Source organism: Zootoca vivipara, chromosome 6, assembly GCF_965207765.1.
Source record: "Zootoca vivipara chromosome 6, rZooViv2.hap1.1, whole genome shotgun sequence".
Taxonomy (NCBI): domain Eukaryota; kingdom Metazoa; phylum Chordata; class Lepidosauria; order Squamata; family Lacertidae; genus Zootoca; species Zootoca vivipara.
The window spans coordinates 980,163-1,104,372 of NC_142589.1; the positions used below are offsets into that span (position 1 = coordinate 980,163).

Consider the following 124,210-nt stretch of genomic DNA (forward strand, 5'->3'; position numbering starts at 1 on the left):
TAACAAGGCAGCCCTATTTATTCCTATTGAATTGCTTGTGACAGCAGACTGACAGTGTGTAGAATCTCTGGGTCATCTAGAAATATAGTTGGCCCACTGCCCTTTGGGGAAAGCTCATAGCCCTGCAGCAGAGCACATGTTCTGTATCCAAAAAGGTCCCACCTTCCATCCCAGCGCATCCAGGTAGAATGGGGAAAGACCGGCCTGAGATCCTGGAGAACTGCGATCACCAGTGTCACCAATATTGAATATGTTCCGGCATATAAGGCGACTGGGTGTATAAGACAACCCCCAACTTTTCCAGTTAAAAGAGAGAGTTTGGGATATACTCGCCATATAAGAAATACGACCCGGCGTATAAGACGACCCCGACTTTGGAGAATCATAGAATCCTAGAGTTGGAAGAGACCCCAAGGGCCATCCAGTCCAACCCCCTGCCAAGCAGGAAACACCATCAAAGCATTCTTGACATATGCCTGTCAAGCCTCTGCTTAAAGACCTACAAAGAAGGAGACTCCACCACACTCCTTGGCAGCAAATTCCACTGTCGAACAGTTCTTACTGTCAGGAAGTTCTTCCTAATGTTAAGTGGAATCTTCTTTCTTGTAGCTTGAATCCATTGCTCCGTGTCCGCTTCTCTGGAGCAGCAGAAAACATCCTTTCTGCCTCCTCTATATGACATCCTTTCATATATTTGAACATCGCTATCATATCACCCCTTAACCTTCTCTTCTCCAGGGTTATAAAGTAGTCTCTCCTGGGTTAAAAAGTAGTCTTATATGCAGGAATATACAGTAGATGGACTAATGGCTTGACACAGTAGAACATATCTCAAAAAATGTAGTTTTTACCATTTTTTTTAGGGAAATCTCCAAAAAAACAAACCTACACCCTATATGGGCTGCTATTACACATGGGTTTCCCTAGACATTTTAGCCACTTTTTGTTAATTGTGCGCAGATGCCATTTTTGACAGATGAATCCCGGCTATGCCAGGGAAATTCCAGACGTATGGCAACCCTACCTAAAGGCATTTCTTCTTAGTCCTGGATTCTTTGTTGTCCTACAGTGTCTGCACTGCAGCATTTCCATCATCTTCCCCATACTGTTACATTGCTATTTTAGAACCTCTTTCCAGGGCTGAAGGAGAATTTCTTTGCTCCACCTGCCCAACTTCCACGTTCAGGCAAGGGACATGGCTGCTGCCAGACTGCAGTGGGAAAGCCTCCCTATCTTATTATGCTGAGCAGGCAAGAAGGATGAATCAGGGAGACAAAGGTATTAACCGCAAGGGGCATAAAGAATCACTGGAATGGAAACTGCCACACATGTTCTTTAGGGAGGGGAGGGTCCTGTTTGTGCAACCTCTGCCCTGTGGTTAATCAGAAGTCCAGTTTATGCAGCAAATTCTCATCTGGTCCAACTCTAGTTAGTTGGGCCCACTGAGGTGAGAGATGCATGTTACTTTTGCAGAGGTTTGCAACACAATGTTGCAGTGTATCCTTACTTTGGTCAGCTTCAAGCTTCTTTTTGAGGCCCTACAGACATTACCTGGAATTAAGGCAGCTGGAGCAGAGGGAAGCAATATGACTGGGGATGTACACAACTGGGTGGGTGAACTACCATGATGTATTTTTGCTTTGTAGGCACAACACAAAGGCAGTGTTTCTCAAAGTTTTTGAACAGAGGTGTGAGGGCTTCTAAAATGTTAATATTTTACTGGAGAGAGACAATTGCAAACCATAAATGTAGGTTTGCACAATTAAAGTTGATTATATAAAAAGCCCAGATTTTCATGCAATTAGAAGTATGCAGTAAATGTGGGATAAACAACTGGTTGATAGGAAGGTGTATCACTTACTTGGGGCAAAAAAATTCATTTCTCCTATGTTAAGCACCATGTACCTGGGCTATATAAATAACCAATAGCATCTGTCTCTTATACTTTCCAGTCTATCTTTGAAGGAAAAAGTGGTGGTGAAAAATATCAGCATCAGTATGTGGGAGCTGAGCTCCGAGTCCTAGGTCTAGGAATAAAATAACTGCCAGGCTGTTAAACGCATACCAGCAAATTCAGGTTGCACAATTACAGTTTATTGGAAGGTAAGGAGGAGGGGGAGAAGATTGAAACAATTTGCATTTAAAGGTAAATTTACCTAATTTGCACTCTCTGAAACAATATGAGAACCAAGGCTGGATCTAGACACATTAAAAAGGTGTTTCAGGGAAACGCATTGTAAACCTCAAAGTGGGAAAACACGTTGGCAAATGACGGAACTCTACAGGGCCATCTGGTGTCCCAGTGTTAAATGTACGGTATATAAAATGCTTTTTCTTTACTAATGTAGCTGAGTCCCCAAGCACATCCATCCTTTTGCAATGCAGCTCTCCAGCCAAGTAATCTGTACATGGATATACTGGGGTAAATTGTGCCCCTCCCCAGCATATATTACAGGTAGTGGAAATAATATAGAAAAATGCATTAAAACATAAAAACAACACAACAACTGAAATGCGCTTCCAGACTGCTTCTACTTTCGGGCAGGATTCAGTCACTGTCAAATTCCAGAAGCAAAATTATTGTTTTGCAACAAACCAGGTTCCCCAAAAGATTGGACTTTCCTCAGTAAGGAACAGGGAAGGGAAATGCACTGGAAAGTGGGGGGAAATAAGTCTGGCTTTGGTGCAGCATCTAACCTCCTCACAAACAAATCAGGATGAATGCTCAGTAAACAGTTTGGCTGGAAGTGCCCTGCATTATTAACTCAGGAGAAGAAGTACCGTAACAAAACACTTGCGATCCGTATGTATTGTGCAAGGCCTCAATCAGAACAGCAATTATACCTCTTTGCCCAGATAATTTGTGGAGCAGTAAAAGTGCCTGGCATGCTCTGGTCCATGGGGTCACGAAGAGTCGGACATGACTAAACGACTAAACAACAAAAGTGATAGCAAGAAGGAGGGATGGGGAGGGGGCAAATATTCCTAGGAACTGTCTGGGATAGATTGGGCTGAATGCCAAGTCTTAATACCACCTTGTTCTGGCTTTTATAGTGCTGCAAAGAAAACACGTCAGCAAAATTAGGACTTTCTCCCCTCTCTCTAATGTGATTTATTTTACAGTTTTGAATAGGATTAACCGCAGCCCATCTGCAAGAGATTAGAATGATCTGCACTGTCAACAGAAGACTGCAACCCCCTCTTTCCCCACCTCGGCTGATGGCCTCCTTCCTTTTCAGCCCTGCTTCCATAGGCACACTCCGAGAGGCCTTTCAAATCCTCAGTTACCATGGCAACAAAGATGTTCCAAGCCTGAGGCTGCTGGCAATGAGGAAGGAATGGATATGCAGCAATAAACCTGAGAAGGAGAGAGCTGCTCCCCTGAGGGGACCTGTGATTTGGAAAATGTAAAAGGTGGGGCAATCCGCTAGATGCCCCCTTGGCCTCATTCTGCAGACTCTTATACCACTTACGGTAGTTGTGGCATAAGAAGAACCTGCAGGATCAGGCCAAGGGGGCATCTAGCCCAGCATCCTGTTCTCACAGGGGCCAACCAGATGCCTCAGCAGGAAATGCACCAGCAGGACCTGAGCTCAATAGCACTCACCTGTCCCACAGTTTCCATCAACTCATATTCAGAAGTGGAGGTAGAACGTGCAAGTTATCCAACCTCATAATAACCCACATGCTTAAGTCGAATTAATGCATGAAGGGGTTAAGACCATAGAGTACGCTGTCCTGCCAGGCTTAGTTCCCTTTGGGAGCAACAAGGGAATCAGGCCTATTGTTCTCTTCCAGTCTACCAGAGACACTCAACTTGTGAGAAGCTTTTGAGATGGTTGCTGCAAGCCAGTAATACCAATAATTTAGGAACCTTCACCACTGTCATGACCGTTAAAATAGTATGTGCTTTAAATATGTGCTGTGGAGATGACTTGGGAGCTAACATTTTGAGTAGAGGCCACAGCTCAGTGGCAGAGCATCTGCAGTGCATTCAGAAGATCCGAGGTTCAACCCCTGGCATTGCCAGGTAGGGATGGGAGAGATTCCCTGTCTGAAATCCTGGAGAGTTGCAGCCAGTTAGCACAGACAGTATTGAGCTAGATCAGGCATCCCCAAACTGCGGCCCTCCAGATGTTTTGGCCTACAACTCCCATGATCGTTAGCTAACAGGACCAGTGGTCGGGGAAGATGGGAATTGTAGTCCAAAACATCTGGAGGGCCGAAGTTTGGGGATGCCTGAGCTAGATGGACCCTATAAGAGTTTCCTCTGTTACCATAAAGGTAAAGGACCCCTGACAGTTACGGTAAGTCCAGTCGCGAACGACTCTGGAGTTGCAGCACTCATCTTGCTTTACAAGCCAAGGGAGCCGGCATTTGTCCGCAGACAGTTTTTCCGGTCATGTGGCCACCATGACTAAGCCGCTTCGTGCGAAACCAGAGCAGCGCATGGAAATGCCGTTTACCTTCCTGCAGGAGCGGTACCTGTTTATCTACTTGCACTTTTTGGCATGCTTTCGAACTGCTAGGTTGGCAGGAGCTGGGACCGAGCAATGGGAGCTCACCCCGTGGCGGGGATTCAAATATAGCTGCCAAGTCTCCCATTTTTTGCAGGAAACCCCCGGATTTTAATCCGTTTCCCGCTGTTATCTTGAATAGAAAAAAATCCCGGAAATCCCCCGGATTTCCTACCTGCCAGGGAGGCTCCATTTCGGGTGCCGCTCTGCCCATGTCTGGGCACCGGAAATCGGGCAGAGCGGCACCGGAAGTTGCTTCTACGCATGTCTGGACATGCATAGAAGCGACTTCCAGTGCCGCGCCGCTGCTGATCCCGCATTTTTCAGCTGGAGACTTGGCAGCTATGGATTCGAGCCGCCAACCTTTTGATCAGCAAGCTCAAGAGGCTCGGTGGTTTAGACCACAGCACCACTAAAAAAGGGAAATAATTGGTAGCCTCCATTAATGGCTAATCAGTATGAATTTGATGAGAAAAGAAATTAATTTTAAAAAGAAATTACAGGGTAGCTTTAGACACATCTTTTGCCTGTTACCATCTTACATTCACAAAACTTGTTGATGGATAGAAATGTACCATGACATTATTCAATGGGAAGATTTATGTGAAACAGAGACTGAAAACAGAAACATTTCTGTGATGTAACACTTTCTCATTTTCTGAATCGTTCAGTTCAGTTCTTGCACTTCCACAATAGTTTTCTTTCTTTTTTTCACAAAAGGAAGTCCTCAAGAAAATTCACCAGCATTTTAGTGGTTTTTAGTTTAATATATGCCTTTTTGGCAAAGCAATTTCCCGTAATGCAATTTATTTTTGTATGTTATTTTTACTAATACATGCACTTTTATGCATACTCTACTGCAGTATATGCATTTTTGTACACATAAGTTGGCTGGGGAGCTGCACTGCAAAATTCTGAGGATATAACAGAATAGCTTAATGTTTGCATATTGTTTCGGATATTGCAAATTATGTAGATTTGCCTTTAAATGTGAACTGAATCAAATTTCTTCTATCTGCTCAATAAATGTTGCAGTACAGCAGTGGTACTAAGGTTTGTCACTTGAGCCGAGCAACAGATTCACAATCTATTGGAGATCCTGGCCTGAGCTGGCTGTCTCCTTCCCTCCTTTCTCCGTCAGGGTCCTTTTCCAACCATACTGTGTTAGGAGAAAGTGCCTAGGCCAGGGGTCAGCAGGCGATTGGGCCACATCCAGCCCCTGGGCCTTAGTTTGGGGACCCCTGGCCTAGTGGCAAGCAAGTGTCACTGCCAGAATGACCTGGCATCCCCAGGTGGTGTTTTGAGAGCCTCCTGCATGAAACCCTGGAGTGCTGCTGCCAGCCAGGGTAGGCAATACTGAGCAATGGTCTGGCTCAGTATAAGGCAGGTCCCTGTGCCTCCTCCTCCTCCTCCTCCTCCTCCTCCTCCTCCTGCTCACCTGTCTGTTGCAAGAGCTGGCTGCTTGTTGGGAGAGGCTGCCCGTTCTCTCCGGCTTCACCTCCAGCCCATGGGATCCCACCCTGCAGGGAGGTGAGCGCTCTCAAGCTGCCATGGCAACCCAGGCACCACGCGGCCCCCTGCCTCTCTGTAGGAGGTGCCCGCAGGCCGAGGGGGCTCTGAGGACTAAGCGACGCAGCTGCGCATGCGACAAGGGGGGTGGAATGGAGAACCTGGAGCCAAAGGGTTTGCGGGACCATAGCCCAGCTGGTGCCTCCGCCTTAGCGGGGAGCGGGCAACTAAGGGAAGGCGGAGGGGTCAAGAGTAAAGTTCCTCGGAACACTCGAAATGCAGGAGGAGGTAGGGAGAGACGCAGAGACGCCCCTCTGCCTTATCAGGAAACTATGAATCCCAGCCTGCAATGTGGCCACAGAGAGTATGATTAGGCCGGCCGCGGAGTTGTTGCCAAATGCTTTCATTGCGTTCAGTCAGAATGCTTCACTGCTGCTTTGCTGCTTGCTGTAGGCCACCCTCCCACCCACCCCCTTTGTTCGCCCCTGCCGGGCGGACCGGGTTCAGGACCCTGGCGGGCTGGATCTGGCCCACGGACCATAGTTTGAGGACCCCTGAGCTAGGGCAACCCAGCCAGATGGGTCGGGTATAAATAATAAAATTGTTGTTGTTGTTGTTGTTGTTGTTGTTGTTGTTGTTGTTGTTGTTGTTGTTAACAAGAACAGCCGGGCTCCCCACCCACCAGAATCTGCTGCCTGGGGCAGCTGCTCATTTTGCCTCCTGGTAGGGCCAGCCCTGTCAGGCAGTAAGAATCATCATCATCTACCCCACAGCTGCTCACTAGAACTTCCTCTTTAACCAGCGGTCCAGTATAGTAATGCTTTGTGTTCTGATTTCAAGATCCACTGAAATGGGTTATTTATGCCAATCACCTTCTGAGGCAAAGCTTTGTCCATTTCTAGTACTTCCACTTCTGCTGTCTTTCCGTTCCATTGAGCTAAGAAAGCGAAAAGTGCCATGTCAGCAGAAACAATCTGAATGGCTGACAATCTGGGTGGATACGAAGGTTCTTCCTTCTACCTCAGTTGAATTTTGCTATAAAAATAGCTTTATAGATCAGCAGAACACTTAAAGGGATGGGAGCAAGTATCCATCTCAGCAAGCTGCCCTTTGTACTTCTTGGTGCTGCTGCATTTGATAAACATAAGGCTGGATAGAAAATGTTGGTTTACTGAGTGAATTTGTCTGCCAATAATTGCCAGGGCTGCTACTCAACAGGTTTTTTTTTATGTCCACTTAGAGTTCTGTGCAATGGCAATTTCCAGAGGGATTGCTGTGTAAGTTTTTTGCCGCAAAAACAATGAAGAGACAATAAAAAAAGAGATTAAAGACGTTGAGAAACACCTTAAAATCCAGCTTTTCTTTTCTTTTAAGACAGGGGGCCCATCTGAGAAAGTGCTGTGGTGACCAATCACAAAACAACTGTGGAGGTGGCTGGCTTGACATTAAAAGGTTTCTGTGGGTGACATGGGCATAGCCAAGGGGGGGAGAGGCACAACTGCCCTCCTAAATCAATACAAATCAGTGCAAATCTGAGGTTCTCCCCCCCCCCCCAACAAAAGCCTACATAACACATAAGACTTCTACATTTTAAGGAGCAGAAAAAGAGATAGTGCCACAAAATGCTGTGGGCATGCTCCTGCATCAGTCTCCCCTGTCTGAATCAACAGGGAAAAGGGCACCAAGGTCATTCCCTCTGCCCTTCTCCTCTGTTCAGAATGGAAAGGAGAGTGCAAGCAGCAACTGAGCAGGAAAAGCAAACTATACTGAGTGCATTGTGGATTTCTAAGGGGATATTTGCTGGTATCTGATTCAACTATCCCAATTGAAGAACAGAGTGTTAGAGGACTGGAGCATTCGCAGGGACACAAAAATAACTGTTTACAAAGCTATTGTACTACAGTACCAACTTTACTGTACGCTTGTGGAACATGGACCATTTATAAACACCTCAAAAATAAGTCATGCCAGACCAATTTGATTTCATTTTTTTTTTATGGAATGACAAACTTGGTGGATCAGGGGAATGCTGTGGACATAGTGTATCTTGATCTCGGTAAGGCTTTTGACAAAGTCCCCCATCATATTCTTGTGAGGAAGCTAGTAAATGTGGGTTAAACGAGGTAACTGTTAGGTGGATTTGTAGCTGGTTGACTGACTGAACCCAACGAGTACTCATTAATGGTTCCTCGGCATCCTGGAAAAAAGTGACAAGTGGGGTGCCGCAGGGTTCTGTCCTGGACCCGTTTTTGTTCAACATTATAAATTATAAATTATAAATTTGTGTGACACGTGTGAAGAGATCCAGGATTTAAAACTTCAAAGCCATATTGAGAGTATCTGGGTCAAAATTAAGGGAGAGAAAAATAACAGTGATCTCATTGTGGGAGTTTACTATAGACCCCCAAGCCAAACTGAGGACACAGATGAAGCCTTCCTGGAACAGATGACCAAGCATTCAAAAGGAAGTGAGATACTAGTAATGGGGGATTTCAACTATCCTGATATTTGTTTGATATCAAACTCAGCCAAGAGCATACGGTCGAACAGATTCCTCACCGGCCTTGCAGACAACTTCATTGTCCAGAAAGTGGGAGAAGCAACAAGAGGATCAGCCATTTTAGATCTGGTCCTAACCAATAGTGATGACCTGGTTAGTGGGGTAGAAGTGGCAGGATCATTAGGTGGGAGTGACCATGCTCTTCTGGAGTTTATTATACAGTGGAAAGGAGCAACCAAGCATACTAAGACTCAAATTCTAGACTTTAAGAAAGCCGACTTCAGGAAACTTAGGGAAACGCTGGGTGAAATCCCATGGACAGAAATACCATAGCTGCCAAGTTATCCCTTTTTTTAAGGGATTTTCCATTATGCTGAATAGGCTTCCTCGCGAGAAAAGGGAAAACTTGGCAGCTATGAAATACTAAAAGGGAAGGGAGTTCATGATGGTTGGGAGTTTGTTAAAAGGGAAATACCGTATTAAAAGCACAACTTCAGGCACTACCAATGAGACAGAAACATGGAAGGTGCCTAAAGAAGCCAGGGTGGCTATCTACAGAACTTTTAACCGAATTAAGATTTAAAAGGGATATGTACAAAAAAATGGAAAAGGGGGGAAACCACCAGAGAGGAATTCAAACAAATAGCCAGCACGTGTAGAGACAGAGACAGATAAGCTAAAGCACAGAAGGAACTCAGGCTTGCTAGAGAAATTAAAAGCAACAAAAATATGGGTATGTCCGTAGCAAAAGGAAGAACAAGGAAACAGATGATTCAGCAGGGGAAACACAGCCCAGAATAAGTAAGGAGGTAGTACAAGAATACTTGGCTAGTTTAGATGTATTCAAGTCTCCAGGGCCAGATGAACTACATCCAAGAGTATTAAAAGAACTGGCAGAGGTGATTTCCGAACCACTGGCAGTAATCTTTGAGAATTCCTGGAGAACAGGCGAAGTCCCAGCAGACTGGAGGAGGGCAAATGTTGTCCCTATTTTCAAAAAGGGGGAAAGAGAGGACCCAAACAATGACCGCCCAGTCAGCCTGACATCAATACCAGGAAAGATTCTAGAGCAGATCATTAAGCAAACAGTCTGTGAGCACCTAGAAAGGAACGCTGTGATCACTAAATGTAAGCATGGGTTTCTGAAAAATAGGGCATGTCAGACTAATCTGATCTCATTTTTTGACAGAATTACAAGCCTGGTAGATGAAGGGAATGCTGTGGATACAGCCTATCTTGATTTCAGCAAGGCCTTAGACAAGGTGCCCCATGATATTCTAGTAAAGAAGCTGGTAAAATGCGGGCTAGACAATGCTACCATTCAGTGGATTTGTATCTGGCTGACTGACCGAACCCAAAGGGTGCTCATCAATGCTCCTCTTCATCCTGAAGAGAAGTGACTAGTGGGGTGCCACAGGGTTCTGTCTTGGGCCCAGTCTTATTCAACATCTTTATCAATGACTTGGATGATGGGCTTGAGGGCATCCTGAGCAAGTTTGCAGACAACACCAAATTGGGAGCGGTGGCTAATACCACAGAGGACAGGATCACACTTCAAAATGACCTTAACAGATTAGACAGCTGGGCCAAAGCAAACAAGATGAATTTTAACAAGGAGAAATGTAAAGTACTACACTTGGGCAAAAAAAATGAAAGGCACAAATACAGGATGGGTGACACCTGGCTTGAGAGCAGTACATGTGAAAAGGACCTAGGAGTCTTGGTAGACCACAGACTTGACATGAGTTAGCAGTGTGATGCAGCAGCTAAAAAAGCCAATGCAATTCTGGGCTGCATCAATAGGAGTATAGCATCTAGATCAAGGGAAGTAATAGTACCACTGTATTCCGCTCTGGTCAGACCTCACCTGGAGTACTGTGTCCAGTTCTGGGCACCACAGATCAAGAAGGATACTGACAAGCTGGAACGTATCCAGAGGAGGGCAATCAAAATGGTCAAAGGCCTGGAAACGATGCCTTATGAGGAGCGGCTTAGGGAGCTGGGTATGTTTAGCCTGGAGAAGAGAAGGTTAAGGGGTGATATGATAGCCATGTTCAAATATATAAAAGGATGTCATATAGAAGAGGGTGAAAGGTTATTTTCTGCTGCTCCAGAGAAGCGGACATGGAGCAATGGATTCAAGCTACAAGAAAGAAGATTCCACCTAAACATTAGGAAGAACTTCCTGACAGTAAGAGCTGTTCGACAGTGGAACTTGCTGCCAAGGAGTGTGGTGGAGTCTCCTTCTTTGGAGGTCTTTAAGCGGAGGCTTGATAGCCATCTGTCAGGAATGCTTTGGTGGTGTTTCCTGCTTGGCAGGGGGTTGGCCCTTGTGGTCTCTTCCAACTCTATGATTCTATGATTCTATGACTTGGATCAGGGGTCAGCAAACTTTTTCAGCAGGGGGCCGGTCCACTGTCCCTTAGACCTTGTGGGGGGCCGGACTATATTTTGGGGGGGAAATGAACAAATTTCTATGCCCCACAAATAACCCAGAGATGCATTTTAAATAAAAGGACACATTCTACTCATGTAAAAACATGCTGATTTCTGGACCGTCCGCGGGCCGGATTTAGAAGATGATTGGGCCGCATCCGGCCCCCGGGCCTTAGTTTGGGAACCCCTGACTTGGATGAAAGAAGTGAGGGGATGCTCATCAAATTTGCAGATGACATCAAACTGGGGGTGGGGGGTAGCTAATGCCTCAGAAGACAGAATCAGAATGCAGAATGACCTTAACAGTTTGGAGAACTGGGCGCAAGCTAACAAAAGGAATTTCATTATGGACAAATGTAAGATTCTGCACTTAGGCAGTAAGAACCGGATGCACAAATATAGGATGGGGGGACACCTGGCTTACTAGCAGCACCTGTGAAAAGGATCCAGGGGTCTTGGTGGACCACAAGCTGAACATGAGTCAACCATGTGATGCAACAGCAAAAAAAGTGAATGCTATTCTAGGCTGCATCAACAGACGTGCTTTCTGGGTCTTTGTTTACTTTGCCGTTTTGCCCCTTCAACGATATGATGATTTATTGCATAGCACTACCGGTCATGTTGTGTGGATGCCTGATTATTGTCTTCCAAAGCAACTACGGTACTCTATTCCCAATTTAAGAATGGAAAGTGAAATACTGGTGGGCAACAAAAGAGGTTTAAAGACACTCTCAAGGCAAATCTAAAAAAAATGTATTATAAGCACTGATAACTGGGAAACACTGGCCTGCGACTGCTCCAATTGGAGAACAGCCGCTACCAAAGGTGTCATGTACTTTGAAGAAGCACAAACTCAGGGTGAAAAGGAGAAACAAGCTACCGTAAGAGGAAGGCACATTTGGCAAACTCTCACCATAATCAACTCCACTGTGGAAGGACCTCCACAGACACCTATGGACACACTGTTAAGACCATATTCATATAAGACAATCCTACTCGGCTACAAGCGATTGCCAAAGAAGATTCACCAAGACCCTTCATGAATGCCACAGGAGGTACTGGTTTGGACACTGCCCCCCCCCCCCGGTCACCACATTGGCAATTCCTGCTTTTGTGGATTAGAGTCCACATCATCAGCTGGTCATCAGCTACTCCGTGTTGGATGCTCCATTTAAGCAGCATGGATTAAGCAGGGACAGAGTTGGCTTGCATCAGCTTTCCTGAGTGGCTGCTCCAAAGAGTGACCTTTTCCTCTAAAGGGAAAAAAAGTACAAAGTCTTGTGGCATCTTAAAAACTAACCATTTTATTATGGCATCAGCTTTCATGTCTAAATGACTCAAGATTTTATCATACAACCGTGAGTTCTAAAGAAGGGGGGGGGGAGGAAGAGACATACTGTAATTTAGATGAGAACATGTTCAGAAGACAGCAATAAATGACAGAATAGCCTTTGCCAAAAGTGTTTGGTGCCATACAAAGTGAGAATAAATAAATAATCTAAATAAGCTTGCAGAGGGCACCCTAAGCCCCCAGAATTCTCTTCTTGCATAGAAAATGACCTTGGAGAACACTCTCCGAAACCACCTACCTACTAGAGAGGGTGAGGGAAATAATCCCCCTGGTTGATGGATACCTCGTTTAATAACTATAGTCATGGGCCCTCATGGGCCAAACAGACATTCTGTCAGAATCTGTGGGCTTTTTTTCATGCACACCCAGCAGGGAAGACCAATGTACTGTGGACAACTCTTATTAATCGCTCAATATTACCAATGAGTGAAGCGTGCACAGAAAGAAGTTCTCCTAAGGCAGCTTTCCCCAACCTGGTGCCCTCCAAATGTGCTGGATCACAACTCCCATCAGCCCCAGCTATCACAGCTGGAGATTCAGTCCAGCACATCTGGTGTCAAAGGATGACAAAGGTTGTATTAAGGAATAATCACATGTGGTCTGAAATCTCTCTGCTTAGTATATTTTGACCTTTCATGTCTGTTTTATGGGGTGCTTCCAAAGCTTGCTGGAGTATGGGGCAAATTCTGAAATGAATGTTGCTTCTTTAGAAACAAAGGCTGTTCAACAATTAAACTTCTGAGCCTATAAACTAAAGCACAAGCCATTTCTCTCCTGGGGCCTTCCTTGAGTCACTTCCTGTCTGTGTGCAGCTGCTTCTCCCCATCTTCAACGTCAGTAATTATAAAAAATGTGTGTGCTTGCATTTTGAAGCATGGAACCAAAGACAGTTGCGTATGTATCACACTATGAGTTTATCTGTACGTACAGGCAGAATTACTTCTCTGATGCAACGTGTGCCTGCCAAGAATTAATTTGAAGTATTTCTGTAGTTAAATATTACCTAATCCTTTTTAGTGGTGTATACACTGAACAATTGTTATAGAAGCTTTATTCAGGATGTAAAGAGCAACGCTTCAAAGTGTTGTTGGGTCAGACAAGTATGATTCTTTCCTCTGATGTCTATATATGTTATTTCTTTAGCAGCAGCCTCACAGGCCAAAATCAAGCAGGATAATATTTCCCCACTTTTTCATCCTCCACTCCCATGTTGCCAGTTTGTGACCCAGGTATTCCCTCAATTCACATGTGACAATGAACTGGGAAATGCCTGTTTCCCCCAGGATCCTTTCTGCACTCTCTTTTGCGCAAGACACCAGGTGTGCCACACAGCAAATTGGCAACCTTGGAAGTGGAGGGAAAAAACCCCCACATTAATCTAGTGCATTTCCCCATCACTTTCCTAACTGCAAAAAGCTTTTTAAAGGTGAATTTCTTGCACCAGGACAACAGATCACTTTAATCAACTGTGACTGTGCTGACCAAAAGTTACGATATGAGCTTGAACCCCTCCCACAAAATACTGACAGTCTGATGACCTCAGTCAGTCAAGGTTTTTATTTATGGCCAGTCAGCTAGGCCATTGGAAAACTCTGTACAACTGTTTTAAATGGAAAAACAACAGAGTAATCATAAATCTAACTGATGTATCGCAATATCAACCTCTGTCAGATGGCAAAAGAGGAAACCACATCACTACAACTAACGGCACCAATTGTTAGAAAGTATAATTTATAAAACAGGGCCCAGGAATCCGTGGCCCTCTAAATGTCATTGGACTGCAGCTCCCATCCTCTCTGAGCATGGCCATGTTGGTTGAGCAGGGCTGATGGAAGTTGGAATTCAGCATCTTCTGGAGCGCCACCAGTTCCCCTGGCCTACATTAAAGCTACCTGATCTACCACAGCAAACGTTGGAGCTTGGTAGACTACAAATATGTTATGGTTAGATAGCAAATGTGGACTATTCTATTCATGGCAAAAACTAACCTTCAGACAGCAGGGATGGAGGCATAGCTGCCAAGTTATCCTTTTTTTTAAGGGATTTTACCTCATGCTGAATAGGCTTCCTCGCGAGAAAAGGGAAAACTTGGCAGCTATGTTGGGGTGGGATCAGACAATATATGAAGGCAGTAATTGGTGTCTGAATAGTGCAGCAGCACCATTTTGACATAGTGTCAATGTATCTGGGCTCTGCTCAAAAAATGTTTTGGACTGGCATTGCCACCTCAGCAACTTGTGTTGCTATATTTTATTTACTTATTTTTAATTTTTAAATACAAATATAAATTAGTACCTTAGCAATTACTACTTAAAATGGTAAATAATAATACATCAATAATGCAAGATACAGTATATAAATACAATACTCTCCTAAAAGATAATAGATACCTATTTTCAAGATAAAAACTTTGTTTTCCTGAGTTTATAAAAAAGAAAAAGAGAATTGGACACATTGGATTGCACAGCACGGGTCTTTCGAGCCAACAATGCAATTACCTAATTTTTGTCTTCTTTCTTGATATATTTTAATAAGGTATCTCCAAAAGAAAAAGAAAATTGGGACCATAATTAACCAGACAAAGTATGGATTGTGAATAGAAACTAATGAAATATGAGGCCTTGTCCCAAAGCAGTTTATTTATCTGGAAATAGCATCAACACAGCGATCACTAATCTGGTGCTCTCCAGATGTTGTGGACTACAACTCCCATCACCCACAGCTAACATTGGAGGATTAGGAGGGCAAAACATCTATAGGTTGGTGAGTGTGATATTAACCTGTTCCTGGTTTTTAAATGCTAACTCGTTTGGCTGCATGTGGTAGGTAAGAATTGTCTCATCCCTGTCGTGACCTCAGAGTCCAGAAACAACCAAGACTTTGTGTGAAGGTTGCAGAGTCTGCAGCTAAGGAGCCAGACCAGGCGCAGGGCTCTGCTCCTGGTGTTGGAGATCAGAAGACCTCCCATAATTGTAGGGAGAGACCTCTCCCAACCCAGCAGTGCAGGAAGTGCGTTAGGTGAGAGGCTAGGGAAGAAGTAGTGCCTTTGGGGGTGTCGAGGAGAAAGGGTCTGTGGGCAGAGGCTTATAAAGGCTTGGAATTCTCTCAAACTTTGTTAGACCAAGTTGCTTGCTCAGAGCTATCCATGATTCCGTAACTTTAAATCCACCATGCCATGCCACACAATTCACCCCAAAACTTTCCTCTGAGAACAAAAGATTGCAGCCAGTGTCTGCTACTTTGGTGATTTAATGGATGCAAAAAGTCACAGTTCCATTTCTTGATAACTTGTTTTTGGTTTGACCATATGTATGTCACACTGGGTTGAGAGTGGATGACCATTTTGCCAGAGTATAAGATGTAGCTGCTCCCCACAACTTGTGGCAGAATTGTCACTCAGTGATAGAGCACAGCCTTGGGTTGCTGAAAGACCCAGGTTCATCCTCTGGTGTCTCCAGGCAGGCCTGGAAAAAGGCCCATGTCTGAAACCCTGGAGAGTTTATGTCACTAAGAGTTTATGCCAGTATGAGGGGCACCTCATATGATCCCTATGGCTTAAAAACTGGGCTTGGCAGCGGCTATCTGAAATTATACGTATGTCAATATTTTGTTTTCTCCTCCGTTCACTGATCTCTGTAAGACCTGAGACCCTGATATGCCACACCACCCACAAGCATATAATAAAAAGGGGTCCCTTCTGAAGCATATCTGGTACCACTCCATATGATGAGAGTCCTGTTGCTCAAGAACACAAGATGATAAGAATTAGTTTGAGGAATCAGAGCAAGCAAGACCCAGCTAATCTGGTGCTCTGCTTCCAACTGCCGTCCACTGGGTGCCTCTAGGCCCCCTCAAGCAAAGCAGCGAAAGGAAGGCACTCCCCCTCTTGATCCTCAGCATCTGCTATTCCATATCAACTTCCTCTGTGCTTGTTTGCCTCACTCTTAAGCTGCTTACAGGGCTAATACGCATGCTTTCACCACACTAGACCTGCATGACTGTGTCCCACCTAACAGGATCAAACTTTGGTCTTTCAAATTCATTGGAGCTCTGTGGGAGGACAAATCCCCCCAACTCTCACCTTCCATTCTGTGCATGCACTAGGAGGTCATAGTTGTGACACCCTGTGGTGCCCCCCTTGGCTTGGCATCCAGTGCAAAGGAACCGGTCGTGCTGCCCTAAATCCGCCTCTACACCTAACCAAACTCCAGAGACAGATTTAGAGCAGTGCAACCAGTTCTGCCACATTGGGCGCTGAGCCTAGGGAGCGCTGCAGGGCACTGCAACTATGGTGTAGTGAATTGAGCAGAACAGAATGCGAGAGGTGGGCGGAGGTGCCAAGTTTTGTCCTCCCACAGGGCACTATTGAATGTTGAAAGTCTTCCCCTGTAAACACAGAGCACCAAACATACGTTGTGGCCTCTCAGATACTTGAGGCAAGGGCTGTAGCTCAAAGCATTTCCTTTGCATGGAGAAGTTTCAGGTTCCATCACCAGGTAGTGCTGGCAGAGACCTCTGTCTGAAACTCTTGAGAGCTGCTGCCAGTCAGTGGATAATACTGAGCTAGATGGACCAGTGCTTTGAGCTTCCTGGGCGCCTGCTTTTCCCCTTTACGGCAGCAAAAGCAGGAGGTTTATTGAGCCCCTGGCCAGCTGTGTTTGGCTTGGCAGGGCACAAACAGTCCAGGCCTGTGCCAAGAGAATATACACAATGATGTAAAATAAGATTTTGTGGAGATTCCATAATCTTTACGAGCACACAGTGGTGTAGTTGGATAATTTTAGTTACAGAGGAGCCCCTTTACATGGTAAGGCCATTAAAAGGTGCCTCCAGCCTGTCACTATTTTGCATGACAGATTTTTACAAAAATATTTTTTATTGATTTTCTTTTCTCATAACAAATATTCAATATCATCACTTAATATTCATTTTCCAGTTTCCCCCCTCCCTATTGACTTCCCCCAACTTCCATTTCTGTTTGTTACACCAAATGTTGTAATAACATTATGTATAAAAATTCTGCTTTTTATACATAATGTTCTGTTGTCACCTGTTATATTTCTTGTTCTCTGTAAATAAAGTTGTAAATGTTTATTTAAATCCTGCCAACGAGTCCATTTTTTTTTGTTTCTACAAGTAAGTTATATAACTTACTTGTTTCTACAAGTAAGTTATAAAAGGTTCCCATCCCTTTTCAAAGTCACTCCTGTATTGTCCTTTTCACATAGTTTGTCTGTTAACTTTGCTAACTCTGCATAGTTCATCAGTTTTTCTTGCCATGCTATTTTGCATGACAGACTTAAGCACATACTGGAAATGTTGGTTTGGGCAAGTAGTACTTGAGTACTTGAGTAAAGTAAAGTACTATACTCCATTGTTCTGCAGAGAAATCCACTTTTAAAAAACAGAAACAGATTTTTTTGTGGTTAGGAAAGTGATGAGAAAATACACAGAAAAGTATGGGACAAGCAAATGATTAACAGGAAAATGTGTAAGCATCCTGCAAGCAAATGGGGGTGAATGGTCATTGTCACATAACCTCCCTGAAAAATAAAAACAAATGTTCAATAAAGACTGGTCATAGTCTAACCACTGTGTAAGCTTTGTGTAAGCAAATCAGGATGAATAAGCAGGTCATGTGAAGCAGCCCTTTCTAGCTGCATATCCTATTGCTGGTTTGAAAACCTCTTGCCTCCCTGTGCTGGGCTCCTATTGCTCTTTACTCATTGCCTGCATATGGCAACAGTTATCCTGTCTTACATCAGCCCAGATGGACTACCTGCATTGCCTCAAGGTATCCTAACCTGCCTACCATGGCAAAGCAGGTCTGTCTGCTTCTTTGAGATCTTGCAGACGCTACCTGGAACTAAGGCAGCTGGATCATAAGGAAACAATTTTTCTGGGGATGTATGCAACTGGATTGCCCTGACCTATTTTTGCTTTGTGGATGCAACAGAAAGTGCTGGGAAGGCAGAGGCAGTTCAGTTCTTCTCAAGCTTTCCAAGTGGAGGTGTAAGGGTTTCTAAACTTCCTCTGCTTTCTGCCTCCCAACCCAAACAACACAGCACCAATCATATATGCTCCACAGGACAAAGTACAGAGAACCTTATACTGTACACTGGGGGAAAGTAACAAGTGGGGTGCTGCAGGATTCTTTCCTGGGCCTGTTGTTCTTCAACATCTTTAGAAGCATCTTGGACAAAGGAATTGAGGGGATGCTCATCAAATTTGCAGGTGACACCAAACTGGGAGGGGTAGCTAATGCCACAGAAGACAGAATTGGGATTCAAAATGACCTTAACAGATTGGAGAACTGGGTGCAAACTAACAAAAGGAATTTCATTAGGGACAAATGTAAGATTCTGCACTTAGGCAGGAAGAGCCAGACACACAAATATAAGATCGGGGACACCTGGCTTACTAGCAGTACATGTGTCAGGAACTAGGCAGAAGAGGAATGGTGGAGACCCCTCCCCAGCCTGACCCTTCCAGAGAAGAAGAAGACAGTTCAGAATTACATCAGGGGTTTGAGGGAAGTCACAGCTCAGAGGCAGATGGGGGGGGGGGGGAACCGGGAAACAATAGGAGAGGAGGAGGAGGAAGAGGAAGAACCAGGAGGGCAACAGCTGATGGACACAGTGTCTTTAGAAAGCATCCAGACTCCCCCCTCCTAGAACCTGACAGGCATTGAAAGTAGTAGAGCAAAGGGCCCTCAGTGCCACCTGTGGGGGAGATGACAAATGAGGAAGTGGGAGAAAAGGGGGTGGAGAGGACTTCAGAGGAACACCATTATTCCAAGAGGCTGCATTCCAAGCCTCTGTAAATATTGAATAAAAAGCAGATGGTAAGGACTTTTCCTTGTCTTATCCATTCCTGGCAACCTGACATGGGGGTTGGCCTGACAACACATGAAAAGGATCTGGGGGTCTTAGTGTAGGGTTACCAGATTTTTTTCAATGAATCCAGGGACACTTTTCAACTTCACTGGATTTTGTATGGGGACTGATTTGTAAATCCAGGGACTGTCCCCGGGAAACAGGGACATCTGGTAACCTTATCTTAGTGAACCACAAGCTTAACATGAGTGAACAGTATGATGCAGCAGTAAAGAAGCTATTCTATGCTGCATCAACAGAAGCATAGTGTCATAGCTGCCAAGTTATCCCTTTTTTACAGGGATTTTCCCTTATGCTGAATAGGCTTCCTCGCGAGAAAAGGGAAAACTTGGCAGCTATGCATAGTGTCCAGATCAAGGGAAGTAACACTCCCATTCTATTCTGCCTTGGTCAGACCACACCTGGAATACTGTGTCCAGTTCTGGACACTACAATTTCAGAAGGCCGTTGACAAGCTGGAATGTGTGCAGAGGAGGACAACCAAGTTGATCAAGGGTCTGGAAACAAAGCCTTTGAGAAAGTTCAACAGTGGAACAGACTCCCTCGGAAGGTTGTGGACTCTCCTTCCTTGGAGGTTTTCAAGCAGAGGTTGGATGGCCATCTGTCATGGATGCTTTAGCTGAGATCTCTGCAATGCAGGGGGTTAGACTAGATGACCCTTGGGGTCGATTCCAACTCTACAATTAGATGATTCTATGATTCTAGGGTGCTTCCAAACTGCCAGTATCTTACAGGAGCAATTCAAGTACTTACTGAAAAAATTAGGTTTGTGCAATAGAAATTGATTAAGATACTTGGTCACCCTACACAGCAAATCTACTTTTAAAAAATCAGACTTTATATTATTATTAATTATTAATTATTAATTATTATTATTCTACTATGTTCAAGAGGCTGTCAACTGGCTGTTGCATTTCTAGATTTCTGCCATTTTCAGGTGGGATTCAATCATATATCAGCAAATTCTATATATATCAAACCTTTATTAGGCATTTTACAAACAGAATCACACGAAAAAGAATCACATACAAAAGTATTTAAAATGCATACAAAGAGGCAACAGTAAACTGCATATACTAATTGTATGTATATATATATATATAAATCAAATCTGAGATTTGTTCCTATTAAACTACTCCTTGAGACACTGCTGCCAAAAACTCAGCTACTCCCGCAGTCACCTTATGATCAATGTCAGACAGGCAGAATCCAACATTTCCACCATGCTGCGGTGTCAGAGCACCCAGAAGGGGGGACAACACACGTTCGCGCAGCATGCTGTGGAGTGGACAATGAAAGAGAATATGCTCTACACTATCCGGCACATTCAGAGAACATCTACAGTATCTCTTGTCTCTGGGAGTGTTCTATCAGCAAATTCAGGTTTCATAATTACATTTGATCTGGCTTCATTGCACAATACACCTGATCCCACCCACCCATTACTGGAACTTTTTGCAATAAGAAAAGTAATGGAGAAATGCACTGGAAAGTATGGGATAACAATTGTATAACCTCCCTGAAAACAAATCAAAATGGATGCTCAATAAATAGTTCACACTGTCTAACCTCCCTATGGAAGCAACCAAAGGCTGCATGCACACAACACATTTAAAGCACTGTTCTCGCCAAGAATTGGAGAACTGCAGTTTATTGCTCACAGAGCTAGAATGCCCAGCACTCTTCATAAACTAACGTTTCCAGGATTCTTTGGAGGGATGTGTTTTTCTTATGCTCGCTTCTTCACACATCATGTCAGGATGGTGGGATCATAAGAATCCCATAATCACCGTAAATCCCACTTCAATGCACTGTCCAAGAGGCATTTGGTATTTCCACTTTGGGCTGATAGGGAAGGAGGACCCTCCTCCCTCAGGATCCTATCCCTCTTCAGGAACTAGACCCCTCCCTTCCAAATGCCCCTTGTCCAAGGCAGGCCTGCCTCACAGCTGGAGAGTAAGTGTGGCAAGGCAGAGGCTCTGTTGCATCATATGGGGCAGCCTGACATGCCCCTGAGGCCACACCACCACAGCTCACAAACAAACACATGGGCAGTCCTTTCTCTGATCTGTCACATGCCAGGCTGACTCTGTCATAAGTGGGTCTTCATTAATTTAAAAGAGGGAGCCAACCCATGCCTTGGGTTGTGCTTGCCAGAGGCAAGTTTAATGAAGGAGTGATGTTTCTGTCACTTGAAGAGTCTATCTAAGAAAAGAACATTGGATCTGTGCCTGGCACTATCACAGCAGACAAGCAAGCAGGACTGCTTAGCTAGGGTAACTGGCTGCAATGTAGGAGAGCAAGGATCAGCTGGCACAGCTTTCCTTGCATGACAAGCTGTACCTCCATGAATGTCTCTCTTTTAAAGCCATTCAAGTTGGTGGCCTCCTGTGGAAGGGAGTTTCATAGCTTAGCTATGCACTGTGAAGTTATTTCTTTTGTTTGACCTGAATCTTCCAACAGTCACCTTCATTCGATGTCCACAAGTTCTAGTGTTCTGAGAAAGGAAATATTCTCCCTATTCACTTTCTCCTTGCCATACATAATTCTATACCCCTCTTTTATGTATCCTTGTACTTGCCTCTTCTCTAAACACGAAAGCCCCCAATGCTACAATCTTTCATTATAAGTGAGTCATTCCACCACCTTGATACTTTTAGCCAGGGCTTTTTTTTTTAAGAACTATAACTCTTTTCCAGCAACTCTCAGGTGCTATTATAAGAGAACAAGGGAGGCGTTCATGGTGAGTTCTGACACATCTTTTTCTAGGAAAATAGCACTGCTTTTGGCTGCTCTTTCCCGATCCCTTTTCAACTCTACAATATCCTTTTTGAGGTGAGGTGACCTGAACTGTAGGCAGTATTCCAAATGTTGCACCAGAAATTTGCATAACTGAATGATGATATTGGCAATTTGATTTTGGGTTCTTTCCTATAAGGACCCCTAGCATGGGATTTGATTTTCCACAGTTGCCAGTCACCACCAGTTCAGATCCCACGAGCACATGTGTAAAATAAAGACTCCCGCCCTCTCAACATGCATTACTTTGCACTTGTTTCACACATTCAGCTGATTTTGCCATCTTATCTCCCATTCACTCAGGGCTCCTCCACACTTTCCTTTCTCCCACAATTTACAGTATTCCATTTGTCCCATGATTTCTAGGCATGGGTTGGATAGGTTTTTGTTTTGTCCCACTGCTTTCCCCAGGAAAACCTACTCCCTGCTGAATCAGAACGAACTTCAATCTGCAAAAATCCAAATGATGTTTGTTCTGATTCAGCAGTAAACAGTGGATTTTCCCAGAGAAAGCAGCAGGAAAAAAGAAACACCTCTCCAACCCACGCCTAGGAATTCTGGGAGCTATTTGCAATCACTTTTTCTTTTAACAATCCTGAACAATTTAGTACCTCCAGCAAACTTGGCCACCTTATCATGGGCGTAGCGGGGGTGGGGAGGGGCAGGGGCAGCTGCCCCCACTAAATCAAATAAATAAATAAAAATACTTAACTAAAAGTAGAAATTGTAGAAAATTGTTGACAATTTTTTTGAGCGCCTGAGGTCAGAAGAAAGTAGTTTAAAACAATTGCCATCGAGACATTTTATTCTGACTCTGCTAGACCAGCGGTCGGCAACCTAAGGCCCATGGGCCAGTAGCGGCCCACGAGGCTTGTCTAACCAGCCCATAGCGACCCCTGCCGCCCCCCCCCCTGGTGCTCTTACTGGTGTGGCGTGGGCATGACGCAGGGACTGACTTCCGGGTTGATGGCGCCTGTGCGCACATTATTTCTGACACACTTCCGGGTCGGAGGAGCACCAAAAATAGTGTGTGTGCACATGCACGGGTGCTCCTCCAACCTGGAAGAGTGCGCGTGCGCACACGCTCCGGCCCATCCACTGACTGATGGAGCATCGATCAGTCGGCCCATCCTCCGATTAAGGTTGCTGACCTCTGCATTAGATGCACCAGAATGACCAAGCAGATTATTGGGGGGGGGTTAGCACTGACTGAGTCCCCACCCCCACCCCGCAATGCTGCTTTCTATTCAACTGCCGTAGTTCACTAGCATACAGTTTATCCTTGTGTGTAAAACTAGTTCATTTGGCTGCACCTGTTCCTGTCATAAAATCTTGTCCCCAGCACTTCCTCTGATCTGATCTTATTTCGAGACATCTCTCTGCCCCAAAGGCTTGGACACTAATAGCACTTTTGAGAAAGATATATTGCACCATGGGAAAGGTTTTAGCTGCTGTAACTTATTGAAGAGCACTTAATAAATCCAGTGTCTATTGTATCAGCTCTGTCCTCTAATGGAAATGGGAAGTGCAAGACAAGTTCTTAGAGTAAATCAGAGATGGGCAACCTGTGTCTCGAGGCTCATTTGCCTTGGCCTAATATAATATTGTACTTCCATTGACCTCAGCAAGACCTGTTGCAAGAGTCCCTTTCCTAGCAGCCTTCTGGGTGGGGAGGAAGAGAGAGGAAGCGGGGGGGGGGGGTGGCGGCAGAAAGAGAGAGAAATAAAAGTTTTGCTCTGCCCTTCCTTCCACCTGGCATGCAACCCCTGACAAATTGTCTCTAAGGAATATATATGTATTTATTTAGCCAAATTTAATTACCACTTGATTTTATTGAAACCTCTAGTTGGTTTACAAAAAAACCAAAACAAAAAAAACCCTCATTAGACATTAAAATGATCAATAAAAGACAGGTATTTGAAACTATTCAAAAGATACTTCAAATCAAAGGTAAGCTAAAAAGAGATTAAAACACATGTCCACATTCTGCATGTCTGAGTAGGCTTGCCAAATAAAAATGTTTTAACCAGGAGCTGGAAAGAGTGAAGCAAAGTCATCTGCCTGATCCAGTAGGCAGGGACTTCTAAAGAGAACAGCTTTTTACAGCTGTGCAGATTTGGTGGGCACACATGGGGTAAGGTGATACTACAATGTAGTGATAAGAAAATGTAGTCATAAGGGAGAGAAAGTTGCTCACCCTTGGGATAAATTAACATATATATTTGACATTTTCAGCAGCTTTTGGGTATCTTAACTTCAGACTACCTCAGATAGTGGCACTGTGGGTTAAACCACAGAGCCTAGGGCTTGCCGATCAGAAGGTCGGCAGTTCAAATCCCTGCAACGGGGTGAGCTCCTGTTGCTCGGTCCCAGCTCCTGCCAACCTAGCAGTTCGAAAGCACGTCAAAGTGCAAGTACCGTAGATAAATAGGTCTAGATCTAGATGCTATACTCCTATTGATGCAGCCCAGAATTGCATTGGCTTTTTTAGCTGCTGCATCACACTGCTGACTCATGTCAAGTCTGTGGTCTACCAAGACTCCTAGATCCTTTTCACATGTACTGCTCTCAAGCCAGGTGTCACCCATCCTGTATTTGTGCCTTTCATTTTTTTTGCCCAAGTGTAGTACCTTACTAGGTAGAGTTCCACCCAACTCTACAATTCAATGATTCAGTGAATAGAATCTGAACTGGCAATCCTCCTGCATCTCACCTCAAAACCAGCCATGGGACAGCATTCTCCGCTGCACTTCAGAAAGCAGGTTGCTATCCTAGGGCAGGTTGTATGGCATGCACAGAGGTTCATCTGCAACACCTTGCTTGCTGCCACTCATTCACCTCTCTACCTGGAGAATGGCTCCCACTGCTGCCCCCTCTCCTCACTCTGCCTAATGGTAGGTTTCACCCTCCCTCACAGTGGGCAGAGAGCCAATTTCGTCAGTCAGCTCAAGCAGCTGGCAAGATCCATTACAGAATTCTGGAAGCTTTTATCACTAAAATTGCATTTCTAGCCTATCTGAAAAACATTTGCTTTTAAACAAAGCCATGAAAGAAGCTCAAAAGGTTATTGCTGGAACTTCTCCTGATATAAAACTCTTCTGTTTCCCTCAAAATTCCCCGGTTGCTTTGCTTGAGCAGCAACATCTAAATCCCCCAAATCCCACTGTTTGTGGTGAAAATTGGTGTGACTCCATTAATTTGAGGGCCCAATGCTAACCTCATTTTCTTATTACAGTGGTACCTCGGGTTACAAACGCTTTAGGTTAGGTTTGTGTATCTGAAGAAGTGTGCATGCACACGAAAGCTCATACCAAAATAAAAACTTAGTTGGTCTTTAAGGTGCTACTGAAGGAATTTTTTTATTTTGCTTCGACTCAGACCAACACGGCTACCTACCTGTAACTAGAGCTTTAGGTTACAAACACCGCTAACCCAAAAATAGTACCTCAAGAACCTTGCTTAAGGATGAGAACAGAAATTGTGCCCTGGTGGCGCAGCGGCAGCAGGAGGCCCCATTAGCTAAAGTGGTGCTTTAGGTTAAGAACAGTTTCAGGTTAAGAACGGACCTCCGGAATGAATTAAGTTCTTAACCAGAGGTACCACTGTACTGTTGCTGAGAGATGCATCTGCTTTGCAGAGGAGCAAACAAATACAGTAGTTTCAACTTTAAACAAATTCAATGTGGCTCCAATATTCCTTTGAAAAATGCATATAGGAATTAAAGGATCCCTTGTCCCCAAATCAGCTTCTCATGTTATATCGTATGGAAGCTGTTTTCTATGAACCACCCTGAGACCTGTGAGTAGAGGGCGATATAGAAATTCAATTAATAATCATAATAATAGTTTATAAGATATTTTTCTCTTTTGAGCTGCCTCTTCAAGTGGGTAGAGCTGAGGCTACGGTAGCTATTGTCTGGGAAAGAAAAGGAGCCTGGGGTGCGATTAATGACCTTATGGATTGCGTATGCAGCAATTTGACACACATGTAAAATCTAAAGGTAGGATTGATATAGTTTCCTGCATAACTAACATCTACTGCATTGCAAGGGGTGGGGTGGGGTGAAGGCTAGTAGCTGAATCAATCCCATCTAATGCTGCATGATGGGTAAATTTCGTTTTGTTAGTTTGGAAGCTGATATGCATGACTTCCATTTAGCCCGAAATGACTTTTCAATTTTGTTGGTTTGCTCAAAATTTGGTGTGCCAGGCCATTTTTTTCTGGAATATCATCTGTGGTTCAGAATTGGCATCAGAACATGATTTGGGTGGGTTTTTCTTCTTTTTTGGCGACTTGCTGCATTAACATGATCTTGTGAATTTTGCATTTGCTAGGTTTGGCTAGCTCAGGAGTACAATAAATGTTTTCTATGGGTTCTGGATGTGAAGGGGTCAATATAGCAGCATAGCTTAGGTTGCCAGTGCCCGGGGCAGGCAAGCCACTGATGCCGCCCCAGCTCCGCTGCCCCAGCCAAGTGGTGCCATGCTGTGCCACCTACCCGTGCAGGGGGAGCCCATCCGGTTGACGTGGCCCTTGGTGGAAGAATCCCCCTCCGTGAAGGGGGGTTGTGCCTCCTCACAGGGGTGCCCACTTGAATAAAAGCCTCACCACACATAATCAATCATTTGAATGTCAATGTCCATCAAGTTACAGGTAGGTAGCCGTGTTGGTCTGAGTCGAAGCAAAATAAAAAAATTCCTTCAGTAGCACCTTAAAGACCAACTAAGTTTTTATTTTGGTATGAGCTTTCGTGTGCATGCACACTTCTTTGTGCATGCACACGAAAGCTCATACCAAAATAAAAACTTAGTTGGTCTTTAAGGTGCTACTGAAGGAATTTTTTAATGTCCATCAACTTGGCGGAACCAGCCCCCTCAGATATCTTATTAGGCAGGTCAAAGACCCCTCAGCTCCAGTTGGCTCCTATGCCTCCTCATAATTTTGTGCAATGTCCATATTTTCATTGGAGAAATGTTGGGAGGGTATGGAGCTATGTGATCCCTGAGGCATCTGAAGGGAAGGGTTTTTTTTTTTTAATAAAAAAAAGTTTAGTGCTTTATTGTTTTTATTTATGTCGGAAGCTGCCAAGTGGCTGGGGCAATCCAGTTAAGAGTGTGGGGTATAAATAATAATATTATCCTTATGGAATGGGGTGTCCCTATTTTCATCAGATAAATGTCGGAGGGTATGCTGTATTGGAATGACTTCGGTTCTAAAATACTGTATTGCTTTCCAAGGACTGTAAGACATCTCACTGCTTCGGGCATCAGTTTTACTGAGAAAGGCGGCATTCCGTTCCCGCCCTTTTGCCTGAACCCATCGAGTTCATACGAGGGCATCCTTTCAGCCTACGTCTCAAAACACTAAAGCGCTCTATACGTATGGATCGAATGTCAAATTTATTTGAAAATGTGTTTGTCATGGAGGCGCACTCTCCAGTATGCTTTGCTCTGAGGGAAGGAAGCGCCCTCCGTTTTGCGGACAAATAAGTGGCCAACTGAGGCGAGCGAAACTGGGAGCGACCAGCCCCGTTTAGGATCGCCCTCGGGACAATGCGCTCGGCGAACGTGGCGCGGAGCTCAGGCCCCTGCCAGGCCCTGCGCTGCCCTCGAAAGGGGCGAGGGAGGAAGGGACCCGCGCGGCTGAGCGGAGAGAGCCAACATGGCCGCCCTGCCCGCCCGAGGCGCGGCCTCGCGAATGATCCGCGGCCGGACGGCGCCTCCCGCTGCAGGCCTCTCCTCGTCCTCGCGCCGGCTCCCTCGCGGGGGGGAAATGCCAAGCAGGCCGGCGCCGCCCTGAGGAAATTCGGGGAAGGCGGGCGCCGCGCGGCAGGAAGAGGGACTTCGCACGCGCACGGCTCGGGTGCCCGGGAAGGGCGGCGCCAGCGGGAGCCGCTTCGTCTGGAGGGAGGGAGGGAGGAGGGAGCGAGAGGGCGGCGCCACCCCTCCCCCTCGGCAGAGGAGCAGGAGGCGGGGCTCCGCCGGGAGGAGGGCGGGGCCAGGCGGTATAAATGCCCGCGCCGGAGGACCGGCTCCTTCATTCCGGCGAGGGACCAGAGCTTCTTTACTTGCATCTCATCGGCATTCATTCGCTTGCTTGCTTTGTGGGCTCTTCCGCGCCGCGCTCCTACCACGCTTCCGCCTCGTTCTCCTCAGCGACTCTCCTCCGGCGCGATGATGAACGGTTTCCGCGACAGCAGGATCGATGAGGGCACCTTCCTCTTCACCTCAGAGTCGGTGGGGGAGGGGCACCCAGGTGAGCGCCCTCGCGGCAGAAGGAGGCGCGGGGGGGGGAGCGCGAAAGACCCGGCTGTGGGGCATTGGGAGGAGCAGGGGGCGACCGCTCTCTCGCTGATTGGTTGCTGTGCTGTGGCGCGCGCCCCCCGGCTGCCTGGCTGGCTCGTGTCCGGCTCTCGGAGGCCCGTTTCGGCGGATGAGGGAAGGGGAAGCACCACGAGGGCGCGCGCGCGGGGGGGGGGAGGTTGGAGTCTTGGGCGTCGCTTCCAGGCTCCGCTCGGCCGCCCGGGACAGGAGCGGGAGTTTCCCCGCTGCCCCCCTGGATTGCGAGAGGGGTAGCGGGGGGGCAGGGCAACAAAGGGAAAGTGCGCGATGGCGGCATGGGAGGGAGACGATTGAAGCGGCCCCTTCGCGGGCTCGGAGCGCGCGCTCCCGCCCGGTGACGGGGACGCGCCCCCGCATTGCAGGCGACCACGTGGTATCCGCATGGCGCGATCTTGGGAGAGACGATGGATGGTAGGAAGGGAGCAGCCCCTGAGAAAACGAATTTTTTGTGTGTGGAAATGGAAGAGAGAAGCCGGAAGCCCAAAACTGCAGCGCGCGCGTGTAAAAACGGGGGTGGGTGAGACAAGGATCAAGCGCCTGCCTTTTAAATACAGAAGCAGGTGGGCTTTCATGTAAGTACGCACAATCACGTATCTGTCTACGTTACACAGCCAAAAAGCAATTCACAACTACACAGAGGAAGAATATTCGTTGTCGGCTCAAAGCGGTCTGGATGCCCAACGGTGCTGGAGGAGGAGGAGACTTGCGCTTTCATTGTCCTCCTCCGCCATGATGTCTGGGCAGAGCCTGCAGCATGGATAGAGGGAGGGCTGGAGTTGGAGAAGGCTGCCTCCGATCCTAGTGGCTGGGCATGTGTGCTTTTTTGCACTGTTCTGTGGAGTGCTGTTCTAAAGATAGCCTTTGCTATTGGAACAAGGACGCTTTGATACAGGGCAATTCAGCTTTGGCCATTTCCTTTGCTGCAGGAAAGGGGGGGTGTTGCACCTCTGTTTCTGCCATGTGGTGGTTGAAGAATAGCACCTTGTGTTTTCAGTGGGGGGGTTGACGACGACTGCTGGATAGCTGGCTTCTTTTTGCCCGAGTAGTATGCAGAGTACAGGATAGAAAAGCATCACTGGTGCTCTTACTCTGTTCTCCAAGTGAATGACACCTGTTCTTCTGACTTTGAAATCCACAATTCTAAGTGCCTGTTCTTTATACTTGCTAGACCTTTGTTCTCTCTGTATCTCATTCCCTTAGGGAGCTATTTTAGTTTCTTGTTTAGAAGTTGCCCACTTTTTTATGTGCTTAAATGTCTTTAAAATATTCTGATTTGAGCTTTCTATGTTCAAGTTCTTTATACTGTACTGTGAAACTAGTCAAATCGGTATGCCATGCAACTGAAGTTTATGTAGATTAGGCATTTGTATTGACAGCCTAGTACCTCTTGATAGAATAACATTGACTGATTTTAACCACAACATCCACCTTTGGCAAGACTGCTAAATCTGTGCCGTTAGAGCTGCTTCTTTTCTGGCTTAGGTGAACTCCAAATTGGAGATCTATACAGTGGTACCTCAGGTTACAGACTCTGCTAACCCAAAAATAGTACCTCGGGTTAAGAACTGCAGGATGAGAACAGAAATCGTGCTTCAGCGGTGTGGTGGCAGCAGGAGGCCCCATTAGCTAAAGTGGTGCTTCAGGTTAACAGTTTCGGGTTAAGAACGGACCTCCAGAACGAATTAAGTTCTTAACCAGAGAACTGTACTGTAAAATGTTCATTTAGTACTAATGGTGTGTGTACTGATGTGGCAGCTGCATACAGTATCTTCTGTCTCGGACTTATCCATATATAGGAATCCTGCGCTGGTAGTAATTTATCCTCACTGCCATCTTGTTCTCTCTGGATTAGATATAGGATGACACTAGTCTGCATTTATAGCCTGCAGCCTTGTGTACAGACAGTGCTTCTGTCAGTAACTGGTTCTACACATTAAACAAATTGACGGCTTTTGAAGGTATGCCTTATAATTTCTGTTAAATAAAGACTTCATGTGTCTAGACCACTAGCTGAAGTGTTGATGGTGGGGAGCCTTATCTGTGGCATGTTGGGGCCTCAGAGGTAATGAGATTGCTAAATCCTTACCGTTAAATGAAATGGTAGATCAGATCTGAAGAATGGCTATTAAGGACTATGTGTTGATTACTGAAGTATACGTAAGGGGTTGTAAAGCATTTGGGCATTCCAGACTTCAGTGCTCTATAATAAATTTCATTGCAGTGTGGGTTGACTGTCCTGGTTGAAAGCAGTTCTAATTTCAAAATGGCAAGTACAGTCATTCTACAGAATTGAGTGGGTGTTTTATAACCAGGTTACAATTGCAGGAATTGAATCTTAGTGCCAAGATGCATGGTTGGGTGTGAGGCATCATTTGTAAAGGGCAAATATAAGGGCAGCAGAATAAAAGGCAACATGTATACCTTGAAGGTACAAGCTGGGCTTGGATGCACGGCATTAAAATTTCATCTTAAACAGTGCCGTTTCCATGTGGAGACCGGTGGGTAGGAAATACAGAGAGCTGCAAAGTTTAGTCAACCAAAACTAGCTTGAGAACTGAGGGACCTGTGCAATTCTGAGGGTAATTTTATTCGTGTGTCTAGAGCAGGCATCCCCAAACTTCGGCCCTCCAGATGTTTTGGACTACAATTCCCATCTTCCCTGACCACTGGTCCTGTTAGCTAGGGATCATGGGAGTTGTATCTGGAGGGCCGCAGTTTGGGGATGCCTGGTCTAGAGGGAATGAGGAAAGCTTGAGCTTGTGCTATCAAGCATTGGCCAGTTTTGCTTAAATATAATTTCCCCCACTTCATTCATCGCTGCCTAATTACTTCACAGGGTTTCTGCTGAACCATTAATTGTGAGTGCTGGGCCTTTTTGTTGTATTGTTGGTATAAGTCATTAATGTCAAAACTAGCAGTTGCAACAGGTCAGCAGGAACCAGTGGCTGTTCCTAAACCAAGATCTCCTATAAAGTCCTTTATCCATGTCTGTTACCAGAAAACAAGCAGCTCAAGCTTTCCTGGGAAGGGAGTTCCATATTGACATGAACAGCTGTTCTTTAATTGGTTGATGGTACCAGGAAAAAAGTGGTAAAAGGCTAGGCTTAACCTACATGTTGTATTGTTGTTTAGTCGTTTAGTCGTGTCCGACTCTTCGTGACCCCATGGACCATAGCACGCCAGGCACTCCTGTCTTGCACTGCCTCCCGCAGTTTGGTCAAACTCATGTTCGTAGCTTCGAGAACACTGTCCAACCATCTCGTCCTCTGTCGTCCCCTTCTCCTAGTGCCCTCAATCTTTCCCAACATCAGGGTCTTTTCCAAGGATTCTTCTCTTCTCATGAGGTGGCCAAAGTATTGGAGCCTCAGCTTCACGATCTGTCCTTCCAGTGAGCACTCAGGGCTGATTTCCTTAAGAATAGATAGGTTTGATCTTCTAGCAGTCCATGGGACTCTCAAGAGTCTCCTCCAGCACCATAATTCAAAAGCATCAATTCTTCGACGATCAGCCTTCTTTATGGTCCAGCTCTCACTTCCATACATCACTACTGGGAAAACCATAGCTTTAACTATACGGACACCAAACCTGCATGGGTGTTGGCGGAATACTTTTTAACGTGAAGTAATGGCAACCTTGAGGTCTGAAAAGTAATGGAAGCTGTTTCTGATTTTAGATAAGATCTGTGATCAAATTAGTGATGCTGTCCTTGATGCACATCTTAAACAAGATCCAGATGCCAAAGTAGCATGTGGTAAGTTGCCTTGACCATTATGGGAAGAAATTGAATCTATTGGGAGTGTAGTCAAAGAACTGCAATTCCACTGTACTTTGAGTTGACAGTGCTGGTTCTGTATTATTTTGCAGAAACTGCTGCAAAGACGGGAATGATCCTTCTGGCTGGGGAGATCACATCTAGAGCTGCGGTTGACTATCAGAAAATTGTTCGTGAAACAATAAAGCACATTGGCTATGATGATTCCTCAAAAGGTAAGCAGATTGGGTTGCTTCTGGCCGTTTTAATTTTGAATAGAAATGTTGACTATTAATAAGATTAGGACTTACAAGCATTATGTGTGTGTCCTAGGTTTTGACTATAAGACATGCAATGTATTGGTTGCCCTGGAGCAGCAGTCCCCTGACATTGCTCAGGGAGTTCATCTTGACAGAAAGGAAGAAGACATCGGTGCTGGGGATCAGGTTAGTGTTATAAGAGGCTGTGGATTACTCAGAATTTGTTTGTGATGTGCATTCTTAAAACTTCACCTTAGGAAGCTGAAATTCATATCTTGGTTTGGTTACAAAAATAGGGCTTGATGTTTGGCTATGCTACGGATGAGACGGAAGAATGCATGCCTCTGACTCTTCTCCTTGCACACCAGCTGAACGCCAAACTGGCAGAGCTTCGTCGTAACCATACCTTGCCCTGGCTACGAGCAGATTCTAAAACTCAGGTAAATGTTGTCTTTAACTTGCATTGTCTTAACGTTGAAAGGTCTTGAAAATGAAAACCATAGCCAGTCTTCTATCAAGGCCTTTTTAACTACAATCAAAGTGTAAGAAAACTTGGACATGAAATGATGCAAAAATTATGTTTTCCTTGATTCCCTTTTAGGTGACTGTGCAGTACAGACAAGACCGTGGTGCAGTCATCCCTATTAGAGTCCATACAATTGTTATTTCTGTTCAACATGATGATAAAATTGGACTGGATGAGATGAGAGATGCCCTGAAAGAGAAAGTGGTCAGAACTGTTGTACCTGCAAAATACCTGGATGATGATACTGTCTACCACCTGCAGCCTAGTGGCCGTTTTGTAATTGGGGGCCCCCAGGTATGATGAAGGTTGGATTCTTGTCCTTTGCCTAATTTCTACAATTGATGGTACCTTACTGGAAGATCTCAGCTATAGCATTACTGTTCAGAAGCATCATGCTTTTGGGACAAATCAAATGCCTTTGCTGCATATGCCATCTAGAGTTCTAGTGTCTAGAAACACAGCACAGTCTTATGCTTCTGGTAGCTTTGCCTTGCTATAGACTAGGGGTGGCCTTGCTATAGACTAGGGGTGGAGAGCCTCTGAGATGCCGCATGTTATTGGACTAAAACTTTCATCCTCCCCCGATCATGGGCCACATTGGCTAGGGGCTGATGCAAGTTCACAATCTGGAGAGCTCCGGGTTCCTCATTCCAGTCTTAGACAGGCGGTGCTGTGTCCAGTCAGATGTGATGGACTCTGCAGGAAGGTTGGCAAATAAATAATGAAAAAAATTGCCAATTTCAGGGAGATGCTGGCTTGACTGGCCGGAAGATCATTGTTGATACCTATGGTGGCTGGGGAGCTCATGGAGGTGGTGCTTTCTCTGGTAAAGACTACACAAAAGTTGACCGTTCAGCATCTTACGCTGCTCGCTGGGTTGCAAAATCCCTTGTGAAGTCTGGTCTCTGTCGGAGAGTGCTCGTACAGGTATGTTCGGTCTGTTGGTTCTGGGCAGCGAGATGCATTTCCCCAAGATTTGCAACATTAGTGTTTTCTTTAAATGAGTATTTGGGGTTTAAGATGTTAGTTGCACAATTTATTAGAAACTTGGAAGTGTGTACAGTTAGCACTTGCATGATTTTTAGGCAGCTGCAGTGCAGCAGAGATGTAAATCAGGTGTTGGTAACGCTCAGCTGTGTAACAGCTGCTTCTGAAAAATGTGGTCCTTGTATTAATACACCTGACACCTTCATGATTCTTGCACTTATAATCAATGCCACAGTAAATCTCAAATTCTGCCTTGCAGTGGCCAATGCAATCCATACGAGGTTTGTTAGACTACAACTCCCATCATCCTTGACCATTGGCCATGGTTGCTGGGGCTTATGGTCATCCCAGCATCATTTGGAGGATGCCACATTTCCAACTCCTGCTCTAGCAAGAGTTACTTGGTTGCCATGCAGTATTTGCCAACTTGATGTGTCGCTGTGCCATTAGGTTTCTTTTCAAAGCTTGGGCTCTAAAATAAACACAGTAGGAAAGTTAAATAAGCATTTGGAATTCAGTCTGGAGATACAACTTAAGGATTAGTAGTAAAAACAATTTGCCCAGGGAGTGTGGGTTGAAAGGAAAGTATTGGAATAATGGTGTGTGAAGCGGGAGAAGAGAAATGGGATACCCTACAAAGTAGCTGAAACCACAAACATTTTAATGCTTTTGGTTTATATTAACTTTGCTCTTAGGTCTCCTATGCCATTGGAGTGGCCCACCCACTGTCAGTATCCATTTTTCATTACGGCACCTCCCAAAAGACTGAGCACGAGCTGCTAGACATTGTGAAGAAGAACTTTGACCTCCGCCCAGGGGTTATTGTCAGGTAAAACATGGTGGTGCATGCACATAATATTAAGGCAGATAAAAAAGAGGTAATAAGGATGGGTCTAGGCATAAACATGGCATTACCTAAATGTACAAGGTGTTGCACAATCTCCGACCATAGACGCTTGCCAAAACGCCTAGTCTCCTGGGGAGTGGCAGAGACAGTTCCCCATTACCGCTGTAGAGGAGCTTTGGGGTGGTTCATTTTTCTAGAGATAAAACAAAGTAGTGCTTGCTCTTTAATATGTAGTGGTTAAAGCAGAACGGTGTGCTAGTCTGTGCCTCTCTGTCACTGTATAGTAAGGCAAATTACAGTTTATGATGTGACATACCAAGGGAAGGCACAGAAAATGAAAAGTATCTTAGAAGAGCACATTTTGGGGCAAAGGTGGCCGATAACAAAGGAGCTTTTTGCTGTCTGGCTATGATCCCCAGCCAGTTTGGGGAGTTTGGAGTTGCACCATTGGCATACATACCCAAGATTGAAAAGCTATTCTCTTTTAATGCAGCAAGTGGTATATAGATACAGTAATACTAAATCCACCCTTGCAAAATGGCACAGCCCTTGTGGCTCTTGCACTGATTTGGATACCCCAAAGTGTGGATAGTGCAGGGATATGAGGATTTCTGTGAGTTATTACAAGACTCATCTTGGGCACTTCAGTCATGTGCTTTTGAGTATATGGGTCTTCTGAGTGGTGCTGCTGCCTACATTGACTAACTGCTTCTAAAAGCTCCAAGCTGGAAGTAGACAGGTTTGGTTGTAATATGAGCTGATTATTCAGATAGGGAGTACCATTCCCAGTGGAGAAACTTGTGGTGATCTACAGTTGGATGTAGCCACTCATAATGGAGGGTAAGTATTATGTAATGTCAGTTGAGCCCAGGGGCTTAGTTTCCTTGGGATGTATTTGCATTGGCACCCAGAATTGGGAGCAAATGGGTCCCGTCTACTTCCTGTGTACAAAGTAGCCATTGGTCCATGTCTTGGTACTACAGCATTGAACATCAAGTGGCCCCTTCAGTGTAGCTGGTTTTTGCTTTGCTTGATAAATGCCTTGTATTGAGTTACGGACTTGTATATTCCAGGGATCTGGATCTGAAGAGGCCTATTTATCAGAAGACTGCTGCCTATGGCCACTTTGGTAGGGACAACTTCCCATGGGAAGTGCCCAAAAAGCTTAAATACTGAACATGTTGGGCTTCTTTCCCCAGACCTGTTGGTGTACATTACAGAGAAACCTCCAGGCTTTTCTGTGGGAAAGAGCCCCATTCCCTAAACTGGTCCTGTCCTCTGCTCTTAATTTGGCACATTCTGTCCATTGCCATGAATATTAGTCCTCTGGGGACCGCAATTGCACTGTGCTTTCTCCTCTTCCTGGTGTGCTTGACGTATGTGTAGAGCCAGTTGAGCATAGGCGCTATATGTAAAACAGAGAAGAACAGGCTGTAGTCAAAACAGTGCTTCAGTCTAATCCTTTGTATTGCCCAAAGGCTAACGAGAATTTCCTTTCAACAATGAGCAAGATGCCTCCCTCCTAATGTGCACTGCGTGGTTTCACATAGTCTCTGTCCAAATATCTAGAGCAGGATGGTGCAATGACTTGGGCTCTCCCCCCTCCCCAACTGATATCTTGTGAGTGAGATGGCCCTGCATGCTCCGCAAGTTCCATTTTGGAACTCGTGGTTTTTTAATTAAGGCAATTTTGGTCCCACAACTCATGGTATTATTCTCTTAAAATCAGTCAGCACCATACTTTAATCATTTTCTGCTCTTATCTTCTTGGGATGTACGTAATAAAGGTGGTTTTTTTATTTAAAAAAATCCTATGCACAGTTTTAGCACTAGCCAAACCTCACCATCTTTTATTAAGTGGGCCCTTGGCCAGCCTTGTGATGTACTGCAGAGAAGTCACAGGGTTGTACCTGAGGTCTGTAGGCTGCATACTTTTGGCACCTGGAATTTTTTTCTTTAGAAGAGCCAGGAATTTCATGTTGCACAAAACTCCCAGGGGTTTATTTTCCAAGTCAGGTCCAAACTGCATTCTGAAGTACTGGCGTAGCTACAGAGAAGCCAGTTCCCTTCAGAGTGTGAGTGCATTTGGAAAGGACGTGGGGGGAAACCCTACATACTTGAAATTTTTTTATACTTGCTTATTTATTGTGTTTGGGACAGGGTGTGAGTACAGAGAAGCCCTGGTCTCAAATGGCAGCTTTTTAACTTTATTTTGACACCATAAATTCCTTGACAGTACCCAGCATTCCCTGATAGGCCAAGGTGTCCTACAGAAAAGCCTTGGGTCACAACCTGCAGGGGGTCTGGCTTGTGTAAAACAGGGGAGGGCAGTGCTCAGGATAACTGGCCTTGGGAGAGGCTGACTTGGCTGGTGTTGTACAGAGAAACCAGCTTGTTTACCTGCCCATTCCATGGCAAGTGTCCTAAGCAGGAAGTGCCTTTTGCGTTCCAATTTTTTTCTGGGCGTTTATTACGTATGTCTGGTTCTTGAAATTCCAAGTTGATTTAAAAGTTCTTAATAAAGTGCTAGGTTCTATCTTACTGTGTTGTGTCTCTGGTTTGAATGTCAAGTTTGGAGGTATACTAAATCAGGAATAAGAGGCTCTTGCTATAACTTGCATGGTATACAGAAGAGGGGAAACAAAAGTTGAGCACGATGCAGGAGTTTCCTGCATTTTGGAAGTTTCTTGAATGCACACCATTCTTTATGAATTCATGCCTGAGTTGGAGCTTGATGCCAATGCATTTACTTCACTACCTGTGTTGGGATTATTTTAATACTTGACTGAATCCACACATGCAGAATGCACACTGTGCTCTTGTCAACTTGTGCAAAATTGGTTATGCGGGTGGATAACCGCTGTGCAAGGAGCAAACAAAAAAACTATGGACGTAGATCACCTGGAACTGTAAGGGGAAGGAGCTAAGCTCCATATACTATACTGCCGGTAGCACCACCACCATTGTGGCAGCAAACTACAGAGAAAGTAATGAAGATGAGAAGAAAAAAGGGTGTCTGAACAGACTACTTGATGTTACAGGTGCTAACCAACTTCCCAGATACCACCCACATTGCTGGCCTATTTTGAGTGTTGCATTCATATTTTTAGACTTACTGAATATGGCACCATTCTGCGTCTGGCGGGGTGTGCTGTCTAGCTGCTACTTTATTGAGCTCACTGATGCTACTCTCCAGATAGCCAGAAGCTTTCTCAGATTCAAGTTTTATTGCATTGTGCAGCTTGTTCCCTCCTGCAAAGGGTAAACATTCAGCTCACTGCCCAAGCCCATTGGTTCTGTAACTGACTGGAGAGCACATGTAGATCTTTGCCAGAGTTCTGCAATGCAGGAAGATTGTTGAGATCCCTGACTGTTGCTGTCCTGCTCTATTTGGCCCAAATTCATTTCTTTTGCCAGCAATTAATGGGCTCCTACCTCTGCAGGCAGGTTCAGATTTGAGCAGGAACAGTTGCCAGCTGTGTCTCCTTTGGCATTCAGCTCCACCTTCCTGTCATCTTAGATCTAAGGTTCCCCTCCAGGCTGGTGTCATTTTGTAAGTGTTCTGAACATGCAATAGTAATGAACTGTCCATTATTAGTGGACAGTTGCATTTTCTTCTGCAGTCTTTCCCCGAATTGCAGCATTATTGCTGCTTGGAGGTTTTTTGAAAACCATGTTCTAGAGACAAATGGGACATAGGTGGCGCTGTGGGTTAAGAGCCTAGGGCTTGCCGATCAGAAGGTTGGTGGTTCAAATCCCCGCAACAGGGTGAGCTCCCGTTGCTCGGTCCCAGCTGCCAACCTAGCAGTTCGAAAGCACAGAGTGCAAGTAGATAAATAGCGGGAAGGTAAACAGTTTCTATTTACAGGTAGGTAGCCGTGTTGGTCTGGGTCGAAGTAAAATAAAAAAATTCATTCAGTAGCACCTTAAAGACCAACTAAGTTTTTATTTTGGTATAAGCTTTCGTGTACATGCACACTTCTTCATTGTGCTGCTCTGGTTCGCTAGAAGTGGCTTTGTCATGTTGGCCACATGACCTGGAAGCTGTACGCCGGCTCCCTAAGCCTATAGAGCAAGATGAGCGCCACAGACCCAGAGTCCACAACTGGACCTACCGGTAATGGTCAGGGGTCCCTTTACCTTTAGACACAAGTCAGACATTTGTAGTATAAAACATATTCCATTAGGAAGTTTCAGGACAAGCAGCATATGTCTGTTGGGGATGGGAGCTGTAGTCTTGCAACATATGGGGGACCCATGCTTGAGAAACACTGGAACATTGGTTTACAACTGATGCATTTGACCCCACTATTGGGTCAAATAGTGCAAAAGCGGTGTTGTATAAGGCTAATTTTGGACAAGGCAGAGTCAGCAAGGCACTAGGGAGCATCTATGACGGTAATGTGGCCCAAGGCCCACTGTTCAAAACTATTTGCCATCAGAACAGTAGTATAGGTCCTGAAATAGTATTAGGTGTCGAAGGTCTTGAAGAAGTGCATTTGTTTTTAAAGGGCTTATTATTGTGGGATCCTGTTGTCGGCTGAGCCCAGTCCCTGACCTACTGCCTGTGTAAACTGCTTCCTCACCTAAAGCCTTTAAGCTGCTTTTCCCCACAGCTACCGTCTGTGGTCCTAAAGTGTGTCAAGCAGGTCCGCGAGATACTTTCTAGGCCTTGGTGACAGCTGCCAGTTTGAACAGCAGCTTTGCAGCTGTGGTGAGATTTTAGTGTAAGTGCAGGAACATGCAGAAATGCTGTTTAAGCAAAGTCCCTTGAAGTATTTCCACTTTGCCTGGCCTGTAAATTGATCTCTCTTGGTTCTAAACTGCTGGAGTGTGAACTACTGTAATGAGTGATCTAAGTACATTTCTGTATCATGGGCTCCACACAGACCTGAGCTGCGCGCGCTCCTTCCTTCTGGTAGATTGTGGCCTGAAGCTGCAGTTCTGAGAATAAGCTTCATTGTAAACTAATTTTGTAGTTAGCCTTTAAAATAGAATGTCCGTTATTCATTCATACACTTTAGTGCATTAAAGTATTCATTGCATTCAATTTATTCCATTGTTTTTCAGACCTCATTTGCAGCATTCTAGTGAATCAAAATCTAGTTGTAGTGCTAGGCTGTTGAATGCAGAAAGGCAAACTGCTCAGTTGTTTTAGGACTAGTGTCTTTTACTGACAGATTCCTCCTTGCAGGTCATTTCAATATTTTCCGTTTCAATGATTAGTTTTAATTTGCCCCTTAACAGGTTTCCTTCCATCAGCATCCCCTTTTATAGCAAAATAGCTCTTGTTTTGCAATTAAGAAAAAATAATAATGAAAGGGAATCTATAAGATTACACCTTGCCCCAAGCAACAAAATTAAGCAGCAATTTATTGCTGTTGTCACAGCTATTCTCATCAGGGAGCAATAAAATGGGTTCAATCTACAAGTAGGAAACTCAACGTTGTGGAGACTTGACTTCATTGTGAGCAAATGTAAGAGGATCTTGGCTGTGGAGACTTGCTTGATAATATAGAGCTATTTTAAGTGCTGTCTAGAGCCTCCCTTTTTAATCCAACTTGCTATGAAAAAGCACTGCCTTGGCCACGCTGGAAGAGAGCAGTCGTGATGGGACTGGGCTGCATGAGATACACTTGGTGAAAACAACAATACAGGCACCTGCATGTTAAAAACTGAGTGACTCTTTATCAGTAGCTGGGAAATCATTAAAAATCTGACTGTCTTGACCTGTAGCTGTGTCATAGTCCTCTCTGTTCTGAAATCACTTGGTAGTCCTAGGCAAGACCCTCAAGCCTTAGCCTCTCATCTGCTATATAGAGGTAATGTTACTGGCCTACCTTACAGAGTTGCTATAAGGATTATAAGCTAATTGATATGAAACACTTTGAACACACAAAAGCAGCAGATAAGTTCTACATGTCATATAGAGACCGCTGTTGCTTGGCAAATCTCTCCATATAGAGTTCCATATACAGTCATACCTCGGTGTAAGTACGCTTCGGTTTGAGTACTTTCAGTTTTAAGTACTCCGCAGACCCATCTGGAACAAATTTTCCACTTTCCATTACTTTCAGTGGAAAAGTTCGCTTCAGGTTAAGTATGTTTCAGGTTAAGTACAGACTTCCAGAACCAATTGTGTACTTAAACCGAGGCACCACTGTATCTGAAGAGGCAGTCTTGATCAGCTCAGTTGCTCTCATTCACAGAAGGTAGATCACTGGACAAGGCAAGGCCTCTTCCACTGAAGGGAAGGAAACAGAATTTTGCTTGCTTACCTGTGTATGATATGAAGAGCTGGGAACAGCATTTAAACCTGCTCCTTGTGGCTGCCCACCATTCTTCATGGTGGTGTGTAGTGTTTCAGATGTGGAAACGAATGGTCAGGAGTCCTAGGTCATTCAGGGCTAACGCCAGCATCTTGAATTGACCCTGGAAACTAGGAACTGGTGTAGATTAAAAAAAACGAGGCGTAGCACTTTCCAGGAGAAAAAAACGAACAAACAAAACTCCACTTTGATTTGCTACCTTAGTTCCGACATTTCTCTCCTTCCGGAGTTCAGCTCCCATGACCCCCCCCCCCCAGCGGCCAGCAGGAAGGATTGCCAGGAGCTGTAATCCAACAGGTTTCCCAGCGCTGCCCTTCAGCTTCCTTCAGGAAAGTTGCCAGCAGATTGTTTTTTGCAGCTCGATCTGAACCACAATTAGCAAGAACACCACATTTGCATTTAGTGGGGGTTATTTTTTTAGTCTGCGTAGGTTTGCAGTCTTTATTATTTACTTGTGGATTTATATCCTGCCATTTAACAAAAATTCAAGCAATGAAACGGTTTGCTAAAAGGAGCAGCAGAATCAAAAAGTGAACCTGCTAAGACTACACTCCTTTGGAAGAGGCATTGAATGGAACAGGCAATCATATCGTGTCACCCTAAGTCAGGGGTGTCAAACTCAAATTCATCGGGGGCCGCATCAGCAGTTTGGTCACCCTCAAAGGGCCGGTTGTGTCCGTAGGACTATGTGTCCACTCTTTATTATCATAAATTATTGTCACTGCATTCAATTATTACTGTTTTTTGTAATAATGTAAGCTCATTCCCGCCCCCACGCGGATCACATTCCTGCGTCGTGGTGTGTGTGTGGGAGGGGATGTAAACGAGGGAAATTTGAACAAAAGGTGGGGATCGATGGCTTCCGGAGGGGGGGCTCAACTAAACCTTCGGCAGGAAGGAGAAAGCCACTGCTGGGATTAAAAACCTGCAGGTGGAAAGAGGGCTTCCCTCTCCCGCCCTGCGCACACCCAAACCCCGCTAGGCAGGATGCCACACACTGCAACCCACCCCATGCTTTGGAGTGGGGCAGGAACATGCGGTGCAGCGCCAACTCCCTGCTTTGCTTTTGCATCCTCCCTTCTCAGCGCCAGAGTCCCTTCCCCTCGTGCTGAGGGAGGGCAGAGGATTTCCTGAGGAGGAAGGCGGCGGCAGCCCCAGCGGACGTGCATCTTCACCTCAGAGCTGCTCTTCCCCCCACCCGCGCTGTTGTCATGTTCGCCGCCGCCTCTCCCTACCGGGACTGCAGGCGGAGGAGGCTTGAAAACCTCCCCCCCCCAAAAAAAAATTCCCCTCCCACCTACTCAAACCGCGAGGCGACTCCATCTGGAGCCCTACATCACGAGGGGCTGAGAGGAGGCGGCGGCAGAGCGGGAAGAGCAGGAACCCGTGCCGCCGTCGCCTCCCTCCCGGCCGCCCCCCCCCGGGGAGCAACTCCGCCGGAACTGAGAAGCCAAAGGGCGGCTCGGGGGTGGGGGGCAGAGCAAAAGCCAGGCACCCTCCTGAGTGTCTATGAGGAGAAAACGGGGCAAGAGGGAAGAGAAACCCGGCTCCATCAAGAGAGCGACTGTTGCACTTCGCCTACTTCCCCCTCAGGCTCACTCCGCGTCCCTTTCGCCCGCTCGCTCGCCCACCTCCCGGATGCAGCCGAGGAGAGGAAGGGAAGCGGCGGGCAGCGGCTCCCTAGTGCCGCCTCACTCGCTCTCGGAGACAACAGCATAGCCCGCCGAAAAAAAATCCAGCGCTGCTCCGTCCCGGCACCAACTTTGCCGGCGGCACCTGTAGGGCTTTCCTACCTCCTCGGCGGGCTTCCTCCTCCTCCTCCTCCTGCATCTCACTTCCCCATCTGGCCGCTGTGCCACCGCCTCCCTCAGCCTCATTCGAAATTGAAATTCCCTGGCCAAGGCCGTCAGCGCGGCTCCAGCGCCCCGGCCTCCGCCTGCAGCCCCGCCCCCGGTTTTGAACCTCGGCCAATCGCAGGCTCCAGAACTACTCTCAGTGGTTATTGTCGGCGGCGGCGGCTACGCGGGCCACATGACGAGGTCTGGCGGGCCGGATTAGGCCCCCGGGCCTTGTGTTTGACACCCTTGCCCTAAGTATTCCCCTTTCCCCAAGGTATTACTGCCTGAGTGCTCTTGTAAAACACTAATCTTGTTCTGCCCACTGAAAGTAGTGCACAGGTGAGCACTGGGTCATGTCAGAGGCAATGCGTATTACAGTACAGGACACTGCACTGCCCCCTGGTGCTTAAAGGAATAAGTGTTCAAAGAGATTCCTTTTTTAGGGCACTGCAAACTCCCAACTAGCAAGCCCTTTTACTCTCAAAGCTCCAACTTTGAGCCCGACTAGGGACACAGTCAGCAGAAGCGGAGCACAGAGAATGGAGCTTACTGACAATGATTTCCTCAACCTGAGATCTGGTGAGCAGCCCCACAGTGCCACTTGGGGCCAGAGAAGTGGGTGAAAACTTCCAGCTGAAATGCCACAAAACCTTCATACCACAAATGGTCTGGGTCCCCCCCCCCCAATGTCTTTTGCACTACAGCTTATCCAGACAGCAATAATGTGGTAGTATCGGGGAAGTGTCACAGAACTAATAACAGCAGAATAAATTATCACCGATGCCTTATTAATATGCCAGGAACAACAACATTGGTAAAGGTAAAGGGACCCCTGATGGTTAGGTCCAGTCATAGAGGACACTGGGGTTGTGGTGCTCATCTCAGTTTACTGGCCAAGGGAGCTGGTTCTGTGGTTTAACCCACAGCGCCACCCGTGTTCCCACAATATATTTATACCCCTTCCCTAAACAGGACAGCCTTCAGATGTCTTCTAAAAGTCAGATAGTTGTTTATTTCCTTGACATCTGATGGGAGGGCATTCCACAAGGCAGGTGGCCCTCTGTCTGGTTCCCTGCAACTTCACTTCTTGCAGTGAGGGAACCACCAGAAGGCCCTTGGGAGCTGGACCTCAGTGTCCAGGCTGAATGATGGGGGTGAAGACCTACATACCAGATGGAGCTGATAAGACACCTGCCCTGGACACAAAATTGATCTGCACCTCTATGGACAGCTGTGAGTCCAAAATGACTCCCAGGTTGCGCACTTGATCCTTCAGGGGCACAGTTACCCCATCCATTCAGCAGCAGGGAGTCCACACCTGCCTGCCCCCTGTATCCCAGATACAGTATTTCTGTCTTTTCAGGATTCTACCTCAAATCTGTTAGCTGCCATCCAGCTTCCAACCATCTCCAGGCACTCACACAGGACATTCCCTGCCTTGACTGGTTCTGATTTAAAAGGAGAGGTAGAGCTGGGTATCATCAACATACTAATGAACACCCAGCCTAAACCACCTGATGATCTCTCCCAGCGGCTCCATATAGATGTTAAAAGGCATGGGGGAGAGGACGGAACCCTGAGGCACCCCACAAGTAGAGCCCAGGGGTCTGAACACTCATCTCCCCACCACCACTTTCTGGACACGGCCCAGGAGAAAGGAGCAGAACCACTGTATAACAGTGCCCCCAGCTCCCAGCCCCTCTAGTTGTCCCTAACCCCCTGGAGATCATCGACCAGCGCAACCAAAGCAGTTTCAGTCCCATGATGAGGCCTGAATCTGGATTGGAAGGGATCTAAATGGTCTGCATCCTCCAGGCGTGCTCAGTCACCTTGCCCAAGAATGGAAGATCTGAGACTGGGCAAAAGTTGCCATGTCCAAATATGTTTTTTTTAAAGAAGCGGTTTAATAACTGCCTCTAAGCAAGTATAGGAAGGCTTCCTCGCAGAGGGAAGCATTCACTACCCCACAGAGCCCATCGCCCAGGCTTATCTGGCTCACATTTATGAGCCAGGATGGGCAAGGATCAAGGAGATGGGTGGTCAGTTTCACTCCTCCAAGCAGCCTGTCCACATCCTTGGAGGTAACACATGAACTGATCCCATTCAACTTGACTAGACAGGAATCTAGCACTCTCCTGCTCCCACGGTGGAGTCTACCTCTCTGAATCTGAGCGACTTTATCTACAAAAAACTTTGCAAAATCATTGCAGAAGATATTGGGGTCCTTACTAGGCCCCAGTGATTAAGGTGGTTCCGTTAGTTTGCGAACCACCTGAAAGAGTCTCCTGCTGCTGTTTTCTGCAGATGCGATAGAGGCGGTGAAGAAAGTCTTCTTCGCCGTTACTATCGCCACTTGGTAGGCTCGACGTGTCTGGTCCAATTCAGAATGAGTTTCACCACCGGTGCTTTAGCCATCTCAGCGATTGTTTCATTGCCCTCAGCTTTGGGGAAAACCATGGGGCTGTCCAGGCGCCATGCAATTGGAGAGGGCGCTTTGGAGCCAGACAGTCGATAGCCCTGATTAACTCCACATTCCAGCGGGCCACCAGAGAATCAGCTGAAATGCCATCAGCATGGGATAAAACATCCCTTACTCTCTGGAAACCATCTGGCTCCATTAGGTGGTGGGGGCGGACCATCCAAATCAGTTCCACCTCCCTCCCAGAGGGGAAGGGTTGTGGAGAAGTCCATTTGCACTAGGAAGTGATCCAACCATGGCACTTCTTTTGTTTTGCTTTTACTTAGTGTCAGATCACCAACATCCATAGAGGTGAACACCAGCTCTAAGGCATGTCTGCGACTATGAGTTAGGCCAAACTTATTCAAGAACAGCCCCATGGAGGCCACGCTTTCCACGAAGTCGTGAGCAGCCCCATGTAAGGTTGTGTTGGCATGGATGTTAAAATCCCCTAGGACAACCAAACTAGGTGTCTCCAGGAGAACATCCACCATGACCTGAAGCACCTCGGGCAGGGAATCCTTGGTGCAGTGGGGAGGTCGGTACACCAAAAAGAATCCTGTATTGCCCAACTTCCAGAACATGCACTCAGAAAACTGGGTCTTCCCAATAGGATGCCTGGTGCAAGCTAATGACTTCCTAAAAATCACTGCAAACCCATCCCCTGCCCATTTGACTTGGGTTGCTCTGCGTAAGAGAAACCTGGTGGACAAGCAGTGGCAAGAACAGGCTCATCTGCTTCATCCAACCAGGTCTCTGTTACACATGCCAGGTCAGGTTCTCCATCCACGATCAAGTCACCCACACACTGAAGACACCAGTCTGGAGAGGCCCTGCCTATATACAAAGATTTCACAAGAGCAGAATATAATAGTGGGTATAGAGTTCAGAGTCCTGAGTGTCTCAGCTTTCTATTTTTAATAAACAAGTTTCTAGACCTCATAACTGTGAAAATTGCTTGAAAATATGGGTCATGCCTGTTGAAATCTCTGAAGCCACAAAGATGGTTTAAGATTTGTTTATGTTCTTGCATTTCCCATAACTAGCAAAATCAAAATAAATTATGCAAAATAGTAAACATTGCAGAAGAAATTTCAAAGAATACATTGTGTAGATTTGTGAGACAACACAATGGATAGCAGAGGATAGCAGACTTCAACTTTAGGAGTAGGCTGGTGCTTGCATCATTTTCCTTTACATGTGCACCTGTCAATCTGACAAATTACAGAGCTTTCAAAGCTGATAAAAGCAGGAAATAAAAAAAGGGTTATTGAAGCAGCCATTATCTAGAGCCATGTCATTTTAAATTAAACAAAAATAATACAACTGCTCTCTGTTGCCTAACCCTCCTATTTTCCATACAAAGCAATTCCAGTTTCCAGAGATCAACAAAAACAACTTCATCATATTTCTGCACAGTGGAGGCTGGTCTGTTTGAGCAAATGGGACACAGCCCCAAGAACATCAGTCTGGGGGAGCACTGTTGCACTCAGCTCCTGCTTGTGGGCTTCCCGTTGGGGCATCTGGTGGGCCCCTGTGGGAATGGCATTGCTGGAGGAGATGGGCCTGGTGCACTTTTCTGTTTTTATGCCATTAGCCAGCTCTTGCCTCTCCTGCCTCCTTATTAACAACCAACCATGGGGGTGGCCCTGGCTGCCATTTCTTCCTCCTCCTCCTCCTCTGTATCAGTGTGGCCCTGTAGAGCTCAGCAGCAAGGAGCAGGGGCACAAAACTAATAGTTGGCTCTGCCTCTCCTTTGCTGATTCCATCTACCATTTCCCTGCCCATAAAATCATAGACACAGGTATATTCCTACATGATGTTGACATGAGGGCCAGATGAACTAGGGCCAGATGAACTACATCCAAGAGTATTAAAAGAACTGGCAGAGGTGATTTCAGAACCACTGGCAATAATCTTTGAAAATTCCTGGAGAACAGGCGAAGTTCCAGCAGACTGGAGGAGGGCAAATGTTGTTCCTATTTTCAAAAAGGGGAAGAGAGAGGACCCAAACAATTACCGCCCAGTCAGCCTGACATCAATACCATTCTAGATTCTAGAGCAAATCATTAAGCAAACGGTCTGTGAGCACCTAGAAAGGAACGCTGTGATCACTAAAAGTCAGCATGGGTTTCTGAAAAATAAGTCATGTCAGACAAATCTGATCTCGTTTTTTGACAGAATTACAAGCCTGGTAGATGAAGGGAACACTGTGGATGTAGCCTATCTTGATTTCAACAAGGCCTTTGACAAGGTGCCCCATGATATTCTTGTAAAGAAGCTGGTAAAATGTGGGCTAGACAATGCTACCATTCAGTGGATTTGTAACTGGCTTACTGACCTAACCCAAAGGGTGCTCATCAATGGCTCCTCCTCATCCTGGAGAGTAGTGACTAGTGGGGTGCCACAGGGTTCTGTCTTGGGCCCAGTCTTATTCAACATCTTTATCAATGACTTGGATGATGGGCTTGAGGGCATCCTGAGCAAGTTTGCAGACAACACCAAATTGGGAGGGGTGGCTAATACCCCAGAGGACAGGATCACACTTCAAAATGACCTTAACAGACTAGACAATTGGGCCAAAGCAAACAAGATGAATTTTAACAAGGAGAAATGTAAAGTACTACACTTGGGCAAAAAAAATGAAAGGCACAAATACAGGATGGGTGACACCTGGCTTGAGAGCAGTACATGTGAAAAGGACCTGGGAGTCTTGGTGGACCACAGACTTGACATGAGTCAGCAGTGTGATGCAGCAGCTAAAAAAGCCAATGCAATTCTGGGCTGCATCAATAGGAGTATAGCATCTAGATCTAGGGAAGTAATAGTACCACTGTATTCTGCTCTGGTCAGACCTCACCTAGAGTACTGTGTCCAGTTCTGGGCACCACAGTTCAAGAGGGATACTGACAAGCTGGAACATGTCCAGAAGAGGGCAACCAAAATGGTCAAAGGCCTGGAAACAATGCCTTATGAGGAACGGCTTAGGGAGCTGGGTATGTTTAGCCTGGAGAAGAGAAGGTTAAGGGGTGATATGATAGCCATGTTCAAATATATAAAAGGATGTCATATAGAGGAGGGAGAAAGGTTGTTTTCTGCTGCTCCAGAGAAGCGGACACGGAGCAATGGATTCAAACTTCAAGAAAGAAGATTCCACCTAAACATTAGGAAGAACTTCCTGACAGTAAGAGCTGTTCGGCAGTGGAATTTGCTACCAAGGAGTGTGGTGGAGTCTCCTTCTTTGGAGCATAGCTGCCAAGTTTTCCCTTTTCTCGCGAGGAAGCCTATTCAGCATAAGGGAAAATCCCTTTAAAAAAGGGATAACTTGGCAGCTATGCTTTGGAGGTCTTTAAGCAGAGGCTTGACAGGCATATGTCAAGAATGCTTTGGTGGTGTTTCCTGCTTGGCAGGGGGTTGGACTGGATGGCCCTTGTGGTCTCTTCCAACTCTATGATTCTATGATTCTATGACAGACACACCTCTGCAGAATACCCTTTGGATGCCTGTTCTATAAATGAGGTGATGGGACTGAAGTGTTTGGTGGGCTGTACCACTTACTCAGGACACAAGGGAGAAACGTGCTAAGAGGAAGGCACACTTGGCAAACCCTCACCGTGAAACTCCTACCCGGAAACCAATGTACCCACTGTGGGAGGACGTGTGGATCCAGAATTGGCGTCCACAGTCACTTACGGACTGATTGTTAAAACCATGTTTATGGAAGACAATCTTACTTGGCTATGAGTGATCACCAAAGAAGAAGAATACCACTTCAGACTGCTAAGATGGTTTAGGGCAGCTGGTACGGTAAGATAGTTGGAGCCATTCTTGGACTGGGATAGTTTGGACACAACTGTCCGTGCATTGATAATCTCAAGGTTGGATTACTGTACAGTAACGTGTTCTATATGAGGCTACTCCTTGAGGTTGGGCAGGAGGCTTCAGTCAGGATATAAGGTAAAGGTAAATGACCCCTGGACGGTTAGGTCCAGTCCACAGACAGCTTTCTGAGTTGTGACCAGCATGACCGCTTCTGGCACAATGGGACACTGTGACAGAAACCAGAGCGCATGGAAATGCCGTTTACCTTCCTGTCACAGTAGTACCTATTTATCTATTTGCACTGGTGTGCTTTCGAACTGCTAGGTTGGCAGCAGCTGGGACCGAGCAGCAGGAGCTCACCCCATTGCATGGATTCAAACCAACCTTCCAATCGGCAAGCCCAAGAGGTTTGGACCACAGTGCCACCTGCTCCCTCCTGCCAGGATATTAAACCATGCTTTCAGGATTTGCACTGCCTGCCAATCTGCTGCTGGCCCATGTACAGGGTGTTGGTACTAACATACAAAGCACTAGCAGCTCAGGTAGTTTTGTCCAATGAAGAAAACAAAAATGCAAAGTTAGACAAATCAGAGTAATAGGCCTTCTTAATTAAGAACTGACAGATCACTAGGTCTGGATGGCAAGCACCCAAGAATTCTTAAATAACACAAATGTGCAACTGCTGATCTTCTAACAAAAATATTTAACCTGTTGCCTCCATATCTGAGGACTGGAAAGCAGTCAATGGAATACCATTTTTTAAAAAGCAATCCAGGGGCTTTTTGCTGGAAATTACAGGTTGGTTAATTTAATGTCTGTTCCAAGAAAACTGGTGTAAAGTATTGTTAAAGATAGAACTACCAAGCATATAGAAGAAAAACTAGTATAACTTCTGTAAGATGTCTTGTTAACCTATTAGAGCTTTTTAAGTGTCAACATGTGTATAAAGGTGATCCAGTTGACACTGTGTACACAGACTCTCAAATATTTTGGACAAAGTAACTCACCAAAAACTCCTAAGCAAACTTAGAAGTCATAGAACAGCAGTTCTCTTGTGACTCAGTAATTGGTTAAGAAACAAGACAATGCAGAGCAGGAATAAATGGACAAATGTTGTTATTGCTGGTATTATATTTACTGTTCTCTTTTTTAAATCTCTAATTCATTTGTAACTGAAAATCAAAAACAAAAAACGGGGGTAGCCCAGTCTGTGGAGCGTGAGACTTAATCTCATGGTTGTAGGTTCGAGCCCCACGTGGAGCAAAAGATTCCTGCATTGCAGGGGGTTGGACTCATAGCTGCCAAGTTTCCCCTTTTCTCGCGAGGAAGCCTATTCAGCATAAGGGAAAACCCCTTAAAAAAAGGGATAACTTGGCAGCTATGGTTGGACTAGAATGATCCACGGGGTCCCTTCCCCATCGACAATTATTTGAAGCGCTGGCCATGCGGACTGCTTTGCCTGCTGCAAGAACCACCGGCAGCAGCAGCAGCAGGCGGCGAGAGAGACCCTCCATTGCACCTTGGAATGAATCTATGCGCTTGCGCAGAGACTGAGGATGACGCAAGAGAAAGAGAGGCGGGGCAGAGGCTAGTGCCGCGCCTGCGCTTTGAGACGCAAGCGCTGGCAAGGGAGGCGGGGCCAGAGCCGTACCCCGAGCGTTACGCCTGCGCAGTGCGCGGACACGGAGGCGAGACCTTCAGCTTGACAAGGAGGGACGGACTGACGGAGGAGGCGGAGGCGTCGGGCTGAGCGGCGGCCCTTTGAGGTGCGCTGCGAGGGAAGGCGGCTCGCGGCTGGAGGAGCCCGGCGATGCCCTCGCAACGGTGCTGGCGGAGGCGGCGAGGGGGGCCGCCTGAGGCTTCGGTGTGGGTGGGGGGCGAGGAGAGGGCCCGGCTTGGCCTGGGGGCGCCGAGGGCCTGTGGGGAAGCGCTGCCCCGCTTCTCCCTCGCCGCCTCCGCCCTTCCTGGGCTGCCGAGCGGGGGGCTCCTCTGAGGGAGGGCCTCCAGGCCCCCGCTGGCCCGCCCGAGGGCTGTTGCCAAGGCCGCGCTCGCAAGGGGGGGCGGGGGAGTCGTCGGTGGGGAGACGCTGAGACACCCCCCCCCCCGCCCCAAAAAGCAGGTCATCTGGACCACCGCGGCGTCTTCTTCTTATGTATTTGGTGTTGTGAATCGCCCTGCGATCTTCGGGTGAGGGAGGGGCGGCATACAAAATGAACAGAATAAAAACCAATAAAGAAATTGAGGCAGTGGATCCGAAAGGGGGAGGCTGGCAAGCGGGGCGGGAAGGTTCAAGGGCAATCAAGGAAACATCTAAACATTTCAGTGTAGTATGGTATCAAAGTATTTTTTGAAAAATTACTTGCGGAATATGAATAGTTTCAGTATGAGAGCAAGAGTGTCAAGTGATACCGAGGGCACTTCTAGTCGTGCTTTCCAATGTATTTCTCATCAATAAAAACATTGGTGTGGTGCCGGGAAATTTTTATTCTTGCAAGTGTGTTCCAGAGAAAAAACTTTGAGAGTGTTGGCTTGGGGAAGTCGCAGGTTCAAATCAAATCTCTGCTCACTGGATGGCTTTGGAGATCCCCCCCCCCCAAATCTCTCTGCACAGCCTGCTTAACAGGGTTGTTGTCAGGTTAAAGTGTGCAGGCTTGTCTGCCATCTCAAGCTCTTTAGAGGTAGTGTCAGAAACTCAGATATATACCTTAAGCTAGGCACTGAATGGCTCATTAAACCAAGGCAAGACGGCTCTAAAGTCTTTATTTTTCAAATGATGGACTGATCATGATTGATTATCAGTTAAACATCTGGCTAACAGATGACAACCTTGAGCTAGGTCAGGCTTCCCCAACCTCAGCCCCCCAGATGTTTTGAGACTACAATTCCCATCATCCCTGACTTGCTAGCTAAGGATCATGGGAGTTGTAAGCCAAAAACATCTGGAGGGCCGAGGTTGAGGAAGCCTGAGCTAGGTGAAGAACTTTGAGAACTTAAAGAAGAAAAGTTACTTTATCCAGGGACAGTCCACATATATATTGACCTATTCTAGGGTTGCCATATGTCCAGAATTTCCTGGACTACTGTAGTTGGAAGCACTGTCCTGGCAGAAATTGGCAAAATGTCTGGGAAAATCCGCATGTATGGCAAGCCACGTCAGCAGTGTTGTTTTTGCTGATTTCCCAAAAAAATAGCTCAAAAGTGGCATTTTGTGTGCGCGTGGATTCCCACTTTTTGAAATACGGCAGCTGTAGCCTATTCCAACCTGTTTTTCATAATGGTAACAGACCATTTGTAACATAAGAATATTATTCACAACTGTGAACTGTGGGTTGGGGTAAGTGAAGACATTCACTATAACATTGTTCACTGCTCCTCCTCAGGCTGCACAGAAAAAGCATATTGGTTCCTTGAAATTCATTCTGATTGTGCAGATAAAATGTAACTGATAGAATTCTTCAAGATGTGGCATTAGTGTGTGAAAACAGTTAAGACCCAAAGATTCCCAGGTATGCATTTCCAGATGGTGGTAATGTCAGGTGCCATCCTGGCAGTGCCCAGGCAGCTTCATTTGGTCACAAGTGGCCAATAGTCTGAGTCTGGTGCCTGGCTAATTTTGAACACTGTTTAGAGAGCAGGTAGTGATGATGGGGTGAAAAAGATTAATAATTCTACATGCAGTTTATTGACAGGTGAACTATGGTGGAAATGTGTGAAATTGCTTTGTGTGGGATTGGGTTGTTTATCAGTCTAGTTCGGGGTTAGCCAATATAGTGGCATCCAGATGTTGCTGGACTGAAAGTCCCATCAGCCCCAGCCAGCAAGGGGTGATGGGAGCCTGATCTAGCTCATCATGGTCTCCTCTGACTGGTAGCTGACTGGTAGCAGGAGTATTATCTAAAATATTCCTAAAGTGCAATACTACAATATACATGGACGGCACACAGTAGGTCGGTATCTTTCATTGGGCTGGCTTGGTGGTAAAGCATTACCGGTATATTAGGCTGAAATGATGGATGCACAGTACAGAATTTCACCAGAAAAGGAAGGGTTGGGAAAAAGAAAACTGGTGGTTAGTAGCTTTGTCTTTCTTGGGAGTATAAATGTATTCAGGCATTTTCTTTTTCCTGCCTTGCATTCAGTTGACAAGGGTTTTTTATAGGCACCAATTAGTATAGATCATAATTTCTGAAATTGAGGACTGGGGACCACCATTAGGCACTAGCCCACTTCCAGATCAGTGTTGGCACTGCAGCCCACCCCCTCTCACAGGGGACAGATGCAAGCAGCAGCTCCAAAAGCCACGATAAACGGGGAATAGAGAAGGTAGCTGGTATAGGAGGAAGTGAATGTACAAGGAGCAGGGAGGAGGGATGGAAGGAATTGCCTGTACTTGGGGGTGGGAATAGGGCACAAATTATATGTGAAGGTAAAAGGGAGAAGAAATCGAAGGGGGATAAAAAAATACTTTGAGAGGCATATAGGAAGCAAGCAGACAAGCATATAAAATAAAAAGCCATCTTTACTTGGAGAGTCCAGATTAACACATTCTGCCTAAAATGGGGAGGCTGAGTTGAAATACCTCCAGAATCAATGCTAATTTGACTTGAGGAAAGCTTGGAACAATGATTTATTATTGAAAGAATTAGATACAGAGAATGGTAAGACTTAGGTTGGATTCCTTGCTTTTTAGTGAATCTGCTCTATAGAAAGAATTGACTCACCTGAGTGAATTGAAGAGCTGGATTAGGAATTGAATGGCTGAATTCAGAATGCACTACTGCCAGTAATTACAAGAGCTGGCTGCATACAGATACTCCCTTTCATCCCAAGCAGGAGGCTTGGAGCCTCTATAGCTGGCAGGCGTTTGATGATGATAATCATTCTTGAGTTTATACCTGGGATAGCTCAGCTGGTAGAGCATGAGACTTATGCCCATAGCCGTGGGTTTGAGCCCCATGTTAGGCGAAAGATTCCTGCATTGCAGGGGGTTGGACTAGATGACCCTTGTGATCCCTTCCAACCTTACAATTCTGTGATTATGTGAGGTCCTTATTACAAAAAAACCTTAAAAAAGAATTCTCAATATTCAAGAAAATTAACCTCCTTAAACAATGTAACTCTTTATTCCCTCTGCCTACGCCATGGTTTAAGGTTGTTCCTGAATTCTTATAGGTGTCATATTCCCTTTTCCAAGGGAAAGGTTGTTTTGATGTATACTAAGGTAAGGGTCCCTTCAAGTAGACCTGTCTTATATGAATGTTATGTATAACTTATGTGTACATTTGAGAAGCCAGTTGTAAACAGTTTCCCAGTGCACATGCCAACATATACTATCTCCCTGTCCCTATCCCCCACACATTGCACATTCATGCTTTTCACACCTCTAGACTTTTATGAAGCGGCTCCTTCCCTTCAGGGATTAAACCTAGTAGGGTAGTGATATGGATTAATGTGTATTTTTTAAAGTTTGCCTGTCATGCTGTCGTTGAAGGTTTGGTATATACAGTGCATTACAGTGAGTAAAAAAGTAGTGGTTGCAGGTATTATAAGTGATAGCTTTGATCTCTAATGATGCATGCATTTCCCCCCCATATTTGACAGGTGTATATCAAAGAGCTAGAGGAGAGTCCTGTAGGTTCACGTTGAGAAGTAAATGATTTAAGAGCTAAATTGTGAAATAAGAAGTCTGCAACCATGTTCGGCTGTGGTCCTGCTAGACCCCCAGGTATCTATATGTATATGAAAGTTCAGATATTAAAGATAATTTTTTAGAACCTTAATACTAAGATGATGCGTTTAAAAGCAAGAGTTATGTTATCCAGCAGCACAAAGCTGGCTTGCTGATATCCCCCGCTGCTATCTTCCTGAAGGTGACATTAGAGAGGAATGTGCCAAGAATAGATTTTTTCTTCAGCAAAGTTCAGAAGAACTCCTGCTATGCTTTAGGGGGAAAATGGAAATAGAAGCTTGAGAGTAGCAAGATAGTATAAGGTATGTAGTATAAGCTATGTTTCTCTGTACAGCCCAATAGGTGAGCACCTCATAGGGTAGAGTCAACAGCCAATTTAGTTTCTACTACTAAATTTATTTCCTTAAGACAAGGTTTTCCAGTATGTGGAGTTGGGAATAATGCAACAAAACTACTTCCCCAAGTAATAAAGCAGCAAGTATCTTTAGTAGAGTTTGGCTTTGCTGTAAAAAGACTTGTCACTTTCCACAGGCCTGGCAATTTTCTGTGGCTGGTGGTGGGTGGGTGGGAGCCAATATGAATTTTGGATCAAAGGCTTTTAAGGTTGATGAGGAAGTTGTTGATACAAAGGAGCCATTCTGTTACTTTTGGAACCATACACAAGAGAAAGAAGTTGTTGGCTTAACAGACTGTGCCATGGAATAAATATGTTGTTGAACTCAAACTATTAAATCTTTCTATCAAATTTTGGATTAGTTCTTTGCCCCTGAAAAATTTCCTGATAGTCGGAAAGGAAGATTTATGAATAGACTCATGGTTCTTCATCATATGAGACGTGTAAGGTGGTGGCAAGAAATTGCTGAGAATGGTGTTCATACATGAAATATGTACCCTTTCTTTCTTTTTGCTTCCTCCAGACCCCATGGCTATCCCACCATCCTACTGTGACCTGGGGAAATCTGCCAGGGATGTATTCAACAAAGGATATGGTAAGCAGGACAATGGCCACAAATGCTAGCATTATGCATATATTTTCTAAATATTTTGGAAATCTGTTGCTAAAGGTCTTCAGATGTGTTAAGAATGGCATGTTTTTGTTCATAGCTTTGAAGTGTTCATGCTCCTTCACCTAGTTTCTCTATCCTTCTTCACTCTATCAATCTGTCATCCATCCTTAAGAGTTTTTATTGGATTGATGGCCTTGCTTTCATCCCTTGATGTTTTAGTTAATGCTTTATTTAAATGCTATATTTTATTTAAAGTGTATATTCATTTTCTCCAGAAATGCAACACAACTAGCTAAAAACTAGCACTAGCAGGAATGAAAGCCCATCTCTTAAATTCTCAGATGAATCAATTGGTTTTGAGCTGGTGCCTGCAGTTCTATAGCCCCTGCAACACTTGCATTTCAGTCTTCTGCTTTCTGACTCTCCTCATCTGACTTTGTTCATAATCTCGCAAGATGGACGAGAGCCTGTTCCAGAGGTTTCCATTCTATGGTGATTGCAGATTTCACAAACTGGCATGGAACTTCCTATTGGCTCTCTTTAGGCTTATTAAAGCGGGCTCTGCGCCACATATTGGCTTGCATATTCAGCTCTGGGATTGTCTCTGCAGCAACGATGCACTTTAGTGGCATTTTGAGAATATGAAGTGTGGCATAACATAGATGAGCCCCATATCAGTTACCCTGAGTTTAAAGGGGTTTGTTGGTTGTCTTTGAGCTGTTCTTTGGAGGTACTGTGCTTAAAATCCACCCAAAATGTCCAAATCTTAGCAAAATTCCAAAAAGTGAACATGTACTCACATCCTGTTTGTGGCCTTTCCTTAGGCATCTGTTTGGCTGCTGTGGTAGTTGAGTGCTAGATCTGATCCAACAGGACCCTTCTAATGAGATGAGAAGTCATTTGTTCCCTGAATCAGAGTTGTTCAGTCAACCAGATGTTGCCAATGCCTGCTAAAATCTGTGGGTCTTTGTCCAGTGATTCCTAGAATTACCATTAGAGCTAAGCTGGCCTTTTTATTGGTGCTCATCACAAGCACCTTTTAAAGGCAGATGCACCCAGTTTGTTACTTCTTGGGCTTTGTTTCTCATTCATTTATTGTGGTGTGAGTAAGAAACTAATGTTTTGGCAATTTCAGGGTTTGGAATGGTCAAGTTAGAGTTGAAGACCAAGTCTTCCAGCGGAGTGGTAAGTAATGAGTACTTTGAATTATTGTTGCAATGGGAGAGTTTGTGGAGCACTAATATTACCTTTACAGCACTGGCAGAGTCAATGTACACACCTAACATTCTGCTTCTCCTGTATGTTTGGAGTGTCCTGAAGTTTATACTTAGGACAGTATTAGCTTTAGTGTTTTGAGGCTTGACTCCTGTGTGCTTGACATCTCATTGAACAGCTGTTAGTAAACTGTGAAGAAAGGATTTGGGCTGGTGACAAATGACCTGTCCACTTGTCTGCCATGTTCCGAATAGCTGTAGTGGTAGAGGTGATCATTTGAAGGAGTTTAGAGCTAGAACTAGGGCTTAAACCATCTGACTCTGCAAGTGGAAGTGGCAGTATGGATACTTTGATTGATTCACCTTTACTGACGTATTAAAGATGCTAACTTCTAACATGACTTCTTCCTTTTCCATGCAACACTGGTTTTTGGATGTTTATTCAGCTGGTAAGAGAACCATGTATTTGCTTTCTTGTTATATATATATCTCTTTCAGGTTTGTGTACTTGGACCATGACCTACTGCCATTCCTAATCCATTCTAATGGCTAAGTAAATGTGGTTAACCAGACACTAAATGTTGCATTGTGTACAGCTCCATAAGTCAGTAGCATTTGCACTTGAACTGTCAAAAGAATTGGAGACAGCAGTGTGATCACAGGCATGCTAAGTTTTAAAGGCCTCAAATTTAGAAGTTAGTATTTTTGAGTAGTATCACTTTGTGACTAAATCTCTGAAGCAGTTGGTGAGGAACTGGTGGCTCATAGAGAGCTCCCTATCCAGTCAGTAGCATCCCTGCTCACCTTGCAGCAGGACTTAAGCTTTAAAAAAAACCTCTTGGAATCCTAACGTGTGTGTGTGTGTGTGTGTGTGTGTGTGTTTGCTGGGTGTATGTGTGTGGTCTGTAGCTCCCAGAGAGGGTGACCCATGTGGAATGTGGTTCTTGGGCTGAAAGAGGTTCACCCCTTTTCTCTAAAGAGGGGTGCTCAAGGTTTGGCAGCCATTGGCCCCTCCAAATGTCACATGTGGAGATGAGAGAAGTGGCCTTCACATTCTTGAAACATCTATGACTTTTTCCAGGGCTGAGCTTGTGTGTGAAAAGAGGGTGGTCCTGGAAGTTGCAGCAGTTTGTATATTTATAATGACAGGACTTATTATGCATATCCATATTGCTTACTGTGGAACCTCAGGCATGAAATTCAGCTACTTGAGAATGTCTGGGGAGTAACTTTTTTAGCTGCTGACTTTCACACTTTCTGAGAAGCCTGAAGATATGTGAGCAGCATCTTCTGATGGCTCTTAAGTGCAGGGATCTCGTGAAGACTTTTTAGTGTGGTGTGTGGCACTTCATCGCCCTGCTTGGAGCTCTATTCCATCCCAAGGCTGTCATGTGTTGGTTGTCATGTGCCACCCCTTTGACCATTAGTATTTTAGTTCTGCTCAATTGTTTCAAAAAAATTATTTCTGCAAACTGCACAGTACAGGTAACTCGTATCTTATGCAGGGGTTACATTCCTGGCCATCATGTGTTTCAACGAAATCATGTAAAGCTAGAAGGCCTCTATGCTGCTGTGGCCTTCCTTTTTGATCTGTCTGACGTCATGAAGACTTACCAGTATAACTTCACCTGTATGCGCTGAGCTGAAATGTCACATCAAAAGCAGAATTTGGGGGTTGGCTCAGATTAAGTGGAGTTTGGCACTCCAGACATATGGGGTCTAAGCAACCATCACATATGACAGTTGTAAGATGAAAAGTAACATATGTTGTGTGCACTCTTGCTTTCCCCACTCAGATCTTGTTGCAGCTGCCAGGAAAATCCTGGTCTGATCATATGACTGCAAGATTCTTTCTTTTCTCCCCACTCAGCAAACAAAGAAAGTTAAATGAACTGTTTCTCCTCCACTGGCACCAGCTCAACCTTATTAAAGAGGATCTATGAATTATTTTTAACTGGCCGCTACAAACACACACATACAAAGTTACCCAAGATCCTTTTTAAGCCAGGGAAATCCGTGTTTGAAGCTGAATCAGGTTTCTGAACTAAAATTGCCTTCCTCTTTTCTTTTTTCCAATTGTTTCTCTTCCTCATTACCATGTAAGCTGTTGCCAGGCACTTGTATGTGTGTGAAATTGTACAGTATCTAAGGCAACATTAGCATCTAGCACCAAAAGCTAATCACTGTACAAAAATAACCTAAAACGATAGGCTGTGCCCACATGCTCATAACTTTAGATTAGACAGTTGGCTATTTATAACCCTGATCATCAGCTACTTGCCTGATTTCCTGTGGCACATAAAAATAGGCTCTAGGTGGCCACAAAAGCTTATAGGTGTCTGTGTGTGCCTCTTAGGCTCTAAATAGCCAACAAAGGCATACTGTAGGCAAGCAGGCCGGAATGGTTTTTTGTTGAATAGTAACATTTTTTTGCCTGACATGCAAGGCTCATTTAAAAAATAAGTGGTTTGTAAATGCTTTTAAATAAGTAAATAAACAGTAATGACCTAGACCAGAGGTTCTCAAATGGTGGTCTGCAAGCTCCATTAAGATGGCCGGTGGAGCAGTTGCAGTACTTGATCTTGCACTTTATTTTTTCTTTCTGAGACTACAGTGGAACCTCGGTTTTCAAGTGTCTTGGAAGCCGAACAATTCGGAACCCAAATGCTGAAAACCCAGAAGTGTATGCTTCCATTTTCAAACGTGCCTCGGAAGTCGAATGGCTTCCGAGGCGTGTTTCTCCATTTTCTCAATGGAATTTGGTGACTGCCTATTGTGCCTCGGTTGTCGAACATTTCAGAAGTCGAATGGTCTTCCGGAACAGATTACGTTTGACAACTGAGGTACCACTGTATTAACACACATCGACTATTGTATTTTAATATTTTGTTGGAAGTCGCCCAGAGTGGCTGGGGAAACCCAGCCAGATGGGCGGGGTATAAATAAATAAATTATTATTATTATTATTATTATTATTATTATTATTATTATACTACATGCTAACAAGCCTCTGTCTTAAGGGCTATGATCTTAATAACCTGGCACTAGTGCAGTCTACTAGTTAAGTGTTTGCTAGTTAAAGGACCCCCTTCCACAGCCCAGGCTATGGCTTGTCATTTTCAAAATTCAGCATTGGTTTCAGTGACCACAGTTGATGGCAGAAGGCTTATTTATTCAAACACAGGTCTGCTCTAATGGCACTTTGATATCAAAGGGGCATGTGGGGTGGGCGTAGGGGTGGGAAGGAGGTGCGGAGGTGCAGACCTTTTTGTTGCTCTCTTTTGTTGCCTTTTCTCCAACCTGCATTTTCCTGTGGTGCTGCAGACCAGCTGAAGGGTAGGAGAAGCATCTGGGGACATCAAGGGAGCATTTCAGGGGCAGGGGAGAGTCAAAACCTTCCACCTACATGCCCCCCCTTGGCACTGTAAACTGCTTTAAGTGTGATTGAGGCAGAGAAGTTTGCCACCATTGCGTGTAGTTTGGCCTTACTGTCACAAAATGAATCTGAAATGTTTCTGGTAGTACTTCTCCAGCTCTTGAGAGCCAGTGTGGTGTAGTTGTTAAGAGCGCTAGACTCGTAATCTGGGGAACTGGGTTCGCGTCTCCGCTCCTCCACATGCAGCTGCTGGGTGACCTTGGGCTAGTCACACTTTTGAAGTCTCTCAACCCCACTCACCTCACAGAGTGTTGTGGGGGAGGAAGGGAATGGAGATTGTGAGCCGCTTTGAGACTCCTTCGGGTAGTGGTAAAGCGGGATATCAAATACAAACTCCTCCTCCTCCTCCTCCTCCTCTTCTTCTCCTTCTCCTCCTTCTCCTCCTCCTCTTCTAGATAGGGGTTCATGAGTCTTTCAACACTATTGAAGAAAAGAAGTATTAGCCTCATGTAACATAACTTCTATGTTACACACTTGATTAAAAATCTGCCGTGTATTAAGATTTCCAATGTGTAATTCTTCTATGCACACAAACTGATTACTTAAAATAATATTTGGAAGTAGGGCAGGATATTGATCAGGAAAGATTGAAACTGTATTATCAGAGAGCCCTTCAGTGAACATTCTGGTGGCTGTGTCTAGCACGCAATATATTGTAACATTTTGTACCTTATGAAGCGTTGTTAAATTGTTGGTTCCAGACATCAGGAAGGAGAAGTTAGATGTGGTAGGACCATGAAATCCAGTAAAGATGTGAATAAATGTTGCAGGGTGATTATAAAGCATATTGTGTAGGCAGAACTGAAGCTTGCATGATTTGCTGGATTTGCATATTCATTGTAAAACATGATTGCATTGTAATTCAAATTACAATTATGTTTACAGGAATTTATCACCACTGGTTCCTCCAACACAGACACAGGCAAAGCCTCAGGCAGCCTAGAGACCAAATATAAGTTCAAGGACTATGGACTTACGTTCACTCAGAAATGGAACACTGACAACACCTTGGGGACAGAACTGTCCATGGAGAATAAGGTAAGAGGCAGTGGAATCATGACTTCAGCATAGCAGGTAAACTAGAAGAAATTAAGTGGAGGCTTATGGGGGAAGAATGAGTTATGTAAAATCCAGATTGAAATAGATTTTTCTATATTGTGGGGAGTTTTTAAGTGGGGGTGAGGGATTCTGAAGTTAGTGGTTGGTGGTAATGTAATGTACAGGTAGATTATATCTGGAGATATCTACAGACTATATCTACAGATAGGCACCATTGCTGAAAAGGTATTCTCACCATTTATCAGCCACCTTACCTCTGAAGGTAGGGGAAATTGATGTTCTGAATATACCTTGAACGTAAAATGGTGAGGCTGCTTTATAATCTTTCAAAGATTAATGCCTAGACGTGCTTTTGTGAGTTCTTGAGTTTCAATCCAAGAAATATAATTAGTATGTCAATGAATTCACATATGCAGAAACAACAAGTACTTGGGCTGCTAGTTAAGTATTTGAGGCAAAAAGTGTGTGAGATAATTTCAGTTATATGTAATTTGGGAAGCTTCCATTTTATCACAGGTGGCACTAAATAATTAGGTAATGTAGAATGGCCTGGTTTTCAAAGACTGTAACATTTGAAAACTTTGATTCTGTAGGATTTCCATCATACATTTTGTTTCATTTTTCTGTGCTGCAGTCTACCATAATTTACAAAAAACAAGAAATGCTAAGTAGAAGCAGTTAAAGTAGGAAGAAAATACCACTTATTGAGTTATTATTTTTTAAAGACAAGTACTGTTTTTTTCTTTTTTCACTTCAGCTGGCTGAGGGACTGAAGCTGACCCTTGAAACCATGTTTGTACCAAACACAGGGTAAGTATTCATCCCTCCAGAGGGCGGCTACTTTTAGCTGGGTGCTTTCCTCATAGGTGATGGCACCACTTGCAGACTGTTGTACTGGAGCTGCTAGCTCACAGAGGAGGTGCTTTCCTATTCTTTTGCTTAAGGCTGTCTTTAAATGAATGAATGAATTTTCTGCTAAATGTATGTGTTTGTAAGAAATGCCTACGGGTACTACAGGTTATAGATGGGATTAAACTTGATTCCCTGTTCTTACCCCTTCCCAGGAAGAAGAGTGGAAAGTTGAAGACATCCTATAAACGGGAGTATCTAAACCTAGGTTGTAATGTTGACATTGACCTCGCTGGACCAACCATCCATGGTTGGGCTGTTCTGGGCTATGAAGGTTGGCTTGCTGGGTATCAGATGGCTTTCGACACAGCCAAGTCCAAACTTTCACAGAATAACTTTGCATTGGGATATAAGGCAGCAGACTTCCAGCTGCACACAAATGTGTAAGTGGTCAAGGGGCCAGAATGTACAGAAACCAGAAAACATAATAAAATATAATCAATAAAATACGCAATATGAGATTTCTGCTAAGACAGATGATATGCATACCTGAAAGGGATTAAATTTGAGGTTGTATTGAAGGTGACCTTTGCCTTCAGTGTTGAAGGTCGCAAACCAAGTCTTGGCTGACCACCTATGGTTCTTTCCCTGAAAGAGCACAATTCTTAGTCTCTGTAGATTTCTAGGGCATTTGCCAGGATCCAGGAACTCGTTAAAGAGGAAATTTGACTGCACAGTTGAATTACTTTTGGTTCTGTCACATTATGCCAGCACTGGGGCAGTTAATTTGCATGGAGCAGGGTATATTCCATCATGAAGGCACATGCTGAAGCTAAGGAGATCTGAATGGGAAATGACTCCTTCCAATCTCCATTCACTTGTTCTTGCATTCATAGTGGTTTAGAAAGAAACATTTTAGCTTATATTTGGTCTTTCTGCTTTATATCAGAAAGTGCTTCCCTCTCAATCCAGCTGGGGAAAAAATATCATTTATATGCTTGTCATTATTTCAGATCTCTCCCTATTCCAGCTGATAATTGGTGCATCTTCATATATTAACCTAAGTCTAACTAGCTACAGAACCTCTAGTCTAGTAGGAAAAATGTCAGGACAAGAAGGGAATATATATGGATTTAACCAGCCGCTCTGAGCCCTAAAAGCAGGGTGGGGTGGGGACAGATAGACAGAAAATCAATATTAGCTAGAATAAGGCTGGGGTAGAGGTAAAGAGAATAAAGGCAAATATTTACAATTGTTGAAAAACTTCTATAAAGGCAAAATGGAATCTTCATTTGATTTCTTAAAAAATAGGAATGATGGCACTGAATTTGGTGGCTCAATCTATCAGAAGGTTAATAACAACATTGAAACATCTGTCAGTCTTGCTTGGACCGCTGGCAGTAATAACACTCGGTTTGGTATTGCCACCAAGTACCAGTTGGATGATAAAGCTTCTGTCTCGGTAAGAATTTTGCCATCTTCCCAGTATGTTATACATGTGTGCTGATAATTTCAAGTTAATTGTATAGCACAGTCTCATTTTCCTTGCCTCTTGGCTTTGTGCCTCAGATGTCTTTGGAGCAGTCTTAACAATAGCAAAAGTTTTTTGTTAACCTTATTCCTGTGATTTTAGTATGAACCCTATGTGGAACAATTTCAGTGATATGAGTTGTCAAGTGAGTTTCAGTATGGACTAGTATCTTATAAAAACAAATTCACTTGTTTGTTATATGCTAGCTGTGAACTGTTTGTGTAGAATCAACTTAGGGAGTAGGAAGACTTTCACTGTTTGTGAGATTTTTGGTGTATTTGGCAGTGGTATCAATCCTACGTATTGAGATCTCATTTGGTAGGTAAGTCTTCGTCCAACTTCAGGTGGAGTGAGTCCTCTTACTGAATTTCCTACATGTAGAATATGTCATCTGGGAGAAGGGTCTGAACGTAGCCTTTCTGCATGCAGGGTACTGTTTTATATGGAGCAGCATTCCACGTATAGGTTGAGGGCTTAGGTTTATCATCTCAGTAAGAATGAAGCCTTTTGTGTTTTTATGGATTTTTTGTACCTGAGCACCCTGAGTTTTGTTTAACATCCAGTCTTCCTTCCTTCTGGGTAATGTTGACTATATTACATGTGATCATTTCCTCTTCGTGACACACAGGAGAATGGATTTTGACTACATTGATGCTTAGGGGCAATAACGTTAATGTTTCTATTACTGTAGGCACCATTCCTTTACCCAGGACTGGTGAAGGAGGGACTATGTTCAGAAAGCAGTTGCCAACGTATAACTACCAGCGTCTTCCATCTCTTTGCTGATAGATCTAAACAAAATAAAAAAATTCCTTCCAGTAGCATCTTAGAGACTAAGTTTGTCATTGGTATGAGCTTTCGTGTGCATGCACACTTCTTCAGCTACCAACATGGCTACCTACCTGTAACTGATAGATCTAGTTCTAGAAGATTGCTGACTCTTCATAAACACTTTCTCAGGAAAGCAAGTAAAAACTGGTAATGCTGTTGAATGTTCCTTTTTTTTCTTTCTAGGCCAAAGTCAATAACGCCAGCCTCATTGGACTTGGCTACACTCAGACCTTACGACCTGGTATGTAAACTGTTGAATGTATTGAATGCATAGCTTAAATTTTGATTGCATCTTGGCTGTAGGACAAAATGAGTTAGAAAATTCCAGTGATACTTCCAGGGCATCATGGGGTAGGGGTTCCAAACCCTGTAAAGAACAGTATGCGCCACCCTATTTTTGGATTATGCCTTTAGTAAATCCTGCCACAAAGGGAAGCTAATGTAGTCTAGCCTGTGTGTGTCTAGAGAGAACAATTTGCCTGAGAAACCTCGGTGCATGGGAGTCTTACCATAGAATTACCTTGAGATCTGGTTCTCTCAGCTGCAAGTCTTCTCTTCTGACTTTCCCCCCTGTGTGCTCCCTTACTGGTTGATAGTCTGCTGTATTCTCTTAATAATGGCACTGTGTTTCTCCCAGGTGTGAAGTTGACTCTCTCTGCTCTGATTGATGGCAAGAATTTCAGTACTGGTGGCCATAAAATTGGGCTGGGATTTGAGCTGGAAGCTTAATGTAGGTTTTAATGAAGTATTAGATCTTTATTTGGAAGATGAAGGAGAAAACAAACCCCACATGTTCTGGCCTTAAACTCTTCCGTGAAACTTCAAAAAGTGTGAACTTGATATTCTTCCAAAGAATTGTTGTAACCCCCAACATTGAAGTCTGGAGAGTGCAAACCTACCATGAAGGGAAATACTTGAAGGCATGCATGGAAGTTGTAATGGTTGTGCTACATTTCAGTTCAGTTCCTCAGTTTCTTTAAAATGTGTTCCTCAGAAGACAGCATAGCATCTGGTGAAAGGAAATAATCTCCCATCCTTCTGTGTTCCTACATCACATCCTGCATGTCCTGCACCTCACGACCTTTTGTATAACTGGTCTCTGTGCTGTAGTGAAAGCTTTGGTTTTGCATCAAAGTGGAAATAAATCAAAATCACATTTGGAAGTTACTCCTTGTATGGTTACTGTCTCTTTTAGCACACTGGTAAAAAGCCAAAGATTAAGCTACAATAGGGAGACGAGAAAGGAGAGAGGGTTGTATTACATTTTGCTCTCATATCTAATTGGAGGCTGGCTGTATGTAAAAAACATTGATCTGCTAGACAAGTGCAACACCTGGCAATTAGAGAGGGACATTTGTGTTACTCTGAATGTTCATTCTCTTCAGTAGATGGAAGGGAACCAGGCAACTGTCACTCTCCTCACTTGCACTGTAGGCTGGCCTATGCTAAAGCATTGGACTAAGTCCCGCCTGGTAGAAATAGCCCCCCTCCCCCAGTTTCATCATGTAATTCAGCTGAGGTGCTTAGAGGTGGGGGATCCAAGCAAGGGATGTTGGATAGCAGCACTGACCATCCTAGGTGGTGGGCTAGTCTTTCTGCCATTTTCTTTTTTAACGAGACTAGGGGTGCCTTTGGGGAGGCGAGTACTCAACTGATTATGTTTACCAAAGTCAAGTATGCCATCAGTTCTCTTTGGTGCCTATGTGCTTTAGACAAAAGGATAGGGACATGGGGTCATATCCAGTGCTGCTGTTTCCCAAGTGCAGCAGACCTGCTTGCACAACAAAACTCGCCCCTTCCCGTACTCTCAAAATCCATTCCAGAAGATTGGAGCAGGTTTTGAGGGTGTGTGGAGAGAGGAAGGGGCAGTCCTGTTCCATTAGTGGAACTCTGCGTGTGTAGCATTGGACACAATCTAGATACTCCTGAGGAATATGAAGCAAAGTTTTGACCTTCAGGGTGCAGGAAAGATTAGTTTAGTCAGCACTGACATACAACAAGGGCTGAAATTTGTCTGGCCAATGTTATGACAACTAAGAACAAGTATTCCCAGGGCAGCAACTTGAGAGGAAATTTACTTGATTGGTTCAGTGTTTGCCTGGTCTGAAGTTCTTTTCAAGATCTTGATTGAGTTCTTGTGCAGCAATATGGAATGCAAAACTCCAACAGCGCTTCAGATGAGGCATTGAAATCCCTTCCCCCGAAAACCTAGCTAGGGCTTTCTAGCATCAATAAGTATTGGGGTAGAGTGCTTCACCCACTGCAGCATGGCTGAAGCAAAACCTGCATTGCCTGAGAGATGAATGTTTTGGGAGAACATTCATAGCTTTGGACAGAGACTTGGTCAGGTTGATCATAGTAGTTTTGCAACCCAAGTCCTTCAAGGCCAGTGAAGCAGCACCACCAGAATTAGTTCTGCTTTCTTGTAACTGGATTTGACACAGTATTCTAGATGGGAGTGTTGAGAGTGGAAGTGTGTATAAGATACTTTAAGCCCAGTTCAGTCAGAGTGCATCTCTAACACTTGTCACATCTCTACAATCTTGTGAGAATCTGCTGAGCTATTTAATTTAGGAATATTTTGGAATTATAGCTTGGGCAATGAATGCCAAGGTCTAAAGAGCCAGTGCTCCAGATCTTAACTTTAGTCCATCCTTGAGTTGCGAACCCCTTCAGATGCTTCAGTCAGAAGGATACTTTGGCTATGGAAAAATGAGGGCCTAACACATCTGCCTTGTTAAGTGCAGGAAAGAACATAATTTTGTCCTTGGAAAGGCCATCTTGTTATTATCTTTCTCATTATGATCAGCGTGACCCCATCCAAACACTGTGATCCTACCAGCTTTGTTCTTCAAGGCAATGCATTTCACAGGAGACGGTAGATACAGCCAACATGGTGCTCCCCAGATGCTGCTGAACAACATCCCTCAATCCAACCTCTGGCAAAGCTGTGGATTTTAAGTCCAGCAGCTGCTAGCAGGCACCACACTGGTTACTCCTAAGTTACATGGTCCTTAGGCTTTTAAGCCAGTATGTTTGTAGCTGCATGTCAAACCACATAACCTGCCTTAGCTGCTTGGACTTTATTGCCTAAGCTAGACCTGGCATTGCCTCTGCTTGCACTGGGTACTGTACAACTTGCAAGGTTTGGGGTCCTTTGAAGGTAGCATCACTGGAACAAAGGTGGTTACCCCTACCTGGTGACCATTAAGTTGAAAGCTAATTGCAGAGACCAACTTACGATACAAGTGGAAGAGGTAAGCCTCCCTGAATTGCTATCCTTATCTGTAATAGTAGATACTGACCCATATCCTGCATGAATGCTATTTCTAAAACTGGCACTTCTAAGTTTGCTTCCAAGTCAGAGGTTTAATAGTGGGAAGTGGTTAGAGTAGGCAATTTATGCTTTAGGGAGGTCTGGAGAGAATTTACACTCAAACATAGTACAGAAACAGTATATTTTATATATACATATGATTAAGGGTAAAAAAAATGAATACAATCAGTCAGTGGGCAATAGGCATAGATTTCTCAACAAAGATAGCAGCCTTGTTCATAGCAGGCTACCAAGTTTTAAAATGTTAGCTTTTAAGTGGTTTAATAGTGCCCTTTTCACATCTGGGTTTGTTCTAGGCCTTTTCCTCTTTCTTCCTCTTGAAGTTTCAACCAACTCCAGTCCAGAGCCTAAAACAAAACAAGTGCTTATTGAGACACCTCACTCATAAAAACTGTGGCTTCCTGTCCAATTCCCTCCAAAGTATTTTTCACCTCAGGTTAAATCCTCTCTTGTGTGACTATAAGCTAGTCTAAATAAGAGTGCTTTCTCACTGGCTAGAAACAAGTTATTGGTGCTATCATATGGGGAAGGCCACCTACCTGTCAACCATCTAACATCAGGTGTCGGAGAGAGGGGCAATGCCACCCACTGTCAAACTGACCTGCAGGGACTGTACTGGTAAAGCATCAGTCTCTCCCCTCCCCTCGCCCCAGTCACTTGACAACAGAAAACGTGAGATGTTACCATAAAGCTATGCTCTTGATCCTTCATTGTGTGGTGCATCACATTCTCTAGCTGACTGCAGAGACTTCGAGATTCCACCAGCAATTCCTCACTAAGAAACAAATCAGAGTATCACAATAAAAGGAACTGGCATAAAGGAGGTCCATTTTTTCATCAATGCATACTTTCGCCAGGATTAGCAGAGCTGCTTCATGCCTTCATTAGGCTAGTGGGAACCTATTTTTGTTGTTTTGTATTTAAAAAGTGAATCACAAACTGCTTTAACTGCCCTCAGTTTGCTGTGTCACTAAAGGGGTGCTCTTCAAATGAAGTGTAAAGCATGCTTCTTTTGGCTGAATCTGAGAACAGATAATAAAAAGGGTAACTAGTGATACAGTGCATGCTTTAAAAATAATTCATTCCTTGCTTGAAAAAAAAGCATGTACATTGCAATGCTGAACAGAGGAATGAATCTGTTTGTCTTTGAGAACGTGTATCGGAAGCCAGTAGAGTATTTCCTTGTGAAGTCAGCCAGCTCCAACCAAGCATACTACTAGTCACACACCTTTCTTCTGTCATGAGTATCCATCACTGGTGTCAAGGTGACCTGTGACGAGTATTGCCTACAGGTTACAGCACATATGTAACATACAAAAATGCAACACAGGAACTTTAGACACATTTGTAAGATGACATAGTCTATGCATGTGCTTCTGAATCTCCATGCATCTTTCACAGCAGGCCTCTTGAATCATAAGGGCAAGGCTCCTCTCTTGAAAACTGGCACTGGTTTTAAGAGTCAATATTAAGGTGTTCTAGGCAGATATTCACTGCATACTCTAGTACAGGCATCCCCAAACTTCGGCCCTCCAGATGTTTTGGACTACAATTCCCATCTTCCCCAAACACTGGTCCTGTTAGCTAGGGATCATGGGAGTTGTAGGCCAAAACATTTGGAGGGCCGCAGTTTGGGGGTGCCTGCTCTAGCATGTACTAATTCAAGTGAAGCAGTGAGAGATGTGTATGTCTGCTGGTTCTTTAAAAGCATGGACACAAATCGACTGAAGCTGCTATGATGGCATTTGGGAGTGCTGGATAGCCTGCTGTTCCTTTCAAGCACTGGGAATCTCTGCCAATGGCTCAGCTGGACAGCTTTTCTTCTTCACCAAGTTGGTTGATGTATTCCGAGACCTTTTCCACTTCTGGCTTTGCTCAACTCTGTTCCTTTATATTGGAACTACATATAAACTCTTCCTCACACCTTTTTGAAGAGAACTAAAGCATAGTAACTGAAGTAGGGATTGTATGCCAAACTGAATGAAGTGCTTTTTGGGGTGGTCGTAAGAAACTTGATATTGGATTCTGTGATGTCACAGTTCAATGGTAAAGCATGTTTTGCATGCAGAGAGTTCCAGATTCAATTACCGGGATCCCAGGTTTAAAAGAGTTGCAGGTGACAGGAGTTGCCTCTCCCTGAGATATTGTAACACTGCTGCTAGTCAGAGTAGACAATGCTGGACTAGACAGACCAGTTGTCTGACCCTATATGGCACCTTCATGTATTAAAAGGCAAAAGTACAAATAATGTAATATTAAATTATACACATTAGTACTGAATTGTGAAAGGAGAAACTGCTGTTGTGAAGTTCTTCCTCCAGTGTCTCATGACCCTGCATTCTGTGGTGTGAGACCATGTCCAGACTGTTTGGGTTCTGCCTACATCTAAACAAGCACTGTTAGAAAGCAAAATAAAAGCAGATGCCTAATGGCAAAGATTGGCAGAATTACACATTTCCTTTTCCTGCAGGGTAACCACCACCATACCAAGATATTAAAAGTGTTCAACATGTATCTACCTAGGTAAAGGTAAAGGGACCCCTGACCATTAGGTCCAGTCATGACCGACTCTGGGGTTGCACGCTCATCTCGCATTATTGGCCGAGGGAGCCGGCGTATAGCTTCCAGGTCATGTGGCCAGCATGACAAAGCCGCTTCTGGCAAACCAGAGCAGCACATGGAAACGCCGTTTACCTTCCCGCTGTAGCGGTTCCTATTTATCTACTTGCATTTTTGACGTGCTTTCGAACTGCTAGGTTGGCAGGAGCTGGGACCGAGCAACGGGAGCTCACCCCGTCACAGGGATTCGAACCGCTGACCTTCTGATCAGCAAGCCCTAGGCTCAGTGGTTTAACCACAGCGCCACCTGGGTTATCTACCTAACCCAGGAACAAATTAAGGAGGAGCTTCCATAAGCCCAATTTGTGGTTGTAGTACCCTGTTTCTCCGAAAATAAGACGTAGCCATAAAATAAGCCGCAGGAGTATTTTTAAGCATTCAAGGAATATAAGCCATACCCCGAAAATAAGACATAGTGAGAGGTGCAGCAGCAATGCCGGTCATGGCAGGAGGAGGAAAGAATAAGACATCCCCTGAAAATATGCCATAGTGTGTGTTTTTTGAGGAAAAATAAATATAAGACAGTGTCTTATTTTCGGAGAAACACGGGTATGTATCTTTTACTTTTCTGGTTTCTCAAACAGCAAGGGAAAGTATTACCCAGTTCAACTAACTGCAGACAAAAAAGGGTAATGCAGAACAAGTACCTTCAATCTTTTCAGACCGAGTACTGGTAAACACTTTTAATCCAAACATGCAGTTGGGAACCAATTCTTACTCTTCTACCATATATTTGCATGGTGCTGCTGCCCTTGTTATGACCCCGCCCCCCCGGATCAGGCCATGACACACTAGTGCTCCCAAACCACCTACTGAAGACCAGAGCAGAGGTAACCAATAACTATGAGAGCAAACCATTGCCTTAAATATTACCTTTTAATCCCAGGATCCTGTAGATTACTGTGCAGGGCTGGAACCTGCAATGAGAGTTGACCGGGATTACTAAGGCGTGATGCGCTTATGCTGTCTGGGCTCCCACTGACAGGCCCACGCACCTTGCTCTGCAGGAGAGGAAGAACACAGATTCAACAATTCAAAGTGTTGGTGCTGACCTTTAAAGCCCTAAATGGCCTCGGTCCAGTATACCTGAAGGAGCATCTCCACCCCCATTGTTCAGCCCGGACACTGAGATCCAGCGCCGAGGGCCTTCTGGCAGTTCCCTCGCTGCAAGAAGCCAAGTTACAGGGAACCAGGCAGAGGGCCTTCTCGGTAGTGGCACCTGTCCTGTGGAACGCCCTCTCACCAGATGTCAAAGAGAAAAACAACTACCAGACTTTTAGAAGACACCTGTCTTTTAATGTTTAACAGACTATTGTATTTCAATATTTTGTTGGAAGCCGCCCAGAGTGGCTGGGGAAACCCAGCCAGATGGGCGGGGTATAAATAATAAATTATTATTATTATTTATTATTTATTATTATTATTATTAAGCTTTCTACATACAAAATGAAGAAATACACTATTTTCATTTAAAGGCATTGCTGCCAGTGATTTTCAAACAGCTGTCAGGATCCCTGAAGAATATCAGTAATACAAAGTTCACAATGCAGGGTGTAGCAACAGGAAAGGACGGGGCATGCTCTAGGTTATACACTAAGTTAATGTGAGGCCCAACAAGTCTGGCAAGTGGCCTAGAGCCCTCCTCAGAATTTGTGCAGCCCACTGGTTTCTTAGCAGACAAGAAGATGGGGAAAGGGTTCTCCGAAGATTTTGAGAATTGGGAGGGAGCTGTGGGCACAGTTAATGCTACTTGATCTTCGCCAGATGGAGAAAAATCTGATGTTCCTAACCAGAAAAATATCTTCCACTTTACTCACACAGGCAATTTTCAACAGGTTCCACAGCTCTTTCTGCCGTTTATCCTGAAGCACAACAACCATTTTCTCATCCTCATTCATCAGGCTCATCACCTCATCCACTTTAGGAAATAACTCCAGTGCCTTTTGCTTGCAGACAACTGTTTTACTGTAAAGAATGAGATAGCCTTCTAGTCATGTGTCATCAGCTGTACTAGCACAAGGGTGGGGGGGAGAGAACTCAGAGAGGTGTGGGACAATGGCAGAGTTCCACTAAACAGTATTCAACTTTATCCCCAGTAACCAGGACAACCTCACTACAGTGGGTCTTTGGGAGTCCTACCTGAGCTGAGCATAAAGGAGGCCGACTTTCTTTTCAAAGGTCTGGATTGCTTGCAGAAGTAGCCTCACGACTTCTTGACTGTCTCCACCAGTCCTTTGGTCTAGACAAAAAGTATGCAGAATCAAGTGGTATGTTAGGCAGAGGATGGTGGGGGCAGGGGCAAGAGAGCTCCTAAAAGACACAAGGAAGGAAACAGCCCCCATTGCTGTGACTGTTGGGATGCTAGAGGTTGGGCAACAGGCAAAGGAATTAAAACCCTTCAACAGCTTCAGCAAGATTGGATCTATTCTAGTATAAATGAATACTCCTCTCTGGATTTGGCATCACTGCCACTAATGCAGATTAAAATCACTGCTACATATTTGGTGGCATTCTTCAACATTGCTCAGTAAAACTTGGAGCCAATTGATAGCAGCTAGTTCAGCAGAGTGAGATGTGAATGGAATACCAAATGCTATTGAAGTGGTTGCCAGAACGCAAGTCACTGCTCTTTAGAATTCATCCCTCATCATGTCCACAAAAAAGTGGGGCAAAAGCATGCTAAGAGGTAACAATCTTCGCATTACTAGTAACACACTATTCTGTGTAATGTTTTGTACTACAGAAGTCTCAAAGGAGACGGGTGGGGGATGTTGATGCTAAAAGAACTGATTTTAAGCATGCATCTATCTCCACAGCACTGTCAAGGAGCACAAGGTAGGGGAAATGGCGAGATGAGAAAGCAGTGCTAGCACATGGTCTTGCAGCAATTCCTCTCCTGTGCTCAGCTGTAGTCAGTTTCCTTTGGAACAGATCATGCTGCAGTATCCTATGCTACAAAGGCTTTTTTTACCTCTTGGCTTTTCTCTCAGTCTCTGGTACAAGTCCTTTGCTTGTCCCTCTCTATAAAAGAAACAGGAAAGACAATTTTTCTCCAGCACTTGTGAGTGTAAGAAGCAAGCCCACCCCACCCAACTCCAACTCCAGACCAACTGAGTGCTCAGCATGGTTCAAGACCTCCTGCATGGCTTTGGGCAAAAATCGCTCTCTTAGCCTGTTACCCTTCTGTAAGAAGTGAGAATCCTAGGGACTTACATACATTACAATTGGTAAAGCAATTTTAAGTAGCAATGAGCATATCCCCTGTACAGCTTGCCTTTCTCTCCCGTAAATCCCATTTGGCTACAGTTCAATGCTCCACTTGTTTAAATTATTTACAAAATAAAATTACTATAAAAAATCATTTAACAACAACTTAAAAGAACAAACAGAATACTAACAACATAACTACACCAGCCTTTCTTTTGACATGATTTTCCTCAGTGCCTCTCCTGCCCCCCCTTTTCTAGTACTCTGTATTGACAATGGCACTCTTCAGTATGGAGATGGAGAGGGGGGGGGGACAAGGAGCAACTCAAATTCTGTGCCATATGATCTCGCAGCCTCTCAGTGGAGTAAATACAGACCTGCTGTTCATTTGCCAGTTTAGCTTTAATCCCAAGGATTAACAAGACCCAGAAGATTCTTAATCTAAAATGCAAATTTCCTTAGCCAGCACAAGGTTCAGCTATACATTTCTTAGAATAAAGTGGAAAACCTATCCCTTAACACTGCCACTCCAAGTGACCAGAGGGTTCTCTATGACTGCTCCCCCTGCACACACACAACTAGAAAGACGAGGCAAGAAGAAAAGTTATGGCCAGTCTTCTTCATGATACGCTGTTGCTGGTTTTTTGGTGCATGGAGGTTTTACCCATCTGAAGCCTGAAATGGTAGAGTTCAGGTGAGACTCTGCTGAATGTCTACAATGGCCTAGAAATTAAATTAGCCTCCCCCAGCCTGTGGCCTTCCAGATTTGGATGCCTTGCACCAGACTTTTTAACCTGGCTATGTTGTGTGTTGGGGTGGATAACCTTTGGGCCACATGACAGCAGTTGGCGTGGACACCACCCGCATTTGCAGGGCACACAACCCTCCCCCCCCATCTGCTGATCCCTGTGGATCAGATGAGGAGGCAAAAGTGATTGCCCCTCCCAGCTCATCAAATGGCTGCTCTGATGGCAGGGAAAGGGGCAATTTGCCTCCCATATTCATCAGGCTACTGGGCAGAACAGAGAGGTTTAAGCTGTGCCACCCACTCCAGCACGGTGTCTACCTTAATTTTTTTCTTTTCTGCCATCACTGACAAAATTGGTGGAGTCTTGAGGGGCAGGATAAACATTTGCTTGTGGGGCTGAATCAAACCTGGCTGGGTTGGCTATAAGTGCAACCTAGAGAAAGGTAAGCACCAAAAAACCTAAAATTAGATTTTTTATTTATAGGTATATTTAAGTGTTGTGCCACTGGATTCATGCCTTAGGTGTGCCTAACATTCGAGGTCTCCGATACTGTCCTTTAAATATTGTTTGTTGTTTAGTCGTTTAGTCTTGTCCGACTCTTTGTGACCCCATGGACCATAGCACGCCAGGCACTCCTGTCTTGCACTGCCTCCCGCAGTTTGGTCAAACTCATGTCCGTAGCTTCGAGAACACTGTCCAACCATCTCATCCTCTGTCGTCCCCTTCTCCTTGTGCCCTCAATCTTTCCCAACATCAGGGTCTTTTCCAGGGAGTCTTTTCTTCTCATGAGGTGGCCAAAGTATTGGAGCCTCAGCTTCACGATCTGTCCTTCCAGGGAGCACTCAGGGCTGATTTCCTGAAGAATGGATAGGTTTGATCTTCTTGCAGTCCATGGGACTCTCAAGAGTCTCCTCCAGCACCATAATTCAAAAGTGTCAATTCTTCGACGATCAGCCTTCTTTATGGTCCAGCTCTCACTTCCATACATCAGTACTGGGAAAACCATAGCTTTAACTATACGGAACTTTGTAGGCAAGGTGATGTCTCTGCTTTTTAAGATGCTGTCTAGGTTTGTCATTGCTTTTCTCCCAAGAAGCAGGCGTCTTTTAATTTCGTGACTGCTGTCACCATCTGCAGTGATCAACGAGCCCAAGAAAGTAAAATCCCTCACTAACTCCATTTCTTCCCCTTCTATTTGCCAGGAGGTGATGGGACCAGTGGCCATGATCTTGGTTTTTTTGATGTTGAGCTTCAGACCATATTTTGCGCTCTCCTCTTTCACTCTCATTAAAAGGTTCTTTAATTCCTCCTCACTTTCTGCCATCAAGGTTGTGTCATCTGCATACCTGAGGTTGTTGATATTTCTTCCGGCAATCTTAATTCCAGCTTGGGATTCATCCAGTCCAGCCTTTCGCATGATGAATTCTGCATATAAGTTAAATAAGCAGGGAGACAATATACAACCTTGTCGTACTCCTTTTCCAATTTTGAACCAATCAGTTGTTCCATATCCAGTTCTAACTGTAGCTTCTTGTCCCACGTAGAGATTTCTAAGGAGACAGATGAGGTGATCAGGCACTCCCATTTCTTTAAGAACTTGCCATAGTTTGCTGTGGTCGACACAGTCAAAGGCTTTTGCATAGTCAATGAAGCAGAAGTAGACATTTTTCTGGAACTCTCTAGCTTTCTCCATAATCCAGCGCATGTTTGCTATTTGGTCTCTGGTTCCTCTGCCCCTTCGAAATCCAGCTTGCACTTCTGGGAGTTCTCGGTCTACATACTGCCTGAGCCTGCCTTGTAGAATTTTAAGCATAACCTTGCTAGCGTGTGAAATGAGCACAATTGTGCGGTAGTTGGAGCATTCTTTGGCACTGCCCTTCTTTGGAATTGGGATGTAGACTGATCTTCTCCAATCCTCTGGCCATTGCTGAGTTTTCCAAACTTGCTGGCATATTGGGTGTAGCACCTTGACAGCATCATCTTTTAAAATTTTAAATAGTTCAGCTGGAATATCATCACTTCCACTGGCCTTGTTATTAGCAGTGCTTTCTAAGGCCCATTTGACTTCACTCTCCAAGATGTCTGGCTCAAGGTCAGCAACCACACTACCTGGGGTGTACGAGACCTCCATATCTTTCTGGTATAATTCCTCTGTGTATTCTTGCCACCTCTTCTTGATGTCTTCTGCTTCTGTTAGGTCCTTACCACTTTTGTCCTTTATTATGGTAATCTTTGTACGAAATGTTCCTAAATGTTCCTTTCATATCTCCAATTTTCTTGAACAGATCTCTGGTTTTCCCCATTCTGTTGTTTTCCTCTATTTCTTTGCATTGCTTGTTTAAAAAGGCCCTCTTGTCTCTCCTTGCTGTTTTTTGGAAATCTGCATTCAGTTTCCTGTATCTTTCCCTATCTCCCTTGCATTTTGCTTGCCTCCTCTCCCCCGCTATTTGTAAGGCCTCGTTGGACAGCCATTTTGCTTTCTTGCATTTCCTTTTCCTTGGGATGGTTTTCGTTGCTGCCTCCTGTATAATGTTACGAGCCTCCATCCATAGTTCTTCAGGCACTCTGTCCACCAAATCTAAATCCTTAAACCTGTTCCTCACTTCCACTGTGTATTCATAAGGGATTTGATTTAGATTGTATCTTACTGGCCCAGTGGTTTTTCCTACTTTCTTCAGTTTAAGCTGAAATTTTGCTATAAGATATAAATATAGGGCAGCCCAAATAAAAACTATCATGTTTGATGTGTTACACATGCATACCTGACCTCTTCCCAGGGTACATGACTATCAAACAAAGGAGGTGATTTTATGCTGCCCCAGGATGATGGATACGGGAGAGAATGGTATTTAGGAACGGGCTAAAACAACCGAAGGCACTACAAGCAACTACTTACAGGGCATCCAAAGAGCTCCCTTGTTTCGGGCCCTGTGGGATTCTCTGCAGGTCCACAATGTCTGTCTGTAGGGCCATCGTCTTCTTCACCAGCTGCTCAACTTCCTCCTCCTTGGGAGGCAGAGGAGGGGACAAGGAAAGGACAGCAAACCAGGAATGGTTTGGTCATGTTGCAAGACATTATTTCCAGTAGCTTAGGCTGCAGGTAACCCAACTCTTTCCAGTCTTAAACAATCCCAGGCTGGCAATGAGACAGTGGTATCATGCCCAAGGAGGCTGGAGGAAATGCCCTTTTAATACCAGGCACCTGCGCTCTGCCTGCTGCCATCGACTCAAAATACACAGCCAGAGCTGGTGTTGTGAGGTGTTTGCAGTCTTGAGCCCACCTGTGGATTCCTCAAGAGCACCAACCTTCACCAACCTGGCACTCTCCAGATATTTTAGACTACAACTGCCGTCAGCCCCAGCCATGCTATTGGGGGTTGATGGGAATTGTAGTCCAAAACATCTGGAGGGTGCCAGATTAGTGAAGGCTGCCTAAGATCCATCCAGGGGAAACAAATTTCAAAGCCAACCAACCAAGTAAAACAAACAAATATACAGATATTTTGTTGCCACACTGTTAGTTTTTGGACAACACACTGGAAGGTATAATTTCCAGAGCCTTTTGACAATACTTGAAGTTCTACCTCTGAAGCCAGCAAGAAAGACAATGGTATTGGCATAATTCTAGCACCTAAGAGTCAAGAACTCCGAGTTTCAAACCTAGTACTTCTCACCTGTGTGCTCCTCTTGCAAAAGCACAGCAGGTGCTGACAAGAAGGAAATTTGAATTCTGGCCTCCCTCTTACGGCTTGCCCTCTGCAAAGAGGCTCATCTGGCCTCCACAGTAACATCTTTAAGATGCCAGGCTCATGCTTTTGAATGTTGTTTAAGGTCTTATTGCTGTTGGATATCTTTTTAGCCAGATCAGTTTTAATTGTGATTGTGATTATTATTATTATTATTATTTGGACTTCACTCTTTGTTTTAAAAGTCTCTCTAAATAACTTACAAAAAAAGAGCCAAAAAGAATACATTACAGTAAAGCCATCACAACCATCACAATGGCCCATAAAAAGACCTAGCCAAACTCCAGGAGCTTGGGGGATGTGACTGAACTAGTTCTAATCATTATTTTAAGAGGTTTGGCTGAAAGAGTTACATTTTTATATTGCTCATTTTTTAACAGATAATTATCACAGTTTATTCATTGCTTTCCTTGTTAAGTCACTTGGAGACTAATAAGCTCTGTAACACAGTCCTACTAAGTGGCCTTTGGTAAGCCCTCACTCTCAGCTTTAGCTCTCCGTCAAAAATATGGGTGTAATACTAGCCCATAGTATTAAAGGGCTGGTACAAGGATCACCAAGACAAGGTTTTTTTAAAAAAAAAAAATACTTGGAACATTTTAAAGCAGGTGTAGGGAAACATCAGGCTTGGGGATCCACTTCGCTTTTTAGTAGAACACCAAGATCCACCAACCAGAACCTGATGCAAAGGATGCACAATGAAGAGAACTCTTAGCTCAGGAATTTACTGTATGTTCCAGAACAGGATGGAGCTCAGTCTCCACTGTGGCTGGCAGTGACTCTTGAGGGTTTGGGACAGGGTTCTCTGCCAGCCCTATCCAGAGATGCTATTCGAGATTGAATCTGAACCTTTGGCATGCAAAAGAGATCCGCTACTATTGAGCTCCAGCCCCTCCCCAAGCTATTTTCATATCCAAGCTGCTTGCCTCAAAAGGTTTTCATTTCAGCAGTATAATTTAGGACCGGTAGGAGAGAGTCATTTTGCTGCTTCTGACAGAGTCAGAAATGCGTTCTGATTTACTGCAAATGACTCATAGAGAGCAAGCCTCTGCCCACCTCTGCTCTCAAGTACTTGTTATTGTTTATTGTTACGGGATCCTCTTATCCTCTCTCCCCCTGTGACCACACAACTCTAGCTGTTAATCTCCAGCTAATTTTCTACTTCTTGCCCACAAGCTCTGAAAGAAACAAGAAATATCTTGGGTTTATTCCTCGTCCATCAATCTGCTGCTTCCCAAAGTCCAACAATTCAGACAGGAAACTCTTCCCCTGCCAAGAAATTGATCCCAGCCACCTTACAGGTTATGGCCTGCTAACTCTAACCATCCTGTAAGAGAGCAAGGGGAAACACTCACCCAAGCAAAACAAAAGATAAAAAGTCCAAACATACCCGCCCACAGAGCTCCACAGTCTGCTCCATTTCCTTCCATGCAAGCAGCAGTTTCTCAGAAGCTGTAAAAAGAAGAGAGCTCTGGTTTTCAAGAGACCCTTCCTAAATCAGCAAAAGTATCCCTTTGAGCCTTCTCAAGGAGTCACCATAAACATTAGATGCTGCGGCTGGTGAAAACCAAGTCTGATGGGGGAATACGGGGAATTAGGGCAGGGCTGATGCAAGGCATGGCTTACTGAAAAGAGACACTACATTGCAGAACAACTCATTTTTACAGGAACCCTTTTCTAAACTGAGCTAGGACTGAAGGGGTCTGTTGCTGTTCACACTGAGGAGGAGGTGACTAGAGAGCTCTTAGAGTCTACAAGAGCTGACGTGCAATATAATAAAGGTGGGAAGTCCAAGATCAAAGGCTGTCCTAGAAGTCAATGGGAAGCCTTTCAGCCACCACAGACAAAAGAAAATCTTGTAAAAGCAGGGAGCCGTCCAACAGTATTCAGATTCTCATCATACATTGAAAATGGGGTGGGAACACATGGGGCGCAACTTCTGCCACTGCAGGGAACGCGGCGGGTGGAGAGCAGGCCAAGAACCGCTTTCCTCAACCAACGCCAAGCTATGCAATAACGCAGACAAGAAGATAAACATAATTTCTTAAGTGTATAAAGCAAATAAGCAGCATTCAAATTATGTTGTTTGTTTAAATTCTCTCTCCCTCCAAGAATTCCCTGTACAAAAATATCCTGGCAGGTCAGGAAGGAGAAGTTTAGCCTAACCTCCTGTCACCCAGCCCATGCTTTCTGGCCTGGGGAAGGATTCAGACTGGCAGTAATTTCTTAGCAGTCTCCGGTGGTCCAGTCGAGGAAGAACCGCAAAATGTGATGCTGTGGGGAGCGTGACCTGGCATCAAGGCAAACAAAACCCAGGGAAGGAGTCTGTCCTAGCAACTGCTTTCATATCATTGAAAAGAGCAAAACTCACTGATTCCAAATTCAGTTTGCTCATTGTACTTCTCCAAGTCAATCTGGATGCTGGCTTTGAAGAAGTCCAGCTTTGCCTTCAGCTGCTGTGATAGGGAGGCCATCGTGTTCTTCATCTTGGAAAGGGTACTGTTGTGGCGCAGAAGGTTCCTCCTACAAAGCCAGGGAGAAAGAGAGAGAACGAGTTGCCCCCTTGGAGGCCCAGCTGACTAGACCTTGTCTGCTCCCCTTTGCTTGGGTTCCACAGCCATCATCCCCGCCCCGGGTCAGCACAATGACATGGCACACCTTTTAACCAGTAGTCCTTTCTTAGTCTCCAAGACAGTATTGTAAATTTATATGACCGTCTATCTGTAAATATTCCTGGGATGGCTTACTAACACTGCAGTGTATAGTAATTTAAACCAAGAAAAAACCAGCCAAGAAAGAACAACAATAGAGACAGCATAAAATGTTTACAGTCCGGATTAAACTAGAAACGCAAAAAGCCTTGGTCAATAAAACCTTGGCACAGGACAAGCCAAAGAGGAGCCAAGCAGGCCTCTCCCAGGAGCCTATTTCATATAATCTGAATTTAGAACGGCATGCAATCCACACAGCTGGGGTACACAAATGTGGTTATTGAGGGCCAAAAATTAGTCCCTTGGTAATTTCCATGTTTTCCCTTTCCTTTTTAAAGCAAGGCTTCTAGCCCCGATAACTACAAGCATGAGCAGACCAACACTGGGGAGCCCTCTCGAAGTTTCAGAAGGCAGGACTTCCAGCCACAGCCCCAGACTCTCTGCACCCTCTCACCCTGGGCTAGCATAAGAAAAATCAACTGGGCAAATAAATATAATGCAAATTTGCAGAAATGTTTAATGCTTTGGAACCGAAGCTTCTCTGGGCACAGAACTGGAAACATTTCCTTTGTGGTGCAGACGTCACTTAGGCTGCTCATAGAACAGGACAGAACTGGCAGCCCTCCTCCCCAACACAGCAGGATCCCACCACGCACATGGCTGCCCGCTGCCCGTGCTGGAGCTGGTGGAAGTCCTCATTCAGTCTTCGGATGGAATGCCAGACTTGCCCCCACACTTTGCGCAGCTGGAGGAAGGAGAGGTTCTTCTTTGGGTCTTGAACTGCAGAAGGAAGAAGAGAAGGATCGACAGGGAAGATGGACACAAGTGGGGGAACCCAAACCCTCCATTAGGATTTTATATGCCTTACATGCCAAGTGCTGGTTTCTACAAAATTAGAGTATGTCTGGACTTTTTCAGGATATCCCAGGACTTGCCTGGGTACTAGCCTGGTCTCTTAATTAGCTGGATGCCACAAAAAGCTCTCTCAGGAGTCAAGTCAAATCCTCAGTTCTGCAACCAGCAAGCCAAAACTACTCCCTGACATGTCTATTTCGGCTCCTGCCTGCATGGTGAGCAGAATAATTAATCTAGTCAATCATAGTGGTGTGTTCTACCGCAGCCACCTGTCGGTTCATCTCCTGGGAGATGCAGAGACAGCCAATGAATGAGAAAGCATCCCTTGTCTGTGTCTTACACGGTCCACCTGCCTGTCATCACACAACTTACAAGTGTCCATTAGGTTTTGAGAGAACTAACTTTGTCTACACAGGGAAGGAGTTCCAAAAGCTCCTTATCTTGCCAGCATTTCCTGACTCTTTCAGTTCATTCCAACTTCTGCAGTAAAAACATCAGGGGCTGAATTAATTTGTTATCTCAGTCTTACTGATCAATACAAATGATGTTTCAAAAAACCAAGCTGAACTTGGGGCTCACATCCGTCATGGGTCTGTGCACTTTAGAGAAATTCACTCCTTGGCTTGGGGAGTGAAAGACTCAGCTTCAAATTCCCACTTAGCCAGGAAGATCATTGGTGGCTTTGGGCAAGCCAATCCTCCTTAAGCTAAACTAGCTCACCAGGTAGCCAAGAAAATATATGAGAATACATTTCCTATGATGGAAAGAGCAGCAGTGTAATACAGAAATTGTGGAATGACACATCTAGAGGCTGCCACCGTGCCGTCTTGTGTTCAGTGTGGTATGTATTCTGCAATTCATGTACCGTATTTTTCGCTCCACAAGTTGCCGTTTTTTCCTCCTAAAAAGTAAGAGGAAATGTCTGTGTGTCTTATGGAGCCGAATTGCCATGGGGCCAAAGGCAGATTGTGTGGTTTTTTTTAGAAAGAGCTAAGAGCCAGTGTGGTGTCGTGGTTAAGAGTGGTAGACTCCTAATCTGGGGAACCAGGTTCGCGTCTCCGCTCCTCCACATGCAGCTGCTGGGCGACCTTGGGCTAGTCACACTTCTCTGAAGTCTCATTTGCAAGGTAAGCTCAACAACTTTGAGCTGATCCTCAAAAATGGAGCTTTCCCCCTTTGCAAAAGCTTCCTCAAATATTTAATGGGGGTGGGCAAAGGCACCTAGGCCTCTAGGAGCTGGCTGTTATGCCTAGGACAATTCAAGAAAGCAAAATATTTTTTTGTTTTGTTTTCCTACTCTAAAAACTAGGTGCATCCTATGGTCAGGTGCATCCTATGGAGCGAAAAATACGGTATGTACAGAAACCTGAATTGTCATTTAAAAAAAAAATTAGAGCAAGTTCCTAGCCCATACGGTTGCAAAGATAAACTTGAAAGTGTGTAGGCAAAACCAAGAAGAATCTCACAAGCCAGTGCAGACCTCAGCTGTATGAAGACTTCTAGTGGCTGGAGGAGTGCTCATTGCCCCTCCTCAGTCATGCCAGGTAAGGAAATATAGAACTATATGCTGGAAGTTTTTATGCCATAAATTGTTATTTTATGATACTTCATTTTCAACTGTATTTTATCATTTTATGCTGTAACCAGAATAGAGAATGATATATTGGGCAGCTTTTTATAAATATAGCAAATAAAACAAGATGCTTAATTTGTTATACGTTTCTTGGAGCAGAATTTGGATTATTATTTTTGTAAGCACAGAGCACACATGAAAACAATTAATTGTCTTTTCCCTCCCAAGTAGCACTAAAACACAGAAAACGTTCTTACGAATACTGTTAATGCTTTCTGGATGAGGTCGGGGAGAGATCTGAGGCCTGTATGTAACTTTTCGGTTGTCGAACAGGAAGAAGAGGCCTGTGTCAGCAACTGTAGCATCATTTAGCTGCAAGGAAAAGGTAGCACAAATCCTTTATCATGGGGCCTTGCAGATCTATTACTTGGATACATCTACTACAATCATGCCCTATCCAAAGCACTAAGGGCAGCCAACAGAAATAGGATATTAATAGCTAGTTCTCCAAAGGAGTCACTCAAATTCATTCTCCCAAGTGTTCTATCTGAAAGAAATAATATTATGTAGGGAAAAGATGCAGTGTTTTTAATACAATGAGAAAATGAGTACCTCATTCATTGCTACACAAGTCCTGTTCCTCATCCCGCAAACCTCTTCTGTTTCCATGTTATCTTTCCTTGAGTGGTTTCCTTTGCTCACAAATTTACTCTCAACCAAACCATCTCCCACAAAAAGGGGAATCCATACCCATATCTCTGCACTCCCCATCCCTTTAAAACAACGACAATTCCTTCCAAGGCTTTGTAGTTAAGGGAAAGGACAAAACTGAAATTTCACTAGCTGGGAGTATTCAAAAGCAGCAGGAGCTAATTTGGTACCTGTCACGGTGGCCGGAGTGGACTACTTCAGAGTAACGACGCCACGCAGCTCTGCATTTTATTCTTTTATTGGTGCTGCGTATTTACAGTGCTCAAGTCATTGCTATTTACACGGAGTGATGTGGTCAGTCGGTTTCAGAACCTCCTAATGGCTTTTGGCGCGTCTTTCTCCAACACAAAAGCTTTGGCAGACCCATCCTCTTGCCCCTCCTCTTCCTGCGTAATTCTGGAGTTGGGGGGATGGGTCTTCCCCCCTTGCTTGCCCCTTCCTGTCCCACCTGGGACCCTGGCTCCTCTACCTTGCCTGAGCCTCGGACACGACTTCCTGCTTCCCCACTGGAATCGGAACTCTCCCTGCTTTCCCCTTTGCTCGGGGACGGGCTTGAACTCAGGAGGGGAGGGACTTCGCGATATCCCCTGTCCCTCACATCCACCCCCCTCCCAAGCTCTCCTTCACCCCTCCCCAGGCCCCCCCCATGTGTCGGTGACGACTGGAAGCCTAAGAACTCAGTGCTCTCCGAGCCCGTTGGTGTGAATACCTCCCCCCAGTCCTGCGAGCCCCCCCCCTTCCGCCTGGGCGGACGGGAATCCCAAAAAGTCCGTGGCGTCAGAGCTGGTGGGGGTAAAAACGTTCTGCCAATCTGCTCCTTCCTCTGACTGGGTGGATCTCGGTGACACCCATACCTCATCCTCTGGTTCCTCAAACTCCGCTTCCCAGCGCCATGGTGAGCTGCTCTCCCGTGCCTCCTCCTCCTCCCCCTCCCTTTCCATGTGCCAGGGCTTGGGTCTGTGGGGAAAGAGGGCGTGAAATTCTTCCACCAAGAATTCCTCCTGTATCTGAGTGGCTGGGACCCATTCATTCTGGGACGGTGGAGCATCCTCCCATGCCATGAGGTACTCCAGTCCCCCCACCCCCCACCTTGAATCCAGGATGGCCGTGGCCTCATTGAGTTGCTCCCTGCCTTCCCTCTCCCCCCCTCCCTCGGGGGTTTGTTCGCTGTCTCGGAGCCTGCTGCTTTCCCTGTACGGCGACAGCAGCGATCTATGAAACACTGGATGCACCCTCATGTCCTCTGGCAGTGCCAGCCTGTATGCCACCGGGTTTACCTGTTGCGTGACCGTGAAGGGGCCCAGCCTTTTGGGTGCCAGCTTTTTGCACCTCCCTCTGGTGGGAAGGCCCTCCGAGGACAACCACACCTTGTCCCCCACCCTGATGACCTCCCCTAGTCGCCTGTGGCGATCTGCCCCCTTTTTGTACGCTTCCTTGGCCCTCTCCAAGTGTTCTCTGAGCTGCTGGTGCACCGTCTCCAGTTCCTCTGCCCAATCCTCAGCCTGTGGGCCCTCCTCCTCCTCCTCCCCCTCCCTCTCTGGGAAAGATCTGAGGTCGCGCCCGTAATTGGCCTTAAAGGGCGACACCCCTGTGGAGACGTGCACTGCATTGTTGTAGGCAAATTCTGCTAGTGGCAGGCGATCCACCCAGTCCGTTTGCCGCTGGCTGACGTAACATCTCAGGTACTGCTGCAGAATGGCGTTGACCCTCTCCGCTTGTCCGTTGGTCTGCGGGTGTCTAGCCGTCGACAAGCTGACCTCCACCTGCAGGAGGTTCATGAGCCGCCGCCAGAACCTGGAAACAAATTGGCGGCCACGATCCGAAATAACCCTTAAAGGTAATCCATGCAGTCTGAAAACGTGATCAACAAACAGTTTGGCTGTCTCTTCTGCAGAGACTGCCCTGGCACACGGTATAAAGTGGCACATTTTGGACATGAGGTCCACCACCACCAACACTGCGGTCTTACCCCGGGAAGAAGGCAGATCTGTGATGAAGTCCATGGACAGCACTTCCCACGGCCTGTGTGGCGTGGCTAAGGGCTCCAGCAACCCTGGTGGCGCTGCTCTGACCACCTTTGCCCGCTGGCAGGTGTCACAGCCCCGTACATAGTCTCGAACATCTTCCCTCACCCCTGGCCACCAGAAGTGTCTCATGACTAGGTGAGTGGTCTTGTCCCTTCCAAAATGCCCCGCCGTTGGGTTGTCGTGCATCTGTTTGAGGACCGTACGTCTGAGCTGGGTGGTGGGCAGGTACAGTGCCCCCTTGTAGAAAAGCAGCCCTCTGCGTTCTGCAAAGTCTTTTGCCTGCTCCCTCCCCCCTCTCAGTTCTCTGAAGATGCGGTTGGCAAAGTCATCCGCTGCCGTCAGTGCTGTGAGTTCTGCCTCGCTCACCACTGCTGCTCCGCAGGACCATGCCGACGGGGGGAAAATGTGCCTTGGGGCTGGTGGCTCCTCCTCCTCCATGTACTCTGGCTTGCGGGAGAGGGCATCCGCCCTGACGTTCTGCTCTCCCGGGATGTAGTGTATGGAGAAGTTGAAGTTCGAGAAGAACTCTGCCCACCGTATCTGCCGCTGGTTGAGCACCCTGGCAGTTCTCCAGAACTCCAGGTTCTTGTGGTCTGTGCACACCTGGATGGGGTGCTTGGCGCCCACCAGGAAGTGTCTCCAATGTTTGAACGCAGCGTGGATCGCAAGAAGTTCTTTGTCAAACACGGTGTAGTTGCGCTCGGGCTGTGTCAACTTCCTGGAGAAGAAGGCACAGGGTCTCCACTCCCTGTTGGCGTCCAGTTGCAACAAAATGGCGCCCACAGCTTTCTCAGAAGCATCTGTCTCAATGCGTAGGGGCGCGTCCTGGACCACGTGGAACAGGTTCTGGTCCGAGGCGAACACCCTCTTGAGGCTTTCGAACGCTGCTTGCGCCTCTGGTGTCCACCTGAACTTCTGCTTGCCTCTCAGGCAGTCAGTGATGGGAGCCGTAACGCGAGAGAAGTTCTTGATGAACTTCCTGTAGAAGTTGGCGAAGCCTAGTAGGCGTTGGGCATCTTTGCGCGTCCTGGGGCTGTGCCAGTCCAGGATGGCCTGCACCTTGTCCTTGTCCATCGCCAGCCCCTTGTCTGACAGCTTGTAGCCCAGGAAGTCCACCTCCTTGGTGTGAAACTTGCACTTCTCCAGCTTCACATACAGGTGGTTCTCCTTCAGGCGCTGCAACACTTCCCTGACATCTTTCACATGCTGCACTGGGTCATTGGAATAGATAAGGATGTCATCCAGAAAGACCAGGCAGTTCTTGAAGAGGAGGGACCCCAGGACGTGGTGCATGAAGGCCTGGAAGCAGGCTGAGCCCCCTTGCAACCCGAAGGGCATCACCAGATATTCAAAAGAGCCCAGAGGCGTGAACATCGTGGTCTTCCATTCATCGCCTTCCCGGATCCTGATCAAGTTGTACGCCCCCCTCAGGTCTAGCTTGGTGAAAATCTTGCCCCTGCGTGCTGCTGTCAGGAGATCATCCACTCTGGGCATGGGGAAAGCCACTGGCTCTGTCACCGAATTCAGCCGTCTAAAATCCACCACCAGGCGGCGCTGTTGCGTGTCTTTCTTGTCCACCCAGAAGACCGGGCTGCCCCCTGCTGCCTTGCTTTCTCTGATGAACCCCCGCTTGAGATTCTTGTCGATGAAAGCGCGCAGATCCTCCAGTTCCTGGTCTGACATGGCGTACAGCTTGGCTGGGGGTATAGTTGCCCCTGGCACCAGGTTGATCTGGCAGTCAAAAGGCCTGTGTGGGGGTAGGTGGTCGGACTCCGCTTCGCTGAAGACCTCCTGCAGGTCCCAGTACGGCTTGGGTATCGCCTCACCCCCTTTGACGTGCATGGTGGCCACCGTGGCTATCGGAGGCCCCTCCCCTGGTTGGTGCTGCATGCAATGTTCCAGGCAAAAGTCCGATCCAAAAGTGATGCATCTCTGGTGCCAACTGATGGAGGGGTCGTGGCGCGCCAGCCAGCTCATGCCCAAGACGATGGGGGGGTCTGAGATGGTGGTGACGTTGAATGCCAGTGTCTCTGAGTGCCTTCCCACCGTCATTCTCATGGGGGGGGTTTGATGAGTGATGGCCCCCCCCAGCAGCTCTCTGCCGTCAATGGTTGCCACGTGAAGGGGAAAATCCAGCTGCAGAAGCTGGATCTGGTGCTCTTCTGCAAAGTTTCTCGAGAAGAAGTTCGCTGAGGCACCACTGTCAATTAAGGCAAGGACTGTCAGGGGATAGCCATTTGGGAGCGTTAGCGTGACTTCTAGAACCACTCCTGCTCTGGGAGGGGTGGGCTGGCTCTGCTCCTCTCTGTGCGGGTGGGTGGGCTGGGGCTGTTGTCTGCTGACTGTGCCTGGCTGCTGCCCCTTGTCTCCTGCAGCCAGGCTTTCCCGTTTCCCTGCTGTGGTGCTGCGTCAGTGGGGGAGGGCACCACCGTTCCCGCCCTTCCTTGCCACTCCCTGCGATGTGGGCAGTCTCTGACGAGATGCTGGGGGGAGTTGCAGAGAAAGCAATTCCCGCCCTTTCCCTCCTTGCGTCTTGGCGCCGCTGGGGTTTGAAAAGCCCGCGCGCGCGCGCTATCAATCTGCATGGGTTCCTGGTCCTGGCTGGCCCCAGGCGTGGCTTGAAAGGGTTGTTGGGGGAGTGGTTTCTCCTGCGACCGTGGGAACCAAGCCCGCTTTGCGCGCGTTGCTTGTTTGTCGCTCCACCGGGATTCCTGTCTCACCCCCACCGCCAGAGCCGCTTTGCTCAGCTGATCCATATCACTGGGCTTTGGACCTCTCGAGAGCTCATCCTTCACCTCCTCATGCAACCCCAAGTAGAACGCCGCTTGCATTGGGGGGGACCCCAGTTCCCACCCCAATCTGTGCACCAGCATGGTGAATTTCGCCCAATACGCGCGAACTGTCATATTTCCTTGGCGTAAATTATGAAGTTCCTCCTTAGTCTGGTCCATATGACTATCGGACGAATACATCGTTTTCAAACCTTCTAGAAATAGTTTGACATTCTTCATGCAAGGATTCCTTGTTGCAATTAACGGTCTTAGCCACTCCCTGGCTGCCCCGGTAAGGTGCTCCACAATAAACGCTACTCTGTGCTCATCATCAGGGAACTCATCGTGGTGCAGCTCAAGAGCATACACAATCTCAGTCTCAAAGCCTTGAAATTCCTTCGGGTCTCCATTGAACTTGCTAACTAGGGTCCCAGCTCTCCTTCCTGGCAGCACTTGGACTTGGGGTGCCCCTCCCGCCTTGTTTTTCTCTGCATCCAGCTTGTTTTGGAGGTCTACCGCCACCGCCCTTAATTGCTGCTCTTTTTCCTGAAGCTCTCTCACCTGTTCCGCAAGTTGTAGCCGGTCGTCCTGGACCTTCTTAGTCTCCTCTTTAGCTGCCTTCAATTCTCCCTGCGCCTGCAGCGACAGCTGCTGCAGTTCTAGCTGGGCTTGCTCCGCGATCTGCCGCCACTTCTCCGCCTCTGACACGCTCATCCCGGCAACTCCAAAGTAGCCCAAAAATGATTAGGAGGTTGCTGTCACGGTGGCCGGAGTGGACTACTTCAGAGTAACGACGCCACGCAGCTCTGCATTTTATTCTTTTATTGGTGCTGCGTATTTACAGTGCTCAAGTCATTGCTATTTACACGGAGTGATGTGGTCAGTCGGTTTCAGAACCTCCTAATGGCTTTTGGCGCGTCTTTCTCCAACACAAAAGCTTTGGCAGACCCATCCTCTTGCCCCTCCTCTTCCTGCGTAATTCTGGAGTTGGGGGGATGGGTCTTCCCCCCTTGCTTGCCCCTTCCTGTCCCACCTGGGACCCTGGCTCCTCTACCTTGCCTGAGCCTCGGACACGACTTCCTGCTTCCCCACTGGAATCGGAACTCTCCCTGCTTTCCCCTTTGCTCGGGGACGGGCTTGAACTCAGGAGGGGAGGGACTTCGCGATATCCCCTGTCCCTCACAGTACCAATGGGTGAAAATGTTATTGGACACACCTTGATGTCAGCCAGATGCTGAATGGCTGGTTTCTCAGAAAATAATGCCAACCCTCCTTCCTGAAGCAGCTCCTGGTCCTGCTCTGGGATGCCAGTATCTGCCTGGATCTTGGCTTTCACACTCTGTAAGGTCTCGTCCTCTGCCAGAGGATACACGTGCACGGATCCTGTTACCATGTCTAGGATATGCACCAGCTGCAAAAGAAAAAACCCCACAAAGCAGGGAAACTGGAACCAGTACAAGACACATCCCAACTTGCTCCACTTAAATAATTTGTCCAGAAATAAAGGCCACCGATAGCAAAACCACCCTCTCGGACAGAGTAAAGGATAAGAGGCAGGGGTACATTTTGCTTCAGAGCAACTCAGATTCTGGGACTGTGCATAGGGAATTTTTTTGGCACAAACAAGCCGTTTCCCACCTGCATTCTGAGGTGGTGCATCCAGACGGAGCCCAGCACCATATATTGATCTACATGACTAGATTCTCTCCCTTTCTCTGCATCAGCCAGAAAACTAAATGTATCTTTGGACACAAAGTGGCTTATAGGAAAATTTCAAACCTACTTCAGCAAAGCTGTGAAACTGCCACTAACTGTTTTCACACTTATCTATATTTAAATATTTGTCATGCCTCTTTCCAAAGAAAATCTCTGATAAACGTATTGCACAGTAAAAACAAAAACAAACCTAATATTTGATACATTACTCTGTAATATAATATACTGAATACAGTAATGCAACTCTTTCAACAAATAAATTTTAAAAAGTTAATAAAAGCTTGTCAGTTTAGCTAATTGGTGGCACTGAGTAAATAAATTTTTCACTATATGCATACACATATAATTTATATGAGCAATTATATAATACACTATATACTATATCAAGCTCTCACCAAGTGACATAGATAATAATAGACCTTCAGGCGGAATTTGAAACACTGAATGGATACAGACAGAAATAGGCTTGAGGGAAAGGCAAGTGTAAAACGAGAAGCTTTTAGGGCCTTCCTGCATGCCACCACTGAATGAGCCAAATGTATATTAAGTGGAATAGAGTTCTGCATCTGCAAGGCCATGACCTTGTCTTGGGTGCTCACCAACCAGCCAAATGGATTTCACCATCAGACACACAAGAAGGACCTCAAGCATAGATTGTGATTATGGGATTTTATAGGAGTGGGAATTCTTTCAGTAATTCAGCTCTAAACCATTTATGGCCTTAAATGTTAACATCAGCTCTTCAAATTGAGCCTGCAGGTGCAGCAACAGAACTCCCGGGGCCCATTTTGCAGTTCTGTACCACAACTGCTCCTACTTAAATTATTCCCTCTTTTTTGCAATGTCACATCTAAAGGAAATAAAGCGAAATCTACAGATTCCCCCCCCCCAATTAATAACACTTACTTTTAAATTCAATATATCATCCAAAGCCTTGAAACAACCATTGGGACCATAGGTGGGGTCAGTGCCTCTCTGCCGCGCATGCCATTGCAGCATCAGCTGCAGCCATTTCTCCAGCCGCTCAGCCAAAACACTGAAGGAAAGCAGGAAAAAGAAAGCCCTGGAATGAAGAAAATGCTGAGTGGGGGGGGCAGGGGGATGATTCAAACATCTTTTCTGCAGAGAAGAGTCCTAAACGTTGTGTTTAAGAGACATAACGTATTCTGCAGACTTGCTATTCTCTCTCCATGGCTTCTATTCACTGTGCCCTTAACAACAGGATTGATCCCATGTGATTCCCCTCCCCAGTTCCCTCAAAGTACCTAGTAAGCTTTTTGGGGCAGGGATCCTTTCCCCCTACAAATGTTATTCAAAAAATGAAAGTATGCATTGATGGTGGTATATTTTAATTATAATTCTTGTTGGTTGCTGCATAAATTGCTGGGTGTGGGGTTTGGAGCAAGGAAAACCCAAGTTAAAACCTCTGATTAGCTACAAGACTCAGTGGGTGGCCTTGGACAAAACATTTACTCACCTAACTTGCCCCATAGGGAACAGAACCTCACTCTGAGCCACTTAGAGGAAGGGCTAGACTGAATTACAATAAATAAGCCAACTCTTTTTCCTATCCTATCTCCTCTCAGTCCCCTCTTTTTCAGGCTGAACATACCCAGCTCCTTCAACCATTCCTCATAGGGCTTGGTTTCCAGACCCTGGGTCATCTTGGTCACCTTCCTCTGCACATGTTCCAGCTTGTCAACATCCTTCTTAAATTGTGGTGCCCAGAATTGGACACAGTATTCCAAGTATAGTCAAGTGGGACTATTACTTCCCTTGATCTGGACACTAGACTTCTGTATAGAATAGCATTTGTCTTTATTGGCTCTAAATACATTCCTCAAGTCCCAGTTGACCAGTCATAAAATAAGCAGTGGAAGATTCTTAACAACAACTCATTTGCATAAATTGCTGCCAGTTCATAATTGTGATTTGGGAGTTGCAGAACCATATACAAGGAAAGTCCCAGCCAGCCTGCAAAATAGGCAACCAAGTTTTCCTTGAGGTGTCAGGTGTTCCTTACCAGTTCAGATTGTTGGGGTGTGGCAGCTTGCTAGAAAATTTCACTTCTCCCGACAAGTCTTCATAGACAACAATATCCAGCTCACTTTTCTGCCGGACTTTTGCATGCCTAAGAAGAAGCACACATTGGGCTGGTTCAGACTTTAGCTTACCCTTATTTATAACTGCACCAAGGCCTTTTGCTACAGCAGAGGAGCAATTTAGGAGCTTTTGATCCCATTTTAGATTAATCACAGCTTGCAGGGTCATCCAAACCCACACAAATTGGTTCACTGAAACATGACAACATCAAACCAGAGTTTATGAGGATGGCTTGCCTCAACCAGCCATACTAAACATTAACTAATTTGCCTGGAAGAAAAGGCAAAGCTGTGGGGAATCTAAAAAGGAAGCAGAAGCTTTCAAATTGCCCCTTGTGGCCACTCCAGAGGAAATGGGAGGGAGTGCAAGATCCCACAGCTCCCCAAGGCCCTTTCTGGCAACGCTAAGCCATACCTTGACCCCAGAAGTCCAAACAGTGGTGCCTTCCAGATTGCATCACTACAGGGCACTCTTATGTGGTGATGTGGAAGCTGCAGAATGCTGCAGCACAACTGTTTACAGGAATGAGGCCTTGTCAAAATAGTACAGCTCTGCTCAGAAGTCTGCACTGAGTGCCCATTTGCAGTTACTAGGCCAAGTTCAATGTGTCACTCTTAGAATATAAAGCCCTTAACAGCTTGGCACCCGTTTACTCGTGGGATTGCTTGACGCTTCATGTGCCCACCTGACTGCTCCGATCTGCAGAACTAGCACTGCTGCAGCTACCAAATAATATCCATTCCGCATTTGTAAGAAATCAGCATTTTAGTGTGGCAGCACTTAAGAGTCTGCCGCTCCCTGCCTACTGGCACCAGGCATGGGTCTCCACTGCACGCTTTCCAGCACCTGCTTCAAACATTAATTTAGGCAAGCCATCCAGACATGTAAAAGGTACATGTGTTTTAATCTGTTTTTTAGCTTACTGTTGATTTTCAGTAGTTCTGAATGTTTTCTAAATATCTATTTTTAATGGTCTTTTATTGACAATTGCGATGTTTTATTTTTGGGAAACCACATCGAGGTTTTGTTACAATCAAACATTAATGAAATAAATACATCTAAACACACTCACTGCCACACAGAGCAATTGTCTCTGAGGATTGTGTCTAAGAACTCGAGGAAGAGTTCTCTTCGCCTGAAGCCGATGGTGCTGTGCAGACCACCTGGCTTGGCACCTGCAACATAATGAACACCCTTCTCTCCAGCCTCTGGAGTAGATTTCCAGCTTAAAAAACAAATGACTGTTGGGAGTTTGTTTTGTTTTTAATCAGACACCATATTAGTGTACAATTATACATTTAAACCATGGGTGGGGACCAGTGGTCCTCCAGGTGCTGTTGAACTATAACTCCCCTCAGCCCCTGCCTCCAATGGCATCTGGAGGGCCACAGTTTAAATCAGAAGTCGCAAATGTAATAGTGAATAAAACAAGTATGTCAAGAAGAAAGAAGACATCCACCAGAGACAGGCAGGATAGCCAAACAGGTGAGGAAATCAGTAGCTGCTGCCAAGGCATGTTATTTGAAGGTGGAACCAGGCTCACCTCTCAGGTGCAAAATGTACCTCTTTTTATACACAGCTATAGAAATTATTAAGCTATTTCTTACAGATCACCCTGGTAGCCTTAACTCCTCCTCTCACCTCCCTGCCAAGAAAAATACTAACCATTGTATTCTCAGTTTTCAAGTGAAAAGGACATTTCCTAAGACCCTCACAAGAGAGCCAGAGTTACTCACCATTGCACTGGTTGCCAGGAGGGCAGAAAAGGTCGGAAGCCTGTGATGCACTCAAAGGCCAAGGTGCCAAAGCTCCAGTAATCCACAGTCACTGTGTATTTCTGCTGCTCCAGAAGTTCCGGGGCCTGAAACATTGAGAACCAGGAAAAGGCTAACAGTGCAATCCTTTACCTGTCTACTCAGAAGCAAACACCTTTGAGTCCAAACAAAATAAAAAAATTCCTTCAGTAGCACCTTAAAGACCAACTAAGTTTTTATTTTGGTATAAGCTTTCGTGTGCATGCACACTTCTTCAGATACCTTGGAGTCCAATGAGACTCACTCCTATTTGGAATGCAATCCTACACCCCACATGCTCCCAGCTTCCTAAAAAGGCAGAACTTGAGATATGTTCCCTTCCTTCTACTTCCCTAAGGCAGACTTTATTTAAAATAGCATTTTAAATAAATTTTAAAATAGCAATGGCCCGGGTTGAGGACTAAGGACAGGAAGGGATCCATGACACAATGTAAATCTGTTGTGGAATTCACTAACACAAGATGTGGCGATAGATAACGGTACTAGCTTGGGCAGATTTTTTTTGTAAAAAAACACAAAAAACCATATTCCTCTTATTATTATTTACATTTATATATCACCCTTCATCCAAGGATCACAGTATAAAAATAGGTTCAAGGTCTGTCCCTGGCTACTGGCCATGGGAGCGAAATGGAACTGCCATGTATAGACCTCTAAGGATCAGATCATGGGGACAAATAGTAGTGAAAGGCCATCACCTCCCTCATCCCACTTAGAAGTGTCCAGGTGGACCCTTGGTCGGACCCAGGAAAGCAACATTTTTGCGACTCATTTGAAATGCTTCTTCAGGATGCTGGCTTTGGCTTCCTGGTTCCTAACAGCACAGCTTCCCATCCATTTGTTGCCGCCTTAGTGTGCTGCCTCCAGTATGGCAAGCGTACCCAGGGAAAAGATTTTGAGCCTTTTGTAACGTTCCTTATTTCTGCCATAGTGCCTTGTTAGAAAGTCATATTCTCTGTGTCTTTTACTTGTTGCTGAAGTTAGCAATGTATTTTAGCTGTGTTTACAGTATGCCATCTGTTAGACGGAATGTTCTGCGCATCAAGGTCACAAGACCAGATAGGATGTTTAGACAGCAGAAGGTCAGGATGTTCTATTTGATGGCTTGATACGTAGGGGTTTTTTTGTTTAGCATTAGAAACCAACCACAGCTCTAAGGAAGTGCTTTATATGGGCATGCTATAGAAATGTTCTCGAAGCTACGAACATGAGTTTGACCAAGCTGCGGGAGGCAGTGGAAGACAGGAGTGCCTGGCGTGCTCTGGTCCATGGGGTCACGAAGAGTCGGACATGACTAAACGACTAAACAACAACAATAGAAATGCTAAGTTTTTCTTAGAAGAGGAAGAAGTAGTCTTATAAGGACATACAGAAGTTTATTGTGTCCATGCTTTATTGGTTTACATTTGTAATGCCAAATGTTGTCTGGAAAAGGTATATAAACCCAGAGCACTGATGCTGTGGGGCTGTTTTTTAGGAAGTATCCTCTGAGTCACTACTTGCTGTCAGCAAACAATAAATGACTTTACTTTTCTCTATTGTTTCCTTCAGCCTGGGAGTCCCATTCTGGGCTGCTACACCACTCCTCCTGCCTAATTGTGCCCTCCTTGCAAATCCTTACCAGATACTGCAATGTCCCAACGAAGGAAGTGCAAAGGCTGCCTTGATCCAGCTCTTTGGCATACCCCAAATCAATGATCTTGTGTATTAGCTGAGAGAAAGCAGAGAGGGCAGTTGTGGTAAACAGAACTAGAATCTGAGAGCTTTGGCAAAAAACAACACCCAAATGGCTGAAAAATATATAGGACAAGATCAGAGTTGGATGAGCTTGAACGGCTGCCCCTGATTTATGGTAGTTTAGTTCAGCTCTGGACCCGGCACAATATCCCACTCATCCTATCTCTGTGCTTGGAAGAATCGAGGATTGCTAAAGTATTGTAAGTAGTGTGATCAAGTCTGGAGAGGGTTCAAAAAAACCAGCCAGCCCTTAGAGCTGAAAGGAACTAAGCTCTACGGCCGACAACTTTCCCAAACAACCTGCCACAGCCCACCATATACCAAACCCCATGATTCACACCAGAGTGCCACAACCAAAGTGCAAAGGGATGTCTGCACATCAACGAATTCAAAGTGATTCGAGCAAGACCACCAGAACATGCTGCAGGAAAGCAACTCACATCACTACAAACCTCCAGCCAATTTAGTCTTTTCTTTTATAATTAAATATGCTAGATCAGTATCTTGGCCTAAGCACACCCAACCCCTATTCACCGAGTCTTCTCAAACGGCGCCTTTGGCAGGAGGGGTGCAACTCTGCCCAGCACCCTGCATTAGTGTTGACAGGTGGGGAAGCTTAACAGAAGAGCATCACCCACCCTCTCTTTTCCTTGTTGAAGGACAATGTTTTCTGGTTTCAGGTCTCTATGGATGATCCTGTTCTCGTGAAGGTATCTGAGAGCAGAGGCTGAGACGGAAGGCGGGTGGAGAAAGAGAGAGAAATGTATTGTCATCACCAAAATCTATCCATATTAATTAATCAATTAGTGCATTTTGTTGTTAACGCAGAAAAGCAGCACCAGCACTGTAAAGGCTCAGAGCCAGTGCCGGATTTACATATAAGCTAAACAAGCTATAGCTTAGGGCCCCACTCTCTTGGAGGCCCCCCAAAAAAATTAAAGGGAAAAAACAAACTTGGATGTACAATTCCAAAATATAAGATAAAAAACAAATAAAAGAAAACCTACGTACAGCAACAGTGGCAAATGGATTTAGATACCTATTAGGTCCATAAATTACCATATAGCATATATTCAACACAAAAAACAGCGACAATTTGTTGCTGACAAAGGACAGCTGGACATATAAAGGGCCCCATTACCTTCAGTAGTTTAGGGCCTCATCAAACCTAAATCCGGTCCTGCTCAGAGCACCAGAAGTGCAGCATCTGTCATTAGAAGCAGAGCAGCAGAGTTCGCTTGTAGCAGCAAGAACATACAAGCTGAAGTAGCCTAACAGCTGGGGCCATCCAGACCAGGTGCTAGAGCACATTTCTCCTGAGAATCTCTTTTGCCCTGTCCCGATTTCTAACTCCTACTCTTGCCAAGGGATAGATGAAAAAGCCCTTGGATGGATGAGAACATACTTTTTTTTAATAAGGACATATTCAAAAGATGAGATAGTACCCGAGACAAAAAATCTGATAGACATCTGCAACCACACCATCCAGGGGGCACCAAATCCTCATTGAAATGAGAAGTTCTTGCACACACCTGTTCATTTCAGCGCACTTGTTCCCTGCCAGGTGTGTGCATCTCACTATGCGGTCCTTAATTCCACTCAAAGCCCACTGTCTGAGGCTCCTTACCTCCACACAGGGCCACCTCTGGTCACTTACCAATGTCTGACAGCAATATAAGGATAGCTCTCTCCCGCAGCCCACAGCAGTTCTCAAGCTGATTCAGGTGCTGAAAGGTGTGACGAGAGGACATGAGAAAGGGCTCTGTCAAGCTTCCATATGTGGTTAAACAGTTTTTAAAAAAACTTAGACTGAGTTTTAGCACACACAAAAAACTTAAAACAAATCCTTATTTCCTGATTAATAGCCTTTGGACTATAATGTAACTTAAATAAGAAAACTATCTTCAGAAAGATTTTTCCTCCAAAAGCATTTTATTTTAAAAAATCTGATTTAATTTTTTTTAATCCATTTTTTAAATTTTTCTTCAAAAATTTATTGATTTTTATCCATCCTGATGGGGATTATACCTGAGACCTTGGGATTATCAGTACCACACTCTAGCCAACTGAGCTATCCTGAAGGCACAATATTTATACCACATCAGGGAGAAGAACACACTTTTCAAACTAGCTTTCCACAGAGAAATTGATATAGTGGAACTTTCACTCATGCTATCCTCCACCTGCATTCTTAAGTAATGTAAGTAGAATAATATAAATTTAGACATTTAGGATTTTAATGCAACAGATAACCTATTTGCCTTTTCCCCCATAAGAACATAAGAGCAGTCCCTTCTGGCATCTAGTCCAGCATCCTGTTTTCCCCAGTTTCTCTACCTCCTGCAGAAACCAACCACATACAGTGGTACCTCGGGTTACAAACGCTTTAGGTTACAGACTTCGCTAACCCATAAATAGTACCTCACGTTAAGAACTTTGCTTCAGGATGAGAACAGAAATTGTGCTCCGGCGGCGGCGCGGCAGCAGGAGGCCCCATTAGCTAAAGTGGTGCTTCAGGTTAAAAACAGTTTCAGGTTAAGAACGGACCTCCGGAACGAATTAAGTTCTTAACCAGAGGTACCACTGTATTTCTAGCAACCTTCTCTGGAGCAAGACGGCCACTGCAGCAGGAAGGTATTCAAGCAGAATTCGCAAAAAGTGTCCTGCTGGATCGGGCAGAAGGCCCATTGAGGCCAGCGTTCTGTTCTTCTGCGGCCACCAACCAAATGCCTCTAGGAAGCCTGCAAGCAGGACCTCAGTGCAACAGCAGCTCTTCCCTCCCCTCTTGTGATTCCCAGGAATGTTCAGGGGCCTTCTGCTTCCTACCTACAATGGAGGGAAAGTGGAAGTCTTGACCACCTGCCTCTCCACTATCTAGGCCTAAGCATAAAACAGCACCAACACTCAAGGGCTTTGGAACTAGCCTATCACTTGCAGCCTGCAGATACTTGTACCTTGTATGCAAGCTTAATAATATCTCTTAAATGAAAACTTCAGAAGAAACGACTAATGGGTGGCACATTATTTGAGAAGAATGAAGCTCCTCCCTCTGTGCCACAAACTCAGGCAAAGCCCTCACTATGGCTGGGAATACAAAGCAGCAGTTGGATTAAACCCAATCCATTTTCTCAGTCTCCCCCCTTTCCCCCAAAGCACAGGACAGCCCTCACTCACCCTCCTGAGATCTCCTCCCTGGCAGTACTCCATAGCCAGCAATGGCAAGTCATTCAGTGCAAGGTTTTGCATCCCTTCTGGGACGTCCCGGGCAGCCACCACATTGGGGTGGTTTAGCCTGAGGAAAAGAAAACACAGTAAGATCTCTGGCAGATCTGTCACTTTACCTTTAAGCCGTGGCTTTCTAACTTTCTGAGAAACACTTTCTACATTGGCCTGTCTTGCTATGCAATTCCTGAATGTCCACCATGAAACGGATTCTGGAGCATATTCTTCAGAACAGGTCATCCTGTTGGGCCCAACAATCCCCTCATGTGAATTGACAGTGTGCTCTAAAACATTCTCCTGGAGCTTCACGTTGCAGGAGGTGGGGTTGTTGTTTTTTAGCTTTTTAAAATCAATGTCCTAACCATTCTCATTGAGAAGACAAAAACATGAAATGAGATTCTGCATATTGAACTCTTTGGAGGAAGCATCGTGTTGAGCAGAGAGCCAATCTGTAACTCCATAGTGCGGCCAGTCCCTCCCACTGGGCCTGCTGTCACTGTCAGTCAGCTGATTGGTACTGACAGAAAACGTCCCTTGCCACTTTAAGGCTCCTGTGCTTCCCTTAACATCACATATGGCTTGGGCAGGTGAGCAGTTTGGGGGAAATGGCCTTGTGGACCAGACTGGGACCTGTGCAGGGCCTAATTTAGCCTGTGGACCAGAAGTTCCCCATCCTCACTTGGAAAATCAAAGCCTGGATTAATGCTGTGACACCTTCCTACTCTTGTGTTCTCAAGATGGGGCAAGCTAAAAGATAAACAAATAAACAGGATTAAAATCCTGGTGCTAAATGCATTTACTAGAAGGCAAAGTTCACTGCCCACGATATTTACATAAGCCACACATTTTCCAATACTACTCACCGTTTCATGATTTGTATTTCTAAGCACCATCTTTCTCTGTTGCGTGGGCTGAGCTCCTGACGACACTGTTTGATAGCAATTTCTTCCCCACTCTCCTGTTAAAAAGGGGGGAGTTTATTCATGTGAACCAAGTGCTCTGACCTTCAAACTCTCAGTAACCCTGACAGCGTTAGTACTGCTGCAGATGCTACTAAATTCCTATGTCATTCTTATATGAATCTGAGGAGAAAACCAAGTGCAGACTCTATCAGGATTATTTTACAAATGGCCCTTTTGTTGTGTATGGATAACATTTATTACTACACAGTAATATATCTGCCAATTGTTGGTCAATTTACTAACTTGACCGGTTTCAGAAGCTAGTGCTGGAGCAGTTATTGCAGAGATAATGAACAGAGCATGGACTCAGAGCAGTTAGGAAAGAGCCAACAGCACCGGACAGTGCTCAGCCGGGAGTTATTTGTGGTATGAGCATAGAGGTGCACCGCATCCTTGTGTGAATCTGTAAATGATGGGTGGTATGCTCCCTGTACGTATAATAATCTGACTGGGTTTCCCCAGCCACTCTGGGAGGCTTCCAACAGAAGAATAAAATAATTGATTAAAGATTAAAAGCCTCCCTAAACAGGGTTGCCTTCAGATGTCTTCTAAAAATCTGGTAGCTGTTTTTCTCTTTGAGATCTGATGGGAGGGCACCACCACCGAGAAGGCCCTCTGCCTGGTTCCCTGCAACTTGGCTTCTCGCAACGAGGGAACCGCCAGAAGGCCCTTGGCACTGGACCTCAGTGTCCGGGCAGAACGATGGGGGTGGAGACGCTCCTTCAGGTATACTGGACCGAGGCCATTTAGGGCTTTAAAGGTCAGCACCAACACTTTGAATTGTGTACTTTATTAAACCCCATGCATAGAAGCGACACCCATTATTATGTGTGACTAGCTGGCCCAGCCACACATTGCTGTGGGTTTTTGTGTTAAGTGGACCTTTTACTGTTAAATGGACCTTCAGAGTCTCCGTGGAGAGTCGTCTCTGGTTCAGAGTCCCCCTTCATTTTGTACACACTCATTCCCCCAAATACGCGTGTTCTGTGAAATTATGACCTGTTCCAACCCTGACTCCCCTACCCACGTGTGTTTTGTTAATTCTCCCCACCCCGTCCCGACACATTCATGCTACCCAAATGCTTTTTATATCATCCCAAATTGGATTACATGTGAATGTAATGAATAAGCCATTGTGGTGGATTGTGGTTGGAATGTGGGTGTTTTGTGTGGGTGTGGTGGGTTTGTTTTTGTTTTTTTGGAGGGGTGTCGTTTGAATGTCATGATTTTTGTGTGTGTTTTATGTTGTGTTGTGTTTGGGTAGTCCTCTGTTCAGTGGAGGTGAATTTGTTGGTGTTGGGGGTTGGTGGGGGTGGGTGGTGTTGAGTTTGGAGGGTTGGGGTTTTTTCCCCTTTGGGATTTGTGGGTCTGTTGATGATTGTAGGAAAGGAGTAGAGGTGAGCGTTTTTATTTGGTATGTTTAGAAGTTATGGGGGTTGGTTTTTTTGGTGAGTCAGTGTTACATAGATGTGGTTTGGGGTTCATTTGTTGGTGTTTTTTGTGTGGGGTGGGGGTGGGGAATTTGGTATGGTGTGGTGTTTTTAAATTTAGAGATTTTGATGGTTTGTTTTACTCGGGTGTTCTTATTTGTATTCCCGCTTGTTATCTCCCGCTTGGACTACTGCAATGCGCTCTACGTGGGGCTACCTTTGAAGGTGACCCGGAAACTGCAATAAATCCAGAATGCCGCAGCTAGACTGGTGACTGGGAGCAGCCGCCGGGACCACATAACACCGGTCCTGAGAGATCTGCACTGGCTCCCAGTACGTTTCCAAGCACAATTCAAAGTGTCGGCGTCTCCACCCCCATCATTCAGCCCAGACACTGAGATCCAGCACCGAGGGCCTTCTGGCGGTTCCCTCATTGCAAGAAGTGAGGTTACAGGGAACCAGACAGAGGGCCTTCTTGGTAGTGGCACCCACCCTGTGGAACGCCCTTCCATCAGATGTCAAGGCAATAATATTTTGTTGGAAGCTGCCCAGAGTGGCTGGGGAAACCCAGCCAGATGGGTGGGGCATAAATATTATTATTATTATTATTATTATTATTAGATGTGGTTTTTTGGGGTGGTGTGAGGTGGGGGTGGTGTTTGTTTTTTTGAGTGTTGGTTTTTTGTTTTTTTGTCCTTTGGGTTTCTGGTGGTGGTAGTTGGCCCTGTTGCAGGTTGTTGGGTTTTTTTTTGTTTTGTGTTGTTTTTTTCGGATTGAGGTTTAGGAGGAGATGGGGGAAGGCTGTGTAGGGGACGGGGTGGGTCTCGGGATGAATGTGTTTGTGGGGTTGGGGTGGTCTTTATTTTTTTGGCAGGGTCGGGGAGGACAGTGGGGATTGAGCTGCCTCATGAGGTGGTTGTGGTGTTGGTTGGGATTGGGATCCTTGGAGCGGGGGAATGTCGTTGGCTGTGTATTTTATTTTATTTTATAGCTTTGGTGAGGTCTTTATTATGGAGGAGAAGGTGGAGTTTGCGGGTCGTTTGTGGGTTCGGGTAGGACAGGGGGGGCTGAGGTGTATCGTGTGGTGTTTTTGCTGGTGGTGGGGATCAGGGCCCTTGAGGCGGTGGTAGCGTGGGGGGGAGGCGGAGTCTGGACTGGCTCTCTGGTTTTGTTTTTTGTTTTTGTGAGGCGGCGGGTTCGGGCTTATTGCGGCGGGGATGGAGGGTGTGGAGTTTCCTTTGGGGAAGTTTTTTGGGGGGTGGGGAAGGTGGAGTTTGCGAGCAGCCGTTTGAGGCTGCAACGTGAGGCACCAGTGGCGGGAGGCAGCGAGTGGCTGTACGTCGTTGGAGGCGGCGGTTTCAGGCGGCAGCTTAAAATGGCAAGCAGGCGTTTGAGGTGACGACTGTAAGTTGTTGCCTCGGGAGGTGTGCCCCAATGTCGGAGGGGCTTTGCAGGCGGCAGTGTGCGACCTGCCTTTCTATTGGATGCTGCTGGAGTCTTCAGAGCTTCTGGTGGTGATGTCTAATTTGTGCGACACTTTTTTTGTGTTTAATCATTATTTTAGGTTGTGAAAGGTGTGGGTTTTTTTTTGGGGGGGGGATTATGCCAGATCCCTCCCTGATGGGCATGGAACGTTGTGGCCAAATTTGTTACATTACGGTTCAGCGGTTACGGAGAAAGGCTGTGACCTCTGTGTGCGCAATGCCTACATTTTTATATTCAGTGATGCCTCGCAAGACGAAATTAATTCGTCCCACGAGTCGCGAAAATTTCGTCTTGCGAAGCGCGACGGAAACCAAGGAAACCAAAACAATTTTTTTTTAAAAAAAGGTTGTCTTGCGAAGCACAACCATAGAAAAATTTGTCTTGCGAGTCACCAAAAAAATTGCAACCCCCTTTCGTCTTGCGAGTTTTTCGCTGTGTGAGGCATTCGTCTTGCGAGGTACCACTGTGTATAGATGATTGGCTTTAGCATTGCATGCAGAATGTCCTGGGTTCAATCCCCAGCATCTCCAGACAGAGCTGGGAAAAAGAGGCTCTGGCCTCAAACCCTGAAGAGCAGCTGCCGCTCAACTGTACACAGAGCGAGGCAGACCCATACTCCAACCTGGTTTATGTACCCTCTATCTGCAGCCTGGTTTGTTTATATTAAAAAAATCCTATATGGAAATGCCTTGCAGGTAGAAATGTTGCCGTGTGAAAGATCTCCTACAAATCCAAGAGTTCACACAATCAGGATCCACGTGGCTGTTTTAGGTGAAAGGGGAATCTTGGATGTCTCGGCAGCCCAGGGCTTCCCTAAAAGCGCAAGTACAGTAGAGGCAAAGGGCATCTTCAAGTGCCAACTGCCCATTTCATCAGACCCATGACATAATTGTGGATTACACGCCACACATCGGGCGAAGTTGCCTCTTTTTAATATATATCTAGAGTTTACATTTTGATAAGATGCCAGGACCAGCTCCCTTAAAGAAACACAAACAAGCAGGAGGCGAAGCGGCCGGCGGAGCAAACTCTTCCTTTCCAGGGCAGCAAAGCCACTTTCTTCCGAGGGGCTGTTTCTCAAAGCGAAGCGAAGCCAAGGCTCCCGCTGCTCTCAAGGACCTGGACGCGGGTCCTGGAGGCCTCCGAGGGCTCCTCTGCTCTGCTCCGCGCGGGGCGCAGGTGGGGCCGGGCTCCCTCTCCCTCCCCCCCCCCGGCTCACCTGGTTCTGCCAGCGGAGGACGTTGCCGAAGCCTCCGGTGCCGAGGCGCTCGCGCATCTCCCAGGGTCCGCAGCTGCCCTGGGGCTGCAGGGGGGGCGCCATGGCGGGGCCTTGGCCTTCCTTCTCGTTCCCCGCAAGGAGGCTTCCGCGTTCGCCGAGAGAGGCGGGAGGAGGCCGACCAGGCCGGCGCTTAAAGGGGCCGCAGCCGCCGCCGCCTCAAAGCAGCAGCAGCAGGAGGAGGAGCCCAGGAACCCCGCCCCCTGGCTGGGCCAGCCTCCTCTTCCCCTCTGGGGCCGCGGCTGCCTAGTCTCTGCCCGGCGGACTAACTCAAGGCGTCCCCGGAGGAAGAGTCTGGACGGGGCTCATAGGGAGGGACCCCCCAGCCTAGGAAAGGAGGTCTTCATCTCAAGTCCTTATGGGCTACGTCATTGCAGTGCACGAGGAACTCAGGACAGTGGAAATAATAAACAAACAAACAAACAAATAAAACCAGTTAAATTGATAAAACAGGGGCGTAGCCAGGATCAAAACTAGGGGGGGGCAAGCCATGGTCGTTCAGGGGCGGGGCCAAGGCACGGAAGGGGAGGGGCCACGAAGTGGGCGGGGCTAAAGGGCCAGCGGGCCTGATGACATCGTGGCGGTGGCAGCAGCGGCCACCTTGTGCTTCTGGGGCTGGTAGCGTTGGCGGCTACCCTGCTTGGCTGGAGAGGACGAGAGGGTCGGGCAGGCGAGAGGGGGTGGCAGGGCAGGCGAGGGCGAGGTAAGACACGGCCGCAGCCACGACGGCTCTGAGGCGTTGCTGCATATCAGCATAATATTTCAACCATGGTTCAATCCCCACCTTAGGAAAAAAATCCTGCATTGCAGGGGGTTGGACTAGATGACCCTTGTGGTCCCTTCCGACTACAATTCTATGATTCTATTGATATATTACCATAGCATATGCATCATTCTGCTTTCTTGAATTGTCCTACTCCTAGGCATAGCATCCAACTCCTAGAGGCCTAGGTGCCCCCCCCCCCAATTACTGGTAAATACCGTATTTGAAAGAGTCATCCCCCCATGTTGATGGGTCACCATAGCTGCCAAGTTATCCCTTTTTTACAGGGATTTTCCCTTATGCTGAATAGGCTTCCTCGCGAGAAAAGGGAAAACTTGGCAGCTATGGGGTCACATAGCCACCAACTCCATTCTCAGCAACTTGGCCTGCATTTGTCGGCATGGGGAGGAGTACAGCTTGGCTCCCACTCATTCTCCAGGAATCCCAGGAATTTATCTAATTAGCTGGCCACTTGTGAAAGGAAAGCAACACCCTTTGGCTTAGGCTGGCATTGGCAGAACCTACCAGGGAGACAAGAATGCATCAGAGAAAGAAGCAACAGGCAGCAGTGGTAGCCTTGCGGGGGGGGGGCTCCTCAATACCCAACATATTTTGGATACCTCCAATTCAGGAAGAATGTGAGGAGGGGGTGGTACATTTCTGCTGGTAGCAACAGGGTCTTGCTGCCAAGTTAGGTGTCTTTGTGGTCAATGGGATCCCGGTAGGAGACCATGTGCAATCAGAGTGGGGACAGGATGTGTGATGCTGAGAGCAATGAGTAGCTCTGGCAAGAGCTGTTTGGGATCCACATTCACTGCGTAGGTACAAAAGTTCCACCCACAGCTGCTTTCTCAGGAAATTGTTCAGGCGCCTCTCCCATTCCAGCTAATAAGACAATAACCATATAACCCAGGCATCCCCAAACTTCGGCCCTCCAGATGTTTTGGACTACAATTCCCATCTTCCCTGACCACTGATCCTGTTAGCTAGGGATCATGGGAGTTGTAGGCCAAAACATCTGGAGGGCCGCAGTTTGGGGATGCCTGATATAACCACTTGGGTAACGTGTGATAATTGAACCTCCAAACTTTTGTGGGCAGGAGCATCACCTGCCTGTATGATACTCAAATATCTTTCAAATGAAATGGCAGTGTTTTCTTTGACCACATTACAAAGCTAAAAGATGCAAAGGCTCTGGGGCGGAGGAAGGGGGTGCAGTGGGGGCAATCCGCCCTGGGTGTCACCACTGAGGGGGGGTGACAAAATGCTGGGTGGCACTCACCGTGGGGCCTGCAGCACACCCAAGCCACAGGCTCTGCGCTGCCCCAAATGGTCCTCCCAGCTGAGTGGGAGGAGGCAGGCAGACTCTTTGCAGGCCCCGCAGAGCGTCCAGCTCTGGCTGACCCATCCCCACAGGCAGCTGGCCCCACCCCTGGGCACAGGGCACACGCACTGCCCCAGGCGCCCAATCGGCTTGCTCCACCGCTGCAAAGGCTATAATGTATGACTTGGCAAAGGATTTCTAAATGAAATTTGGATCGTTGCTGGATCAGATGGTCAGTCTGCACAGGCAATCAATTATTGGAACAACTAATGTTTTTAGTTTTACCCGTATTTTCACAGCAGAGAAGGGCGCCAGGGCGCCAAATATACTTAAGACGGCCCTGGTCAGAAAGTTCTTTCTGGTGTTTAGTCAGAATCTCCTTTGTAATTTGAAGCCATTGGTTGGGTCCTTCCCTCCAGAGCAGGAGAAAACAAGCATAGCTGCCAAGTTTTCCCTTTTCTCGCGAGGAAGCCTATTCAGCATAAGGGAAAATCCCTTAAAAAAAGGGATAACTTGGCAGCTATGAAAACAAGTGTTGTGTATTAAAGTAATAGCACTGCCAAGTATTGTATTGTATTACAGAGTTTATTTGAATGTACAAGTTCCAGCAGGAACGTCTATCATTTGCTGGTTCAGGGTGCAGGATTTGGATCCTCTGCAAGATTGGTTTCCGTGGGAGGGAATCCGTGCCATTGGTTCCCGCTAAAATGTATCTTTTCCCTGCTAGTCCTCTGTTATTATATGAGCCCCAGTTTTCCCCATTCCTGTGGTCTGGCTCTTACCTGTTCTTTGATGTAAAGAGATGTTGTACCAGATCCTCGCCTCCAGCTTCTTATCTGCACCGGGCTGAAATCACTGAATACCCACTACACAACATTCTGGCGACGAAGGTGTGATCCGGCTTGCCATGAATGGATGTGTCAGAGGGTCGTTGTGGCTACTCTAGAGTAACTCCGCTTGAGTCCAGTTTGTCTTTAAAGACTTTTATTGTGCATAGTATTTACAGTGCAGAGATACCGGTAGCTTAAAACATGACCTCTCAGTCCGAACCAGAATCCGGCAATGGCGTACGTCTGTTCCTACGCCAGCAAAGTAGTCGGGGCACCCCAAAACACCTCCCCCTTGACCTGCGTCACGGTGCTCTCCTTAACTCTTGCGCCAGAAGGAGCGATGCCTTCTCAGTCTCCTCCTGGTCAAAGCGGTGGAATGACTCTCCAGCATCCTGGATCCCTTGCCTGCATCTCTCCTCCCCTGAGCTTTCCCATCGTTCCGCACGCTGGCTGCTCTCTCCCTCCGAGTCTCTCCCTTCCCCCCTGGCTGCTTCAGACCCACTGCTGCTCCCTGTGCTTCGCGAGGTGGACGTTAGGATGATGGGGGCTGGCTCCCTGTAGGGAGTCACCCTTACAGGATGTCAGAGGTCGGCATCCGGAGTCAGAAGAAGAGGAGGAAGAAGTCGTAGATGCTCCTGAGTACATCATGGCAGGGAGTAAAATCATTGAGCCATTTAAATCGGGAACCACAGAAGCCTGGGATTCATATCTCCAACGTTTCGGTTTCGCTGCTGCCGCGCAAGGAATCACCAACGGCGACAGGAAAAAGGCACTCTTCCTGAGTTGCTGTGGGGCTGAGGTTTTTGAGTGGGCCCGAGGCTTGGTGGCTCCTCTCACGCTAGAAACAGCGATGCTGAAGCAGATAACGGACCAGCTTACGAGGCACCTTGCCCCAGCAGCAACCACGACAACACGTCACATAGAGTTCCATAATAGGAGGCAGAAGAATGGTGAATCGGTCTCCATATTCCTTGCATTGAGTTGAAGGTCCTGGCAAGGCACTGTCATTTCAAGGCTCTCAAGGAAGCGCTGCTTGATCAGTTCATTGGAGGCCTGAGCAGCAGTAAAGCCTGACGTCTGATTGCCGCTAGGGAAGAGGTAGATCTTGCAATGGCTGTGTGCAAGGCCATAGTCACTGAGACCACAGAGAGGGAGAAGCAAAAAAACCCACAACGAAGCACCAGGCCAGCAACAGAGGCAGCTCACGCTTTGAGCAACCAGGAGTCCAGCCCGTCCCAGAGTCCAGCCCGCAGAGTTGGCTCATCTAGAACAAAAGGAAAAAAGCTAGAATTCCTGGGTTCTACACATTGCAGATTTAGACTCTGCCAAACAATATTGGGATTGTCTACGTCAGATACACCTGTTTAACACAGCTGGTTCAATAATTGGACTAACTAGGAGACTGTACAGAACTGTACTACCTGAATGTGGATGTTTAACCACACACCTCCAGACTTTGCACATGTTATTCCTCCAGTTGCCTAAAAGAAGGAGAGCGATACCCCAGAGGCTTGGGAAATGATTTGCAAAAAATCACGGGTTTGGAGATTAAAAAAAACACACACCAGCCTACTACTTATTTGGGCACAAAGAACAGAGGGCTCAAAAATGGGCTCTGAATACCAGTTGCTAGAAGTCTCCCGCATAGAGAGTGCTGATGGACTAAGGTTTGGCTTATGGGTTTCCCGGAGGCATCCAGCTGGCCACTGTGAGAACAGGAAGCTGGGCTCAATGGGCTGTTGGGCTGATCCAGCAGTCAGGCTCCGCTTATGTTCCTATGCTTTTATGTTTTTTAAAATAATGAGGATGGCGCAATAGTAGAGGCTTTTGCCCCTCCCTTGGTTTCCATAAGGAATGTTAAAATGACACCAGTAACAGGGGTGCATTCATATCTACTGGGAAATGCCATTTCAGATGTGTGTAGCACAGATAAAATGTTCTGATGTCATCCAATTGCTTCATGGAAAGGCAAGTTCTCAAAATATCACAAAGATATTCTTTGATATTCTCTTGCATGGAAACAGGAACGTGGCTTGGGAATTAAGCAATGGAAGCAGCATTTTGTTGCAATGAAACTCATCAGGATTGAGAAAATGTGAATTTGTAATTGACCAGCAAATTCCCTTTTTTCAGTTCTGCCCCTGAGTAGTGAAGCGGAAAGGATTCTTGCAGACCTGTAGCCAGAAGTGGGGAACCTCAAGGAGTACCTGGGTCCAAGTTCCAGACATCCTTTTCATTATGCAGGGTGCGATCTGGGTGGTCATACATATTCCCACTTACAACACCATTTTATTTATTTGTTTATTTACTTATTTTAATTAAGGCATTTATATATCACAGAATCATTAGCACCTCTAAGCAGTTGTGGTGTAGGGCTAACGGTTATGTGGCTCTTTCAACTCTAGGTGGTGCTGTGTCCAACTGAGGCTGGGCGTCAGTGCTGCTCTTGTGCAATGTTCATTGACAGTGAAGCTGTTCCTCTGCTTCCTCTGGGGAGGGGGAGGGAGGGGTGGAAGGAAACCCAATTACAAACTAGACCTCCCTTGGAGGGTCGCACCTCATGGGTGCCCCTTGTGGCAGGAGGGGACCTGTGAGGAGGTGGCACGAAGGAGGAAAATAATGTTGAGTGTTAAGAATTAGAATTGGAAATAAGAATAAGAAACCCGCCATAATTATATTTAAGAATCATGAAAATCAGGAAGAAGGAATCTGAGGAAGTCACAAATATAATGTCTAACAAATTAAGAATTTGAAATTTTTTATTTGTTTGTTTGTCTGTCTATTATGCTGAAAGATATAAATGGTTGGGGGGTTCCCTATCCCAATCTCTCCTTATGTCTCGGGGCCTCCTGGTGGCAGGGGGGGGGGTCAGGAGCTGGGGAGAGGGGGGTGGGGACAAACCCAGCCTTAAAATGGACTACCTTCGACTCTCAACACCCGCAGGATCCACTTGTGGCAGAAGGGGACTTGTGGGGGGAGGGGGAAAGGTGGGCAGAAATGTTCTTTTTTTAAATGTTTTGTCTTTTTGTGTTGTTATACAAAACTAATAAAATTATTTTTTTAAAAAAGAAAGCTTTATTTAACTGGAGAACATGTATATTTCCTTATGGTTTCATTTGTTTAAACTCTTAGTTCATCATCTTCTTTTCATATAACATAGACTTATTAATACAGCTCCCGCATCCCTCTCCAACACTCTACTCTCCCCAACTGCCAACTGCCAACTGCCATTTAGAATCCCCTCAAGCTCCGCCTCCCAAGGAACACCTGCCTATACTGGGAGTGATAGATTAACCCATGATGAACTGTAATCATCATCAGGCACTCTTCCGCCACACTGCGCAGTGGAGGCGGGGCGAGGGGGATGCGCTAATATAACTGACCCATCAAGCTGATGGGCAGTAGAGCCAAAGCCTGCTTTCCTTTCCAGGTGCACAGTTGGGAGTGCTCTTTAAGGCTCCTAGTTGTGCACTGGCAGCCCTGTCTCTACCTGCCCTCACATCTAACATCATGTGTGCCATCAGTTGTGAGGCAGGTGAGCATAGCTTAGGGGAAATACCCTAACAGGCCAAATTTGAATCCTTGATTTGTCGAGTTTAGTCCCAGTGCATTTCTTATGTTTCCAAGGAAAACTGACACCCTGTTCTGGTCCCACATCAGAGTCCAGGAAGCAGGGAATACATCTCAAGTGAGCCATTTCCTCTGAGGAATTTTGAGCAAGGCAGGCCTGTTGTCTCAGCACCGTGGAGAGCTCCTAGGGAACAACTTGCTCTGCCTTCAATAAGCTCTCCAGAGTGTTTGTTGTGTTCCTCTGTGAGCAAGGCCCAACATGGGTGTAAGTACTGTAAATGTTAATTTTTTTCATCTACAATACTGTCTTATTTATTTTATGGTACAGTACATTGATTATTGCCTTCATTTTATGGATCAATGGTCTCGTTAGACAGTAAAATTCGTGTTAAATTGCTGTTTTAGGGGGTGTCTTTCATCGTCTGGAACAGATTAATCCACTTTCCATTACTTTCAATTGGAAAGTTCGCTTCGGGTTAAGTATGGACTTTCGGAACCAATTAAGTACTTAACCTGAGGTAGCACTGTAAAGGTTCTGAAGGTTGTGCTCTGAAGAACATAAAGCTCTGTAGTTGCTCCAGCAAGGAACAAGCTGAAACTGAGTCCATTTACAGAAGTAGTAGCAGGTGCAGCATAATTGTTAGCGCCACCTGTGCTGCAAGACGTTGCCCTACCTAAAGGGGCCCAGCCTCCTCCAGTAATCTAGTAATCTACTGCAACAAAGCAGGGAAGCCCCAGGTCTGTCTTGTTCTTCTCCAGTGGAGTCCTCTGAGTCAGAGAATGGCAGTCCTACATCCCCAGGATGTGGGCAGGGCACTGGCCCCACAGATTCCCCTGAGAGTGTTTGTGGGGCTGGCCCTGCTTACCCTTCCACTTCAGAGTCCAGGCCCTCATCTGCCTATAGAGTCATGACACCGAGACTCTTAAGAGGGCCAGCCCCTGGGCTGAAGACAGGCACTTCTGCACTCTGTGGCCTCCCGGATGGCATGCTCTCTGTGCCACTGAATTGGTGATGCAGGGGGAGAGGAATGTGGTTCCCTGGGCTCAAAGAAAGGTGCCTGTGAGGGTCCTGCTCTGGCTGTGCTTCTCTGATCACCAGCATCAGGCTCAGAGTGAAGGACCTGATCTGGCTTCTGAGCTAATGACATTGTAGCTTCCCACTGGTTGTGAAGAAGGGCCCCTCCCAACACCAGAAAAATCAGCTCCCTTCCCAGCGCCAAGTTCCAAGAAGGGATATTCTATGAAGCTGCCCAGTCTTGCTGATTGGACCTGATGGGCTGGACTAGATGACCCTCTGGATCCCTTCTAACTCTGCAATTCTGTGATTCATTGTGAGTAAACTTGAATGAGTGGAGTGAATAGTTAGGATTAGTTCAGTTGTAGAGCCACACAGTGTTTGGATTTATTTTTGCATTCTGTCTGGAGCTTCTGCCTGCTTTCCCCCTGCATTTATTCCTAATAAAGTTTCTTAATTTGACTGTTGAAGTGTGTTTCAGTTTTGGAATCCCACTCTTTGATGCCTTTGATGTATTCAAGTTACCGGACGTTTAGGGTTGGAATTGTAAGTGATCCGCACACTCTTTTGAGGTCTGGGAGAGACCCAGAGACAGCGTGGGCTGCTGCTAAACTCTCGGTATACCACAAAGGTGCCAGTCGAATTGTGGAGTGCTGGGGCACCAGCTCAGCACCTTTAAAAAAGTAATTGCTCTAGGGCATACTAGGTTCCTTCCCACTTAGAATCCTAGAATCATAGTTGGAAGAGACCACAAGGGCCATCCAGTCCAACCCCCTGCCAAGCAGGAAACACCATCAAAGCATTCCTGACAGATGGCTGTCAAGCCTCCGCTTAAAGACCTCCAAAGAAGGAGATTCCACCACACTCCTTGGGAGCAAATTCCACTGTCGAAGAGCTCTTACTGTCAGGAAGTTCTTCCTAATGTTTAGGTGGAATCTTCTTTCTTGTAGCTTGAATCCATTGCTCCGTGTACACTTCTCTGGAGCAGCAGAAAACAACCTTTCACCCTCTTCTATATGACATCCTTTTATATATTTGAACATGGCTATCATATCGCCCCTAAACCTTCTCTTCTCCAGGCTAAACATACCCAGCTCCCTAAGCCGTTCCTCATAAGGCATTGTTTCCAGGCCTTTGACCATTTTGGTTGCCCTCCTCTGGACATGTTCCAGCTTGTCAGTATCCTTCTTGAACTATGGTGCCCAGAACTGGATACAGTACTCCAGGTGAGGTCTGACCAGAGCGGAATACAGTGGTACTATTACTTCCCTTGATCTAGATGCTATACTCCTATTGATGCAGCCCAGAACTGCATTGGCTTTTTAACCTGCTGCATCACACTGTTGACTCATGTCAAGTTTGTGGTCTACCAAGATTCCTAGATCCTTTTCACATGTACTGCTCTCAAGCCAGGTGTCACCCATCCTGTATTTGTGCCTTTCTTCTTCTTTTTTGCCAAAGTGTAGTACTTTACATTTCTCCCTGTTAAAATTCATCTTGTTTGCTTTGGCCCAGTTGTCTAATCTGTTAAGGTCATTTTGAAGTTTGATCCTGTCCTCTGGGGTATTAGCCACCCCTCCCAATTTGGTGTCATCTGCAAACTTGCTCAGGATGCCCTCAAGCCCATCATCCAAGTCATTGATAAAGATGTTGAATAAGACTGGGCCCAAGACAGAACCCTGTGGCACTTGGGTTGCAGGAGTAAGTGGGAGAGTGGTGGCAGCAACTACTTGAGGTAAGAACCTCTGGCAGCACTGCAGGGCTGCTGTGTTGCAGTTGGGCAAGGTATGGAGTGTGAGAGGCTCTCTTGGGTGTCCCTTCTTTATCACACTGGTCACTACTTGACTCCCGAGTTCATGACAAGTGCAGACTCATTATCACTCAACACAACTTAGTGATACCTCAACCCATGCATCCACCTGTCCTTGTTTTCTGATCCTTATCCCTGGAAAATCACCCTGCCTAATTTTGGACACCTCCATCACATCTTTCTTCCTCACTCACCTTTTTTTCCAAACTAAAAAGTTCTAAGTGTTGTAACCTTTCCCCACAGAAGTGTTGCTCCAGTCCCCTGGTCATTCTGACATTTCCCCATCTCTACAATTTCTCTTTTGAGTATGGTTGCACTTTGTGAAGCTAAAGAAATTCTGATGTTAGATTTATTTTGCCCCATATGTCTGTAACATCTTTATCTTGCTCATTTGTCATCAGCTCCCGTCGTAGCCCAATTCCCCACAACTTTTTAAAGCTTTCACGCTGTAACATTTCAAAATCCAGTTGTAACAGTCTATTATTTGTACTCTGACATTTTCAAAAGTATTACTGAAAGTCACAAGGCTCTTTGTACTGGAAATGGATTCCCCCTCACTGTTTACTTATTTCATGCCAACAACTTATTGGTTATCTTGTACAGTTTCTCCTTGGCATGAGCAATAGTGATCATGATTCTAGTTGTTGAATCACTGTCTCTGTGACTCCTATCAGATTGTTGTACTGTGACGACTCCCCAGTGTTGTGATAAGGCCTAGGGCTGACGTGGGCAAAGCTATAGATGGGGCACACATGAAAATCATGTCATCTTTGGAGATTCAACAGGATTTCCTCCCTGCGAAAGCTAGGGCATGACATTTCATCCTAGGGCATTCCAGCTTTTCCCCCGATTTCCCCTTTCTCTCCTTGGCTTCCTTGGATGAGCAATTGATCTGCAGTTTTTTATTTGCTGCCGAGATCCAAAGTGAGATTTAGGGTGAATCAGCTTTCCTGTTGTTCCTGTGTGGTTATCGCTGCAGCAAAGCATATGCTATTCCATGAAGTGACAACCTTCCCATCAACTGTGAAATGGTGGGCAAGGAAAAGGCAAAAAACACATTTTTATTTTATTTGTTGATTTATATCACAAGATGGACGAACATGAGTTTGACCAAACTGCGGGAGGCAGAGCAAGACAGGAGTGCCTGGCGTGCTATGGTCCATGGGGTCACAAAGAGTCGGACACGACTAAATGACTAAACAACAACATCACAAGATGTATATACTGCTTGATTGCAATAAAATCTCAAAGTGGTTTACAAAAAATCACATGCACTATTTCTCTACACAAAAGTGTGCCCTCCCCCCGCACATTTTGGCTGCACACACACCATATATTGGAAGCACAGTTAAAGCACATGACTCCCCCACCCTCAGAATGCTGGGAACTGCATTCACCCCTCAGAGAACTATAACAAACTGCATTTCCCAGGATTCTTTAAATGCATGGTACATATGCAGCCTTTGTTTACAGAAACTGGCTGTTGGAGATTTGTAACACACTTTTGCATGCCTGCTGGGCAGTTAACCTCTCTTGCCTTGCCTTCTAAAGCAGGATGTGATTATGAAAAGCAGGATGTTGCTGGCTTTCTATGCTGGCAATAATAGTTTGTTTCCCAAAGTCTTATTCTTACGAAAGTTCAATAGAATGCTTTATCTCACAATAAATCTGATTTGGTTTATTTTTCCCTCTACTAGTGAACTTGCCTGTCTCTGTTAGTTTTCACTGTGCTTTTATGTGTGTATCTCCCCATCAGATTAGTTTCCACACTTCTTGATGTCAGCTTTGTAATACTGTAGATTGGGTTTTAGGAGCTTCCAGTTTTTAGCAATAAGAAGTCTGGAATTGATGAATTAAAAAGTTGCCAAGTATTATGTCCATCAAATACAAGTAATAAAGCCAATTCTGGGTTGGGCTGCAAAAGGGGATACAAATTGAACTGACTTTAATGTTTATACTACAGAATCAGAGAGGAGGGATATCAAAGTGATCTAGTCCACCCACTGCCTAGCCTACAACATCCTTGCTAGGTGGTCAGCCAGCCCTCTGCTTAAAAACCTCTAATGAACATTTTGTGATTGCTGTGTTTTCACCCATTTATTAACTGCATTGAGTATAAATGAAGAGAAATGGAAACAAATAAATATAAAAATTGTATGTACCAACCCTCCCTGCTAGGTAGCTCCTCACTCTGTGCACCAGCTGCTAGTGTGCTGTTGTTGTTGTTGCTGCTGCTGCTGCTGCTGCTGCTGCTGTTAGCCCCTATCTGTCTTAACTTGAGAGACAATGGAGTGCACCTCTGAGGGTGAAGTCAAACCACTCGCTGCATTAGTGGCACCGAACTGCCACATGTGCCTAGGTGTGACTGGTGGTTGCTGCCTCTGTTCCAATGAACTGGTTAATTGAATAAGAAGATACCAAGAGATGGGGAAATTGTCTGCTTTTGTGCATCTTTGTGCTTTTTGAAGTGGACAGCTTAATTTTTTAGCTTTGGCAACAATCCAAGCTTAACCATACAATGAGCCCAAGGAAAGACCTCTGGTGTGTGCCTCTGATTTCTGCACTATTTTTACTTACACTGCTACTAAACTAAGTTTCAAGTCTTTGAACGAGACATCTTGGCTAGCACCTTCCAGGTAGTTCAGTGAGGCTAATGCTGGTGACACACACAGCTGGCTCATTGAATGAAATTGATCACCCTTTCCTGTTAAGACACCCTAAGGGCTTCTCAAACTTTTGGTATGGTAAGCCACGAATCCAAATCTACCACTCTCTACTGCCTTGGTCAGACCACACCTGGAATACTGTGTCCGGTTCTGGACACACCACAAGTTGGCATGTTTACAAATGAGCACAACGAAAAGGATCAAGGGTCTGGAAACTAAGTCTTGTGAGGAACACTTGAAGGAGCTGGATGGGTTTAGCCTGGAAAAGGAGGCGGCTGAAGAAATATGATTGACACCTTCAACTATCTCAAGGGCTGTCTCATGGAAGATGGAGAAAGCTTGTTTTCTCCTGCTCTGGAGGGTAGGACTCAAACAAATGGCTTCAAGCTCCAAGAAAGAAGATTCTGACTAAACATCAGGAATAATTTTCTGCCAGTAAGAGCTGCTTGACAGTGGAAAAATCTCCCTCAGGAGGTTGTGGGCTCTCCTTCCTTGGAGGTTTTTAAGCAGAGGTTGGATGGCCATCTGTCATGGATGCGTTAGCTGAGATTGGACTGGTCATGTTGTGCGGATGCCTGATGATCGTCTTCCAAAGCAAGTACTCTATTCCGAACTTAAAAATGGAAAGCATAATGCTGGTGGTCAACAAAAGAGGTTTAAAGACTGTCTCAAGGCAAATCTTTAAAAATGTAGTATGTTGCTGTTTAGTCGTTTAGTCGTGTCCGACTCTTCGTGACCCCCTGGACCAGAGCACGCCAGGCACTCCTGTCTTCCACTGCCTCCCGCAGTTTGGTCAAACTCATGTTCGTAGCTTCGAGAACACTGTCCAACCATCTCGTCCTCTGTCGTCCCATTCTCCTGGAGAAGGAATTGGCAAGCCACTCCAGTATCCCTGCCAAGAAAACTCTATGGACAAAGACAACAGACATATAAAAAATGTAGTATAAACACTGACAACTGGGAAACACTGGCCTGCGAGCGCTCCAGTTAGAGAACAGCCTTTACCAAAGGTGTCATGGGCTTTGAAGAAACTCGATCTCAGGACGCAAGGGAGAAACATGCTAAGAGGAAGGCACGCTTGGCAAATCCACACCGTGATCAACTCCCGCCTGGAAACCAATGTCCCACTGTGGAAGGATGTGTGGATCCAGAATTGGCCTCCACAGTCACTTACAGACCCATTGTTAAAACTGTGTTTATGGAAGACAATCTTACTCGGCTACGAGTGATCGTCGAAGAAGAAGCTGAGATTCCTGCATTGTAGGCGGTTGGATTAGATGTCCCTCTGGTTCTCTTCCAACTGTATGATTCTATGGTATGGTGAGCCATCAACTTAAATAGCACAAGGGCAGAGGGCGTGCTTACAAATTAGAAGGTGGCAGCCCCTTGGTCAGAGGCGTCTTTCCCATAGAGGCTAGTGGCTCGTTGCACCAGGGCTCCAGACTCTCAGGGGCACTGGCGGGGCACAACGAGTCACTAAGCCCTCCTCGCGCAGTGACAGCGCAGCATGGCGAGGACGTGGAGGAAAAGAAGCACCCGCTGGCCACGGGAGGCCAACCTCATTGCCTTGGCAATTGGCTAGGCCTGCCCCCTTTGCTTCGCGCGGATTGGTGGCTGCTCAATGGAAGGGCTTGGTGTTTTCGTGATGGACGTCGCGGCAGCGGTGGGGAGCGGGTTGCCAAGGCAACGGAATGGGTGAGAGGGGAAAAGCTCAGCCCACATACAGCCCGTCCTCCACCTTCACATGCCCGCGGAGCACCCAGGGGTGAGGGAAACGAGCTCGTGGCTGCGGCCAAGCCCACGCTCTGTCCCTCACCCCCCTTGAATGACTCCAGGCCAAAGGGGCCAGTGCAACTTTGCCCCATTCAGGGACGGGGGCAGATCTGGAGCCGCTCCCACCACTACCGCTCCTGCAGCTCCTCAGACGAGAGATGGCGGCTGCTGGGCCACACGGCCTCCAGGCCGGGGCGGTGGCGGGAGCTGGGGAGCTGCCCATGCCCCAGCCGGGGTGGAGAGGGGTCGGTGCCGGAGGGAGGCGGCGCCGGGATCTTTGCGCCACGGTGCTGGATGGGCTTGAGACGGCCCTGCCCTTGGTGCTGTGGCAGCCATTTCCTGCTTGATGCATCTACAATGACCATGACCCAAACCCAGAATGAGTGTTTTTGGAGGCATCTGGGCCACAACACGGTTGTCTGCTGGCTCCCTTCGCTCCTTCTCCAGCCCAGCAGCTCCGTGCCTCTTGCAGCTATGACTGTCATGTGACAAAGGCACATGAGAGCAGAAGCAGCAAAGCAGGCTGGGAAGTGCTGGGACTGCACAATCATTCAGGCCTACTAAAGTTATTCAGGCCTAACTGCTAACTGCTGAGTCACTCTGACATGTGACTCATTCTCCTTATAAGTAGCAGCCATTTTCTCTCTGTGTGTTTAGTAAGGTTTCAGTCAGAGTCGTGTTAGTATGGAACAGAGCCTGTACTCAGTATGTGATCTCTTAAACATTTTTGGAACTATGTTATGAATATATTTATTTTAAACTTAGTAAAGATTTTATTGATTCAATGAAGAACTCTGCATCGTTAATTAACTCTGCTTGAAAGGTTATGGTGCCCAGAGTCTTAGGGATGGCAAATTGCTAAAGCTGGAGGATCAGGGTGCTGCTGGTGAGGACCTCGAGAGGAGTGAAAGTCCAGTGGTGAGGCCGCGTACCGAAGAAACAGAGCCGGTGCAGCAAGGAGCAGAAGCCATGCCAGCTCAGCAACCTGCACAATTTCTTAATATTGGCAACACTGCCCAGATGGAATGTAATGTCTGAATGATAAGAACTATTTGATTGGGCTCTCAAGCTCAAATTAGTTCTAAAACGTGATAAACTTTGTCACTGTGTGGAAACCGGTTTGGGGGCACTACCCTGTGATAAAGATTGTGAAGATGATAGAGCCAGAGCGCAAATTTTGTTGGCTCTAGAGGAACCACAGGTTTTACACATTGCAGATTTAGACTCTGCCAAACAATATTGGGACCGTCTACATCAGATACACCTGTCTAACACAGCTGGTTCAATACTTGAACTAACTAAGAGACTGTACAGAACTGTACAACCTGAAAGTTGATGTTTAACCACACACTTCCAGACTTTGCACATGATATTCCTCCAGTCGCAAAGGAGAGGTAAAAGATTTCCAGATCTGGGTCAAGTCTATATCCTACTATCCAATCTCCCACCAAGTTATAATATTGTGATAGCCTCTTTTGAAAGTATGAGGCAAGAAGATTTATTGATGGTGTATGTAACAACCCGTCTACAGGAGGAATCTGAAAAGCGTGTGGAAAAGCTGAGTGAGAAACCCGATCGGGGAAATTCCAGTCGCCCTGCTAACCAGAGACCCAGATTCTCAGGAGGAGATGGGACCAAAGAACGCTCCACGGATCATGCCATGTTGGCAAAGAAATGCTATTGATGTAACAAGTTTGAACACATAAAGAAATACTGCCATGTGAAAATCCCAGGAAAAGTGAGCGATTCACGTGAGACAGAAAAGCGGACGCATTTTGTCTCGGCCATCACAAGAAAAGAAAACATTTCCCCAGACAGCTACATTTTGGACTCTGGCTCTGCCAGAAACATAATGAACAGCCCTGACTATTTTACAACACTCAGTAAATTACCAAAAGGCAAATACAACATTTGTCTTGCAGATGGACGGCATTGCCCAATTTCAGCTATAGGTACATGTTATCTGCCATGTCTAGATGCAGAATTGAGCAATGTGTTATTTGTTGAATAATTATAATTTTCTATATTGTCAGTTTCATGCCTTTCCGAGGTTGGTTTTGCATTTATTTTTGAGGGCAATGAGTGGTTTATTAAAAAACAGGGCAAGGTTATTACTTCTACAAAAATGGTGGATAGTTTGTACTATTTACAGCATTCTCCATACAGTGATGGGGTCGCAGAGAGACCTAAAGCTGGAAAAAATGACATGTTAATAACTGAACTATGTCAGCAAAACTAATTGTCCACATAAAAACTGCATCCATGCCCTGCACAGAAAAATAGGGCATGCAAGTTTTAAATATCTGGTGAACGTGCAAAAAATATGTAAAGATTTAAAAGTTAACCAGTCCAGCACATACGGTACCTTGATTGTGCTATTAGCAAACAAGCAAAATCAAAGTTGCAACCAATAACAGGTAGAAGTGATGGAATTTCTACACACGCTCTGCAACTTGTACATTCTGACTTAATTGGTCCTTTTCCAGAGAGTGAGGGAGGATCTAGATATGGCCTACTTATTGTGGATGATAAAACAAGATATTTGTGGCTATATCTATTGAGAAACAAATCAGAATGTGCTGATGTTTTTAAGTCCTGGAAGGTATGGGCAGAAAAACGTTTTCAAAGGCCAGTCATTCAACTCCAATGCGACCAAGGAGGCAAATATTTAAGTAATCATTTCCAGGCATGGCTTAAACGCCATGGAATAGCACATCAGCTCACATGCCCAAATAGTCCCTGGCAAAATGGAGTTGCAGAGAGACGAGTGGGTATCATACAAATCATAAAGGACAGTCTGTTAACTGATGCTGGATTGCAAAATGACACAAAGCTCTGGGGAGAAGCTCTTCTGACTGCAAATTTTCTAGTGAACCGTACTTTCACTACTGCCACAGGTGATATTCCCTACAGAATGCTCTTTGGGAAGGAACCGGATTATGCAGGTTTACATGTGGGGGGGAGTTGGGCTTTTGTTCATATCCCCAAATCTCTGAGGCGTAAAGGTGAACCTAAAACCAGAAAACTATGTTTCATTGGCTATCAGAGTTATTCTACCAGGCATTATCGTTTTGCTTTGGGACATGGCCGAGTAGTCATTTCACAAAATGCCGAGTTTGCCGAACAGGATAGGTGGGAACAGGTTCATGCCAATTCTAGTATTTTAGTTCCTCTATCAGTTCAACCACAGGAGCCTCTCAGGCATTCAACTGCTGAGGAAAGGCTAGAAAGTGGGGAAAATTTGCCCTCAGGCACTGACACTTTACAAAATGCCACAAACAGTGAGCCAGAGGAACAACAAAATAATGAACTAGAGCAGGCATCCCCAACCTTTGGCCCTCCAGATGTTTTGGACTACAATTCCCATCATCCCTGACCACTGGTCCTGTTAGCTAGGGATCATGGGAGTTGTAGGCCAAAACATCTGGAGGGCTGCAGTTTGGGGATGCCTGAACTAGAGGAACAACAGAATGATGAACCGGAGGGGCAACAACAGAAGGAAAGTCCAGTGGTTATTCCTAGGAGATCCACAAGGACTACTAAGGGCATTCCCCCTGATAAATTGACTCTTGGTGCAACAAAAGTGTGTCATATTAATTGTACAGAGCCGCAGGATTTTGCTCAAGTTCTTAAGTTACCTTCTAAGGAACAAACCCAGTGGTTTGATGTCATGAAGGAAGAGTTGGAATCATTCAAAGAAAATAAGGTTTATACACTAGTCAAATTGCCACCAGGTGAAAAGTTAATCTCTAGCAGGTGGGTCTTTAAAAGAAAGACTCAGGTATCTGGTGATCCACGCTTTAAAGCTAGACTGGTAGCAAAAGGTTTTGCACAAAAGCCAGGAATTCACTATGATGAGCTTTTTGCGCCACTGCCAAGCCAGAATCAGTGAGGCTTGTCTTGTCTGTTGCAGCTGACAAGAAATTGGAAGTGAGTCATTATGATATTCTGCATATCTGAATGCTCCTCTGGACTAGGTGATATACATGCGACAACCCCCTGGGTTTGAGGAAGGAAATGATTTGGTACGGAGATTAGACAATGCTGTCTACGGACTTAAGCAAAGTGCTAAATGCTGGAACGATTGTATAAACACACAACTCTTAAACCTTGGATTTAAAAGAAGTATCGCTGACCCTTGCTTGTATACAAAGGGATCAGGTGGTGATTATATAATGGTTTTGATCTTTGTAGATAATTTTATGGTGGCAGGCAGTTCCAAAGGTAAAATTCAAAGGATAGCAAATCAGCTGAAAAAAACACTTCAAGCTGAAAGACCTAGGACCAATAAGTCACTATTTAGGAGTCCAAAATGCAGAGAAGCAGATGGAAGTTTATTAATATGTCAAGAGCAAAAGATTAAATAGGATCTCTTCTGTACCTGAGCCAATGGTCCAGTGGCGTAACTAGCCGCCTGGCTGCCCGGGGGTGGCAAACCCGGTGGGCGGGGTGTCTGCGCACACAAGAGGCATACGACGCGGCGCTGCGGCAAATCCCGCAGGCAAGCCACAGAGTGAGGGAGTATTGTTTGCATTGGGTTTTCTCCTCGATGACGGCAGCCGCATTGCACGGCAGCGGTGGCCATCGGAGGTGGTCGGGCCCCGTCCAGGGTGGCGTCCCCTGCCCCCATCATTACGCCACTGCAATGGTCAAGGCCTGATATTTCATTTTGTGTAGGTATTCTAAGTAGAAAAGCGAGTAAACCTAGTTTAAATGACTGGGCTGCTGTGAAGTGAATTTTGAGATATCTGAAAGGTACACAGAATAAGTGTATAAAATTATCTGCATCTAATTCAAGTGATTTGCAGGTGTTTGTGGACAGTGACTTCGCAAATTGTCCACCCACGAGAAAATCAACCAGCGGATTAGTGGTCATGTTTAGAAATTCACTAATTGGTTGGAAATCCAAAAGGCAAGGTTTTGTTGCCACATCTACATGTGAGACAGAATTTTCTGCTTTATCTGAAGCGTGTAATGAAGTCACATGGTACATCCAGGTGTTAAATGATTTGGGATATGAAGTACAACAGCTTGTAACAGTCTATGAGGATAATCAAGCTTGTATTGCAATTGCTAATACAGGGAACACTTCAGCGTGTGCAAAAAACATAGCAATTAAGTTTTGAAATGTTAAAGACTATGTACAATGTAATGTGATTAAGTTGGTTTATTGTCAATCACACGATTAATTTGTCTGATTTATTTACAAGAGCATTCCCTAGGGTGCAATATGTTGAATTGACTGCAAAGCTGAACCTTGTGGATAAAGTACAGTGGTACCTCGCAAGACAAATGCCTCGCGCAACGAAAAACTCGCAAGACGAAAGTGTTTTGCGTTGCACAAGGGACTCGCAAGACTGCAAGGTTTTCTATGGCCGCCGCTTCGTCTTGCGAAGCGCGGCCATAGAATGTAGCGCGGGAAGGCGGCAAAGAAAGATCAGCTGTCAGCGCGGGAAGCTACCCCTGCCTGTCTTCCGCTTGGCTCGGGGAACACAGGCGGGGGCAAGCAGCGCCCGCCGCGCTTTGGCCCCATCTCCCGGAGCCGAAACGTGGCGGTGCGGTGACTGCCTCGCCTGTCTTCCCCGAGCCATGTTTTGACTCCCTGGCTGACCATTGAAGGGTTTT

General features: G+C 45.8%; 3 protein-coding genes and 1 long non-coding RNA gene across 10 annotated transcripts in view; 3 read left to right on the forward strand and 1 right to left on the reverse strand.

The window, feature by feature from the left end:
* Positions 1–3,256, forward strand: part of LOC148685215 (uncharacterized) — a 7,409-nt gene extending 4,153 nt beyond the window's left edge. Inside the window, exon 3 of the long non-coding RNA XR_015950401.1 lies at positions 3,124–3,256. This is a non-coding gene — a long non-coding RNA (uncharacterized LOC148685215). The remainder of the gene's footprint in view (positions 1–3,123) is intronic.
* Positions 3,257–28,046: 24,790 nt separating this feature from the next.
* Positions 28,047–37,261, forward strand: LOC118087414 (S-adenosylmethionine synthase). The gene is made up of 9 exons (XM_088671379.1): positions 28,047–28,263; positions 32,023–32,100; positions 32,214–32,336; positions 32,434–32,546; positions 32,657–32,800; positions 32,962–33,180; positions 33,631–33,813; positions 34,569–34,702; positions 35,794–37,261. The coding sequence occupies exons 1-9, from the start codon at positions 28,182–28,184 to the stop codon at positions 35,894–35,896; spliced, it is 1,179 nt and encodes a 392-aa protein (XP_088527505.1). The 5' UTR covers positions 28,047–28,181; the 3' UTR covers positions 35,897–37,261.
* A 13,582-nt stretch (positions 37,262–50,843) lies between these two features.
* VDAC3 (voltage dependent anion channel 3) lies at positions 50,844–65,950 on the forward strand. Of its 5 annotated transcripts, none has more exons than XM_088671390.1 (10): positions 50,844–51,354; positions 54,769–54,892; positions 55,774–55,845; positions 56,999–57,048; positions 61,399–61,551; positions 62,330–62,382; positions 62,637–62,864; positions 63,733–63,883; positions 64,967–65,024; positions 65,421–65,950. In XM_088671390.1, the coding sequence occupies exons 2-10, from the start codon at positions 54,862–54,864 to the stop codon at positions 65,510–65,512; spliced, it is 888 nt and encodes a 295-aa protein (XP_088527516.1). In that variant the 5' UTR covers positions 50,844–51,354; positions 54,769–54,861; the 3' UTR covers positions 65,513–65,950. The 5 variants fall into 5 exon arrangements, with proteins under 5 accessions (XP_088527516.1, XP_088527517.1, XP_088527515.1 ...); XM_088671391.1 differs by having other exon boundaries at positions 50,844–51,286; XM_088671389.1 differs by having other exon boundaries at positions 50,844–50,991.
* Positions 65,951–68,224: 2,274 nt separating this feature from the next.
* IKBKB (inhibitor of nuclear factor kappa B kinase subunit beta) lies at positions 68,225–105,066 on the reverse strand. Of its 3 annotated transcripts, none has more exons than XM_088671378.1 (21): positions 104,778–105,066; positions 100,545–100,639; positions 99,634–99,751; positions 98,117–98,186; positions 97,098–97,186; positions 96,344–96,433; positions 94,645–94,769; positions 92,829–92,936; positions 91,712–91,841; positions 90,306–90,500; positions 83,838–83,952; positions 81,809–81,932; positions 80,813–80,964; positions 79,832–79,893; positions 77,592–77,701; positions 73,711–73,760; positions 72,879–72,978; positions 72,557–72,704; positions 71,613–71,656; positions 68,805–68,895; positions 68,225–68,467 (listed from the first exon to the last, which is right to left on the reverse strand). In XM_088671378.1, exons 1-21 carry the CDS (start codon positions 104,877–104,879, stop codon positions 68,396–68,398), a joined length of 2,190 nt encoding a protein of 729 aa, XP_088527504.1. In that variant the 5' UTR covers positions 104,880–105,066; the 3' UTR covers positions 68,225–68,395. The 3 variants fall into 3 exon arrangements, with proteins under 3 accessions (XP_088527504.1, XP_034973040.1, XP_034973039.1); XM_035117149.3 differs by having other exon boundaries at positions 71,613–71,740; positions 104,778–105,009; XM_035117148.3 differs by lacking the exon at positions 68,225–68,467 and having other exon boundaries at positions 68,598–68,895; positions 71,613–71,740; positions 104,778–105,009.
* Between the last annotated feature and the right edge of the window lie 19,144 nt (positions 105,067–124,210).

Excerpts from the sequence above, each read along its gene's own strand:
- LOC118087414 (XM_088671379.1), top strand. The coding sequence starts at position 28,182 with ATGATGAACGGTTTCCGCGACAGCAGGATCGATGAGGGCACCTTCCTC. Across the intron at positions 28,264-32,022 it reads GGTGGGGGAGGGGCACCCAG|ATAAGATCTGTGATCAAATT; the intron begins GTGAGCGCCCTC and ends TTCTGATTTTAG. Across the intron at positions 33,181-33,630 it reads TTGTAATTGGGGGCCCCCAG|GGAGATGCTGGCTTGACTGG; the intron begins GTATGATGAAGG and ends TGCCAATTTCAG.
- VDAC3 (XM_088671390.1), top strand. The coding sequence starts at position 54,862 with ATGTTCGGCTGTGGTCCTGCTAGACCCCCAG. Across the intron at positions 62,383-62,636 it reads ATGTTTGTACCAAACACAGG|GAAGAAGAGTGGAAAGTTGA; the intron begins GTAAGTATTCAT and ends ACCCCTTCCCAG. Across the intron at positions 65,025-65,420 it reads CACTCAGACCTTACGACCTG|GTGTGAAGTTGACTCTCTCT; the intron begins GTATGTAAACTG and ends TGTTTCTCCCAG.
- IKBKB (XM_035117148.3), bottom strand. The coding sequence starts at position 104,879 with ATGGCGCCCCCCCTGCAGCCCCAGGGCAGCTGCGGACCCTGGGAGATG. Across the intron at positions 94,770-96,343 it reads TTGGGACATTGCAGTATCTG|GCCCCGGAACTTCTGGAGCA; the intron begins GTAAGGATTTGC and ends TCAATGTTTCAG. Across the intron at positions 83,953-90,305 it reads AGCATCTGGCTGACATCAAG|CTAAATGATGCTACAGTTGC; the intron begins GTGTGTCCAATA and ends TTTTCCTTGCAG.